At 37.7% G+C, this 121,896-nt stretch overlaps 12 protein-coding genes across 13 annotated transcripts; 11 read left to right on the plus strand and 1 right to left on the minus strand.

Annotated features, from left to right (window-relative positions):
• Nucleotides 1-10,272: 10,272 nt before the first annotated feature.
• LOC119547285 (titin) lies at nt 10,273-11,428 on the plus strand. Its single transcript, XM_037854070.1, has one exon. It carries the CDS (start codon nt 10,397-10,399, stop codon nt 11,255-11,257), a length of 861 nt encoding a protein of 286 aa, XP_037709998.1. The 5' UTR covers nt 10,273-10,396; the 3' UTR covers nt 11,258-11,428.
• Nucleotides 11,429-49,927: 38,499 nt separating this feature from the next.
• On the minus strand, nt 49,928-52,787 carry LOC119547115. The gene is made up of 3 exons (XM_037853824.1): nt 50,957-52,787; nt 50,785-50,881; nt 49,928-50,468 (listed from the first exon to the last, which is right to left on the minus strand). The coding sequence occupies exons 1-3, from the start codon at nt 52,688-52,690 to the stop codon at nt 50,008-50,010; spliced, it is 2,292 nt and encodes a 763-aa protein (XP_037709752.1). The 5' UTR covers nt 52,691-52,787; the 3' UTR covers nt 49,928-50,007.
• A 5,296-nt stretch (nt 52,788-58,083) lies between these two features.
• LOC119548017 lies at nt 58,084-97,828 on the plus strand. 2 transcript variants are annotated; one of them, XM_037855089.1, is made up of 7 exons: nt 58,084-58,284; nt 60,538-60,877; nt 83,098-83,306; nt 86,919-87,054; nt 97,167-97,429; nt 97,497-97,620; nt 97,689-97,828. In XM_037855089.1, exons 2-7 carry the CDS (start codon nt 60,685-60,687, stop codon nt 97,787-97,789), a joined length of 1,026 nt encoding a protein of 341 aa, XP_037711017.1. In that variant the 5' UTR covers nt 58,084-58,284; nt 60,538-60,684; the 3' UTR covers nt 97,790-97,828. The 2 variants fall into 2 exon arrangements, with proteins under 2 accessions (XP_037711017.1, XP_037711016.1); XM_037855088.1 differs by having other exon boundaries at nt 58,084-58,229.
• A 1,099-nt stretch (nt 97,829-98,927) lies between these two features.
• Nucleotides 98,928-99,360, plus strand: LOC119548019. The gene has a single exon (XM_037855091.1). It carries the CDS (start codon nt 98,957-98,959, stop codon nt 99,329-99,331), a length of 375 nt encoding a protein of 124 aa, XP_037711019.1. The 5' UTR covers nt 98,928-98,956; the 3' UTR covers nt 99,332-99,360.
• A 445-nt stretch (nt 99,361-99,805) lies between these two features.
• LOC119548018 lies at nt 99,806-101,516 on the plus strand. The gene has a single exon (XM_037855090.1). The coding sequence runs from the start codon at nt 99,833-99,835 to the stop codon at nt 100,205-100,207; it is 375 nt and encodes a 124-aa protein (XP_037711018.1). The 5' UTR covers nt 99,806-99,832; the 3' UTR covers nt 100,208-101,516.
• Nucleotides 101,517-101,919: 403 nt separating this feature from the next.
• Nucleotides 101,920-102,484, plus strand: LOC119548025. The gene has a single exon (XM_037855099.1). It carries the CDS (start codon nt 102,033-102,035, stop codon nt 102,405-102,407), a length of 375 nt encoding a protein of 124 aa, XP_037711027.1. The 5' UTR covers nt 101,920-102,032; the 3' UTR covers nt 102,408-102,484.
• Nucleotides 102,485-105,831: 3,347 nt separating this feature from the next.
• On the plus strand, nt 105,832-106,569 carry LOC119546334 (putative gustatory receptor 36a). The gene has a single exon (XM_037852534.1). The coding sequence runs from the start codon at nt 105,832-105,834 to the stop codon at nt 106,567-106,569; it is 738 nt and encodes a 245-aa protein (XP_037708462.1).
• A 3,248-nt stretch (nt 106,570-109,817) lies between these two features.
• LOC119546335 (putative gustatory receptor 36a) lies at nt 109,818-110,387 on the plus strand. Its single transcript, XM_037852535.1, has one exon. The coding sequence runs from the start codon at nt 109,818-109,820 to the stop codon at nt 110,385-110,387; it is 570 nt and encodes a 189-aa protein (XP_037708463.1).
• Nucleotides 110,388-110,896: 509 nt separating this feature from the next.
• Nucleotides 110,897-112,329, plus strand: LOC119546336 (uncharacterized protein CG31750). Its single transcript, XM_037852537.1, has 3 exons — nt 110,897-111,562; nt 111,681-112,088; nt 112,141-112,329. Exons 1-3 carry the CDS (start codon nt 110,897-110,899, stop codon nt 112,327-112,329), a joined length of 1,263 nt encoding a protein of 420 aa, XP_037708465.1.
• Nucleotides 112,330-113,590: 1,261 nt separating this feature from the next.
• Nucleotides 113,591-115,630, plus strand: LOC119548571 (putative gustatory receptor 36a). The gene is made up of 3 exons (XM_037855889.1): nt 113,591-113,858; nt 114,671-115,425; nt 115,478-115,630. Exons 1-3 carry the CDS (start codon nt 113,591-113,593, stop codon nt 115,628-115,630), a joined length of 1,176 nt encoding a protein of 391 aa, XP_037711817.1.
• A 1,818-nt stretch (nt 115,631-117,448) lies between these two features.
• Nucleotides 117,449-118,745, plus strand: LOC119548582 (putative gustatory receptor 36b). The gene is made up of 3 exons (XM_037855900.1): nt 117,449-117,716; nt 117,776-118,530; nt 118,593-118,745. Exons 1-3 carry the CDS (start codon nt 117,449-117,451, stop codon nt 118,743-118,745), a joined length of 1,176 nt encoding a protein of 391 aa, XP_037711828.1.
• A 208-nt stretch (nt 118,746-118,953) lies between these two features.
• Nucleotides 118,954-120,247, plus strand: LOC119546337 (putative gustatory receptor 36c). The gene is made up of 3 exons (XM_037852538.1): nt 118,954-119,224; nt 119,279-120,033; nt 120,092-120,247. Exons 1-3 carry the CDS (start codon nt 118,954-118,956, stop codon nt 120,245-120,247), a joined length of 1,182 nt encoding a protein of 393 aa, XP_037708466.1.
• The last annotated feature ends 1,649 nt before the right edge of the window (nt 120,248-121,896 follow it).

Genomic DNA, 121,896 nt, shown 5'->3' on the forward strand with positions numbered 1-121,896 from the left:
GGGAGGCGGCGGGCTTACCTGTCTTACCTGGCCCACCCCCGTCAAATCCCCACCCACCTTCAGCTTTCCCTATTGGGTCAACTGTCCCTCGGATTGCGTATATAAAACAGGTGAAAATTATTTTCCAACGGTTACTCTTCTCGAATACCCCGTATTGTATGGGCTGACTGCATCTATATTCTTTGGTAGCTAGATCATTTTAAAAATCACAGTAATTTAATGTATAGGACACCTTTTAGATAATGAACTATGTATTTGTTAGAAATAATAATGCTAAACAAGGAAGAACGCTATAGTCGAGTACCTCGACTATCAGATACCCGTTACTCAGCTAAAGGGACCAAAGGAAAATGGAGATATGCAAGCAGCAAATGCGCCACCTACCGGCGGTAGACAGATTTAAGCGTTGTGGGCGTTAGAGTGGGCGTGGCAAAGTTTTTTTTAAATCAATCGATAGGTATTGACGAGACCAATACATTTCAGCTTAAATTTTTTATCTAGCACGAAAATTGTGGGCGCCACAGGCTTGGGCGGTTTGTGGGCGTTAGAGTGGGCGTGGCAAACTTTTTTTAGATCAATCGATAGGTACTGACGAGACCAATACATTTCAGTTAACATTTTTTATCTAGCATAAAAATTGTGGGCGTCACAGATTTGGGCTGTTTGTGGGCGTTAGAGTGGGCGTGGCATATTCGCGTAACAAACTTGCGCTGCGCTTAAGCCTACGGAATCTAAATCTGAAATCCCGTTTCTCTATCTTTGATATTTTCCGAGATATACGCGTTCATATTTACGATTTTTTGAAGTTTGTGGGCGGTTTGTGGGCGTTATAGTGGGCGTGGCAAACTTTTTTTTGGGTCAATCGGAAGGTATTGATGAGAACAATACATTTCAGTTAAAATTTTTATTCTAGCATCAAAACTGTAGGATCCACAGTTTTGGGCGGTTTGTGGGCGTTAGAGTGGGCGTGGCACTCTTTTGAAATAAACTTGCGCTGCGCAGGAATCTCAGGAATCTGCATGCCAAATCCCAGTATTGTAGCTCTTATAGTTTTCGAGATCTCAGCGTTCATACGGACAGACGGACAGACGGACAGACGGACAGACGGACAGACGGACAGACGGACATGGCTAGATCGACTCGGCTAGTGATCCTGATCAAGAATATATATACTTTATGGGGTCGGAAACGCTTCCTTCTGCCTGTTACATACTTTCCGACGAATCTAGTATACCCTTTTACTCTACGAGTAACGGGTATAAAAATGTGGTCTTAATATTTCTTTATAAATAGTAGGTAATGTTAATTAAATTAACTACATGAAATAATTTTTTAGTTCTATTTTACAATTGAGCTTACATATTATTAGTTTATCTTTTTATAACGTTTATGTAACATTCTATCATTTAATTACCTACAATTAAATAATCTTAAAAATAAATTATTTTAGTAAATACTGATTAATGCTGAATATATATATATTTAAATTGCTTTTTTTACAGGGTACGAAAAGAAGAGAAACAGTTGAACCGGCGACTTGTAAATGAATAATTCAAAGTGTCCTGCAACGGTGTTCTGCGTCGAGCGTAATGCGTAAAGCACGCAAGAGATTACACATACCAGGGCACCTGGCTGTGCGTGAGTATCTGTGTGAGTGCGTACCTGAGTGTGTGTAGTTAACGCTTTATCTGAGGGGTGCCAAACCAGAGACACCGTACAAAAGCAACAACAGCATGCGACAAATATTTAACATTGGCATATTTTTCACACACACACACACACACATGGGGTAGCCGAACAAAAGGCCTTCACCGCCACCCCAAAAGCCACGCCCACCGTCAGCACCGCCCCCCACCTGGCTTATGCATGTTTTATCTTGCCCACGTGGAATTTGCGTGCGTTTAAACGTTTTCGATAAGGTTTCGCTTTTAACCCGCAGACGTTGCCCCAGCCTCGAATTCACCCCTCACCCTCACGCACACACACACTGAAGGCCTGACTTGTTTATGTCCCTCTGTGTGTGTGACTGCAGCCGTGTGCGCGAGTGTGAGTGTGAGTGTGTGTCTGGCATATTTGTATATGCGTGTTAAGACCTCGGCTGATAAAAATGCCTTTGGTTAAGCATTCTCACCCTTTGACCCCTTGGGGTAGGCATACATAACATACGATCCCGAGCCCCAAAGGATAAAAAATAAAAAATAGGAAGCCCAACAACGAAATATTTCCCTCGGTGGGGCATTGGAGCGTTGAAGATTTTAAAAGATTTCACCGCATTTTATGGGGTTAAGCGGAGGCTATCGTCACTGGACGTCCATATGAAACTTTTTTAAACATCTGCGTTTAAACAAATAGTGACGGCTAAGGGGTTAAAGACAATTTAATAATACATATTGACCAAATGTTTATAAAGAAATTTTAAGAACAAAATGAGTTTTTTCCACTCATAAGAAATTATTCATCAAGAGGCATAGAATTTAAGGCACAGAGTAAGTTAAGATAAACCTAAAATGATATTTAAATAAATAATATGAACTGAAGTTTAGCAAAAGTTAGTCTAGTTTTTATCACTTAGTTGTTAAACTTACATTAAAGAACAGAAATAAAAATTCCATAAGTATTTTGTTTTTATTTCTCTGAGTAAGTGAATTTATTTCATACCAAGCTTAAGGTCGTGTCCTCCCGAAACCCATTTACCATTTATCAGCACTCGGCAAACAATCTTTTTTAAATCCCATAAAACAAAGCCCTGCTCTGCACATATTTTTTTAAACTTTAAATAAATCCCCTGAAAATGTGGAGCCCCCAAAAAATGGGCACAGCCTAGGGGAACACCAAAAAGCGCTTTAAGCAATTGCCATCGACATGGAGCGTCTGCAGTGGAGTTTCCGCGAACCCCTTTCGGAAAGTCGTATCGCACATCGGAATCAGGGGCTGGGCAGCGCCTGCTTCGTGTTATTAAACGCGGATTAAGTGGCAGACCCGGGACCTGAACCACACCGAAACCGCACCAGAAAACCGACCAGACGACCCCGGCCAGACTCCGTGGCTTGCATGTGCATAAATTATAAGGCGACGCTTCCTGCCACATACACCCCTCTTTTCTGAATGGGATTGCCCGCTCCAGCTCCATCTCCATCGCCATCACCATCGCCATCGCCCAACTCCATCTGCAGGCTCTGCTTACTTTTACATAGTCCAATTTATCGTTACTTTGTTTGGCACACAATTTTATGCTTAATATGTGTCGGCGGCACTCGCATATGGGGCCATGCACTAAAACAAAAATAATTACTTGCTGAACTTAATAAAAATAAAATTTAAAATAGTCAGACTATTGTCAACATTATTAAAACCTTAATTAGTAAAGGCTTTTATTATTTTTCTGCAACATTCTCATCCAAGCCTTGCTCGGTATTTACCCCAAGGTATTTATTCAAATGATTTTAATGGAATTTTAAGGATTAATTAATATATTTCCATCAACATTTTATAAACGCCAATAAAACTAATTAAATATATTTTTAATAATACATTTATAAAAATAAAAATGTTATTTTATTTGGTTTCAACTATAAACATATTTTCCGAGTGCACCGAAGTCCACACCAAAGCTGGGGTTTGGGACCTGGCCCAATCCTGCTCCTCGTTCTGGTCACGGCTTCTCCTATCGAAGCACATGCAATATTTAAATTGCAGTCATGGTCGTAGCTACTCCATATCCATAACCGTATCTCGAGCTGGGTATCTGGTATCTGGTATATGCCACCCATCCATACTCGTATCGTTCTCCATTCGTTGACATGGCAAACGGCCCTGGCATTGATCGGAGCCCAGAACAAGGCCCCGAACCAGAGCCCCGAACTCGGAGCGACCATGCAAAGTCACAACTGCATAAATTTACCACCAACTTTGCATTTATCATAAGGGAAATGTGCAGGAACCTGCCATCTGCATACGAATCTCACGAAACAAGAAGCTTGGGGGTTGATTCCAAATTGTAAAGAAATATCAAGGGCTCTAAAATAGGTTTATACCTGATGCATGAAAATTAACGACAATGTTATAATAATATATAATAATATCTCAGCTAAAATAATTAGGACTGGAATTTAGCTTTCATATTATCTTCCTTAAATGTGTATCATATAATATACAACTTTTTCTATTTCAAACATATCTAAACATCATCATTTAAAACTCTAAAAAAAAACTGCCAGTGCTTAAAACAAAATGCTTTTCATAAGAAAACTAATTTAACGTGAATGAGTAGCCAATCGGATGATCAACAAGCAAATATAAATATGTCAGAGGGCTGGAGGGTTTTTCACTTTGCCAATTCAGTTTGCTTCAAAAAGGCACTTCAGCCGAAGGACGGATGACCAAGCACTTCGGTGGTTAAACAACAATGGATTCATGCAATTGCAGTTGCATAAATTTGGGACTGAAACTTCGCATCCATTCCATTCGATTCCATTCGATTCGATTCGATTCGATTTCCCCCCGGCAGTTGCATGTCACAAGCGCTAACCCTACATGCACTTAAAAAAGCCAGGATATCTCCGCCCCCTCACAACCCCTTCTAATGGATGGCTGTGTGTGTGTGTTGGTTGTTAAGAAAATAAACAGAATGCTTGTTGATATTTTGTGGCAGCCAATGAAGCAAACAACTTTCTGTCCATCCGTTTGTCTTCTGTGTGTCCATAGCATCCGATGGCCTGCAGCGGAATCGGTAAAATCAACAAGACCCGCCGGGTCCCCAGCCAAATGCCAAATGGGTTGGAGCACGGAGTCGACTCGTTCTAAAAGCTGCTTCCATCTACCGCATAATTGCAAACAAAAGCGGAAAATATGTGTGCCAATCGGTCGAGAGCGAATCCGATGCGAATCCACAGCTCAATCTCAACAAGAATTTGAGCTGAGTAGTAAGTTATCACGTTTCACTTGGTACCTTATAAGCCTCATGCCACAAATCGCAGCGTTGGAAAATCGCACCTCTTCAATGTAACCAGGAAAGTAATCAAAGATTACTGAGTCTCAGGTGGCAATTCACTGGAAAAACAGAGGACTTGAAGCAATGACAAAATAAAACAAAAAGTCTTTGACATTCTCTTTGCTTTTAAATTGAACATGATTTATTAATAGTATGTTAATCAATTCCAGTGATGTTCGTTTTTTAGCACAACCATTTCAGTATTATCAAGATATTAAATATCGATATCTAAGGCAGTTTCATAAACGTATCAAAGTAATATAAAAACATATACCTATGATTTATTTATAAATCATAAAAACAATATTCTTTAAGGACAATGCTGTAATGATTCTTATTAAATAAATGATGTGTACTACAAATGTTAAAACGGTTAAATAGCACTGACCTATATGGGCAATTAAAAATAAAGAAAAATATGATAACATAGATCTATCTACGTTAACTTAAATCAGACAACTTCTACATATTACAATTTAATTTTTTTGAACATTAACTAATTTTCAGCGTGCCGGTTAGTACTAAAAAGCGAAATAAAAAATAATATTTTATGTTTCAATCTTTGAAAATGTGCGTGTCAGAAACTGGTTCTGTCTGTGGGCGTTAAAGTGGGCATGTCACCCTAACTTTCTACATTTTATATTCTTTACGAGATCTCAGCGTTCCTGACCGAAAATATAAATACTTTATAGCCTCCTTACTTTCCTTATTCTCCACGAGTAATGGGTATAAAAATAGATTAACAAAATGAAGCATTAAAAACACAGATACATTGAAAGCACCTCCTGAACGTTGGGGACTCGGACATCCCAGAAAAACCAGATATATCGTACCCACATCAAAGCTGCGTATTTAAGCCCCCGCCAGATTGACGTCTTACCCCGTGTTCCGCAACCAATTGCCACCATTGTTGGCGACAGATTTTAGCCGCTTGTTAGTGGCTAACAGTGGCGTTCATAAATACACACACCGAGAGCTGGGTTAGGATCGAATCCTTGTCACATGCTGGGCTACACCTTGAACCCAGCAGACCGCGTGCGATGGATATTTTTCTGCGGCATTTCCCGATTTTCCCGCTTTCCCAACAAAGCAACGTTTACGGCAGCAACCGCAGCACCGGGCACAAGGTAACCAGCACACACAGCCCGGGTAAACCATATAAATAAACAAAGCTCTGGCCGTCGTCCTTCGTCCTGCGTCCCTACGCACTTTGTCGTGGAGCGAGAAACGAGAGGCAAACTGTCGAAACTGTCAGGATGTCAAATAAGCGACAGTGGGTGGCAGACAGCAGGAAGAGCGGTGGCTCCGAGTTCAAGCCCGACCTGAACAGTGCAGAACGGAACCGAACAGGACCAGAACCAGCGGCAGTATCAGGATCAGGGGAAGGACCACGACCACCCTAGGCATATTTATTGGAAATCTGAAACAGCTCGAATGTCCACACTGGTGAAAATGATATATACCGCTTTATTCCTTAGAAACCATTATTTGCTATAAGGTGTTCTAAAAATATTTTTGGATAATAATACAATCCAAGCAAAGAAATCATATATCATTCCAATAAATTAAAAAAACCTTTTTAACAATTTTAACTATATAAACTACAAATTTTTTTAGAAAAATGAATTTATTTTAATTATTAAAATTTTTTTAATAAAAAAAAACATTTAAAAATGTTGTATTAATAACTTTTAACATTTATACATTTTTAAAATTCCCTAAGATTGTCTAAATTATGTTGCCCACTTCATCTATAAACAAATGATGATATTAAACATTTTAAAAATACCTTTTACAAATGTATGTTAGTCAATATTTTTATAAAGGCTAGGCTTTACTCACTAAAGATAAAGAATTTCCTACCCATCTGAATATTAAGTCACTTATTATATTTTTCCAAGTGCCTTTTTCCACCCACTCCAGTGGGAGCCACTCCTGACCATGTATCCATGTCCGGCATCAGGCACAAAGAATTTGTTACATGAAATTGTTAACGGGCTGAAGCCGATGCCTCGACTCGACTGCGTTTGATGCCTTTTGCTGATATATGGCCAACCTTTGACATCCTTTAAACGAGCAACATGATGCTCTAGATTATGGCCAGGAGATTGGCTTGAATTTTCCCAGTTGGCTCCTCGGCTTGCCCGGATTGTCTCACTTGGGCGATACGTCAATGTGACAGTTTGATAATTTATTTCGTTCAAATTTTGCTTTTTCGGTCGCTTTGGGGGAAAGCGCTTAAATAAGTTATCAACGGGGACCGAGGGCCATGTAAATGGCAGCACGTAAATGAATGAAATTATTTTGCAACAAATTAAGGCAAATTTATGCGTCAAGACGGCAGGACAGGGGATTCGAGATGGGCCTGCGATGGGATCCGGGAATCCTTGTAACAGGAAACACAATCCACAAGCAAATAAACAAAAGCGAAAACGGAACGAAACGAAACGAGACGAAACCAACAAACAAACAAACAATGAAACGAAAAACGGCAGCCGCCAAGAGTGAAAAGCGAAGAGTTTTCCTTCAGCGAAATCTGAGCAAGGCTTTGTGCAACAAAGTGAAGAGCCCTGCTGCCCTCTTTTCCGCTTTTACCCCACAAAATGGGGCTAACTGGGTCCGCTCTGCACTCGTTCACATCCAGATATATATATACTTTTTATTTCCCAGCCTCACTCGACGAATCAAATGTCAATAGAGAGTACATTTCATTCAGCCGGGTGATGCTTTTCCGCCCAACAACACCCACTTTTCAGTTCCCGCATTGTAGCTGTCACAGTGTTTGTTTGCGGATTTGAAGCTTTTTCCTCTTGGCAACGCGTTTTTTTACCACGCCTGCCACTGTCCTTCAAGGGAAGGAGTTGCCCAATTCATGGAAACTGCTTGCAACACCTTGGGATCAATGGGAAACAATAGACATATCTTTAAGAATAGGAAATGTCAACTAACAATAGATCAATTTGTTTTCAGATCTAACAGTTTTGTTATTTTATTTATAAGTGTAATATGGGTTTATCATCCAATTCGGTTTTCATCTTGGTCATACAGTTCATATTTTTATGTATATTTTTGCACAGTGAGCTATCTTGTTAAATTATTAATTAAATGTTTTTAAATAAGCCCTCATCACTTATAGAATTTATTAAATACTGCCAAGGTATAAGGTGTTTGTTACGTAAGTTCATTGGTGGATGTGGCTTTTCATGTATACTTTTTCTTAAATAAATTATTTATTTACATTGTTTATTCTATGTGATTTTGGATCGAGAGCATTTGAAGTTCGATGGGTTTTTCTTTCAGGATCTCTAATCTGCTTTCTGCTTCTGATGCTGGTTTTATTTTCAAGCATTTCCTCGACACTGTCCGCTCCCTATGCCCACCCACCGACTGAGATGCTTTGGATTTGCTTTTTATTTGCACGGAAATGTATAATTTTTCCGAGTCAAATGTAAATACTTTTAGCGTATTTTTGTGGGCTTCATTGGGTGGTTGGCTTGCCTTGAATTTTTTGGGTCTGGAGCCGGGGGCGTGGCACATGCAAATGACACGCCTGATGCTGCGTAAATAATTTTAGCGCTCTCTCTTTTGGCATAAAATGCAAAATAAACATTTTATTCTTGGCAGAATTTCTTCTTCGAATGTGGGTCAAATGGTATGTCCAAAAAAGATACTTCTATCCCAAAACCAGATGCCGGAAATACGGTTTAATTGTATGCGTATTGGCTGCGGTTCCGTTTGAGTTGGTGAAAATGTCACGTTTCAACAGCTCAATTTTCGGTTTTGGCGATACGCGAAGAAAACTTTTCGATCCAATTAAATTCATCGAAAGCCGAAATCTAGATTTGACAATTTATGCATCCTTGTGAGACGCCGCTGGCATATTTATATTCCCATCGATGGCTAGACAATGACGCCTGCGGACCAATAAATAACGCTCCCTTTTGACACAATCGAAATTGGCTGGCAAACAAATTTCTTTGGGCGAGATGTGGCCTTTTTTGGTGTCATCTCGCACAAAGGTCAAACACTTAACCCGTGTTGTGGCAAAAAATGTGACATCAAATTATGGAATGTAAGCGAATCTCCGCCATTATCGAAAATATCTAGTATCCATGGGCCCAGACAGAAAACAAATTTTGGGTTCAATGTGAAGCCATGTAGGGGAAACAGTTATAAATTAAATTGAAATGAGATTTACAGATATTATAAATGCAGGTGATTTTGAGTTCAAATGTTTTAATTGTGATATGTGATACATTGTTTGGTTCCAAACTTTATAATGTGCATTTAAATAAATTTGATGGTATATACAAGGGTGGTCAAAAGTATTTTCACAAAAAAAAAGTTAAATATATTCATAATTGGAACTTACATCTTGTTAACTTTGGCATCAATGGAAAGGTAATTTAAATGCCGTTTGAATGATACAATACATTTCTTAACACATTCAGTACTTATTGAAAAGGACGAATTTGTGTGAAAATGACCTTTTTGAACTTTTTCCTCGACTTGAAAACTTAAATTTTTGATGCAAAAAGTTTCTTCAAACAAAAATAATAGTAACTGCAAAAAGAATTTTTCAAAAATCATTTTGCTTATATTTTTTATGATTTTTTGAAAATGCTTAGAAACATGCATTTTAGCCATATTTTTCTCTTTTTCATACAAATTTTTTCCGACAGTGTCACCTTTAAAAAATCATAAAAAATATAAGCAAAATGATTTTTGAAAAATTCTTTTTGCAGTTACTATTATTTTTGTTTGAAGAAACTTTTTGCATCAAAAAATTTAAGTTTTCAAGTCGAGGAAAAAAGTTCAAAAAGGACATTTTCACACAAATTCGTCCTTTTCAATAAGTACTGAATGTGTTAGGAAATGTATTGTATCATTCAAACGGCATTTAAATTACCTTTCCATTGATGCCAAAGTTAACAAGATGTAAGTTCAAATTATGAATATATTTAACTTTTTTTTTGTGAAAATACTTTTGACCACCCTTGTATTTATTACGGACTGTAAACTCAATTTCGATCTTCGATGTCTACAATCCTAGAAGTCTGTATCTTAACAAATGTACAAATCTAGATGCACAGAAAAATAAGTAATATGCTAATATTAAAGTTCCTTAAAACAATTGGTTTCTAACTTCAAAGCTACAAAACTACAAAAACTATAGAAAACCTTGTGTTTTCCCACAAGCTGCAATATAATTTTAAGTTCTATTTTGATCTAGTTTTCCGAGACCCCGAAACATCAAACTTAAAAATCGAATCGAGGCTGAGAAATCATTCCATACTCAGACTCGCACCTATCAACTTCCCCAATATCTAAAAAATACTTGATAATAATAATTCAAAAAAGAAGTTAACATTTGTTGGTTTTGAACACAAAATATAATCGCAAACCATGACCGCTAAGAAAGCAACGTTCGACCTGATGAACCTGGGATATCCCGTTCACTCGGATCCGTACGAAATAGATCGTGAGTCGTCATCGACATCGTCGCAAAGGGAGCCCAGCGAGACAGTGATGTCCTTTAAGGAGCTAAAGGATAAACTACACAAGGAGGCGAAGAACGTAATGCCGGACTTTTTCCCGCGGGATCCATCCTCCACTTCGGAAGACACCGATGATTGCGATTTTCCGGAGACTATAAAAGAACGGGCACGTCGCATCTCCTTTGTGCGTCGCCGGAAATTGCATTACAATGAGTTCACCACGGTCGAGTTGGCCCGTCGACTGATCCACGAGGAGTTCAACATGTCATCGGAGAGTCTTCATAGCGATGAAAAAGACTACATCGAGGAAATCGTCCAGGAGGAGTGTGCTCCCTGCGAAGGCGACTCCGACGAATCATATCCCTATATCCAGTACGATCGCGTTACCACCCAGTCTCAAATTTCCGACGAGAGTGTGCCGAAAGAGGATCCCGAGCCGGGATTCCAGCCCACACATCATTGCTACGAAAAGCTAATAAATGAGATTGTCGAACAGCCTGTAGCCGATGTCCCCAAGGAAGCGGTTCCCACACCAGAGCCCAAGGCACCTACACCTCCCGCACCGACACCACCGCCACCATCGGTGGAAGTGAAAGTCGAAGAAATTGATCCGGAGGCGGAGACTCCTGCTAGAGCTTCGCAGGAAAAACGTACTCGGGTCATAGACCGCGGCGAACATATAGACCTTAGTGCCACTAACACCGCCCCGAAGATCACTCGTTCAAAGGCAGTGAAGAGATCTCCTGAGCGTAAATCACGCAATTTATAACCCAATCTTCGTTCATAACAATCCTCTTTGATGGGATATGCCGTATCATTGAGATACCAAGGAATAGCTAAGCTAGAAGAACTTATCCTTAAAGCATATCCATAAAAAAACATCACTGGTTATCTTAAACATATTATGCTTACCAAAATAAATGGCTATGTTAAAAAAGCAGAAGAGTTAAGGCAAAAATGGCAAAAATATTTAAAGTTGTAATACTCTAATACCATAAAGGATGCCAAAGCTTCGAGTTAAACAAACCCATTCGCGCCAACGCATCCAAGCTAATTTAGACACCAAATAACGGTAATCGCCCCTGATCTCAAACGACTCCATTTAACGTTTTCCTTTCCAGCACAGCTTAAAAAATATAGTTTTCTCAACCCGGAGACCGCACAATTATTTGGGCCATAAAGGCCCAGACCCACACAAGCGCACACATAAGAGGACGAAGGACATTCAAGGGGATAACTAGTGTGCAAGAACGATAATGACACCTAACGGTTTCCTTGCCCAGGATTGTGGGGGCGAAAGGACAAAGCAAGGGAGAAAGCTAGAAGAAAGGGAGTAAAAGGACAATGTGTAGAAATTATTTTAAAAAGCCAATGCTCAACGTTATCACTTGTTTGTGTATGTGAAAATTCATTAATGCTTATGTCCTTGTTTCTTGTGAATATATTACACCTGCCCAATATTGCCAAATAGTTTTAAAAATTTATAAACTGTATTAACCGTAAATAACTTGTAGAGTTTTAATGAGAAGTCACTGTATAAAATAAAGAGCTTTATTTAACCAAAAATAAACTAGGTAATTTCTTAAAATCACCACAAAAAATTTATATTGAATTGACTTTCGTTTGGAATCCCTAACCGTATAATGGTTAACTCATTTGGTCATGAAATAAAACTTCCAGCAAGTGCCAATTTCAATTCTCATATTTAAAATGAAAGCTATGTTTGGTTTTCCTATCTGTATAACCCAACTACCCATAACATTTATTTCACTTATTTCACAACGCGATTTTTTCAGCGCTTATGTTATTATATAAAAGTGAACAGGCCAACATAGTTTGCGGTTTTGTGTATGTGAATTTTGTTCTTTCTTTTGGAATATTTTAATTACAAAAGTGTATTCCAACTCGTACTTTTATTTTAAATATTTTGTGGGTCATGCTTTCGCTTTCGTTTCGGTAGACAGTTTTTGTTATATATTTATATTTGCTGTTATACTTATGTTAAAGCTTAAAGTAAAAGAGAAGACTTTTTGCTTGAATTAAAAATAGTTAATCTGATAAAATTTAAGTTTAAAACCGTATTTGTATTGATTATTTTTTAAAATTGTATATTTAGTTGTCTCGTCAAAGTTGCCATAATACCATTGATGAACTGGCAATGAAATTGTCATTATTAAAACCGTATTCATTTGACTCCATCTTATTAAAATGCGCAGCTGAGTCGTCGCGGCGTCGAATTTTTGCTAATTTAACGTTCCTTTTGGCCATGAAATGGGAATAAATATCACGTCATTCGATCTGCCCCAAAAATCCCCGTTCAGCTAATGAAGACTTTGTCGTCTGAGAAGGATAAAGCTGAAATTGTCTAGACATTCTCGGTTGCTTGAACCCCTCGGCTGTGGTTGCAGTCCCAGCTGCCCGTCGTCTCAAGTTCAAAAACACAGCAAAGAGATTCAATCCCTACTTTAGTACATTGCTGGGGCTTTTATGACATTTAATTGCCGTTTGCTTTTAGTCCACACACACCCTTCTACACCAAAGTGGATTTTACTGGGGGACATAAGGGTTAATTGCCTTTCAGAGGACAGCAGGGAGATTTGTTGACCTTTCCTGATTTAGTTGTTTGGATAAAGATATATATCGAGGTATACAAAGATCAGCAGCTTAAAATGTCTTTCAATAAATTGTTTGAATAAATTATTTTAAACATTAAAATGTTACTTCAGTATTTTTAAGAAAAAGCTTTTTGATTTTTGAGTTTAAAAAGAGAGCCCTTCTAAAATTATATATATATCATATATATAACTTAGTTATCTCTAGTCACTCTAAATTTAATTTGTTTAATCATTTTTACAAAGTCAAAATTCGGGTATTTTTTATAGCACATGTGAAGTAATAAGTATACCTTTTAAATTAACAGATAATAATACAGTCAATTTGAACATAGGTCATCTCAAGTATTTAAATAACATTTATATAAAGGGTATATCATAGTGTCATTAACCGTTCGCAGCCTGTGCTAATTTTTTTGGAGGCCCACAAAGTCACACGTCATGCCGGCGAATCAAGTGGAGTGGCTTCCAAGTGCCTGGTCCTAATCATCATCCAAACATTGTGGCCAGTCATCGTGACTTATGTCAACCCGATCAAGTATGTCCTTGTCCTTGTATGTGTAAGCTTTCAAGTTACCAGGATACAAAGCAATTGTCCATTGCAATCGCGGCATTTGGAGGACCTTTTGGACTTGATGTCCTTCGAGGGGAGTGAACCGCAATCGACGTTCGTCAATGGCAATCGAAGTTTCTGGTGGTTGTCTATGGGCAATCAAGCATGCAACGAGTTCCGGGGTCTCTCTTACATTTGAAGTGGTTTAATGGAAATTTGTTGCGATTCAGGCAGCTAGTTCAAAGTAGCGCCAAATTAAGAATTTAGATCTCATTAAACATATTTATAAAGATTATAATAGCAAGGATTATTATATAGATATTTTGTGGTAACGAAGTCATAAACAGCAAGGCGAGTCCTACTTATGTCAGCCTGATTGATTGATTGATTTACCCCATTTGTTAGCACTTAAGGGACAGTTTACCCTTTTGACCAACCGCCATCGAGCGTGAAGCTGTCAAATCGGGGGCCATCGTTTTGGGATCGGGGGGCGGAACGGAACAAACGGAACGTTATCCATAAAATATGACTTTAAGCCGGGCGTCACGTGCCATGAGTGTTGACCCCAAATGGAAACCGAAAATCATAACTCAATGTCGAGCTAACCAAGTGCAAAGCGCGAAATTAGTTTACACTTGAACCCTGTGCCACGTTTTTCGACCACCTGTCCACCTTCTTGATTTTTCCGACCCCCCTTAGCCACCAGCCACCATTTTCCACCCACCCACTTTTTGTGGGGCCTTCTTTTTGCTGCAGTTGCCGCTGCAGTCGCATTCGTGTTCATGCATAAACAAAATGGCTGCTGCAACAACCGGAAACTGACAGCAAACGACATTTGCGATATGCATCATATGTCTCCTCGCTTTTCCGTCCACCTCGCCCCCGCTTTTCCGCTGTCATTTTCGGTGATGCGGGGGTGGCGCAGGGGAGTCAGCTACTTGGCATATTTCTGTCGTGTCATTGTTCCTTGTGCGTTATTTTTTTGCAGCTGCTCCCGCTCCCGAACCGCCTGTGCCCCGGGAAACCCCCTTTTTTCCCCAGCCCCCCGACTTCTCGCTGTCTGCGACTGTTAGCCTTGCAGGTGCAATTATGACGGCGGGCATCGCATCGGTGTCTCTCTCGTGGAAAACTGGCAGGGGGTGGTGGTGCTGATGGGGCGGAAAAACAAGGGACTTTCAGTGTGTTGGTGTGGGCTGGTGTGTGGCAGTGTCAGCGACACATAAACATTACATCATCAGGCAACTTTTTGTAACTGTCATAAAATGCCAGCAACAGCAAACGGAGAAGGCCTCTCACGGCCCATCAGTTAGTAGATGGATACCCTATAACAATGCACTGGAATTGTTCCAAGAAAAGGTTTTACTATATGCAAGTGATTTTGTTTGGTAAGGGAACCGTTTATATAATCGCGTGTTGCATTTCCCCACTTTTTTGACAATGGTGATGAAAACAGATTTATCATTTCAATTATATATAACTTAAATGTTTTTGAATCTTACAATTTAATGTCTTAAACTATTTAATTATAGAGTATTTCTAAATGGGATGGCAAAAAGACAAAACACTAAAATGGCATGAAACAAATGAAAGTTGAATGAAACTACATAGCGGCAAGAAGAGCAGTGCACATATGAGTAAGAAACACAGGGATCTCTTAAAAATGTTGATGATAAGATATGATTATTAAGAAAATGTTGAAAAGGATTTTATAAAAAATATCATGGAATGTTAGGAATTATTTAGGGCTTTTTTAATTTTAAATTGAATATGGATTACCCAACAATATAATTCAATTCAAATTTGATACTTCTGGTAAGACCTTAAGTTTTTGAATTCCATAAGTATGTATTTCAATCTTGCGATGGTAATGTCGCTTTAAGCGAGGCACTACTGTACTGTTGAGCTCGTGCCACTGTTGTTCCAATTTCTGTAGCTTCTTTTGACGCTTCCACTGCTGCTGTTGCTGCATTTCCGGCTGCTGCTTCTGCTAAGCCGGCGTAGTAAATCCTTAAGCACCCTGCCACCCCTAACCCCCTTCGTCCATCGCCCCCCTCTGCCCCCTTCCATGACATGGCTCTAATGAGCTGTGTGTGTGTGTGTGGGGAAATGTTGCATTGTTGTCGACGTTTCAGCTGGCATATGATGCTTGTTAGTGAGTTTTTCTCATCCCTGTTTCGCTTCTTTCGCTGGATGCCCCTTTCCACGGGAAAGTGTGTGATCCTCCGGTCTGAGTTGAAATATTTTCATGAGTTTTGACAGTAATGTGTCGCAATGCTTGTCCCACTGCCTTTTTGCAGCGCCATCTAGCGACGGAATGTCCGGAGAAGTCAGCTGTATCTGGAAGGAAAGAGATAGATAAAAGGATGCTTCCGTTTTCAGTTTCTTATGTTTAATATTTCGAGATCTTTAAAATTTAACACATTACGAATTACATTTTAAATTATCATAATGATGATATAGGTATAAATAGTTGCATGTTCTTTTTTGGTATTTTATATTCCAAGTAAGCACTTATAATTAGATCTGGTCTAGCTGAGTCTTGAAAAGTTTAGTACTTTGTATAAGCTCTATCTTTAAAAACCTGGAAATCATTTGGAAATTGGAACACCATTCATAGGGACTACACAGAACGAAATGCAAAGCTGGAGGACGTAGATAAGGTCATTAGTAACAGTATGTTCTTATTTTTTATATTATATATTTAAAATAAGCCCATATAATAAGTTCTTGCCTTGAAAAGATTTTTATTTTATAAAGTCCCTGCTTTTAAAAACGTAGAAGTCATGATGAATTTGGAACACCATTCATGGGGCTACACACACAAAATGCAGAGGACGTAGATAGGGACATTAGTAATAGTATGTTCTTGTTTGGTATATTATATATTTAACAAGCCCTTATAATAAGTTCTACCCTTCAAAAGTTTTTTACTTTATAAAGTCCCTGCTTGTTAAAACGTAGAAGTCATCTGGAATTTGGACCACCATTCATAGGGGCTACACACACAAAATGCAGAGCTAGAGTATGTAGATAGGGACATTAGTAATATATATTGGTATATTATATATTTAAAATAAACCCATATAAGTTCTAGCCTTGAAAAGTTTTGTAATTTTTATAAGCACTACTTTAGAAAACGTGGAAATCATGTGGAAATTGGAACACCATTCATAGCGGCTACACACACAAAATGCAGAGCTAGAGGACGTAGATAGGGACATTAGTAATTGTTTGTTCTTATTGAGTAAATTGTATATTTAAGATAATCCCACATAATTAGTTTTATCCTTGAAAAGATTTATACTTTATATATTTTAAAAAACGTGGAAATCTTGTGGAAATTGGAACACCGTTCATAGGGGCCACACACACAAAATGCAAAGCTAGAGGACGTAGATAGGGACATTAGTGGAGCAGTGCGGAGACAGGGACATGCTAGAATCCCGCTGCTCGTCGCGAGTGTTTAAGCGTTGATTATACTTTCGTGTTTTGGCGTTGCTTGTCACTTGTCTCTTGTTCCTGTACAAGTTACTCCGCTCCATTGTTTTTCCGGCTGTTGTTGCTCTAGTTGGTAGTTGTTCATTTGCCACATCTGTCTGCATTTGCATGTTGGTTGTGCACAACGAGACTGTTGACTCCTTCGTCCTCCAGCTGCCTTTTTTATTCCATATGCAGACGGAAGTAGGTACATGTGTACGCTTGCATATTTTATGGGCATGTAAATATTCGAGTGTGTAGTGTAAAGTATAAATGAACATATCGATCTTTTATGGCCTAGTATTTTTTTGGACAATTTAGTGTTTAGTTAGTTATCGCTATACCTAAGTATTACTAGCTTTTAAATAGAAAGTATTTCTTTATATATAAGCTAAACTGTTTTATGGTTTAAGAAATTTTGTACAAATTATTCCGTTTTTTTAACAAACCTTTTACTTAAATGGTCATTTCTCGCAAACTAATAAAAAAGCTTAGCGAACAAGGGAAACCAAAACAAATCTTGCAATAATGGAATGGGCAAAGCTTAATAAATCGTCTTAATTAAATACATCACAAACAAATTGAAACTTAATTTAAATAATATGATTTCTCTTGCGGAAAATTAAAATAAAATGCTATCAATTTAACTAAATATTTCATTTTGACATTTTTGATATTGTGATTTTTCTAAAAGTTCCTAAATCAAAAATCCCTTGAAGTGCAGCAGTAAAACAATTAAATTGAGCATTTTTAAGGGGATGCAATAAATACATCAACGATTCATGAATATTTGATATAAATAATTGCATTTTGTTATGTGCCAAATTAAAATGAAATGCCATCATCATTTCTGATGGCATGTCAAATGTTGGGCATTAAGTTTTCAACCGAACCGAACTCCCTCGACGGGGAAAACTGGCTGACTGACTGGCTGACTGACTGGTGGGCCACAAATCTTGCGTCAGCGTCTGGTGTTGATTGCCACAATGGGCATTCTGCAGCCTAGGAATCGGACCCACACCCACACCCATGATGCCCACATGCCCACTGTGCAAAAGAGAGAAACAGTCGGAACAAGCGATATTTCATGTACATGCCATATATCAATGTCACTTTACTTTGGCAAACAGTTTCAGTTAATACACAATCAATGTACCAATGTGTTATCAATAATAAATTGCTGGCGATTTATCAGTCAATGCAGCAATGAAAACAACAACTGGGGCAGAAGTTACTCTACCCAACAACCAATAGTCCAGATCTGGCTAAAGTCTTAACTTAACTGGGAAAGTCGTATGGTGATGCCAGTTAAGATTTAACTCGAATAGCAAAACACCTGCAGTTTAAAAAATAAAATAAAATAGTTTTCGAATTCACATATATTAAAATATATTTAAATATTTATATTCTATTATTAACTAATCTCAGATTTCGAACTTTTTAAAAATTGTGGTATTTTATGTGACTTAAATCCCTTTTTAATTTTAAAGTTCTTATCGTGTTGCAATTAATTATGAAAAACATGATCTTTTTGAAGTTCCTATTAATACAGCTGGTCTATCAAGCGATCCAGTCGAGATATACGATATTCCCCTGGGAAAGTGGGGGTAAATATGGTGAGCCTAAGGGGAACTTTGAAACCTGCCCACCCCCGTCTTTCAACCACTGGCCGCACACGAAAGTCAAACATAAATCGCTCCACCATTCCCGTTCCTTCTTTTACTCCATCTCGACTCCGCCTGCTCTCGTTCACTCCTTGTAAAAATTATGGCTTTGCGTGTGTGTGCAGTAAAAGGAATTTAAGATTATAATAAACAAAATTTTAATAAATATTTATAAGTTAAAAGTTATGGTGATAAATCAAATAAATAAGATAAAATAACATTTTCAATATATTTTATTTTATTTTCATAAAATAGAAAACAAATAAAGTGTATTTAAGAGTTGTATAAACTAATCAAATCATTTATCGTTTTAAATATATATTAGACCTTTCAATACCTGGATGATTTTTATGTTTTACCAATTTATCACTTAGATATCCTATTTTTTCCCAGTGCTCTTGTGTGTGCAAGTTATGCACAGCATGCAAAACTATGCACGTGCTCGGTTGAAGTGTATAAATGTGCTGGTGGCGAATGGTCCCTTGCCAACCGGTGGAAAATGCTACCAGCCACGCCCCCTTTTCCACGCCGCCGCCCCCGCCTCCCTTTTCCGCCTCCGTTGACTGCTTCACCGCTCCTTCGACAATGCGAGTCATGCGGTGGACTCATATCGGATGACAATTAGGCCCTGGTCATCAATTCCAAGTGCACAAGCGATAAATCTTTGGTAATTTGTATCTGTGTGTGTGGCTCCATCTCTCCGTCTCCCTCTAAAGGGAAAAGGATATGTGTCTGTGTGTGTATCTGTGTGTGCATGTGGGCCATGGCAGGTTAAGTGCCGGCAACTCTGACTAAATGTGGCTAACCAAAAATGGAAATATTCGTGCTCGTTGGCGGTCTAATTGAAAATTTTTCCATTTATGGTTTTTATAAATTTTGCGCTGGAAATAAATTGGCGGTTGACTCCGGGCATGAAAGTTAAGTTTATCATTTGTTTTTGGTTGAATTTTAATGTGCAACAATTTTTTAACTTGCGCTTACAAGATATCAAAGCTCTTGAAAGCCTTTTAATAAATTGTAAAAAACTTGTGGTTGGTTTTTATTTAAAACTGTATAAGAAGCTTTCAATTGTGTAATTGGCTTTATCAAGAAAATTTAAAACTAGCAAGGATTAAGAAACAAATCTAAAAATTCGATTGCTCCATTCGATCCACTTCAAGTGCAACAAAGAAGATTTAGATTTCATCATTGTTAGCCGAGAATCCTCCTCGGGAATTGATGTCAATCTAATTTGGTGCCGTTGCAACATTTCGCATTGCCTAAATGTTTTATCTGTCTATTTACACACACAGGGCTTTAATTTAAATAATTAATAAATTATAATGCCGGTCCGGCTGAGTGACTGCTCCCTGTTGGGAGCGGATGTTGGCTAAAAGTTTCTCATTAAACAAATATTTTCACAGCAGTTAAAATTTATGTTGCCAGCTAGACGCAAACACTGGGTAAATATATGTGGAAAATTTATGCGACGTTGCGAGTGGGAGTTCTTTAGGGGGTGTGGCCAAAATGCAGCGGGTGCAGTGTAAGCAGGGGAGGGGGGAGGGGACTTAGGACAAGGACATGCCAAAGGACACACATACACATGATGCAAACATGTGACTTCCGCATGCGGTGCAAACACTTACGCACACTCCATCCCCGCTGCATTCATAAAGTTGCTCCCATAGTTGTTAACAACTCGAGCCAGTCTGTGGATGTCCTTGTGTCCTTTCCAACCGCTTGTAGCTGGGCTTGTATGGCCAGGACCCCCTGGAAGCCCATGGAAAGCCCCCCTGGCCCACACCCTCGGCAAGCGGATGAGTTTGGGGTTAAAGCAGCATAATGTGAAATAACTTATTGCCCTTAAAATGTCATTTATGTCAACGGTAAGATAAGTTACGCATACGCACTGTGGGTCCGCACACCCCACACACACACGAAAACACACTTCCGTTGGCCTGGCCGGTTGTGTGTTATTCTCTCCGCCCGGCGGGCTTTTGACAACAATTAAAGTCAACAGGAAATGTGACACATTTACTTTTGGTAATATAATATTTTCAATTATTTAGAATAAGTGCATTGTACATCAACGTAAGTTTCAAGGGAAGTTTGTGATATTTATAAGACATCGGGCTCATGCCCGAATTATTATGAATAATATACCTAAGCATTTTTTCATATTACGTAACAGAAGTTTATAATGCATTGTGAAACTGTTTCCCTTCGAAAAGCATTTAAGTCATCGAATATCGTTGTCAAACTTTTCCTTGTTAATATCTTAAATGATAAATTTTAGATATTGTACATTAATTATATAGTCATATTTTGCAATGTATTAGGAAAGGATACAATTTCTAAGCTGAAATTTCTACAGCATTGTGCAATAGTTTCCCTTTGCAGAGCATTTAAAAGTTCGGTTTGCGTTGTCAAACTTTTCCCTTGTTGCTTGTAATTTAACACATGTTTTGCGTTTCACCATTCGAAATATCCTGCGGCATTTTCCAAAAACTAATTAGCTGCCTTGTCACAGCTCCAAGCACAAATACATTTGCACAATAACAAGATTTTCCGTTTTCCTCAACGTTGACATTCTGCATTCTGGGCTGTGGTTTCCATTTTCAATGCATTACACAATTTGTTGTTCATATCAGAGTAGACTTTGCGTATGAGTAAGTGTCTAAAGTGAGTCCTTCGGTTAGGCTTTGATGGGCACAATGAACCATGTCATTCAAGTGTAAATTTTCGGAGCCTTGAATGATGTGCCCTTCACTTAAATTCACTCAATTATTCGTTGACTGGCTTCACGATTTTTTGTTGTTTATATTTGTAGTAATTTAATAACAAATTTAAAATCTAAATCAAAAACAAACTTTAAAAGTGTAAGCAAGGCTTAGTTCAACAAAATATTTTCGATTTATTGAAGTAAAAGGCTTTTACTTTAAAAAGCTTATTGACTTAGACAATTGTTACAAATATTTTAATACCATTTGTATGGCATGAGTCACGGAAAACTTATTACTATTCTTCATCTTAAATGGATATAAACACACAAAACTACCAATTTATGTAGATACTTATCAGCTATTTAAGCCAATAGAAATCTATGCACGCATATCTACCACACATTTAAATATCCAAAAAGCTTAACAAATGAAAGGAGAAACAACCAACTATTTGCCACGCATTTTGCCAAACCAGAAAATCGGGCAAATAAAAAAAAGTAAAACCAAAACACATTACCCACAATTAGGTGGGATAGAAAACGAGGGATTTTGGGTGGCTAGATATACGGTGTCTGAACACATGTAAAATGAGGACAGGAAGCGGCATTGATAGAGGCAATTAACAGCTCGACACGCCATATTTCCCGTATATGAAAGGGAATATTAATTCGAGCCCCGAAAGAAGCGGTGTACTGGAAAAAAATAATATAATTAATTAAGTATGTTTACTAGAGAATTTTTAAATTAAATTAGGGAAAACGGAATTAATAATACATAAACTTATATATGTAGTGAATTCCCAAGTATATAAATGATCCAATGTTCTTAATTAGATAAAAATACAAAGCGCCAACAAACAATTTAAACATTTATTTATAGATCCACCCAATTTAAAAATAAGAGTTTCTTTGCTGCCGATCTGAAATACACAACATTTTTTCAGATCCAAGGGTTGTGTTGATTTTATTACTAAAAAAAAGAATTTTTTTATCAAATATTTTTGCAGTGCATGCGTACGAGCGCTGTGGCATTACAAATACCAAAATTTGGACACATAATTAAAAATACAAAAGCATAAAGAGAGGCCAGAGGAAGCGGCCTGCTAATGGCTGTCGATGGCGATTAATTTATTGTTATTGCTTAGGTAAACAAAAGGCGGCACCAGAATCGAAATTGGAGACCATCCTGGGAGAGGGGCCATATTATTAGTAAACCAAATGCGTAGCCATAAATTACCGCTCAGCGAGATGCCCGAATGAATCTTGAGAGCAAAAACTTGGACCACAAAGGCAGATATGTAATGAAAATGGTTTGAACCTGGGGGATGGGACAGAAACAGGACCTTGAGATGGAGGTGCTTCTACGTGCGTGGCCGTGCTTAAGGAAATTCTCACAAATTTGCGATTCGAATTGATCGTGCGCTGGCATATTTTATTTGGTCAGCTCTTCCCCAACTCCATTTAAATCGGCAGCGGAAACGGCCATTTCTTAATATTTTACTTTGAGTTTTCATTGCTTAAGCAAGCAACGAAATTTTAGGATTGATGAAACTTTAAGATGAATATAAAAAATCGTATAGTGTAACAATGAAATATCCAAAGTAATTATAATTAGTTGAACTAGTCTTATTCCTTATGCACAATCAGCCCCACAAATAGCTCCGAAGCTCTGACCCATGTTTTCACTAACTTATAGCATTAAGGTAATGTCCCAACTCCTTTCTGTCCGTCGAACAACCTACAATCTTCCTAAGAGCCTGCCCCCTTCGGGAAAGCCATCTATTTTCCTAGCTTATTTCGATTGCTCCAGGTCGAAAGAAAGTTGTGTGTGCTTGTCGGTGTGCGTTTGTGTCCAAGGTGTTTTAATTAATTAGCTTTTTGTTTTTATGCTGGCACTCTCTCGCTGTTGCTTTGCCTCCTCGATGGCGTTTTTACGACAATGCGCGACTAATTTGTGTAAATTAAATTTATCGACCAGAAAATGCCACAGCAGCCGGTTGTCCCCCAGCCCCCCTCAGCCATTTCCTACCCCTTCTGCGAGCCACTTTCACTTAAATTAATCATACGCAGTGGGGTACACAAGCAATGCAGCTGAAATTTGGGTCAGTTTCCATCTGCGTTTCACTTACGTTACCTTTTTTGGCTTTTCTGCTCCGATTTCGTTTGTTTTGTTTGGCGCTGCTTTCGATTTCCATTCAGTGTGCGTTAAGCATACGCAATGTGGTGCGGCTGCAATCGAAGCTGACCTGCTCATCATGTGCCACGCCCCCTGCCCCCTGCTCCCTGCCGCCTCCTGCCAAATGTTGGCCCTTAATGGCCAAAACCGTAAACAGGCAGCCTTACGAAATGGCCTGCCAAGTGCCCACTAAAGCCGAACTTCTTTTTATACTCACCTTTTGCCGGGCCTGGCCCAATGCCAGAATGGCCCCCACTTTATTGGCCCTTCCCTAGACACTCATGCACTTTCATTAAGTTTAATTAAATTCTCACTTTGTAAATGTCAATGCACAAAAACACACAACTACAGGCAAAGGACGATCCACATGCCGATGGAAGGGGTCCTTTGAAAGTGGGTACGAATAAGTTATGCTGTGGAAAAAACATTTTAAAAAGATTAAGGATATGGGTCACTTATTTATAGTTGCATACTTTTAGACAGTATTGTAAGATTTAAAACCCCTATTAATATCAAGGGTTTTTTAATTTCTCATCGGTATTTTGGGTGCTTAAAAACCACCAAACTTTTTTTCCAGAACTGTTGACTTTTATAAATAAAATTCCGCTGTGCATTGCGAATATATTACCTCTTTAAATATATAAAAAATATAAATGTCATAACTAATAATTGAATATTTTTGTATTTAGTATTTTTTTAGTTCCAATTAAGATATCCTATACACCTCTGTTACCCTGTACTTACTCTGCGACAAGCTGAGCGAATTTATAGCCCTCGAGCATGGCGACAAAAATCTTTCGCCAAGCGGGCACAAATAACAACACGTTGTGGATTTTTATTCAGTTTTCGTAACTCTGCGCCGTTTTTTTGGTTTATTTTTGGTTCATTTCGCAGACATTGTTGGCTTTTAATTTGGCCAGCACGCAAAGGCAACAAAAGGTAACGGCTAACGGCTAACGGCTTATTATGCAACAAAAGTTTTCTATTTCTTTTGGCACTTCTGGCTGGTTTTCTCCTCATTCGCTTTGCTTTATTAATTTTCCGTATTTTTCATGGGAAATTTCGCAGGCAGCCAAAGGCCAAATAAATTCAAGTCAAAAATTCTGCCATAAACTTAACCATAAATAATTCAAAATAAACTTGGGCAGTGTTTGCGAGTGTGTGTGCGAGTATTTTCGTGCTAGGATATTAACCCCAATTGCGCCTGGCACTTGTCGGCTTGCCCCGAGCTGTTTTCCCTTTTGCCACCGCCCTCCGCTTTTGCCCACTCTTTTTTTTAAGTGTTTTCTTTAAGCGCCATAATCAGGCGCAGCGAGCGAAAGGGGAGAAAGGTGGAGAAATGTGGAGAAAGAGCTGTGCTGAGAACACGCAAATATGCAAATATATGTGCCACATTCATGTGTGTGAGTCCTGGAGTTTTCGGTGTATGTGTGTGGGGTATAAATTTAGTGGAATGTTTGAGCTTCTTCTGTGTTTCTGGTTCCGCTTTTGCTGCTCCTTAAGCTGCTTAGAAGGCCGCCAAGGGGCTAAGCAAACAACAAGCATCGACTGCTCGCAGGATACCCTGTAATGTGACATGGATAAGAAGGGTTGATAAGCTAGGAGAAAAGTGGGTTCCAGATAAGCTGATCACACAAAACTTTATATAATCAAGGCTGCCAGAGATATCACTAGGGTTTTGAAATCTCTTACAAAACTGTCTAAAAGTAGGCAATAATAAATGTATCTTTGATACTACTAAATATTTTTATTTAATTTTATTTTTTTAATCTGTTTTATTTAACCTTAACATTAAATATTTTACTTTTTTTCATGTTGTTATAAGAATTAAAAATATATGTCAGAAACGTTTCAGCAAGTATATGTACCTATAATAAATCGTTTAATTGGTAAAATCTTTATCTTAAATCTTGAGATATTTAATTGCTTTTAGTCAGGCTGTAAGATTCCCCCGCTGTCCTATGAAAAATTATAAAATTCTCACCTTTTCAACCATTTTTAGGGTATTCTTTCTTTTTAAGACTTCCAATTAGTACTCGTTTCCTTGTACTTCTTGCTCAACTTGCTCGCCTGCACGTCTCTTTTTTTCCTTTTTGTTTGTTTTATTGTGTTCTGTGTTGTATTTTTGGCCTATGCATGTTTAAAATTTTATGTTTGCCAATGTGTTTGGCATAAATGCGCGCCTCTCTCTTTGGGCTGGAAAGTGTGTGCGCCTTGTTGTCTAGGCCAATGTTTGGCACCATGTGGCATGCGGCAACATGCGGCTTGCATATAAATTCCCAATCAGCTGGCTTAGAAGTTTTTTGGAAAGCAGATTTTCTAGAGCACTTATTCTTGAAATTCTTTAGCTTCTACATTTATTTTGATTTTTTCACTAAACCTTTTTGCCCTTAAGGTTGGTGTAAGTAAATTTGGCAAATTATTTTGAGTACAAGCTTTGTTTGGACCTCAACCCGGACTAATGTCTCAAAACTGTCAACGCATTCTGACCAGCAAAAGCCCGAATTATGATGTCAACTTTGGAGTCAACCCACAGAAACAGGGACACATGTACATGTAAAACCTTCGCCCACTGAACAACCCACACACACGTTCATTAATCATTACCAAAACCTGAGAAATGTTGTCTTCGTTGGCCTCAACGCGAACACATTTAGCCTGGTATAATTGTCATGCATGTGGCATAATGATCTAAGGAAGGACAAAGCCAACGACTAAGGCAGGACGAAAAAAATTATATTTCATTTCGTGTTAAATTGCGCATAAATACTTTTATGATATGTGTGGGCGAGTGCGTGGGCTTAAGCGCTAGTTCTTGATGAGGCCAGTGACCCATTTCGGAGGCGTTTGCTGTTTCGCGGCAGAAGAACACCTTCGTGATGAAACTTGCTGATTTTTATGGAAAGCATAGAAGCGATATTCAGTGTGTGTAATATGGAATATTTTTGGTATACAGAAAAATACCTATCTTAGTGCTAACTAATATTTTTTAATTTAAATTTCGAACTTTAATTCAAACAGTAACAATTATTAACAGTAGAAAAAAAATCTTAATGTATTGTATTTATCCTTTACCTTAACTTTTTTAACAGTATTTTTTTTTAGGTTTTGGTTTTAAATATTTATTTGTTTTTCTCTTTTATTTTACTAATTTCACTAATAAAATGTTTACAAAAAGTATACATACATATGTGTTGAGGGATTAAATATTTTCAAAGGAAATATTTGGATAAAACATGCAATACAATTGTGTAATTAAAGTAAAATACGTTTTTTAATAAATAATTAATATACTTTTTGTTAGGAAGTCCTCGTAATTACAAAAATTCTCATTCATTTACTTAGTAGAGAGATATACGAATTATTTTAAATTAATGATTTATCAATATTTGATGAGTATGGAAGCTCAAGATATTTGGACTAGTCAAATGCAGTCCCATAATTGGCCTGGTTTTTCAAATTGTTTATCTAGCCCAAAATGCCGTTTGGGTCAGCCTCGACTGAGCTCAAACGACACTGCAATCGAGACTGAAGGCAGGTCGAAGTTCATGAGCCGAAATTCCAAGTGGAGAAAAACGAGGTGCAACGAGAGCAAGCCCGAAACTGAGAGAGACCCATATCAAAAAATATTCTCTCTAAGAGCGGCTCTCAGTTTTCTCTAGAGAAGCTTTTGGTATTGAAACATCGCTGAGTTGAGACAAACGGCATTGAAACGCGGCTATGTTCACATTATCGCGGCTTTACCTAAATCTTCGGGTCGCCTAAATCAAAACATACCTAGAGCTGTTATATTTCAGTAGCTGCACAAGAAAAAATTACATTAATAATAATAAATCATATATTTTTTAATGCTTTCGGCATTTTTAAAATATGTTTTTGATTCTTTATAACAGTTAACAAGGGGTTGTCACAAAAACCACCTTGCGCTAAATTCAAAAGAAATTTACAGGATGTACATAAGAACTCGGAACCCTTTTCGATTATATTATTTAAATATTTTTTTACACAAATCGCAGTTAAAATTTTTTTTAAGGATTTTAAATTGCGTAGGTTTTTAAGAGTAAGTTTTTAAAAATTCTCAAACTGAAAATATTATTATTTTATTATTATTAATCAAATATTTAGATTAGAAGTGCTCCGAAATTAACTGCATTTAGGAAAATGACATGTGAAAATATTTTCCTAAAATGTACATTATAGCTACATTGATGCTAAGATACTTTCCTTCATCTTACATACAGTTTTTCTCAGTGTCCTGCAGCACGGCAGGTGACCAAGTTTTTTTGGGCCCAGAAATATATTCACTTAATGCACGCCCGTGTCGGTTTTGCTTGATGCGCCACGTTCTCAGTTGGCTATCCCCTCCTCTCGGCAAACATTTTTTTTTTGGGACCCCTTGGTTTGCGCAGTGTATTTGTGTTTGTTTGTGTGTGTGCTCTGACGGTACCGTTAACGCGTGACTTCGAGTGCCCTTAATGCTGTAAATGAATATTTAATGTTAAAAGCACTTGTCGAAAATGCAGCAGTTACGATGCCAGCAGTAGTAGCCTCACCAGTAGGACCAACAACTGCAGCCCAGTTTGGTTAACAGGAAAAGGGGGAGGTAAACGGGAGGAAAATGGGAGGAAAACTGGTGGGAAATCAGGGGAAAGTGGGCGGGAAAGGGGGCGAAAAAAATGGGGTGTAGGAACTGGGGTCCTTGTGTGCCGCTTCACTTAACGAGCAAGTTGATTTTAAATTGTTTTTGCAATTGGAGCATGCGATTAAATATAAATAGTTGCAGTCCAGTCCGGACCAACTTTAAAGGCCCCTTTTGCAAATTAGCCTTAATTTTAACTGGCTCCCTTAGTATTTCGCTGTCTTTTCCCGCATCTCCGTGGCCCTTGGCCGGCTGACATAAATAATGTTGGGTAGCCCCACAATGGGTTATATTTCTTGGAAACGCTTGGAACACTTGAAGAAATTTTGCAAAAAGAATATTAATTTATTTTCTTAGTTTTAGGCGATTTTGTTTTGCAATTTCTGTTAATAACATTTGTTTGAGAAATGTAAAAATACATCTTAAGCAATTAAATAGTTAATTAATTCCATACATACATACTTTAAATTGTTATATATTTATTTTTTGTTGTTTATATTAATAATGTAAATGCATTTAATTTGTACATCTAAATTTATTCTTGAATATAGTTTTTGCTGGTTAAATTGGAATAATGTTTTGGTAACATTACTATGCCTCATTGTCCACCTGACCTTAGTATATTTATGTCCTAAGTGTACTTCTGTCTTCTAACGATGTCTGAGACAAATGTTTATAAACCGCTTAATTATTCACTTGCCCTTTTTCCGCCCGCCGTCGTTTTCCACCCCCGCATTTTCATACTTTTCCCTTGTTTTCTCTTGTTTAGACGGTGCGTGAGCCAGTTTCTGTCTTGGGTTGCCTCGTGGCACGCAAAACAAATTGACACAAAGGCTCAGATTTTGCGGTGTTAAGTCGAGGCCGCATAAATCACGGAACTCTGGGACTCTCTGCCTTCCTATTTTTCCCCAAGAAGTTCAACTCTATATTTCATAATTTCGCCCAGGCCTCGTCCATGTCTTTTTCGGCTAATGAAAAATTCGCAGTGCTGAAAGGGCACTCATTTGGGCCCATATAAATAAAGCTGAAGGGGGAAATTAGAGGGGAAAATAGGGGAAAAAGGGTGCAGGCTAAGCGCCTGCCATTAAACTTATCAGTTTAGCTCGGGTTTTGCTCTTGGAAATGATAACCGTCTCTGTTTAGCAGCAAAGTAGGCAATGAAAATTTTACAGAATTATAAGTGGCGTCTGGGGAAGGATGACTGGTAATATTCTCAGTTTTTCTGCTTGCTTAGATAATTTTCGTTTGTGAATTAATGTGCATTCCAGTTATTAAATTAGTCTTTTAAGGGATACTTTTAAAAAGAATAATAAAAATAGTACTGATAATACAACATTAATCCAATCGAGTTTTGCTTAGGAATCCTTATACAGTTTCCATCTCATCTTCCTTCGCCTTTTAAGTTTAACCTATCGTATTGTGAACTATCCCATTCCAAACACAAAGTGTTACTCATGACTTCTCCATGTTCTATATATCCCTTTTCCATTGCCTGGCGTACAATCTCAGCACTTTATGAGAACTCCCCTCCTGCCGGAGGTCCTTCACATCATAACGGGTCTCATGCTCGGCTGCAAATTGACCCGATTCGCAATTGTAAATGCAACACGCACGCGGCCAATTGGCAGCATGTCAACTCAACTCAACTCAAGCTCAGCTCAGCTCGAGTTAAAATTTATTTGTTACAACAGAAGGAGAGCTGAGATAATGGCCATGAAGATGCACTCATAAAAAATAGAACAGAATTTTAAATCTGTATTCTTAAATAAAAAGCGTTATTTTCGAATGGAAATTCAAAGCTATAAAAAATATGCTTCCCATATTAAATTTGAATATATTATTTTGCAAAACAGAAACCTCAAAAACAACTTTCATATCCCTGTATTATTCATATTACATATTATTTCAGTAAATTAAGAATGCCTAACTATCTGTATGATTTCAACATATTTTGTTTGATTTATATCTTTGGCTTATAATTGTTTCAAAGAGATCTGACTTTGAGATACAGTTTTGACTCAGAGTGTGGCAACATCCCGTCAGTCATTGTGCGGTAGACTAAATATAAACTGCACTTCAAATGACGGGGCAACTCTGTCTCCGTCCGCATATGTGTGCGCGTTCCATTTTGCGTGGCTGTCAGCGCAATTGCTGTCATTGCACTTAACGCACTTGCGCCCATTCAGGGGCGGTGGCCAGGGGGGTCGCCAATGGATGGGGCGTGAAAGCTAGGTCTAAGGGGGGCGACAGCAGCCTCATCCAGCGACAACTGGCTGCAATTATGGCGTCTCAATGCGTTTTGTGCGTGGCTTTGGCAGTTAGCCTGGAAGCCTGCCGCTGCATATTTGCAGCACCAGACGAACTGAGGAGACAGTCGGAAAAAGTACACTTGACAAAAAAAAAAGTGGTTTAAAATTTAATTTAATTAAAAATTAAACAAATTATATTATATTTCATTTAATTTTAAAATAAATTAAAAGTAATATAGAAATTTTGGCTTTGCAAGCTTTATCAGGCCCTATAAACTATTCCCTTCAAGCGCGAATTCTTTAGATCCTAAGTTATATACCATAAAGTATGCTTAATTTACAAATACAAAGATATTGATGACCCTATTAAACTAAGTACACTGTACAGAAAATGAAGAAAGAGGGAAAAGCAGAAAATGGGATAGGGCACAATACAAATGAATTTGAACAAAAATCGTTGTTGTTTTCAAATATAATTTCATTGAAAATTAAAAATATTTTATTTCTACAATGGGTTAAATAATTGCTTATTTTTATTTAATTTTAAACTAAATTAAAAGTAATTTTGAAAGGTAAGCTTTGAAAGCTTTATTTTGATCTATTAGCAATTCCCTCTAAGTGCGAATTCCTTAGATCCTAACTTATATACCTTAAAGAGTGCTTGATTTATAAATTTATAAAACCAAGTACAGTGTAGAGAAAGTGGAGAAAGAGAGGGGAAAGCAGAGAATGAGATAGGGCACAGTTTGTAGGAGGGAGAGAGGGACAATGGCGGACAAAAGCGTTTTGCCCAGACACAAAAGCTTTGAATGCCCACGGGGCAGCCATTAGCCTAATAACGCCATGCACCAACACACATGCAAAAGCACCGACTGGCACTCACATGCACATGTCTCCCACACAGATGCACTGTGGTTAAACACCTAATAGCACCAATATGCAAATATAAATTTTGTCTTTTTAAATACTTTCCTTTTATAATATAAAAGATTTTATTAAGTTATGTGTCTTATAACGATATAATTTAAAATTATTTTTATTAAACTATACGTTGAAAATAGCTTAGAAATAATTAGTAAATGATTTTGTATTATAATAAATATTTTTTGGGCCTCGGTATAATTGTATTGTTTCACAAAAAAAATTATTAATAATCTTTGAAACAAAGGATACTTTTTAAAATATTTCTTGACACTGTGTGCATAGGCGAGTGCCCACTGCTGTCACGTGTGCAACATGGCCACAAAAACAACAACAGCCATGCCACAATAGTTGCAACAAACAGCCGGCTGTAAGGAAGAGCGAGAGGGCTAGAGATGAGCAAGGGAGACAGACAGATAGACACAGCGTGATGAACGTCGCCTCAGCTTCGTTACAATTAACATAAATAATAGCCAAGTGGTCGCTTGCTGTCGTTGTTCTCGTTATTCCCTTTGTTGCCGCTGCTGAAAAGTGGAAATATATTTTTCACTTTTCATTTCTAATTATGACGCCGGGGACATGCCCCAAATGCCACAAACAAAATGTTTTGTATTCAGCATTTTGTTGTGCGGTCACAGAGTGAAAGGTGCGTTAAATTTGTGAAATAGATATTTATGGTAATTACTTTCGATAGGCCGCATGTTTGTGGATATGCAAAAGGTGGATAAATTTAATATATTGGGTCATTGATAAAGATATTTAAACAATAAATAGTCCACTTAAGTATTTATTTTATAAGAGCTAAGTTTGCTTACCGCTTAGGTAGTAACAAATAGGAAAATCTCCTCAAAGCTTTAAAATATTTTAAAAACCTTTCTTTTTTTTTAATTCTTATATGTTCCTCCTCTATTTGTTGGCATATTGCATACAAAGTCGGCTTTTATTTCCTCACTTTATTCCGATTTCGCATTAGACGATCAAAGCTTAAAGCCAAATTGTGCTGCCGCCGCCCAGAAATTGTACTCAAAAGTCGCCCCAAAAACATTTTCGTCGTCAAACTGTCAAACTCCGTTTGAAGCCCCGCAGCAGTCAAAAGCTTTACTGCTTTCCCCCGTTGGTGTCCTCGGAAAACCCCTGCCCCCCATTCATTCCACTCATTCCACAAAATGTGTGTGGCAACGTATGGTGGAAGCATTTTGTGGCATTCCGTTGCTGATGCAGTAACAGCAGCTTACGTTACGTATACGCAACGTCTGAGGTTTGGCAATAAAACTGCACATTGTTGTCCCTAACTTGTTGTTGCTGCTGTGAAAATTCCAACCATTGCTAGATTTATATGTTCCAGCCCGCTTAAGTGGTAGTCAGACATTGGTTTTAGGATCTATGTATCTTTCTCCCTCCGTGCTCCTTTGTATTTTCCCAGGGATAAGACGACTTTATAAGTCTAGACGGGATGGAGTTGGGTGTGCTTGGTGACATTCAAATGCCGAGTTAAATTTTCCAGCCAGCTGCCGAGATTTATGCGGGTTGGCATACTCTACCCAAAAAAATCCAATGTTCCCCTTTATCCAGGGTCAAGCATAGTTTTTCGAGCAGGCAGAGCGAGGGAAAACGCAAACTTTCTGCCAACATTTCCGGCACACAAAATTCAGCTGTCTTGTGCTATATATTTATATATAGTTTTTTTTTTTCTTTTGGCCAGATTATTGAGCAAGTTTTCTGGTATTTTGAGCACAACTTATGGTGCAAAAATTGAATTGAATTGGGTACTCGGGCAGAGGCTCAAGAACAGGAACAGGACCCGACCGGAGTTCCTCGTGCCAACTTCCTACCAACAGCAAGGAGGGAAAAGGAAGTCGCAGACCGTGCGAACCAAAACTTTTCTGCTTTTACACTCAACTTCCTTTCCACACACAAAATTTGTTTAATTAAAATTTTTGTGCAAAATCTGTAAATTGTTTTTGGTTCGTTTCGTTTGCTCATCGCTTTCGCCCGCACTTCTTTGCTTTTCCTTTTTCCGGAAAATAGTTTTGACAACACACAAAATTATTGCCGCCAACTATGAAAATTGTTTAATTATTGCACTGGGCTGAAGGGGATAAAAAATAAGAAACTGGAGCTCGGATTGTTTTGCAACTATTCACTTACTGACACTATAAGTGCTTAAGTTTTAAATTGGAAAGGAATGAACCATGAAATCCAATTTTTATACTAAATATATCTATTTTAATAAGTGATATATGTTGAAAATTAAAAACATTTTTATTAAAAGCTCAAAGATTAACAATCTAATTTAGCTCCAACAAATTGCAATCCTTCCGTTCATCTTTAAATCCAAAATATATACGTCATTAATTATTCACTAATGCACACATAATATAGTTGTATAATTTTGACAACAGCTTTCCCACTAAACAAATGCCATCGAAAATCCATTCATTTATCATGCGAAACGCAAGAGAATTTCGAGTAGTAGGTGTGTAAACTATCCGCAAAATTCCCCCCAAACAGCGACAACGCACAAAATTATTCAAGTCAATGAACAATTTAATTTATCATTAATATAAAATCCGACAAAAGCGTGGATCGAACGGGGGGGCGAAGTGTCGCCTTGGCGTGCTGCCATCGCATGGCCCTTGAGCTAATCTCATATATCATCTTCGTTGGGATCTGCTAACGAATGACAGGAAACCGAACCGAACCGCTACGAACCGAGCTGAACTGAACCGGAGCAGACCTGACCCCGACTCGCCATTCGCTCTGCTCTGGCTCGTCGAACAATTTTTCTAATATGTTTGATTTTACTTTCAAATGGGTGACCTCTCCTGTCCCAGTCCCCATCCCTCCTCCATAAACCCCCGACCTGCCATAATTCTGGCCACGAAACTTGCTGGCATCAGCAGCACCACCAGGGTGCACAGAGAAAAATTTGTAGAGCTACTGTGGGCAAACAGTAAGGTAAAATAGTTTTTTAAATGAAACATATTTATTTATTCTTCTTAATTAATTTCATCAGCTTTAAAGTAGTTTTCTGCCAATGAAATACACTTATGCCAACGTTTTTTCCAATCCTCGAAACATGCCAAATAATCCATTTCCGGTATAGCCATCAGCGCTACTACTTAAATATTTTAATAAAACATTATTATACTAATTTCTTAAAAATGGTTTAACCAATAAATTGGTAAGTTTTTTTTATAGAATTTGTATTTATAAATTGTTAAATAACTTGTTAAAATAAAATTGTACTCAAATTATATCCCTTTTTTTCAGTGCCACAGAAGCCGGGGCAGCTAGGAAAAGTCTGACCATTAATACTCAATTGGCTGTGCTTCCCGTGTGGATTGTGGTCGTGGCTGTAACCCCCCATCCGCTGGCTCCCCACAATCCCCGATCCCCAGAAAGGACTTCCTATCTATTCTGTGGAATACTCTACTGCGTTGGCTGCCGTCGTCATCTTTGTCGTCTTGTGCTGACACTTGAATTGAATCGAAATTGGTTATTAGCAATTCTTACGAGAATCCCAACGACCAACAGGAGAAATGCGGAGAAATCATGAGGTAGTGGGAGAAAGATGTTTGCTGGCTTGCTTTTCTGCCTTCCTGCTTCACTTGAAAAGCGAATATGTTGACAAAAATGAAATTGGACAAGTTTTGTAGGAAGGTGTATGATTACGGTAAGCCTAGATGTGGGCCATTTAAAGGGATGAGAAGAATTTAATTGGGCTTTAAAAAACCATAGTGATATAGACAGATAGATATATATTTTTTGTAGGAGATAAAAAATGAATATTTTTATAGGTGTATAAAAATTTTAAAAAAAGAGAATAGTGAGAATAGGAAGATCCCTGCCCATCTTACTATTATCTGCACAGCATACCCTCACATAGCCGTCCGTTTCAGGGAGAACACTTACCAAGATTGCATAATATATATATATATAGAGATGGACATGTGCGGACGGATGTGGACGTGTGTGTATCTGCTACGCAATATTTATTTGCCACCTCATTTTTTATGGCCGCAAGTTGACGGCGAGCGGGCGAACAAAGCCTGCCAATGGCAAGTCAACTTCTGCCAGTTTGATAGCCGCTCCGTGTCAATGCAAACAATGCAGTGGATAACACGGAGCAGGGGCGTGGCCGGAAAAGGGGGCGGTGGCAGGATAACAGGAAGCATCGAACAGAGAGCGGACATATCAATGGTTATTTGGGGGCAAAATGGAATCGTTTTTGTGGGTATGTACATTGACATGTTGGTACTCACAGTTCTAGCGCTAAACAAATATATACAGAAATCTTTTCTTATTAGATACCTCTCCTAAAATACTATCTTTAATCTTTAAAAATCTTTGAAAAATTTTACAGAGTTTTATATAGGTTCGGTAAATAAGCTATATGATTAGAATCTAAGGATCTTTAAGAATATTACAAAAAAATATTTTAAATTACACTTTGTATTTGTAATCAAGCTTTTAAAAAGTATAGTTATACTTTCCAAATCGGAGTACTATTTTCCTGAACTGTGGTGTGTGTGCCAGTTGCGTTTCCGTGGAATGGCAGCCATGTTTACGATTCGATCGCATTCGCACACGATTTTGATTTTGATTTGTTTGCAGAAAACTCGCTGGCAGAGCTGGAGAGAGTGCATTCGCTCGGAATATCTAAGTTTTGCCGGCTTCCAGTTCCACAATTCCACAGGCGGGGCTCCTACTTCTGGCTCAGTGGGTTCCTGCTGATGCTCGCACAAAAGCCAGCTACGAATCGCATGCTTTATGCATAAATAAACAAATCACTGAAATCAAAAACATTGAAAATGACTTCAAAACTCAGCTCAATGTGCATCCAAGGACGAGTATGCATTCGCATTCCCATCGAAATGCAGTCGTTGGACATGTTTGCTCAACGTTTTCCCTCCTTTATTTATTTTCGAGGGTTTTCCACTTCCTGTTTCGAAAAATGGTTCCTCTTTGACCGATTTCATTCTTTACAAAATTGCATACGCAGTTGGTTTCTGTTAAGTTGAATTTTCTTAAATAAAGTTTGAAATTTACTGGGTATATTCGAGAACGTTAGCTCAAATTTCCAGTTCTACAGTCGTATAATTATGTGCTTGCAGTCCCGAATCCGTAAAGTTATCAGCAGTTCCAAAGGCTGCAGTCTCTAATTGGAAACTCATGTTAATGACTTTCACTCTCGCTAAAGCCAAATGAAGGTTATGCTTTGGCCTTCCACCCATTACCTTCATTTACCCCAAGTTCCTTTGCCCCACTATATACACACATATGCGTATAAATTCATGCATATTCATCGGGAGCGACTCACTTACGGCCCAAATGAAGTTGTCCCAATCATCATCCAATTAGAACTGTAAAATTATACTAATTACAACTTTGAAATTAGAAATATGCAAATCTCGGGCGCTCTCTACGTCTCGGCTGTGTCTAGAGCAGAGTTTGGCCTGATTAAAAATTTCATCAAAACCGTATAATACTCGGTATATGAGTGCGAATGTCCGTGAGAGCTGCATATATTTGCTTAAATTATATTGACATCCGACGGTCGCCGTGCAAGGATACGGCTGCAAGACTCCTGATAAGTGAGCAAACCGAAAGCGAAGGCCATCAAAAAGTCTGCGCTTAGAGAACCAGCCAAGCGGACACTCATACGGCCATACTGGGAGGGTCATACTCATGAAAGCCAAGCCAAGACCGTAATGCATAAATTATGACGAGGAGAAAACGCACAAGTTGCCAACTATACTATATGTGGCGAGCACACCTCCGCATAAATAAATGAATAAAAATTAAAACTAGCGAATGAGCACAAAAAAGCATGTATACATACATAAAAACTTAGAAAAGCTATATAAATTCAGAAAATTCAATACATTTATATAGCTCTTTAATGAAAAGATTTTAAGCATGTATATAAAATACTGCAGGTCAATTATAAAAAAGGAAGTAAGACATCTATATAATTATGACTTTTGGAAAGTTTTATAAGTAGGTAATAGAGTCTACTCGGCCTCGTATAAAATAATAATCGTTTTAAAATAATAATAAATATATTTGTAAGAGATCTTTAAAATTTTTAAAAATATTTCCCATCTAGTAAGTATGGAACCTTAAAGGTCTAACAATATTAGAACACTTCCGAAATTTCTCATAGCAACCAAGTAATAGACTTTGGCTTGCAATGGACTTACCTTAAATTTAAGCCATAATCATATACACAATACTTAATACCTAAATGTGGTCTCATAGTAGCCTTATATATCCTATTTGTTTTTTTTTACCAACGGTAACTAAATTTCTAGCTGAAATTCTTCTATCTAATTTGAAAAAAAGAAACTCTTAAAATGGGTTTAGAGACACTTTGTTGCCCAATTAGCGAGCTCATTTGGGGAAGATCTCGGGAGGTGTTTCTTGGGTCCTAGCAACCCTATCGTGCAGTTCCATTTGAAGCATCTAAGATATGCCAAACACGCGTTGAAAGGAGTGCCGAGCTTTGGTCACGTTCCTGCCAAGTAAATTCAATCAATTTGCGAGCACCCAAACTAGTGACAATTGTTGCCAAGCTCTTGGACAGGACATTCGCCTAATTGGTCGCTAATTGTAATGCATTTTACTCAGCTGCACTCCAGGGGTCACCTTGGGAACGGGGTTGAAGAAATAGTGTTCCAAAAATGAACATCCAAATAGTTTGGAAGATGTCAGGCTCAGACTTTCGGAAGACTTCCCTTAAGTTCCTTTTCGGCCTGCCAATTTCCATCTACGCATTACTTGATCATTTTCCAATTGACAGCCCACAGCTGTTGCCCCAGCTTTTCCTGGCTGCCTGTTTTCGAATTGTCAAATTAAAAAGGAAAAATGTTGAATTTGATTAGCGAAGCGTTAAAGAAAAAGACACACAGCTTCAAAAAGGAAAAAGAGGCAACTAAAGAAGGCCAAAGATAATGAGCCAGTGTTGAGGCGTCGTTTAGTAAAACTTTTTGCCCTCCGTTTTTCCTCAGTACCGAAGCCGAACTAACGGCAGTTTTTACGATACCAGGGATGGAAATCCCATGGAAACTAATGTGAAAATTGAAGGAAGGGCTAAGTTCTCAATTATTGAATAAATAAAAAATTTATTTTAAATTTACGGCGTTTTTTTTCATTTTTGGGAATGACGAAAAAACCCTTTATACTTTTTGAGATTGGAGCGTTCAAGCCCTGGCCAAATAGTTAGTCAGTCAAGCACAAGGCAGCTATCATTGGCAGTTACACGCTGAGTACAAGAGCAACTGCAGCTGCTATTCCGGCCACGCCCCAAAGGTCTTCGAAAAAAAAAGGGGGAAAAAGGAATGAGCAGACGTCTTCTTTGGTGGATAATTTTGTAATTATTTAACTTAATGGAAAACAAACTTAATTTCCAAGCGGCTAAAAAGAAAAAGCTACCCAAATATGTACCACCAATGCAACCCTGGGCGAAATACAACCCTGAATGGGATGAGGCGACCTGCCAACTTGCTGTAAATGAAAACTGTACTTTACTTGATTCGTTGGCTTGAGTGTTGCGAGTTTATTCAAGCGAAAGACAGCAGGAGATTGGCGTGTTTTGTGCTTATCCCAAAAGAAACGAATTAAACTGTAATTCTGTTTAATTATTTGTCTGTTGTTCAGTCTGAGGCTTTGGCTAATTGTCGGGGCAGAAACGAATAAAAAAATTCGTTCAAGCTGCGGGAGGCGGAGTCATCGAAAAGTGCAAGCCTTGCTAGCCAACTTATTGGGCAAAGTTCAAAGGTTGCCATAATGAAAAGCGAACGGAAAATTGATAATCCCTTTGCCCTTCCGCATACATCCCCCAGGACTTTCCAGAGCGGATAAAGTTTTGCGTGTTGTCTGGGATCTTTGGTTATTAAGTGCTGCAAAAGTTCCCGGCCCCGAAAATGATAATTGGGCATTGAGAAGAAATTCCCCTAAGATCCCCCTAACCCCCCCATTGTCGAAAGCTGCATAATTAACACAAAATAATGATAAAGTTCATGGCGAGCCGCGCTTTTCGCAATCGCAACCCATTCAATTATGTAAGTGTTCCCTCCTCAAGTTTCTTCTCGGCGAGAGATTTACAGCGAAACTTGGCAGGAGTTGCATTCTCTAGCGAACTGAAGTCGCGATTGGATTGCAGGCAGTTCGGGCCTCATCCTCGACGGCTCTTTTGGCAGTTTCCATCCTGATGGGTTTTCGGTTTATTGTTGGCCGGGAGACAATGATGGCGGTACAATGGACCTCCGAACGGAAATTGTTCAATAATCAGCTTTGGCCAGCTTAAGCCATTTCAAAATGGCCCTCCAGAGAGAAGCAATCCCTGGATGCCATTACGGTATGAGAAATGTTGGGGGATTGAAAGTGGGTGAGGATGGAAACATTTTGACAAAACAATCGGGGCAAATTTTTTATGAAAATATTAACAAAATTAACGAATATGATTGCATTATACTAACAGGGGTGTTATTACTAATACTAAAATTAATTAATAATTTGTTAAGAGTTCACATAATTTTTTAACGCCCATTAAACATTATCTTTAACTGTATAATTACATAGTTATTATGTTTTTTTTTTATAAATGTAATCAATATTTGTTATGTGTTAAATTACAAAACAAGAGCTTATAATCTTACCTTTAGTCAAGGAAACACTGAAATAATAATGATTGTACGTGGCTTTTGGGAACTTTGGAAACAAAAATCTAAAAAACTGAAAAAATCTCAGAACCTTATTCAATTTGAAATCCAAAGTTGCTTTAGGCAAAAATCCAATTAAGACGTGGTACCACGTGAAATGCTCGTCGCATGTGAAAATGTCATATGAAAATATCCAGCAAAAAAGGTGAGAAGTAGAAGCGAACAAAAGTATGTTTACAAGAGAAGGAGTTTAAATGAGTTCTCGGTTTCTTCCATATTTGCACCCATTTGTTCCTCGCATATATTTATTTAGTCGATGGCAATTAAAGTCGCGCTTTGCAAATTAAATGAAAACCATTTGCGCTCATTTCAAGCATAATAAAATAATGCAAACTCTAATTTATACGAAACTGCGCGTATGCCAAACTGCGACCTCCTTTTAGCACTTGTTTTACCCATTTTTTGTTCATTTCGCTCGCCTTCTTTTTGTGTAGCAATTTTTTATTTTAGTTGGCTTCCAGTTCTTTTTTTTTAAATCAAAGCTAGCGAACGGGGGTGTCCCACCAACATAAGTGATGGGGGTGTGGGGTCGGGGCCAGTCCATTCCATTTCCAACTAAATAAATAAAAAGTGAATTTTTAATTAAAAGTTAAGTGGCAACTCATTTAAATTAATGTTGACTCAAGCGTCATAGCAAAACAGTTGGAGATTCGAGCGTTGGGGAGGGGAAAGTGCGGAAATTCGGGGCGTTTGGTAGGTGGGAAAATGGAAAAATAGTGCAAGGGGCTGAGAACGTTGGTCCCGCTCCTTAATAAGAATTATGCACCACAGGACCTTGACAGGAAAAAACTCTGAGAAAGCAGCAAGGCAAAGAAAATACGCAATGAAGATGTGCAACTGGAACCATTTTGTAGCCAAGGATCATTGAACACTAATTAATAGTGATACACGAAATACTAAATATTATAAGATGTATCTGCATATTGGGTAATACGAAATATGAATGCATCCAATAAGACAAAGCCAAAATCATATACGAATACTGTTAAATATTTATATATAACAGACTTATAGATGCGTAATCTATACCTTTCAAACAATATAAGCCCCACAATCTGGAACGTCAATAATTAAGGATCAAAGATTGTCAAGTAAGGATTAGTTTACCCGGTTGCCAAGCAAAGTTCTAATGCTGACTGGAAATTACTGCAAATTTGTTTGATGACTATGTGTTAATTTTGACTGCCAGACATGGCCAATTAATTACAATTGATGGTGCATACACGCACAGGTGCAGTTGGGAACTCTGGCCCATGCAGGGTTGTCAGGAGTTGTCAACTCACTGTCCACGCATATTAAATTTGTTTGCAGAGGTTTATTGAACTGTTTGTCACCCGGGAACGTCCAAAGGGGTGCACACTTAGGCCAACGACTGCTCCCCAATCGGAATTGATGTATTTACGTCCGTTTGCAATTTGCTACGTGTGCATGGAATATAGATTTCGCCCCCGAAATATTCCACCGATGGATGCAGTCAACCGACTCCAATTCCGAGCCGAATCCCAGACTCAGTCATTCAATCATTCTGGCAGTTAAATCTGACTGCGTGCACTGAAAATTATTGCTGATTAGGAGGACAAAGGAAATGTTTTAATGAATTTATTATATTAAAATGTTTTAAAATGCTTATTTTTTATATTTATTTAATTCATTTGAAGCCCATAAACCCTCAGCTTGTTCTTTTTTTATCAAAAACATTTAATTGAAATTATAATATAGTAGAATAATATATCACAGACTTAAAATGTTATTTTATTCAATTTTAAAGTCCAATAAACTATATCTTAAATTAAGATTACATTCTAAAATTTTCATAACTTTACTTTAAAATAAGTATGCTTATTTTCCTTAATCTAAGTAAAATTAGATAAATCAACGTGTACATTTTGGCTATCCCTACAATATATCCCCTGCCAGCTTGTATTGCTTTAATTTCATCATCATACCCACTTGTGGCCCCGAATGCATTCAAATTTTACCACCTACCCACAAATTTCCCCTGCGCCTGTCTGTGTGTTTTGAGAGAGTTTCCCCAGCTCAGTCAATATTATTGATCAGGCGTCAGATTTTGTGAGGTCTGAGTCAGAGTCGGTTGCACACACAAATTGCGGAAAATTTTCATAGTTTGGCCTGCCCGTGGGTGCTGCAAATGCACTGGTACTGGCTGCTATTAGCAGGAGTAGTAGTAGTAATCGTCCTCGATGAGGGACTTACGAGCAATTAGCAGTGGCCGGGAGGCGAAGAAATCAATGGCCAACGTTATTGATAGGCTTTCGAATGGGGCTTTGGCCATGATGTTGAATTCTTAGGATTTATCTGCTTGAATCAGAATATGTTCGGCGGCTATCGATGAAAATTATAGATGGACGAAAACAAGTAGTTAGCTTTATTAAAAGCAAATCTTTAATATTGAATGTGCTTTAAATAATTAATAAAAGCTTTTGGTGATAAACAAAGCATAATATGACTTGTATACTCAGTCATGGAAATAACTTCGCATTGGTTTTAATAACCATTTTTATATATTATTTCAGAGCATTTTGGAAATAGCTTCGCATTGGTTCTAATAACCTTATTTATATTTTATTTCATAGAAACTTTACCATATTCCTAGATGTATTTCAACTTAGATTCAGAAAAATCTAAAGCCACCCCAGTCAATATCACACCACTCAAATCCTGTCGACCTCCTTGCCAATGGGACTTTCAATTGCGTAGTGGTAGTAAAAATGAGTTGCCATTTTTTTGCTCTATTAATTTTTGTTGCCTCCAACTAGTGGAGGCCTCGCGCCAAAGCCTTAAAGCCTGTAAAATTTAATTGAGGGCGCCGACTGGGAGGGGAAGTGATGCGGGAAAGAAGCCGGAAGTGGAGGGTGAGGAATGGAAATAAAGTGAGGCATGCTAGACCACTTCCGCACGCACACACAGACGCGAAGGGAATTCGCCTGGCGCTTTATTAATAAAACAAATACTAGAAAGAGCAAGAAAACAAAGTTGAACTTCAAGATCGCAGCTAAAAGTACTCTTCCAGATTAAATAAAAAATTCCTTATTTAAAAGCAGAATAAAAGAATATTCAAATATTCGACATCATCCTCAAAGTAAAGAATTAAAGCTTAGCATATTTTCGCTTTATTCCTATTGGTTTTTTATTGTTATAAAAAATATAACGTTCGTTTCTAATTTTTAAAATATATTTTGTAAATATAAAGTAAAAATTAGTATTGTCTATTAATTTATAGAATTTAAGTTTGTTTAAATAAGTGTATTTTGGTATTCTTTAAACAGATAAAATAGTCTCCTCAATTTAGTGACATAAAAACAAAAAAAATGGATAAGCGAAGCGGAAGAAGAAAAAACGTCTTTTCCGCGGCATTTCCATATAAGCCGTATTTTCAATACCCAAGAACCGAGAGAAAGCAGCACAAAACTGACAAAGTTTCCAGCGCTTTTCGCAACTTTCTCCAGCTCATCCCGCCCACTTTTCCGCCGCCTTTCCCCCGCTTTCCATTTGCGACTGCCTTTTGCCGTTCGCCTTGGCTCGCCTATTATTTGCGCATTTTATTTCCATTGAACATTTCATTGACACTTTGACAGCAGCATTGACATTTGCGTGACTCGGGTGATTAGAATATGCGCCTCCCAGCCGCCTCCTCCGGAAAACTCAGCCCGTTAGCTGTCTACTTCGGCCTTCAGCCTTATTATGCTTCGACTTAGTTTTTCATTGCTGCGCCATAAAATTGCCAGCGGAATTAGTGTCAGCAATTAATTTTATTTCACCACAAAGGAAGTAAGTTTGAAAGGAAGGAGCCTTAATATGGGTTATACAATGTGGAATAAAATTTTTAAAATGTGTTTCCTTCTTGAAGATACTAATTGAATTTAATAGTCGTATATTAACTTTCTTCTTTCTAGCTCTTTCCCTTTGTAGTTATTTGGAAAAAATAAAAAAAACTTTATTTTGTGTGGTATAGTATAGTACCATTTGTAAAAGTATGTTGAAAGTATGTTTAATTTTTCTGTTTCATTCGTACCCTACGATTTCAATTAGCATATTAAGCAAGCACTCTGACTTATTTATAGATAAAGCTCTCACTGATTTATTTTCCTCAAAAACCTGAATATCTTTGGGAAGCATCTGCACATCTCGCTTTCTGGCGAAAATTTATTTGCCTTGCAATGCGATTCGCTTTGCCTGTCGCATCATGTCGCCTGGTTAATGCATGCACATCTGTATATTCGAGTGTATCCAGGAACCGATCCGACCTGACCTGCAGATAAACGATTGTCGCTTAAAGTCCTTGATGTGCCAATTTTCTTAGTTGGCGTCCCCGTTCGGTTTCCTCTTTTCCGACTTTCCGCAAGATGGTGACAGTCTGTCGAAGCGGACGAAGGTAGAAGTTTTTGCATTTCACTAGCACTTTTAACTTTGCAGTTTGCACTCGGTTATGGCAGGAACTTTCCCACTTAAAGCTTGGTCCTACGAAAAAATAACATATTTTCCCTGGCTAATTTAATTTCTTCTACAGCAAAGTGTGCCCCCAAAATCGCATTTTCTCTAATTGAGTTTTCTTCTGTTGCTGAGAATTTTTTATAACCATCTCTGCCTTGTTGTTCCAAATCAAATTTGGAGTCCAACCGCATCAAAATCCAATAAAAAGTTAATAAATGTAATAATAAGAATGGTATGACAGTAGAAAATACTTCAAGATAGATTTTAGTACGATGCGATATAACTAATTAAAGTTAACCATTCATAACACCTAAAAATGTTTATTTATTTTGTTTTCATTTTCAAAAGTATTAGTAGTAAACGTTAATTTGAGTAAGCCAATATTTGTAACCGTTAAAAATGTCACCCTCCCATCATATACCAATTATCGTCTAATTGCCTACAATTGTAAGCTAATAAGCCATATATTTTTTTGCCAAGTAATTGCACCCTACCGAACTCAACGCTGGCAGATGTGTCATGACCTCGGGAACTGTCATTATTCCACTATCCAGAGAGCTAATGCACTGACATAACCAACCATCCATCTATCTATCGACCCATCGCTCCAACCACTCGTTCAGACATCCATCCATCCACGCCATCCATCTCTTGTTAGCTCTAAATACAATCAAATGACAGACAAAAGACATCGGGAGAATGCAGTTCGAGCATTACGTATACGCCACGTGGGCCTCCTGACATACTGACTGACTGTTTGTCTGCCTTTGCACTTTAGTTTTTTACAATTCAGCCTTTTTTTTAGCCCTTAGCCTCAGGCATTTAATTGAACAAGTGAGCACTTTATTAAAATGTCACTCAACTGTGTTTAGTACGATATATGTAGTGCAAAAAGTAAAGGTGAGATGAGGCAGCAATTGTTAGCTATGGTGCCATAGGACGAATGCGGGAATGGCCGACGACGTGGTCTGTGCAAATTTCATTACAGCGGTGTCAGCTATTTTGACAGTCCGTTTCACCTGCATTTAGCACAGTCCTGGCAAAAAAGTGTTGCAGAACAAGCTCTTGTTAAATATTTAGACATGGGGTTACTCTAAGCTACAATGCAGATGATTTAAATATATAGTTTAGGTGTTTCTTAAAAATATAACTAGCTAAGCTTGATTTTCCGAACCGCAACAAAAAGTACTTATACACACACAAAAATAAGGTTTGGTAAAATTTACCAATGCTGATAGTATCGTAACAATAAAAAAAAGGTACTTTAGTTATTGTATATGTATATGTATTTGCTTTGTTTACTATTTAATAGTTAAGTCATAAAAAAAAACATATATTTACTAATCTCTAAAAACATACTTCCACAATAGCTAGATATCTGTTCTTTAATTCTTCCTTTATATTGTTATATGCTACAGTAACGTATTTATAAATTAATTTAATGACTTTATAAATTTTATAGGTATATATTTACTAAAAAAAATTCAGTAACTAAACTTTATGGGTTGGATAATTTTAAAAAAGTTATTTAACTACAATCCATGGGTTGGATCCATTTAAATCTTTTCTTATAGTTACATACCAATTTTTTAAAGTAACCCTCAGGTAAGAGTTGGGGACCGTTTTACTATTATATTCGTCAGTTCTAGCAATGGATTTTTGTGTGTGTATCTTTTTAGATATTGTATATACCGGTATTAAAATATTACAGTTACTCAGGTGTAGTAAAAAAAAAGTATTTATTTTATATGAGCCTCGTTAGAAATAATATACCCTCCAAGCTCACCTATTACCACGTATAAAAAGCTACATAAACAGCAACAATAACTGGAACGGGAGCAGTTGCAGTCACGGATGCCGCAGTCGACTGCATTTAGCGTATGCATATTTAATATTTCCCATGCAAGTTGCAAGTTGCAAGCGAAACGAAACGAAACAACAACCAAAACTCCAGAAACTCTCCAGCCAAAGCCAAGGAACAGCAGCTGAAAAAAGGGTTCCGAACTGGAGTTGGAAAAAAAAAAGGGAACACAACTCATACTCGTATATCATTTGACCCTGCTGTAGAAGTTGCCCCCATATCCTTTCACCCCTTTTTCCCGCTAACAAGAGGCAAACAACAGGAAAACCAAAAGAGTGAAAGAGCGAAAAAAGTTTTGAAATGAAAAAGCAGTCAGCATATGAAATGAGTTTATTACTCAAAATGTTCCACTCTGCGTGTGTGTGTGTGTGTGAGTTGTGCGGCACGCTTTAAGTGGCATGCACCATGTGAGGGGCGGAGGGGGCGTGGCAGTAAACAGGAAGGCCCTGACGTCCCCCTGACGAAGCCACCGCGAGCTGCAGGCAAAATAGTTAGCTAGATTTATTTATAAATAATTCGCAAGCATAAATCGCAGCGCAGCTTAATCAAATTTGCGGCAGACAGTGAGTGGCGAAGGTATGTGTCCACCGCATTAAGTCTTTATGCAATTCGGTTGGGTTACACCAGTTTTCTAACTTTGACTTGATTAGGGCTTATGATTATTATAGCGCTCATATTGTTGTGTGACTTTTTTTCACTTTAGCTTAGATGAAAGACTTAAGTATTTATTTAGTCTCAGGTTAAAAGGCAATTGACAAATTACCTATAACCTATGGTTTTTATTGCAGCTACTGGGGCCTTAAGCTATGTTTCTAATATAATAAATTACATATTTTAGATGAAGGATATTTAAAATTTGTTCTTCCATTTTTATTTTTACCTTTTGCATTTTGCAGGCACTGTAACCCTTTTCCCTTGACTTCCATAATATTTGCGAATATAGGGAAAGCACTTGCAGCACCAGCACAATCATCTGCATTTTGCTGTTATGGAGGGGAAATGCCCCAAAAATGCCAAACTGTGTTAATTGAGCGCGACATTTGCTGAAACAACAACATATTATTATAATGCAAGGAAGCAGCGCCACTGGCGGATATGCTGGCAGCGGATATAGCGCAACGGAAATTGGCTTACAGATGCCGGGCCATAGATATATATCTATTTAGCCTCGCCTTCCGTTCCACCAAATTGCAGATTGAAGATGCAAATTCCGACGTGCAATGCATATGTCCACCCTAAATGCATTTGTGTGTCAGTCTGTCAGAGTGTGAGTGTGCCTCTGAGTACCTCAAATTGCTTTCAGTGTGCAGAACTATGCCGTTCTCAAGAAGATGTGACTGCTGTCAGAGGGTGGCTTAAAAAGTTAAACTCTCTATACATGTAACTTTAACGAAAGCTAAACATTTTTAATTTAGATAAAATATAATTATTTCTTTAGAATGGATAGTTATTTTTGAACGTTGCCTTTCTTTTGAATTCATTAATATATTTGGAGAATTACGATTATGATTTTTAAGGAAAAGTTAACAAGCTTGCTTTAAATTTTTAAAATAAATCTTCAAATTGAAATCAAAATGTAGTAGTGCCTAATTTATTTGCTTCCTTTGTTTATTAATTAAATTGTATTATTTATTTAAGGTGTTCAGCGAAGTTTTCAATCTCCCGTCTTGCTCAACAACCATTTGACTAAGCGCATTAGCTTTAGTTTTTAACATTTTTTCCTCAACTTCCACTTGGCCAGCGAGGTTAAAGTCGGTTTTACCAGGGGGGTTAAAGTAGTAATGGGGGAGGGGTCTTTGGCAGAAGGTCGCTCCTCTGCATTAGCCGGTCTGCAAGCGGCTCAAGTGCAAAATCGAATTTAGCTAACGGAATTTGGTCTTGCTTGCCAAGAATCCCACACCTTCTTTTTTAACTATACCTCCTTACCTGTGCCGGTGCCTTTAACTCTTTAGCCCACACGTTTTCGCTCTGAAAAAATCCTACTTTTCTAACCACTTTTAACAGCAGCCGACGATGGCGATAAGCGCTAGGAACATGCGTGCTAAAAACACACATAAGGACACCCTTAAAAATCAATGCATAGAGAAAAAATGTTAATCATTATAAAAACATTGTTTGCAAATAAAGAGCGGGTAGAGTACCATACTATTTTATTTTAAAATAATTTGATTTGAATTAAAAAAAAAATTACAAATGTTTGATATGCCTAGCATTATCTTTTAATGTGATCCCTATTTCTTTCAGTGCCAACATGCACCTGTGTTCCATCTAATGTTGGTCGCAAAAACAAAAAAAAAACACAGGGGTAAAGGGAGAGGGGGCGTCATGGGCAAGGGCTACTTAGTTCGGGGTCAAAGGGTGCTGCAAATTCAGTTGGAGCAGCAGCATCAGCACCTTTGCCATTAACCCAACTCGGTTCGTTTTGGTTCGGTTTTTGCTGGCTGCCTGTGCTACCGGTGCTTCCCCTTTTTTGCTATTAGTTTTCGCCACATGTTTGTGTGCTTCACCACCCACCGAAAGTCCCCCCACTCGACAACCTTGCCTCAAACATACCTGCGCTCACCTGGTCGTTTTTTGTTTTTAAGTGCAACATGAAATGTGCATACCAAGGAGCAGGCCAAACCAGACACGGACATGAGCCTGGACAGACTCTGGGAATTCCCCCTTTTCCCCCACATAAGCCCTTTCAACCTCATCTGCATTTTGCTTGGCTCATCCTCGTCCCCAGGAGCTGCCTCCAATTCACCACTGACTAATACACTCCCAGTGGTTGCACCCGTAGATATAGATATGCATACGCCAGTGTGTCGACTATGTAGCCAATGTTCTCGTAGTCTTGTTCTAGGGCCTGGGAACAAAGATATATGGCAGCTGCCAAAAGATGCAGAACATGACTTTTCTATACATACGTATTAAACAGTGCCTACGTAAAGTTGCAGATCAGGAGTTAAGCATTTCGTTGGTTAACCAATATAAATACTACAGTATAATTCAAAAGCTTCATTGAAATGGAAACTTATTGATAATAATTTATAGATTTCAAAACCAAAAAATAATTATACAAAAATATTTTTTTTAGAAACATGTAAGTATAACCCCATATATTTTAAGTCTAATTTGTTAAATTTAAAATTCCCAGCAAGAGTTCGTTTTAGTAGAACTTTTTAGTATGTCAGTTTTAACATGTCCCCCCATGTGTGGTTTTTGGAGTTTGCTATAAGGAAAAGGCAGGAAGCTAAGAAGGGCCCTGAAAACGTGTCTCTGACAGCTACTGGAAGTGAAATTCTGTGAAAGTTAAAACCGCTGCCAGCTTAAAAACACATTTTGTCATGCATAAATATACGATTATGTGTAAACCTTGGAATTCTATTTAGATATCCAGTTAAGATTGGAAATAAAATAGGAGTTTTATATTTATATTAAGAATAAATGAAATGGTTGTTTTCTACCCAAAAATTGACTTCTAAAAACATTCCTTATAGAAATTGTTATCTTTGTGTTTTGCTAGTCTGTCGACTGCTTAGCCTTAGAGAGCCGGAAGCAAAGCTCAGTTTCTTCCTAAGCGCTAGAGTTAAATGGTCGATATGGGTGTCCACCTCTAAGATTCTCCTTTCCAGACGTTTGTGTTCTATGCGGAGCTTTCTGACCACCACTCGCTTGGCTTCCAGGTGCTCCACGGTTGCATCGTAGTCCCGCAACAAATCCGGATATTGCATCAGACATCCGTTTTTTCTAAGCTTCGAAGCCTGCTTCTTGAGCTGCTCGTGCTGCACCATTCCCTTGTGGAGGCGGTCCCGGAGGTCCTTCTGCAGCTTCTCCTGCACTTTCAGCTTGGCCTTCATTTTTCGCAACTGCCCCTCGTTTATTTTCTTTTTATTCATCAAATGGGCCATCGCATGGATTGCGTGAACTTTACGTTCGCGTAGGTGATACAGCTCCAGCTCCCTCTCTTAGGGAGTAAACAAATATCATAGATCAACAAAAACTATTGGTTTATAGGGCAATTAAGGAGAAGTTGTAAAATATAGATAGTTTTTATAAAACTATTTAAAAAAACAAAAATTTCCAAAATGTACAAGTATTAAAGACTATACTAAAAATAAACTTAAATTGTTAATTCTTTTAAAGATTTTATGAGAAATTGCTATAATTAATTATTACCCTTTGATAATTTAAAAATTATTAAAGAAAATACTGTTTTAGCTTTAAAAAGATAATGGACAACATTTTTCCAAATATATATCTATACGTATTTAATGTATTACCTTTTAGTTTTAGTTCCAGCACGTTATTGCTGCTCTGATCGGAAATATATTCAAGAACGTGCATGCCATTTCCAAGATTTTCTAGTTTTTCAGATTTCTAAAATGTTAGGGTGAGTAGGCATGAGCCGTAATCGAAATTAAGTAAGGAATATACAAAATAATATATACTCACATTTTTTAGGTCCTGTAATCGCTGCTGGATAAAGATCAATTCCTCTCGCATTTGGGACATTTCGTCGCGAACCACGTTCATTTCTCGGAAGAGTTTATCAATGACCTCCTTAATGTGATCATAGCCTTCTTTGCAAAGAGTTGCCCTGACTTTCGATTCGAATTGGCTGGTTTGCTCGGCAACCAGGTTGCGGGCTCCTTCCAACTCCATGGTTAAATTCTGAAATTGCTTTTGACATAGCTGTTCGGTCTTCTGCATTTGTTCCAATCGATTGTCCAGTTCCACCAGAGAAGACATTAGACGTTCGCGATTGATCGTTTCGATTTGCTTGGGCTCGATGACGAATGAAAACTCCTTACGCCTTACATAATAATCCGTTGTAACCTTTTCCAGAATCCGATTTCTTTGCATTTCGGATTGATAGTCGTTGACCAAACCACGCAGTTCCTTCACCAATTTTTCCTTGTCCAGCAGGCGCCCTAGTCGAACTGAAGTTCTTTCAGCATACCGCACAGTTTCGTTTATTAATCCAATGAGAAATATTTCAACAATCTCCCTGTTGGTCGTAATGACTTGTTGCCCACTTGACGATGATGAATCATTAAACACCGTCAGTCTGGGACGAATAGTTAATAAATATTCACTTATATCTCCCTCCGGTGGTTTTTCCGGCATTATTTCGCATTCGACTTCCTCATCGCTAACGGTCGAATCTTCGAGACTGATACCAGAACTGCATGATTTCACTTCCAGATTTTCGGTGAACTCATTTTCCACTTGAAGATTCTCCGCGCTGTCCGACTTACTGGATCTATAGGATCCTTCGTCCACTGTTGGCACGAACCTTCCATCAATATTGCGTATTTCTATAACCTCAGTACTATCACTAGGCGACAGAGCGGTTATATCGGGTAGGGGACCAAATACTTTAAGAAAATTAAGTCTCTCAGCTGGTTTATCATCCTCTTGTCCTACAATCCCATATTCCAGTTCAGTAGTAGACTCTGTTTCGGTCTCAGAAATTGATAGAAGACTAGTAAGAGCTTTCATTGAATCCCAGTCCGGCATTGTATTTAACTCTATAGAACCCGAATCTAACGATTCGGCAATTTCCACCTGTACTTTATCCACATCTGTATTCTCTGCCTGCACTTCATCTGGTTTCTTTGGCCTTTCAGTTTTCAAAAGATGTACTCTATGGGGACCCCAAAAGCCTGTCATAGTTATTGATGACTTACTTTTGATGGTACTACGTTTGCGTGTAGATAATCTAGATGTAATGGATATGTCCGAAGTTAGAGTTTTCAAACTCTCACGATCCGCTGGAGAATCGGGAAGGAAACTCCTAGAGGAGCGATCACGGAAATTGAATTTCTGACTCGATCTCCGTGACCCATCCTTAGAACTTTCCCATGATTTCTCGGCCTTAACAATTGCCTTGGAGATAGCTGGCGACTCTACCTTTTTCTGGGGACTCTTTGCCAACTTGAGTGGTTTTTTCTTATCGTGTGTGCCTGGGGTCCTTGAATTCTTAACAACCTTAGCTGGTTTTTTTTTGTGCAACTGTTTGGTGATGGTCTTCGGTACCAACGAGGTGCCATCAGTCCTTTTATTTAATAAAGTTTCGTTAGAAATCACGACAGTCGAACCTATCCTGGATCTTGAGCCGGAATCTAAGGATTGTCCTCCACTAAGCGTTAACTGCGAATATGAAGCTTTCTGAATTATGCTCATGTTGGTTTTAATCAAAAGAAAACAACAACAACTCAAGAAAAACAAAAAACAACTACAAAATAAATAGCTGGCGAAAAATAACGTAAAAGTAACGCAAACGAAAATATAAGTTTGATATTTAAACAAAAGCAAACTTACACTTCTTGGAAGCAGTAAAATCTAACTAACTGTTTTTAATTTAATTTAATATTTTAGGAAATTAAGTCGACTGTTTAGAATTCAATTTAGGATAACCAGGATTAGTAACTTTGCCTTCAAGCCCAGATCATACTCTTGCTCTTAAGCTTTTCCATTTTTTGCCAGTTAAAAACTCTACGTTTCACTGCTTTTTTAACCCTAACACCAGCCATAGACAGTATGCCAAATACCACCTTGCGGCCCTGAACACTTACCTGCTCGAAAAAGATGGGTGGAAAAAGAAAGGTTCAGATTCGAGCGATACTCCTCTTTCGGCTGACTATTCCGTTACTCGTTTTCACCCCCGAGGAAGCTGCCTGTTGTTGGTTAATATCATCACTCATGTATGCCGCATACTAAAGAGAATTTATCATGTCTGTTGCCGCTGCTGCTGTTGATGCAGCCATAAAAAATAGTAGAAACTGGGGTGGGAGGCAGTCGAAAATACAGGGCGTCCTGCCCGAAGGACCCGCGGGGATCGAGGATTCGGGGCTTTTGGGCTTTCGTCTGCATTGCTTAGCCCCGAACCGTGGCGCCTGCCATTGTCGCTCAAGTGTTTCGGCAAACTGGCTTGTGGTGGCGAAAGTAAGACGGCTAGAAGTTGCATGTCTCTATAGCGGAAGGGGTAGCAAGTTGTCGTCGCATCTTGACAGACTGACGTAATTGAGCGGGGCGCATAGAGGGATTACATTGACAATGTTTAATAGGATTCGTTGTGGGATTTGGCCCAAGTTGGTAGTTCAATTATACAGATAAATATTTTAAAATAGGTTTTAGTGTAAGAAACAGTATAATAAAGGAACTAATGAATTCAAATTAGGCTAACATATTTTTAATAAACGTTTATTTGTAAAAAGTAAAAAGAATCTCTTATTAATTGTAAAAAAAATTCTTATCAATGTAACTAATACCTACCAAAAAATAAGCTGAAATATGAAATTATATTTATAATTTGTTGCCATTGACCAAGTAATATTCAAAGTAATTTTGCTATTTCTAAGGGGTACTTCACCAGCGACACCTGTTTTTTACACACCTTGGTTTAGTTTGATGTAGCTGCCACGGCTGCTGAATATTCGCAAATTCGTTTACGTTTACCTAGCCACCTTCCACTTTTTCCTTTCCCCGGGCGACCGCCATCAGCTAAGTAGATTTGGGCTACCTGCATGCAGCAATGCTGCAGCTGCAGCATTTGAGTGGGTATACTTTATACACTTTTTTGTCGGAGGTGCGGGGTAAATGGGTTTAGCTGCCCTCGCTTTTCTCTTTCCCAGGGATTTCTGGCAAATTGCCTAAAACTTTCTATATATTTGATGTAATGAATTCCGGCGAGAAGGAGAGGCAACTAGCTTTGAGATGGGCAACAAAAAAAGAACGACTGGCAAAAAGGGAAATGTTTACGCTGCCGGGCTGCATAGCCAAATAAAAAACATCAGCGACCAAAGCGGAGTGGAGCATACATTGCGTATGCGTAATGTGTAACAGATACTCCACATACGCCACGTTGGCTGGGCGGTGTTTGGTGTGTGGGTGTGTGTTGGTGTGTGCGAGTTCCGTTTCCGCAATTAAAATGTTGATTACATGAAGTACGACTGCCGCTTGTTTGTTTCCCTTGAGCCACGCCCCCGTTTTGGCCATCCGATGCTGTGGGCGCCACAAAGGAAAGCGGAAATTATGTGTAGATGCGGGCGTTGGCGCTTAGCTGTGCTTTTCATTCGGCATTAACAACAGTGGCAGAATGGCAGCGGTGAGGCCAACAACAATGAGCAGAGCCCATAAATTGCAAACATTTTGTTGTGTTGCGATAAGCAATCCGTTAAGGGGCGGGCGGCGAGTTTAATGACCAACCTAGATTATTAAAGTCCCGACAAGCGATAAACAATAAAGTACCCAATCCTAGGGATCAACCAAAACATTTCTAAGAACACACAAAATATGCTCCTTGATAAATGAGGTATTATTTTAAGATATTATAGGAAAAATGTTAATTATTCGTAATTATTTTTAGCTGCTTTGTTGGTAATTGCCAGACTTATGTTCAAAAAAATGCAAATATACCCCATCTATTGCTTTTCAATAATTTCAAAATAAAGAGCAACACAAGGAACACCAAGGATAATAGACAGCTGGTTGAAAAACACACCTTACAGCGTAATTAAATCAATCATACGACCTGTTGGTAAAGCGGCCAAGACAGGAGCAGAAGCAAAACGAGCAGCCAAAAAAAGCGAGTGGCAAGGGGGTGGCAACAGGCGTGACGAAGGCAACGCCCCCAAATACACCTGGAGAAATTCACGATTCCCCCATCCCCACCCCCACTCACCCCTACGCCCCTGCCCACGAACACCTTGCTTAGCATAAATGAATATTTATAATTCAAACGCCTTTTGCCCATACTTTTTCCTTCAGTATGCAAAACAGCGGCGGCGACTGAAGATCCGCAAAGTGCTTTTTTCTTTCGTTATTTTTTCTTTTTTTTTTCGAAAGAAGAAAGAGACAACTGAGTGTGAGAGGGAGGAAGTAGAATAATTTTTTATGAATATTTATTTGTTTTTACGAAATCGAAGTTATGCATTTGCTGCTCTCTCTTTTCTTGCTGGAAATAATGCTCTGGTAGACAGGCACCCCGCCCTCGAAGAGTCGTCAAAGTTTTTCCTTCTTCAAATGCTGAAAGGTGCGTAAGACAATTTAATTTATTTGATGCATTAAAGCAGAAATATTAACGCTATAAATCAATGAGTACAAAAGTTTTCCTCCTTTTTTTCCCTTGTTTAAGTGAATTTCGTATTAATTTATGTGTGTGCCCTTAACCCTACCCCACTTCCATATCCGCTCCCTTTGGGCCAGACCGAAAAATATTCTTTTGCGCGTATTTTTTATGACAGCTGCGGGTAAAGTTATGGCAGTGAAAGTTGGCTTTCGGCTGGCGACAGGGAGAAAGGGCAAGGGAGGCCTTATTCGGCGGTCATCAATATGGATAAAAATAATAATAAATATTATTTTGCAAATGTCAAATGTAAGTTTATAAAAAAGAATAAAATTATTCGTATATTTATCTTAGTATTAAAACATCCTTATTATATTATCTTTCTGTTTATAAGCAAATTAATAATTACCATTTTGTGAAGTAAATTTCATACTGATACAGTGCACAGAAAATATATCAAAGTAAAGTAATGGTAAAGTGGCAAGTTGATTTATTATTTACAAAATCAGTAGGTTTAGTAAATGTCTATATTTCTGTAAGTCCTTTAATAGCTTCAGCCACAAATGTTTCTGGTTGGAAACGGAATCTCCACCAGGGCTACCTAAGCCAAACTGAACCATTAGCTAAGCACACAGAGAGGGAAGTTCTATCCTCATTCTGGGCCGTTTAACCCTCTCATAGCTCAGGCCCCATTTGAGAACCACATAAGCTTAAAAATTTCAAGTGCTGCACCGATTTCAACCCGGCACAGGAATGAAATGCCACTGACCCAGAGAGAACTTTCAAATATAAAAGAAGGAAGGAGCATGAGGAGAATGCACAAAGAAAAATTTGCATTTAAAGTGGAAAACACTTGTATTAAATAATATTATTACTTTGATGTCTGTAGTTCAGTGATTCCTATATCAGTTCTACATTTACTTATTTAATCGAAGTAATTCCTTGGGTCATTCTAGTAAGGCTTAATAATTTTAATTTATTTTATTTTATTTACCTTATTATTTATATCTATTAAGTTTTTTTATTTAAATATTTACCTATTTGCTATTTTTTATTACGTATGTTCCTTATTATTTTTCGCACCCTTATATCTGGTCAGAATTTTCAAATGGGATGGCAGAAAACCAGGAAACTAAGTTGCTCCCAAAAATTGCAAACTTGAACCTTGAAAAGGTCTGCAGCTTTGTTTTTTGTTTAATCCACTTTTAAATTTGCAATTCAAAACGCAACTTTAACTCGATTAATTCGCACAAAGTGCAATTATTTGCATTATTTTTCATTTTCAATTTGAATTTCATTTTTGCTCATTGTCATTGCCGTTGGGCAAACAAAAGTCGCTCATTTAACCCAATCCCTCCATTCGGTTGTGTGCATCGCATAGATAAAGTCATATATCAGGGATAATTTTAAAAATCCCTTTCGCCCCCATCCCCTCATTCGTTCTGACGTCATCAATTGGAGTTTGGCTTTCTGGTCTGTTGGTTCATTAAATATTGTGATAATTTTTCATATTTATTTTTAAGTGGTTTACAGTGACAGTTAAATTTACATTTTATTTCATTAAGCAAAGCGCCATTTATATTTGATTTTCACGTCCACACTCATTTGTGCTTATATTTTCGTATTTATTTATTTGCATATACTTATTATTCCGTCCTTCGTTTAATGGCGTTTAATTGAGCACCGGATTATAACGTGCAAGTTATTTAATGTTCGCTAGCCTTGAATCTTTGGTTGGCCAAGAGTGCGTATAAGTAATTGGACAGGCTTAAAAAGATTAACTAATTACACGTTAGTTATATAATCTTTTCTCCTGTTTATTGTGGTTTTTTATTAACTTCTGACCGTCTAGTTTCAGAACAAAAACAATTATTTGAAATATTTAAAGAAACCACATTCATAAAAATCAAACTAATTTACTTTCGAGTATTTTTTTTATTTAATAAACATTACCGAGTGTGTTTTAAATTTTTCTATGCAATAAAAGTACAAGCTCATAGCGCGCCAAAAGGTTTTTTGCATGCTCCCTAAAATCCCATTATTTTCCATTTTAAAATATCCAAAGCTTACAAAGTGCTGTTAACAACCAACTGATGTTAACTAACCCATTTAATGTGTAATATTTTACTATGAAGCTAAAACTTTTTAATAAAAATCAATTTATAAGTTGAAGAACGTACGGCATTATTAAAATAATCATGTCTTTAACAACAATAAACTTTGGGAACCTAGTTTAAATATATGTCCCGAATGTTAGCTCCCACACTTTCTACATTTTTATAGGAAAGTTCCACTGTTAAGAAAGTTGTCCTGTTATCTGAACCATTTGGGAATGGAACAAACAAGGGGGGGAGAAAGCCAGAGAGCAAAGCCTTTCACAACGAGCTTTCTTTCTCTCAGCGAAGGACGTTCCACCAAGGAAGGTTCCCCGCTTGGCCGTGCGATGGCGCCACCCGCGTACTAGGCGCTGCGAACTTGAGTTTTTTTTAGTCGCAATTTCCACTTTGAGGCGAACGCACGTCATTTTTGTCGCGCGCGGTATTTGAAACCCCTCTTTTTGAAAGAGCCATCGAAACCCGAAACTGAAAACTGAGCCAAACGAACAACACGCACACTCGCCAACTTTGTGTGTGTTTGTGCGAGTGGCCACTAAAAGTAATATCGTGTTTACAAAAAAAAAAGCGGAGAAAATACCCGTGATACTACACAAGTAAAAACGAAAAAAAAGTGCAAGTGTAGCTGCAATCATAACAGAAACGTTTTCAATGAAAATCCTAGCAAGTGCATGCCGTGAAAATTCAAAATCTTTGAGCCCACTGCTGGAAATGCCGCATTTGTTGCGTGCCGAAAACATTTGTCAAGCATTTGTTGTTATTGCTGGGGAAAACTGAGAAAACTGTTGCGGCTGCGGTTAATTAAAGCGCGAAAAGTGGAACACAAGGAGTAATCACCCGAAGTACCCAAAACTAACCAAAAATAAAAAATAGTCGAAACAACATAAAAAGTGGGGGAACTGTGAGGGAAGGGAAGGCAAGGGTTCAAACTTTTACACCATAAGTTTGTATAGTTGGCTTTTATGGTTCTCTTAAATAACCCTATAGAACACATTAACAAAAACCATCTTGTAAAGATAATTCTTTCAGATTTTTTTTAAGCATGTAATTAAAACATCGATATAAATTTGCTGGGCTTTGATAAAAATCTTTAATAATTTCATATATATTTATATTTATATATATAATATTCCCAAAACTAAGATGTTTTATATAATTCTATATGTGATCATTGCAGTCAAATGTATGATAGGTGTTGTTATTTAATTATAGCTTTATCTGAGATTGAAATAAAATCATAAATTCTTCAGTCTATCTTTTAATAGCATCAAAAAGCCTTATCGTTTTTTTTGTCAGATGTTTAATCAAAGGATCTTATAAGAACCGAGACACAGCTTGACTTCTCTGAGTTCGCCTGAAAATTCCGACTTGAAAATTTGCCTTCATAAATTCCGCTTTTAGCCAGAGAACATTTTAATCTTTAATTATATTTTGTCATTTTTTCTTGTCCCCCGCTTTTGCCATCTCCCATCTGGCTCCCGCTTCAATTTAGGCTAATTATGTTGCTTGGGCGGGTTGGAGTAGATATAGTGTCCTGTACATAAGGCTGGGCCTTGGCCATTTATTTCGTGCTGAATATTTTTAGGCGCTCCACTTGCCATTGTTGTTGGTTTTGCGGGCGTACGCGATTTAATTGTTGCTGTAATTATAATAACAGCCTCTGGCGTTGTTGCTTTATGATCTGCACCTGACTTTTAAGCTATTTATTTATGTTTATTCAGCTATTGTTGACTTTAAACAAAAGGGGAATGTCCCATAACATTATGAAAAAATTAGAAATAAGCGCAAAAGCTGAATATTATTGTTGGCTGTTGGGGTATGACAGTATATTTATATTTATAAATATTTATTAATATTTGTTAATAGTCCGTGTTGTCAACAGATTTTTGAATGCACATAAATCATGGCCAACAATGGTGAAATTTGCATGTAATAAGTAACGGCACGTGCAGATATTTTTTTAATACAATAAAAATGCCCAAAGAGGAGTAGCTTAAATATTATTTCGCCAGTACACAATAAGTATGCAGCTGGAATTTCACAGAATAAATAAGCTCCTTACTTATATTTTGCTCTTTATATGGTGTATCACAATTCAATAGACATAAATTCAGTTGTTTATAGATTATGCGACATATTTGTTCAGTTTACCTACACGTTAATTGGTGTCATTAATAAAATAATAATTAGGAAATAAATAACCCCGTTGCCAATAAATTCCTACATAATGAGACGATAATTTTCACTTCTTGATAAATGAGTATTTCTCGATGGTACCAATTCTAAATCAAAGCTCCGGAATGTTCATTTGATATACATCATTAAACGAATCTATGTTAATTGCCTATCAGGGGCTTTATTTATGTGATAGATTTTTTATAATTAAATATTTTAATAAAAAATTTATTTCTTTGAGGACTCTCTTATTTTAAAAATACTTTTGAACTTCTTGGTAAACAACCTCCAACTCCTCCTGCCATTTGAAATTTAAGTCACCAACTCAATTGCCCGGCAAACGTTTTCCTGACGCTCTAAATCAACCAAGGAGTTCAGAAGGGAGTGGGTACTGGATTTTGAATTTATGTGGCAAGGTCTTTCCTTCGTTTTTCCGCTTTTCCACGCTTTTCCCCGCAACCGAGAACCGAGAAAAGGCTGCTGTGCAATTAATCTTTGCCCAAAATGCTTGAAAATTTATGTCTTTAACTTGACTGCAGTGCCGCTCCATATGATGGAACAAGTAAAATGGGGGCCAGCAGGTCCTTTAATAGTTTTTGCCTTTAACTTTTCCGTTGTTTTCGTTCGCGTCGCGATTAAAAGTGATTAATAGCCAACATTTTATTACCGCACAGAGGCAGCAGCACTAAAAAAAAGGGGGAAACCCCCTGGGAACAACAACTTAATGTCCAAATGAAATAAGTGAAATTTTCACACCGAAATTAATAAAGACATTAGTGCGTGCGGGCGTGGCTCATTTGGGGCATTTAACGGAGGCCAAGATGTGTGCAGTGGATCCGGATCCCTTCACCCAGCACCAGCTGCCGCACCACCATAAAACCGAGCACCACCAATGCCACCAGCAGCTGAGGGTGGAGCAACAGGCTCCGGGGGCGAGAAAATCGGCCACAGGAAGGACGGCGGCCACGAGTTTGCAGATCTGGTACATCCTTCATGTGATACTAGTCCTAATCGGTGAGTTATAAATCTCTATTTCCCTCTCTGAACATATAAAAGGTTCTTTTGGGCACATTTTAAATTGCTCATAATTAATGCCAGGCTAGGGCTAGCATCTCTTTTCGGTTTTATTTATTTACAAAAATTTGCTCTGAGGGGTATATCCAAGCACTAATGGCAAATGTGTGCCTTAGTTGGCATTAATTTAAATAGGGTATATAACTACACAAATTTACCCATGAGATAAACTAAAGGGAATAGCTTGGCTTGTAATCATGGTTAATGGGAAATGAGATTTAAATAATTAGAAGAATTTAATTGTTGTAGAGCTAAATAAAACAAAAAGCTCTCAGCCCCTTTTTAAATACCTCTTCATGGTTGAATAAATCTATTTATAATCTTGAAATATTTCTTTACTGCCTCTTGAAAAGAATCCTTCACCGAACAATAGAACTTTAAACAATTCTCTCTCTTTTCCAAGAACTTTCAAGTGAAGTAACAAATATCTTAAATGTTTTCCCAACATTTCTTAGAAAATCTGAAGCCAAAACAGAAAGTTTACGCATTTCATAATCAAACATTTTTACAGCATTGTTTCTGTGGGCGGAAATCCAGTTCGCTCAAAAGGAATTCCTGCCAAAATCCCAATAAAAACAATCAACAAATTGAAAGCCAAAGTCCAAAACAATCGAACAAGTCCATTGGCGAAAGACAAAAGAGCCGATAAGGACAAATTGGGGGACGCAGACGGAATAGAAATTAATAAATTGGTCAAGAAGTCCCCACTTTGGGCTTACCATGGTTTGTCTAATAAAGTACCCCATGTTCTATTTTTGTTTTGTGCAGGGTAGTTGTTTTTTCAATTTGGGAAATGATGGACCAACTTTAGATACAGAGGTTTTGAGTATAAGAAAATTATATATTATACAAAATAAATTAATTTCTATGTGAAGGTTATTAATTTCCATATAATAAGAATACAAATTGTATGTATTGGGCTTGTAAAAAAATAGCTGTAAGATATATATTGCAGATTATGCTATCAAGGAAGTTTTCCTTCATTATTATTATCCTTTAATATATGGCTTGGGAATTACTGACTATCTTTATAAATTGTCTAAGGGGTATTTTCATATTTCATGTTTTTCTTATCTGTAATATTTTGTTTAATAATCTTTGGTGTTGCTTATTTTTGTCGCATTTTTTCGGGGGTTCATGCCAGTTAAGTTGGCATTTCCGCCAGGGCAGGAACGTGAGGGGGTTACTAATAGGGGTGGCAAAAAATATAGGGGGTGGCCAAAGCTGCGGGGAAAGTCTGTGACTGTCTTTTCATTATTTTCAAATCATATCACAAAGGGCGGAGCAGAGATGGCGAATGTCGAGCAGCGGAAACGGAAATGGAGCCAAGTGAATGTTTGCACACCAGCGGGTATCTGCAGGTCCTTTGCTCTCCCTATATCCTTCCCTGCCGCTATCCTGGCCCCTCGCCCCCCTCTCACTCGCCATCTCTGTGTGGGTGCGTTGGCTTAATTCAACGTCTCATTTGCATACATTAAAATGTCACATTTTACATGTCGTTTGTGCGTCTCGCCGTAAGCCTAAGAGCAGTAACAGCATCCGCAGCAGAAGCCAACGTCAGTTAGCGTTAGGGATACTCCCCGGGAGCCAAAGAGCCATCCAGATACAAAGATCCAAAGGCACCAACCCACTCCCCACACATAAACTACATTAGCAATTGGAGGCAGCCGAAGGCAGCCATGTAAAAATGGCTTAACGCGCAAATCTTTCAACTAAACATTAATCCTAATGGTTTTCAATTTTGTTGCGCCTTCTGTGGCAAGTCAAGTTCGCGTCTCCTTATTTTCCAGTCTGTTTTCTTTTTTTTTTTTTTGAAGGTTTTTGGTTATTTTTTGCAACCCATACCTTCTTATTTTTTGCGCTCTGACTTTGACTTTGGTTGTGGGCCCTGCTTTGCATGTTAATACGCTCTTTGATATTGCCGAGCAGCGCCTGCAGCCTGATTGCTTCTGACAGCGTCTCCGCCCCCCCAAAAAATACCCACCCACCGCAGGCTAACTGTAAATATGAAATTCGTTAAAATTTCATTGGAAATTCAGCTCGTTCTCATTGAATTTCTGCAAGAATAATGCTTAAACGCAAATAAAACAGCTCCACCTGCTTTCGCTTTTCTTCTTGCACATATACATTACGGATATATATATCCATATCGCCCATTTGCCGCCCACCTTCCTCATTAGTCGGTAACACAATTTCCCATTAATCAAGTAGGGCCCGCTAAGGAAATTGCCCTTGACTCAATTCAGTAAACAAAAAAGAGAGAAAAAATCGACAGAGGTCAAAATAATCATATGGAATGCGGTAAGGCTGTGTCTTTATATACATTTCCTGCTAATGATAATTGATGTGAATTTCATTTTGTTTGGGGTTTCAAAGTGTTCAAAAAGTGTGTCATTTTTGATGAGCTGTAAAACTTTGATTACAGTTTCTGATTAGTTCTGAGAAAAAATATCAAAGTAAATAAACTTGCCTTGCCAGTCATATACTTAAGCTTATAAGTATGCTATATTTTCTTAACTGCTAGATTTACCAATCAAATCACTGCCTTCTTTTATTTATTTTTGTTAGACCTATTCGAGGTAAAATAAATATTTAAGGGATCAAAAAAACGTTATTTATGTGGAAAAATATATTTTCTTCGCACATTGTCAAGGGATACTTATACAACCAAAAAGCTACATACCAGATGATGCATGTGTGGGCATTACGGGCTAAACTAATACTATTACAAATACCCCTACCCCTTACTTATTTTCCGTATTCCCCCCATCTATATATGGGCATTAAATTGTTGCTGGCAAACTGAGCATAAGCTCAAGTAGGCTTTTGTTTAAATAAAACTGTGTCGCCACAATGGCCAAGGCAACTGAGTATCTGTGTGTGAGGGAGTGCTCTTTTTTCCCTGTTTTGTATTTGTTTTGATTATTCACACACGCACACACAGATTGTGGCAATAGATACAACACACACACACACATGGGCATATCAATGTCCTGTGTTTGCCAGACAAAAACATTTTGAGCCACTAAGCTTTTGTTGAAGTTTATCTCTGCATTTGCCCAATTGATGGAAGCCCCTCGATTGTTTCTATTTTCTTTCCCCATTGTTGTTTTTCCCACTTTTATTTATTGTCGTTGACATAAGCAGCAGGTAGTGAAGGTGACTCAAACTCAAATAAATCGTTGGGGGAGTCCAAATGCGCATCCACTGTAATCCAAAACATTCGTACATATTTCATGGCACTTTTCGGTGGACATGACAGCGTTTTGATGGAACAAATTGCATAAAATGTGTTTGGTGTATAATTTATATAAGCATTAAATGTAGGTACATAATAAATTGGTTGCTGAACTCTACTATAAAATGGTGTATTTTTCATGGTTGCTATTGATAGTTTATTTTCAATTGGTCTATAGCGTAATTGACTTATTCCAAAATTATTATCAAATAAATATTGTAGTTAGCTAAATCATTTTATGAAAATAAGTATATATTTCAATTGAAATTGGGTACAAAGGAAGTACATTAAACAATTTAATAAAAATGCTTCCTGTTTTAATATTAAATGGATTTTATTATGCTAACCTGATAGGAATCATAGCCAATTTTCACATTTCAATTAAAATAAATGACTAAAGGCAAGAAAAGGAAGCCGAGGACAAAGTCACAGGGCAAAACAAACAGTTTGAAACCCAGTTTCAGTTCAATTTGGTCCGATCCGGTCCGAAAACGCCCCTAAGCAAATTGAAACAAAATAAAAGTGTGTTGACTTCTTTTGGTCATTTTTTTTTGCGTAGCTTTATTGAAATCATTAGAGCGCAGAAGGGGAGGACAAAAAGTGTATATTTTTGGGCTTCGGTGGGATTTGGCATTAATGTCTGACGAGGCTCAGACGAACGACCCACTGCCGCCTATTAATCATGCAGACTTTACGTTCCATTAAGCAGTCAACGACGGGGAGTTGGGAGGGTAAAAAAAAACAAACCAGAAGATGATGGAGATGTGTGAGTTTATACCCGAAAATGTTCGAAGCATAATTCCTCAACTTGGTCGGATTACGATTGGGTCAAACCAGAAAAATTCCCAAGCAAGACGGCTAAATAATATAGATAGAGGACATCCTGGGATACCCTTTACCCCAAGGAATGAGAAAAATAGTGTGCTCTCTATTTATTTTTACGAAAACACACTACTTATACTTATAAATATGACTAATATGGTAATGGATAAGAGAGTAGTTGATCTCTGGTATATCAAATAATGTAAAATAATGAATGTAAGTCTATACAATCTATGAAACTTAGTATTTTTTATAATGCAGAATAGAGTCCGATGTCAAGCAGAAATGAACTGAAAAATGTATTCAGATCTTTAATGTGAAACACTACAATGCTGATATATTTTAAATAACAGAAAACGCTTAACCCTCTTTTCCTCGAACTTGATATCCTGCACCTCAGTTGCCTCGAATTTCGACCCATCACTTGAGGCATGTGCGAAGGTTCAAAGGGTAAGCAATGCCAGCAGATCCCCAGGAAAAGAGCAGGCAAACATTGCACAGCAAACAAAGTCAGTGGCCATTTGCCTGTTCGGTTCTGCTACCAACTTCTGGCTCCTAATGGCCAAAATATTGTATTACAACAAATTGTGCAGCTAGCCCGGGCAAAAAAAAAAGAGCAGGCCAAAGTGGGGAGAAACACCCTTTAAAACGGTCGCAACCGCCCTCCTCGTTCCTCATCAGCTGCTGCTGCTAACGATATGGAAAATTTATCAAAAAATCCAAGGGGCCGGCTACAACATGACACCGTCTGACCGACCGTCCGTCCAGGCATAAAATAATCAGCACAGTCAAGGATCCGCAGGATGGGTGCGGGAAATTGGGAGGAAATGGTGCGGAGGGCGTAGGAAAAGGCAAATGTTGGGCTAAAAGGCTTTCCAGGTCAGACCCGACAACCTCAACGTTGTTGGGCGTTGATGGCCGGCAAATTGATTTGGATTCGCAGTCAGAAATTATCAAATGTGCAAATCGAGTAGAGAAATCTGAGTGCGTCATCGGGATAAGGAATGGCAGATTAATATGGTTACAGGATCTTATTCAAATCAGGGATCAAAAAGGGCTTGTGGTTGTCAAACACGCTTATATTTTTAAACAACAAGTAACGAATTGTTGTATTATAGTTTAAGGATGGGATTAAAAAATACCTAAACCTTACCGTACACTTAAAGATTTCCTAGGAAATTTGAAATATATCTGTGATTTTAAGATTGCACACTTCGGCTTATAAAATCTTGACCTTCGAGCTATTTTTAAACGTTTTATGCACTCTGCGGAAGAGGGCACTTGATTAGAAGAAAGTGCAGGCAAGCGAAAGTAAAGGCTTGGGACACTTGGCCGGAGAAAGTGGGGTCGTGTGAGTAAATAAGACGCTCACACCCGCAATCGGAGCTTTGGCTAAGTCGTGTAAGCCGCTCACCAAAGCGTAAAGACAATTCAATCGATGGCCCCTACCCACACAATCGCAATCACACTCGGGGAAAGTTCCTTGCTCACTTCGGACCAGAGTGTTTGAAATATTTTCACTTGTGTCATTTCCTCGAACACATTCCCACGGAAGTTTAGGGATGGGCTCGTGTCTGGCCAAGGAAACATTACTTACATGTGCCTGCAACTCGAGCTGATTTATTCACGCATCATTTGCCACGCCCCCCGCCTGTCACGCGCCCATCGCTGCCAAGACGCTCTCGAGAATGGCCCTGGAAAATGGCAAATGGCAGCTCAAAGTTCGTTTTCCTTATATGTTTTAGGGTCCATCAAACGGTCGAGTGCAGGGCAGTAATCTCTAAAATTTTGGTATATTTATTAAAGTGTTTCGTTGGAAAAATCAACTATTATTCAACCATGTCGCGTCAATTAAATAACATTTTTCAAATCTTTATATTTAAAAAGATAACAAAAATGTACAAAATAAATTTTTAATATATTCCAAGTTGGGAGATATGGTTAATTTAAATAGGTTTCTTATAAAATTAATATTTTTTTGGTTTTCAACTTGACGTTACTTAAAAAATATATATTTTTATTTTTCCTTTTCATTAAAAGGGTATTCTGCAGTCAAAACATTACCTATCTCTTCTAGTCTCCTTTCGTGTGCTAGGCGCCTGCAGTGGATTTTTGGCAGTCACTGTGCGGCGCAAATAGAGCGGAAAAATTCCGCCTCCGATGGCTGATTTTGCTTTCTCTATTCCCCGACCCGGTGTTCCCAAAGTGAAAGTTGCAGGGGAAAGTTTGCCATTTGACTGGACCAGAAAGCACTGAGCTCTCGTAATTTATTTGGGCCGCTGGTAATCAATGCCTCCACTGAGTGGGCGGATGGGTTAAGCTTATCGCATCCGCTTCCCGGTCCATTCCATGGACTTCAAGTTGTAAAGTGGCCAAAAAAGAGGATGGAGGGGGGCGGCTTGAGAGACAGTTTTATGGGCGCCAGTTGAAAGGTCACTGCAGTTGGTCGATTTGTGGCCCTCACGCCCACGCTTTTCCAACAGAATTTATGACGAACATGCTGCAACATCCTGTTAACATACCCATTTGCATATCCACACACACACACATGAGCACACTCAATGGTCCTTTATAAAAAAGAGACCGAAGAAGTACTCTCACATCCATAACAATAAAGCCGCATTAGCAGCTGGCCCGGCAACAAAACAATGCCAGCCGAAATGGTTAGCTAAATTATAACCACCATTTTAATGGTTATATTCGTTTTATTTTTCGCTGTCGCAAAAACCAAGAGCTCAGCACAAAAATCGCCGCACAAATGATGCTCAAGATGGCCAACAGCAATAATAGCAACAAGAGAAAAAAATTTCGATTGTCATGGCAAGTACTTTTGGTATCGGCTGGGTTGGCCTCTGAAAGTCTCTTTTTTCTAGACTTCTAGCCTAAGGAAATGTTTATAATATTTCTTAAAATAACCTTTTTTTTAGAATTGATACCTATTAGATAAAATGTAATAAAATGTGTGTTCTTTTATAGATACATATTGTTTAGAAGTGGTATTTTAAATGAAATCGTTTTTCTAAATATGCAATTTTCAGCCACATATAATTGGTTAAAAATATTTTTATAAAGTAATATTATAATTTATTATTAATCTAATTTTAGTTTAACAAATAAATAAGGTTTTACACAGTCAGGAAGCGCCCAAAAAGAAAATTTTACATTAATTCCGATGTCTTCTTATAATAACACCATTCAACCTTTATATTTGTTCTATTCTGCTTAATAAAAATTGAATGCTCTTCAATTATCTTAGTATACCCTTTGGACTGAGGGTAGGGTATACATTAATTTATATCAAAATGCGCAGCACTTGTGTGCAGTTGTCGCCGCTACAAAGTAAAGAGAAAAGCTGGGAAAAGCGCATAATGGTGGGGAAAAGCGGGGGAAACTGCCAATGGCCTCAATGAGCGTTTCGATGTGTGTGTGTGTGTGTGAGCTAAAGTGCATGCGTGTGAGTGGGCATGCAGCTGCTTTCATTATGACAGGAAATTTTCCCTCCTTCCCGCCGCCTGCTTAACTTTCCTTTTCTACTTTTTACGCCCTCTGGAGTCGCTGCTTTTTGCTGCTTTGTGCATATCATAAAATTTTAATTGAATTCTGACATTTTACCATGCGGGAATGGGAGTAGAGATTACACCGAACTTTACAGCTGTCAATAACTTTGATGTCGCCGAAAGTCTCTTTGCTCGCTTTTATTTATATATGGCCCGTTTCGTTATTTCCCATGGAAAATGGCCGAACTACTTTTCGGCTTTTGCCGTTGTTAACATTTCATTTTTGCCGCATTTCATTTCGCCTGCGATGCGTTTTATGAATTCAGTTATTCCGTTGGGTGCATATTCAATTTTTTATTCGCTTTTCCACCGCAGCTTGGCATCTCCCTTAGCCGCTCATCCCACCCCCTTGACTTTTCGCGGATTAATTCGGCTCTGGAGAAAAAATAATGCCAGCCTTCTCCTGACACTTTTAATGCAATTTTAATATGCGCGCGCAGCTTTATTAAATATTTAATATTGCCGACTTTTTTCTCAGTCTGCTCTCAGTGCTGGTTAAAAGTTAATTACCATCCATATTTGTCTGTGCTGAGCTTAATAAATTCAATAAATTGCATTAAGCGTGAATTTTCTTTTACTTAAAATGCGCCAAAGAGAAGGCGAAATATTTAAATTTGAAAGCCAATGAGATAATGACATTTTTATTCAATATCATTTTAAAGAAATATAAAAAAGGATCAACTTACCAGAACTGGCAATCTATACAAGTTTCGCCATATTGTTCTTTTTTACTGTTTCTTTTTTGTAACTCCATAAACAAACCCTTAAAATTTTAGCGAGTTTTTAGAGCTCATTTTTTACAACCCACTCAACTTTCAGCATCTTGCGGAAACCTATCCACATATGCACTTCCCACATCTATGAAAACAAATATCTACTTTATTATGCATTTGGCGCCTAATTAAAATTCGCAAGAAATGAAAGGACACTCAAACTCCGGAAGAAGTAATATAAAAATGTAAAATAAAAGCAAAGTAAGAGAAACAAAAATCATAAAAACAATAACAAAAAGTAATCAAAAAGTGGAGCACTTTACTTTTGTTTGTCCTTACCACACAGGGAAAATAAAGATGGGGTGGAAATGGAAAGGGGGAAGTCCATTCGGGCAGATGTTTTTATAGCTCATAAATTCGTAAGATGCTGTGCGGAATTGCCAAGAAGCGGTGAAAGCGGAGAAAGCGGCAGAATCGGGGAAAAGGGCGAAACGGGCAACAAAACATCAGAATTCATTGGCTTCTGCCAAGTTTTGTTTATCCTTTCGCTGCCTTGGCATATAAACGCTTCCCTTTCTTTCTTAGCTTTCCCTGGCCAAATCAATACAAAATTGATGAATACAAATGATCATAAAAAACAATAAAAAGCATTGCCAAAAAGCAGCTGTATCCGCTGGGTGGCTGGTCCTGTCCTGATTTGGTTATAAAAATCCCAACCACGTAGTTCGCTTCGTTTTGCTTACACCTAACAACAATGTGGGCCAAGATTGGGAATGGAGCGAATCGAAGGTTTCCAGACGAATGCATTACCATTTATTATTCATATATGACTCTATAAATTGACAGTCAGCCACTCATTTGAAATTAATTTCGCGGAATAAGACAGCAACTCAAAGATGTACCAGATAAATTATGAGTCAAGGAGAAACCCGGTGAAAATTTGGGGAACAACGTTGCGTCTCAACTTGAGCTCGTCGCTTGTCTGCACTTGGCATCTATGGCAACTTTCGCGGAGAGAGTTGGAGAAAGCGGGAGAAAGGGCCTGTCAGTCGCCCTGGTTGATTTCAAGCGTATCGCTATCTAATGGCATGCGTATGGTCTACGATGCAGACACCTAGGCATACACAACAAAAAAATTGTATTTATAATACATATATAGGGAGAAGTTTTCGCAAAGTCTAAGTCATAAATAAAAACTTTGATTAATATAAGGTATATTAACATGTCATTCGCTTAATATAATAATTCTAATTTTTCAATAAATAAATAGTACATAATTTACAATTGAACTATTTTAAAATTTGAATATAAAATGATACTTATAATTTATTTTTTAGTATATAATATTGTTTTACGTACTAAATCTTATTTATTTCGAATAAAACTAGCAAATATATAGAAATAAGTCTGTTAGGATCCCATTTTTGCCAGTGTTTCAGCAAAGAAAGTAACCAAATGGTAGCAAATATATGCATAAACACAAATACCCCCCAAAAACCAAACACACACAACCCACAGATGTCTCTGACGGGAAATTGATTTCAATCAATCAAATGTTGTGATTACTTGCTGGGGAGCGATTCCCATCTCTATCCCAGTGTCAGACCTTCTGTGGAGGCCATTAGCAATAATTTACTTAAGGGCTTGAAGCGAGTCGAAGACACAAGTGTCAACTGGTTAATAGAAGCCTTTTAGGGACGACCACTTTGTGGTTAGAGGGTACAAGGATATTTACAGTTTAAATTACTGTGCTTAGCCTTCAAAACGAATTTTCTTATTTTTAAGTGATTTTCAGCATTTGTAAACCTCAGGGCAAAGTTGAAGAATCTTAACCTAAAAAAACTTTACTTCTTGGAAAGCTAATATACAAATAAATAATTGCCAAGATGACCCATTTAAAATGTTTTTATAATTTGGGCTATTGCTTGCTTGTACTCTTAGTAAACCGCACTTTAATGTATCTGCACTTCAAATTCAAAGAACTAATGACCGAACGAGTATCTTTTTTTTTACCAATTTTCTATTCCCTTTGCCAATTGCATTAGTTCGGGATCCTTCAACCTGCTGGCAGATGCAGTCCCATAATTCCCCATCTCACCCCTTCAACTGGCTTCTTTGTTGACGCTTCCGTTTCTTTTTATGATAAATTGATTGATATTTGAATTTAATGATAAGCTTTCTGTGAGACGATGGAAATCAAGAAAGGGGAAGGGACCCAGACGACCAGTTGGCAATTCAATTTTCCTGGCCTTTCATTTTTCAACTTCAACGACAGTGGCAGCCGCGTGTCTTTGGCTTCTGCCTCGTGTCTTGTGGAATATGCAAATTTCTTGCCACATTTTTCCCCAGCATGGCTTGTTTTTCATCCTGTTGCTGTTTTCGGAGTCATCTTTGATAAGCAAACTTTTGCACTGATAATGATATTTTTATAGTGCGTTGACGAGCTGGGAAGGCATAAGGAGAAAAATCCTGAGGTATTTTATATTGGGCCTTGAATCTTCTGCGAATGAGAAACTGGAGAGTTATTTATTTATTTATTTATTTATTTGAGATGATAGTAAAGTTTACAAAACTAATACTAACATAGGGAATGTAGTGCTAGCTACGAGGCCTTCGACTACGAATTTATTTACTTAATTTAACAATTTATTTATTTACTTAATTTAACAATTTTTATATATATTTTTTTTTTTTTTTAACATTTAGGTTTACCTATATTTTTAATTTGAGGGATGTGAGAAGCTTTTATATGCTATGATATAATTTTATTTCTTTTAAATATGTTATTATTTTTTTGATGTTTTCTATTGATGGGTTCCTGAGGTACTGTATGGCGTTAATGTTATTGAGGATATTTAGTTTTGTATGGGCTATGGCGGGGCATGAATTAAGGATGTGATCCATATCAATTGGGGAGTGTGTAAGGCAAATTGGGCAGTTTTGTGGAGTGGTGCGATCTAAATAATATTTATGCGTCAGGTTTGTATGTCCTAGACGCAGTCTGGTAAATTTAACTTGATCAAGGCGAGTTATTTGTTGTTGTGTTACGTTTGAGTAGAAATCTGTGTGTGTGTTGTTTGAGTTGATGTTTTGGTACCAATTATTGCATTTAAAAAGTATATTCTTTTTGGTTTCGTTGAGTTGTTGTTTTAAGTATTTGTTAATGTCTTTTGTGCTTAAGTTTTGTGTGTATATTAGTGGCATATTTAGTGCTAACTTTGCTGCTTTGTCGGCCATCTCGTTTCCTTTAATGTTGCAGTGTCCTGGGGTCCATAAGATTTTGAATTTTGGGTAGTGCTTTGTTAGGATTGAGCGGATTAGGGCTGGGTAAATGTTATTGTTTTGTGTGTTTTTTATGGCTTCGATGGCTCCTAGAGAGTCGGAGCATATTACGAATTTACCGTGCATTTTTTGGGTTATTTTTAGGGCTTCAAGGATGCCTAAGATTTCAGCTGACTGAATTGAAGAGTAGGGAGGTAAACTTCCGAATGCTAAGGTTTCCGTTTCTGTGGTGATTGCGAATGTTGTTATGGAGTTTTGTTGGGATCCGTCGGTGTATATGAAGTTGTGATTTTGGAAGAGTGATTTTGCTTCGTTAAAGAGTGTTTGGTATGTTTCTGGTGTTGTTTTGTTCTTGTTGTAAATGTGTAATGATGTATTGATAGTGACGCTAGGTAGTTGCCAGGCGGGTTTTAATTTGTTGATTATTTTTGGTTTGTAGGGTATGTTGTTTTTTTGGCATATTTTAATTGATCGCTGAATTGTTGAGGTCCATTTTTTCGTGTTCTTTTTTGGTTTAATTAATTTATGAATCGGGGTGTCTTTTGAGTGTAGTAAGGATTTAAAGATTTTTGCTGTTAGATAATCGCGCTTTTGTTCTATTGTTGGTGTATCTGTTTCGTATAAAAGATTGTGAATAGGTGTTGTATAGAATGCTCCCAGAGATAGCCGGATAGCGGAGTTAAATGACGTTTTTAGTTTGTTTAGAGAACTTTTTGAGGTGTGTCCATATATGTGAAGTCCGTAGTCAATTTTTGATATTAGAATTGCTTTTGTGACATTTAGCAGGGTATGTGTGTTACAATTAAATCTAGGGCTAGCTAGGCATTTTATGATGTTCAGTTTGGAGGAGAGTGCAGGGATGAGAGCATTGATGTGGGTGTTCCAGTTGTATTTTTTGTTAATCCAAAGTCCGAGGACTTTGATTGATGTTGCGTTGTTTATAATGGTGTTGTTGCAGGTGATAGTGCAGTTACAATTGTGTTTTTTACAAATGTGTAGGTGCTGGCATTTTGTTGGAGAAAGAGAGGCACCTGAGTAGTTGCCCCAATTTTTGATGTCTAGAAAGAGTGGGTTTAGGTTGTAATTTATGTTTTTGTTTTTTTTTAGGTTTATTATTATAAAAAAATCGTCTGCATATGCACTGAAGTTAATTTGTTTGTGTCGGGAGATTATGTTTGCGAGTTTGTTAAAAGCTATTATAAATAAGACGACTGATATCGGTGAGCCTTGAGGAATGCCGTTATCAAGAGGACGTATGGTAGAGTTTTGAGTTCCTACACGGACTGTTATTTTGCGGTTGCTCATAAAATTTTTTACGTAGTTTATTATTTTTGGTCCGCATTTCCAATCGATAAGTTGGTCTATTATTGAGTGTGCACCCACTCGATCAAATGCTCTTGCAAAGTCAAGAGAGACGAGTGAGATGTGCTTTTTTGTGTTTAGTGACTTCGTTATGAGATGGTCTACAAAGAGTAGACTATCTGAAGTCGATTTTCCTTTTTTGAAGCCGAATTGGTTTGGATGTATAAGTTTGTTATTGGTTAAAAACCACCAAAGTCTTTGCGATATTATTTTGTCTAATATTTTTCCTATGCAGCAGTTAAGAGAAATGGGTCTGTAGGAGGTAATGTCTGTTTTATTCTTATTTGGTTTGAGTATGGGTATTATGAGGCTCGTTTTATATGATTGTGGGATGTATGTGTTAAAAATGTTGTTAAATTGGGATACTATTCTATCTTGTACTATTGAAGAGCTATTTTTGATCATCGGGTATGACAATCTGTTGAGTCCTGGTGTGGATCCTTTCAAGGATTGTAAGGCTATTGTAAGTTCTATTTTTGTTATGTTTTTTTCTATTTCTGTTGCGGATGTGGATGGGGTGTGGTTTATAATTATTGGTTTATATTTGTGAGATGTGAATTGTAGGTCGAAATTGTAATCTGTGGCAAGGCTAGACCAGTGTTGTGCGAATTGGTTTGCTATTTCATGTGTGTTAGTTGTGTTGTTTATGCAGTGTATTTGTTTACATTGATTTAAACCGCAGAATTGTCTAATGTTGTTCCATATTGTTGATGTCGGTGTGTTTCTTTGTATTGTAGATGTAAATGCGATGGTGGCTTCTCTTTTTCTTATTTTAATTTCTCTTTTAAGAAGTGCGTTTGCTCTACGATAGTTAATGATGTTGGCTTGCGAAATGTCTCTCTTAAGGGTTTTCCAGGTGTTTTTCTTCGTTTGATGCATTTGTGTGAGTTTTTTGTTCCACCAAGGAACTTTGTGTGGATGTAGGAGAGTTATTTCACCAGGAAAATATTCAATTGGTATGGAAAAAAGAATTGAATTCAAAAATGATTGTTTAAAATAATTATATGACAGATTATTATTTATGTATTCTGAAGGTACTTTTTATAAACAAATATTGGGTCATATTTCTTTCTGTTTTTCTGCATTAGTCGTTTTTTTGGGGCGGTGGAAAAAACTAACGGCAATTTACGAAATGTCGACGATTGGCAATCGATTTATAGGCCAATTTGCATAATCATTAACTTCACATGCCGCCACACAAAACACACATGCACTTCCTACACACACATTGGCAATAACTTTTACTTGAGCTCCTGCAGAAACAGGAGCAAAAAAAAGGTTGGCATAAAATTTTGCTTGAATTTTTTATGCGAAATTGATTTTCCCCAACGCATTGCGGCTGCTTACCCCCTCCCCCTCCCCCACACTCATCTTTAGCCCCGCCCATCGAACTTCCGCCCCAGACAAGCCCCGCCCACATTTGGATATGTCATGTATATTTACCTTTATCAGTTGATTTTCCTTGACGCTCGGCAATCTGAGTCGACTTTCATGTTTGTTCACTTAAAATAAATACTTTAAACTGTTTCAAATTCATATTGAAAATATTTAAAATATCATAAATTATGATTATCATATTATTATTTATTATCATAAATTATAAATTTGTCAACAATATCTTTCTCATCGTTAAAATATATAATGTCATACAGTGATTTTGTATTACTTTATAAAATCACTAATTCGTTTTTGGTTTGAGGACTGCTTTAATTTCTTTAAATTGTGGCGTTGTTATATTTTACAATTTTAAATGAGAAATAAAATAATATAAAGGTTTATTTTGCCCGATCGTATTTTATTCGTTTTTTTCTAAGTGAGATCCCATGAAAGTAAGGTAAAATCCATTGAAAAAGAGAAAGTTTTTCATAAATTCCTGTACCTACACCTGGCTACGAAAATTGCTTAAACTCGTGATGGCCAAAGTCCGTTTTGGCCTCATTAAAGCGCCTCCGGCCAGAGTCGGGCCACTGAATTATTTATAATACTCTCGGTCGGTCCAAGACATCGTATATCCCTTGGCATGGTAATGTGCCAGGGCCAAGTTGTCTTTATAAATATATATATATATGGATGTCCACCCCCTCTCTGAGGTGTGCGTCCAATCCCCGGGGCTGGTCGGCAAAAGTTGAATAGGAAGTTCCTCAAATTATGCCAGAAGCAGTCAATAATACAAAAAATCGAGAGAAGGAAAAGAAAAGAAAATTGGTCGGTAGGAAGCGTGCTTTTGGCCTTTTATTTTAAATTCCATGCTATGTATTTAGGCACATATTCTACGACCAACTGAAGGCAGTCTACGGGCCAATATTTTAGCTCAACTTTAGGTCTTGGCTTCGAGGCTAAGCCATTTTTTTTGTAGGTTCTATTGGAAAGGAACCCAAATTGAGAGCGGTAATCAAATATTAATGTTGGATGGAAGGAAGTAAAAGGTCGGAATGCAATAAGTGGGGCGTATGTTAATAGAGGCTTTGTGGTGGAATTCGCATGAATATAATGGTCATACTTTTTGAATAAGTCATCAGAATTTGCATACCCTATAGGCAATTAAGAAAAAGCTAGTTTCTACATTTATTTTCTTTAAAATAATGCTTAGATTAAATATTAAGCTATATGAGATAAATTATATCATAAGATTTAAAATAATATATCTTATTAATTTGCCTAAGCTTTTACAGTCCTCACCTCTTTAAGAAATTAAACTGATTTTCATCTTATGGGTCTCTCAAGCCTTCTCTCTTTCTTCTTGACTGCATAAATTCATATGGCAAAGGGTCGGATGCCAAGGAAAAATTGCCTTAGCTGTTAGTTGGCTCAAAGAACCAGGCACTTGGCATCGCCCTAAGCCGTCTTTTCAACGCCGCAAATTGCATTTAGAGCGTTAATTTGACGCCTTCACTGCGCCTTCGGTGGATACAAAACATAAAGGAGCAGTTAACCCCGCCAGCATTTACTTATAACCCAGGATGATCTAGATCCGTTCTTATATACATTGTTTCTATTCAATTTGAAAAAGACCAGCCCGCAAGTGAAATATAGCCACTGTTATTAAGTAAACTCCCGAGATATGTCGGGGTTACCAATTGCTTCTTTATTCTGGGTACTCGGGGGAAAAGCACTTAACAAAATATTGATATATTAGATATGCGTAATATATTTTAGAAATCCAAGACTATAGATTTTAAATATTAATTTCAGATATTGAAATTTCTAATTGTTTCATACCTATTAGTAAGTGCTTTAATTTATCAATATCAGTCACACCCTAGTTCAGTGTTTGGCTTTATACACATAGTTTATATTAATATTAAACTTTTTTTTTAATGTTAGCGTCACAAAAACTTTTTAATTTTAAATTGTGATTTAATATATTTTCGATATTTTCCATAAGTGTGGTATTCCATTGCCTTGCATTATCCTCATTCCTCACCTGACTCCGTTGACTTTTGGTGCTCGTTGTGCGCGCTTTGATGTCTTGCGGCTGCTTTCCGCCCCGGAAAATCTCCCGGGAAAACGGACGGGGCGGCGAGGGGGCGACCTGACCCCAAAACCGGGCGCGGAAATTGTGCGCCGCAATCTCTTAAGACCGGCGACAAATATACTTGGTCTGCCGTTCGAGTTTTGGGATTTGAGGGCGGGGTGAACCGGAGCTTTAGGCATTACCAAGATTTAACAGCAACTTCTGGGCTTTTGTCGTCGGCTGTCGGTTGTCTTCCGTCTGTCTGCGGGTTAAACGATGCGAGTGAACTCAGGTAGAAGAGGACACGCCGCTCGTAAATAATTAATCTGCCCGCAAAGTGCGATTATCAAAGTGTTGGAAAAATGTTAAATAGCTCCCCAGGGCAGCGAAGCCGCCAACAGCATTAAAATGTGGCGACAGTGCGGGCCTAAGCACTTGGAAAAATACTACAGTACAATACTATGCAATAAGATTACTCAAAAATATAGATTCAGAGAATATATTTTTCAAAAATAAACTAGGATTAAGTATATTATAATTTATTATATTATTATGAAAATTATAGTAATTTCTCAGAAATAGTTTTGTGGCATTAAATTATAAATATAATTCTAAACAAGTTTAGTTTGGAAGGACAACATATAATTTCCACTTTCTTAAACTGCAGTGTAACCTTTTCTGTCGCCTCTCTTAGGACATTGCCCCTCCGGCAAGTCAACTTGGAGTTCTTGATATTTTTTGACTGCTTCAGTTGATGTTTTTCAATTATGCAAATAAAGGGATTAATTTGTTGCGGAAAAGGGGACTTGGTGCATGACTGGGGATGGGTAGACACTGGAAATTGTTTTAAAGAATGCGCCAGGCTCTGATAAAAGTTTGTCTCTGCGGAGTTTTTACCCCGCCTTCTTCCATTTTCATTTACTCGAGATACCAAACTGTGCGACAACTATAAAAATTTCAATTACAAAAAGGGGGTTGGGAATTTTCGAAAGGATGGAAATTGAAAATGGTGGGTGGGGCGTCAGGAACAACTTCCGAAATTGATTTCATTAAATTCGAAACAATTTTTGTCTGCGGACAAGTCGCCTTTTTTGGACCTGGAGGAGGTGTTATTAAACCATGGATTTTTCTTTAAAAATGGCTTATAAGACATAACATATAACATTATAGAATATATTTTAAAGCTTACTAAAATGGTTTTATTTAAAAAAATAAATAAGTAAGGAGGTAAAGTAGAAATGCATAATTTGTTTCACATATTTCTTTAGGTATCAATGATTTGAAAAATAATGGTTATTTAAACAACGCTGTGCTTCATTTAATTTAATTGTTTTACAAATTCAGCTGGTGTCAATTTCAGCCCCATGCTAGTGTATATATTTTTGAGGGCTGTTGTGTTTCTGGTTGCTTGAAGTTGGTTTTACCCCTTTTACCCTCCATTTTATTTGCTGTTTCAATTGTCAGTTGAGCTGAAAGTGGCTGTTGAGTATTAGGTCTAAATGGGGAATTGCAAATATTCCGTCGAAAAGGGGAAGCAACGCCATCAAGAAACTCTTTATGGTGATATGGTGAGAATGGCGGGACTGAAACCCTGAAAAGAGGGGTTATGTTGTGGGCGCGTTGCACAAATTAAACCCGAATGAAAATTAAACGATGCATGAAATTACTTTGCTTCTTTTTTTCAACTTTTCTCCCTGCTGCTGTTCGTTGTCGTAGGCAAATTTCTTTTATAGCCACTCCCCTTAATTTTCCTTCCCGTTCTGCTGCTTTCTTTTTGACTTTAGCTTTAGCTTTTGGTTTTTGACTTTAAGGGGATCGGGTGCTTCCTTCTGTTTTTCACATGCATGGGCGTAGGAATGGGGCTTATTTTCATAATATTTCTTGAAACTTTGATAGTTTTCCCTGAAGAAAGGTAAAAAAATATAATTCTGGAAATATAATAACGAGAATATTCATAGTCCTGAAATGTAGCCTTATTAGTACTGCATTTTTTGACCACCCCCTTTGAAGAAAATCCACTGCAAGCCTCTGCCCTTCCACTTCGTCTCAAGTTCCCTTGTCGTTTTGTTGGCTTTTTTAATTTTTAATGTGCAGTCAGTTGTTGTTTCTGTAGTCTGCAGTAGAAAAAAGGACACACACCATTTACGCAGTCGGTTCTGCACTGCCAACGTGCGAAAGAGACAGGCTGATGAGGAGTGACAGAGAGGGAGGGAATGTCCCAAGCCAATTTGCAAAGTCAAATGCCAGTCAACTGCAATTAAGGCGCTAAAAGGGCAGGGCGTATCCCCACAAAAGGCAAGGTGGCCCTAACCAGGACTATACATTGTATGTTGTATTCATGCAGGTTTCACATTTAAATTCTAGTAGAGACTATTAATATTTATATTACATATATATAATAAATATATTAAATATTATATTAGCCTTAGAAATTATCACTATGTCGTTAAACTATAACTATTTAAACCGAAGTCTGTCCTGCTCTTTTTAAATAAATTTACATTTAACATAAATATATATGTAAAATATGCATCAATATTATCTGATATCTTAGATACAACTTTTTTAAGAATTTAAAAGCTTTCTTTTTGTGCAAACAAAGCATTAATCTGAAATTACAAAGTAACTTTTTATAATATTCTGAAAATATCCGTATATCCCCCCTCCCATACACTGACACAAATCCTTTGCTGATTAGCCCATTTTATTGCTACACCGACTCCATTTATCTGCCTTTTTCTTCTTTTGGGTTAACAAAAATATGCCGACACGGAAATGAATTTATAATGCATGATGTTGGTTGTTGTTGCTGATTCGTATTTGGGGCTATAAAATATTCGAGGCCCAAAAAAGCAGACTGCATGTGTGTTTTTTGTGTGTGTTTTGTGGAACAGCAAAAAAGAAAACAACTAACTCATTTTGTGGCTGCCATTCCTGTCTCTTCTTCTTTGTTATGCCAATTGTCTGCCACCGTCACACACACACACATGCAAGAATGCGAAAAGGCCAACACACACACAAGCACACGTGAAACAAACACGCTGAAAGCATTCAACGTATTTTTTATTGAAGGCGCGACTGCGATTTTGATTCCGATTGCAAATCCGATGCTCTCTTTTGCCCCCCCCTGCTTTGGTCTTTTTCTGACCCTGGGTGCGCTATGCACTGAGAGAAAATTGGGTGGGTATTTTATACATTATTACCTTATATCAGGGTTTTTGTAAATACAATTTCATAAAGCGTTCTAAGCTCTGCTTTGGCTTTAAAATTTATCACTCATACGCACTGTTGCAGTAGATAACAAATTTTTGAAATTTAGGTGGTGTAGATTTCTACCATTCATTTCATTTTTTCTGCTTTTTGTATATAAGCGAGTGGTCTTTTTTTCAGTGTCTTGCCTTTCTATTCGTATGCACATTGTTCAGCATTACAGATGCCACTGTGTCAGTGTGTCTGTGTGCATAACTACCGGGCTGGGTTTTTGAGTTGGGAATGTGACAGCTCAATATATTCGCCATTTGTCGCTGTATAAACCACACACTCTCTTTTTCCCCGCTTAAGGTGAGGTTTTCCGTCCCTTCTCTACTAGTTGTCATACAAATGTGGCTTGCTGAGTGTCGCAAAACTGTTGAACGATGCCATAGACAAAAGGAGATCCTCTCTCGGGACCTCTAACACCCACCACCCACTTCCCGAGGGAAAGGGAATGACACATTGGTTCCATAATAGTAAAATCATAGAACCACTTATCAAATACTGGGTAAATAAATGGAAATACCTTTAAGTATTAAGTAAGATATGACAAAAGAAGATACCATATAAAAGAAAGTATGCGAGTGTTCTTAAACAAAATGATGATACAAATGTATCTAAAAAAAATACTTGTCATATAAAAACTTTAAAGCAATTGATATCAAATTTATTTACTATATATTTATCAGATAAGGAAGTAACTACAATAATCACTTGTTACATTTTCAGTTTATCATTATACCTAAGATTATATAATAGGTCTCATGGAATTGTATCCTCAAAGATATATTTTTATACACCACTTTGTTGTGCAAACTCGTCACATTACTTCTCTAACCGCCAATTTTGGCCCTAAAGTTCGCATTTACTGCTCTCTTAAATTTAACTGATCGTGTAAGTTACACATTTCCGTGTTGTAATTCATTTCGCTTATCAGGTAACCACTGTACCTCCATAGTTCCTTGTGCATGAGTCCCTTTCCTTAACTTTCCCTTCGCTTCCTTATTCGTGTTGTTGTTGGGGCGGCAAATGCAGGAAAATCAATTTCGTTCTCCATTTGCAGTTGGCAATTTGCATAATAAGGTCGTTTGGCGCAATTTGCATGTGAATGTGATAAATTCAATGGCGGCGCTGCACGTTACACCACACACAAATACACAGCCACACATGCATATACATATTTATGCGTCTGAGACGAGAGTATCTGTGTGAGTGTGCGTGAGTATTTGTTTTTTTTCCGCTTTCCCGCAGAACGAACTCACTTTTTCACGTTTGACGTTTGCAAAAATGAAAAGTGTAGCGGTATATTAAATAAGTGGGTGGTTGCAGCCCCACCCACACAACTGAAAATATAACGGTTAGTGTCCCGGCCACTGTTACGAGCCACCGTTAGTCCTTCGGGGACTCCCAAAACCCGAAAACCCGCCAAAATGTCGCGCAAGGCAAATATGGGGATATGTGCCAGGTTTTGCTGTTTGTGATTTAAAAGCTTTTGGCGTCTGTTTGGTTTTGACTACCTTGGGAGGGTATGACTGTGGTTTGATTCGCAATGCTAACGATATAAAAAAATATATAAAATTTGTGGAACTTCAAAAATAATAAAAATTCAATTTAAGATAAACAAAATACCTCATGAAGATTGCGAATAAGATATCGTAAGGTAATTTCCCTAACCTTATGAGGTTTGGACTAGGAGTTATATGCCTTTTTTTTTATATACAAATTTATTGGGGAGAACAAAATTTACAAGTGCTGTTTTTTTTCCTATAACCTACTGTTACTATCCTAAGAAACTTATACTAGAGTGCGATGTATATTTAGCGGTATATATACATCATTACATACTTATTTCTTAACTAAGTATGCCAATCTTAGGTTTGAATTTTATACATTAAGTATTGGATTTAAAGCTTTAGACAAAAAAATTATAAGTGTGAATTTATTTATTTTTTTTTTATTATAGTAAAAAACATTCAACGATTTTTGTTGTTTTAATTATGTTATTTAAGTCATAAAATCTTATAATATATATTTATAGGGTGTTCAAAACATCATATGCTTATCTTTTTCCCCGCAAAACTTTGAGTTTTTTGCGCATGTGTTTTTGTTTCGCCTTACATGTGAATTGTGGACTGCAGTGACGTGCACTGGATTTTCCGGGATCTAAGAGCCGGAGTCCAGCAGGACAAGTCGAAATTCATGTGACAGGGCCGAAAAGGTTTTTTGTGTTTGCCTTCTGGCCATTTTGGTGGGAAAATATGGCCATCTGGAATCATAACAGTTGAAATATGAATGTGGGTTAGGTAGGGCATACAAATTAAGGGGATAACTTTGGTGCAGTTCCACTTGCAGTTGGGAATGGGGATTGGGAATGGGACTGGGAATGGGAATGGGAATGGCATTGCCAGGGGGTGATTCCATTAAAAATAATTCCGCCACACTAACGTCCTTTTCCATTTCTTTACCCACGCTAATTGCAGACATTAGCAGCTCGCTGACAATGACCGAGGTGAAGATACCCAATCACATAATGCGCCTGAAGAGCGCCACTCTGGGCTGTCGTTACGCCCTCGACGGGGAGTCCTTGTACTCGGTGAAGTGGTATAAGGACGGGCACGAGATCTACCGCTATGTGCCACGCGATAAGCCCCCCGGACAGGCCTTCCCCCTTCCCGGAGTCAACATCGATGTAAGTGCACCCAAACAGGGTATAAATAATATATTTTGCGTATTGCATGATTACGTAGTGGAAAAAGCTCTTAGCAACTGAATTTTATTGTAGTTCGTAAGGGTTACATTCGTTTATAAAGTAGTTCCAGGAATATCTGTTCTTTTGTTATACAATAAGCTATTTTAATTTAATGTACTACAAAAATTTTGACTTCATTTTTAATGAAATGAAAAGGAAATGAAACTCACCAATATATGTTAAAAAGATTTATTTATTATAAAAATCATTTTTCGGAAAGTTCTAACCTTTTAAAAAATTATTGTGTGGCTTTCAAATTAAACTACCTAATTTTACAGTATTTAGAATCTTAAAAGACCGGTCAACAATTTCAGCGTCAGCTTTATTTTGTTTTTTAATTATTTCTTAAATTGTACAACTATTTTTCTCAGTGCTAATATACAGAACAGCAACAGGTTCAGCTTATCTAACGAAAAGGAAGCGGAAAAATTTAATTTAGAATTTTATTACAATTTATGGCGCTGATTTTAAGGATGGTGGGGGGTATGTTGCTTTGGATTTAGTGTTACGACCCGATCATAATGATTATTTTAAAACATGTAATTGCCCGCGATGGCAAAAGAAGCCCTCAGAGCTCATTTCCCCACTTTTCCGCCCGCTTTCACTCCGCACTTTTCACTCTGCTTGTTGCTGATTACGTCGTCGCTGGAATGAAAATTGCTGCCACGTAGTTTTGCCATTTAACTTTAATTTAATGTGGATGTAACCTTCCTTTGTTGCCCATAAAAATGTGTGTCTGTGTGGGTTGTTTTTGCCGCCCCGCCAACCCTCCATTTTTATTCCCCCCCTCTGCTTTGGCGAAGGTCACGTGCTGGACTGCTCGCCTTGCGATCGAAAAGGTTAACGGAAATCACTTAGAGCTGTCAATATCCCAGACAAAGTTGATATCCCTCCGCTAGCCCTCTTCACTTCGTGCCGCTCTAATAATAATAATTTGCCAAAAGCACTTAAGTGCGTCTACTTTGTAAGGCGGGCAGTCAAAGCACAGCGATGCTAAGAAAAAGCGCGCTTGCACTGTGAAAAAATATATGTAACTTTAGGCAAAGTCAAATATATTTCTAAAAAATAAAAACTGATTTTTATTAATAAAAGTTGGTTAAGTAATAGGTCTGGAGATAGATTTTACACAAAAATATTTTTTAAAAAGACTTTATTTTTAAATTCAATTAAAAGAGTGATCTTTCTCTCCGTGTGAAGCAAAGTAAATCCAGTCAATTGTCGGGGCTAACGTGGCGTATGAGCAATGTGCCAGCGTGTTTTACGGCCTGTGTGCGTGTGGCCAAGCGGCTGGAAGGGGAAAAGCCAGGAAAATCCAAGGAAAGAAAATGGGCTAGAGGAGTAAAGAGAAAAGTGCTGGCTAAAGGAGTCTCCTTTAGTGGAAGCATAATGCGTAATGCGGCATAATTTTCGTTTGGTTTCAATGTCTGCATTTGGCCGCCGCCCCCTTCCAAAAAAAGGGTTGAAGGCCAAGTTGAGTGGTGGGAAATGATTAGAACAAAAGACGGCTTCCTCGGGGGTTACGGATGTCAGTGAGTGTGGCATGGCTGCAAAAAGCTTGATAAAGCGGTAATATTTTCATAAGAGCTTTGCGGGCTTCACTGAAAGGAACAAGGAAATTACTTTATTTAATTGAAGGATTTGAGTAGAAGACCGCTTCCTAATACGAGCTTATAATGATTAATGATTTTAGTGGAAACTATAAAAGCTTTAAAAACTATAAAGCTAGAATGTTTGTGTCTTCGCTTAAGTCATCAAATCGTTATTTTATCACTGCAATTTTAATGGAATCGGGTGACTTTTGCATTTCTTTCAAAGCTTAGTTGTTTATTTATTTTGAAGTCATTCTATTACCCTAAAGATATTTCATGAATGGCATATTTCTTCATTGCTGACCGACATTGTCATCTTAAATAAGTTTTTCCCTTACAAACCTTCTGATTTTTATGTGCTATTCCATGTCGGAATGTGGTCCCATTTTGTTTTTTGGCCACTGCAATCAAGGCAACATAAACAAGGTTAGAGCGCTGATTCTCTTTAGCCAAACCGAATTTGGAATTACAAATAACAACTTCAATCTGCAGTCATGAGCGAAATGGCCGCGCATGTTCCGAGCGGCGACGAGAAAGCAATAAAGGGAGACTGCAATTTGAATTGCGGTTAGATTTGGTTTTTTGGCGAGCAGAGTGCTATTCGCCCCCTCGACTTTACCCAATCCACTTTTATAGCCCCCAGCAACATTCTTCAAGGGGGTGCTGACAACTTGAGCGTGCCGAAAGAATTGGCAAAAAGACGAAGACGCAGCTGCAGAATGGGAAGAAGAATCGGCTTAAGTACTGCCAAGAAGGCAACAAACAAAAGCCAGTCCGCAGTCATTGTAAAGGACCGCAGGGGCAGTCAAGGGTTAAGGCGAGGGGCAGCCGAAATAAAGCTACAAACCAAAAATAATGTTGAACGTGACTTTTGTGATTGTTTACGCCGGAGAATGGAAGTAGAGTGGGTGAAATGCGGCCAGGGGAAAGTACAAAGAGAGAGAGCAAAGAATTTTCATAAAAATTTGCCCGAATCAAATGAAACTTTCTTCCCGCATGTGTATGCGATAATAAAAGTGCAACTTTAAGAACTTGACTTGACTGCAATTGTTGCCCAGGGAAAATGGATAGAAAAAAAAAAACCAGGGAAAAACTGTGCGAGTGACTTTTACAACATTCCGCCCTCACATGCGTATCTTCCATCTTTTATTCAGACTCTTGTGCGATTGTTTCTAGATATTTCGTTTTCATTTGCTTGTTTGGTTTTTCACTTTTGGCTTTTCCGACTTTTTGGTTTATGACTTTTGCTTTCCTTTCTTGGTTTCCCCTCTAGTGGCCCTTGAGAAAATTACATTTTTCGCCTACAGTGTGGCTAAACTAATAATAAACTGGCTTTCCCATCATCAATCTTCATTTTGCGTTGAATTTGCGAATGTTAAAACTCATCCATAGAAAAATCTTGAACTCTAATTGCCTTTGATTTTATGTCGATTCATTCCCACGCAATTTATCTCGCTTGGTTTCCTTACTGAAAAATGTAGGGAAATGAATGACGTATGCCTATATTGAAGTTCTTGATTCAATTAAACATTTACAATAAAATTGAAAATTTAATACCAAATATATTTGTGATAATATTAAAAAAAAATTGAAAAGGATGGATTGTGAAAGATATTGTGGCTTTAAGTTAAAAGAAAGAGGTCTTATAAAAATTATTAAGTTGCCTTCAGAAATCAATGTGGTTTGAGTATCATTTCTAAAAGTGACTAAAAGTATGCATTGAAAAAAAAATGAATTTTTTTTAAGTTTTCAATTTAAAATATACTCTTGCATACTTTAGTATACCTCTGTGAATGATTAGATTGATTACTTATTTTAAGCTATGTTAATTTTCTTATATCGCCTGAAGTAGAGAGTTATTTATTTTAAATAACCTTTAAAAAATAAGCTGATTGTATGCAACTTGTAAGTATAAGATCCGTGAAAATCTTGATAACATTTTCTTTTTATTTTCCCACTTCAGCTGCGTAACTCCTCGGACACCCAGATCCTCCTGCGCCGCGTAACGCTGCAAAGTACTGGACTTTATCGGTGCGAGGTGTCCGGCGAGGCGCCCGCATTCAACACCGTTTCGGAGTCGGAGACCATGACCGTTGTGGGTGAGTTTAACATAAGGGAGGTGTACAAATGGGGTGGCAGGGCTATGCAGAAAGCGGAGCTCTTGGACAACAGGCGACAGCAGAAAATTTAATTAAAATGCTAATAGTGCCGGGCAGCCAACAATGTTGTGAATGACAGTGGCAAGTGATGCGGCATCTGAAGCTGCGCAAACCAGAATGCAGAACTCAGCATCCAGAATGTGCAACATAACTGCTGGGAGTGGATAAGGAGCGGGGTCAAAAGGCAGCCGACGAGGATTGACAGCGGCAAGTTGAAGGATAACAGCCGAGGACTCCGGTTGCTGTCACCGGGTCGAAAAACTCGAGTCGAGGCAAAATCATTTAAAAACGCATGCAGGCAACCGAAATCTGAGGCTGTTGAATGTAAATTGCATGCAGGTTGTCAGCTCCCTGTCAAGGAGTCTTTCCCCCCTCATACAAAAACACTTGCTGTAAAAGGATTCATTTCTTTTTATGGGGTGTGGCATTTTGAGATGGTCAGCAGAGTGACGGGAAGAGATATTTCTCAAATTGGCAATAAAAATCAGGTGGTTGTCGAAGATGAGGGAATTATTGGAAAGTTTCGATTACTTTATAGTGAAAATTTAAAAAAAAAATTTAAAAATCGAAATAACAGAAAAACTAACTTTATTACTTGCAGATTGACTGTTTAAAAACTTACCATTCGCTTAAAATCTATATTAATGAATAGCTTTATGAATTAAAAATCGATTTTATAATAGTTTCTTACAAATTGTTAAGATATAATTGTTGACACAGGGTTCACAGGGTTTTTAATTACCTTTAAGTGTAGTGTTAGGTGTCTAAAAGTATGCAATAATTATAAATTTGTAGCATACTTTTAGTCACCTAGCATTACACTTAAAAGTGTAGGGTGTTTGAGGTGTCTAAAAGCATGCAATAATTATAAATTTGTGGCATACTTTTAGTCACCTCAAATAACATTTAAAAGTGATTTCAAAACTGTAGTATTTTGTGCGTATCCTCCATATTTGAATAAAATGTAAGTATTTTACCTAAAATTCGAAATTCTTGAGAGAGCATCAAAAATCTTACTGTTCGCTTTTTTGTTATAAGCTCGCACTAGTTTAACTTCCCGAATAAATCCTTTAAGCACTCGAGGCCACATTAATCATCTTAATGAAATTTAATTCCTTAAGTCTCCTTACGACAACTTAAAGCGGCTGCCTCCCGCAGGTGGTGCAGATCCTGATGCCGTTTTACCTGGACCACCTGGTCGAGGTTGCAGGTCTCAGTTCTCCACTCTCCGGTTTCAGTCGCAGTCCGTAAATGGAATTCATGCAACATGGCAATGCGTTGCAAATGGCATTGTCGAGTCATCTCAACTCCCAGGCTCCTTGTAAACTCACTCGCTTTCCTCTTGTTCGCTGCTTTTTAAAGGATTTCAACCTCCTCCTAGATTTTTTTCCGCATTTCTTTGCCTTTCGCCTTGGAAACCCTAGACTCTGTATATAGTGCCCCTGTCCCTTCAACTCTTCTCCATTCTTTTTGTGCCACCCCACTTTTAATACAACTGCATAATCTAAGCAAACAATTGAAATGGAATTTTTGCAGTCGCAGTCGACGTCAACGCAGCGCCAACAAAAGGCGCACATGTGTGTACAGTGAAGGGGCGTGGTCGTGGGCCGAGGTGGGCGGGGCCCGGGTGCCACTGTCATTGCAATTTTGAAGTAAAATTATGTTTTCTGTCCGACTTCCAAGTGGGTAAAAACTGGGCTAAGACAAAGGCGCCATCTGGCGGAGGCTGGCTGGCAAGAAAAAGATCGTTTATCCTCTTACCATTTACATATGTGAGGGAAAACGAGTACACTTGGGAAAAACTATTTAAAATAGGAGTCTTTTGAAATTATAAACTTGACTTGGCTCTTTAACAAAAAGCCTTCACTTGGGATTTGTTTTTTGAGTGTCTTAAAACTGTTCATATCCGTCAGGATATTTGTATTGTTTTTTGAAAATATCCAGGACTTTAAATTTTTGATTACGATCTCTTTAAACTTATGGGTCAACACTTGTATTAAGTCACACAAGTTTGCTACTACAATTTTTAAGAGATAGACTTATTTATACCCTATGCAAACACACACCAACAATTTTCTATAACCCCCACATTTCATGGCAGTTTTCTAGCAAACCAATCAAGTTTGCCGACTGCGCCTGAAGTTAATCACAAATTTATAAACTCATAAAAGAATGAAACGGTTATCAATATGTGCAGCAGCAGGGGATTCCCCCTGGGGGCAAGGAAGCACCACTGAGCCACCACCGACATCATCAATGGAAGCCGCAGTCCTCGGGGCAGAAACCTGCATTAACTTATGGCAACAAGGAACAGGACATCTCCGAGAGAAGATGCCACGCCCCTTACCCACGCACAAAGCACATTTCATGCTGATTTTCCTTTTGGCCATTCCCTTAGCTGAGTCCCCAAAATCCCCTCACTTCGGCCCCTACCCCGAATACACATCGGAATCCCGGGGAAATGGTTTTGCATATTAAACAATGTGTCTGGGCAGCCAAATTGAACGATATTCGAACCGAAGTCGCAAAGGAAAAACGAGAAAAATATAGGGCAAAAAGAGAGTGGGTGGCAAGGAAATAGAATGATACAGTAGTCATTGGATACTCGAAAAAGTGACAAACCTTTTTTCTCTGATGGAAAAGATGACTCTTTTGTACAAATATTTAGAAAAATAAAATATTACTTGCCTTGTCAAATTTAAAACTTTCAAATCAAAAATATTTGTGTCTAGATTTTAGATTATATCCATTTGAAATTATCTTATTTCGTTAAACCGGAGTTTTGCCTGTAGTATATAAACCAACTGTGGCCGTTGCAAATCGAAGCAAAATAGGGGGAAAAAAGAAAGAGTAGGGAGTCGGTTTGAGTGGGAAGCCTCATCATCAACAACTGTGTCAGCTCCGGAGAATGGGAATTGTGGGGGCTTGTAAGAGTTTGGGGATAGGGACCTCGTCCTGCTAATGCAAGTGAACCATAAAATATGCTCTAGTGAAAGCCGATTGTTCCCACAGGGAGAAGCCAATGTTAATTTGGCGATCGTAAAATGTCAGCGGCAACATTTCGGATGAAGCACAGTCCCTTGGAATTCGGATTTTCGCGGCTTTGAATTATGTTCTCTTTAAAAGACTTAGATTTAAATTCGACTTCCCCATAAAGTGGGAACTTACACCAAAATTGTATCTTTACGCTACAACTTAAATTGAAATAAGTGATATAAATAGATGTTATAAGGGATTACTTCACTTGATCACTTAACTAGCTCAGCATTGGTAATAATTGCCCTTTAAAACATTAGACAAATGTTGTAGAATTACAATTGTTCGCTCAGCCCATGGCTTTCGGAAACTGTGCCTCTGGGGGTGTGCCCTAAACTTTAATGAGCGCCTTGCCTTTGGCCTCCTTTGGATAATTTACAGCTCATTAGTGTGACCAGGCCAAGGAGCAACAATAAATATTACGGCAAAGTGCCGCCCCCAGCCTTCTCCGCCCCAAAACTTTGCTCATAGCTCATAAAAATCACATTTAACTTTGCCAGCCAGTGGGAGGTTGCCTGCGATTGTAAGTAAGGGGTCCTGTTCCAGGTCCTTTATGCAGGCAATTGCTTTTTTATATTGTAAAATCGATAAGCGATCACATTATATGTCTGAGTATGAGTTTGTCCGAGAAGAAGAGGGGCGAGAAAGAAGAGATAGGAAGAAAGGCGAAGAAACTCAGCGGGAAAAGTGAGTTATATATGTGTTTGTCCTTTAAAGTGCACTTAACCATAAATTCAGGAACAGGATGAGGACCCAGAGAGACACCCAGAAAATCGGGCGGAGAGAGCAGGACATGTGCCAAGCGTTGAGAGCCTTGCGTGCTCATTAATTATAAAACAACGTACGATACGCAGCAGATGCACTGAGAGAAATCGAATTAAGGGTAGCCGATAATCAATTTAAATTACTGGTAAAGGAGGATCTTTAAAACATTTTTGAAAGCATTTCACTCGCATATTTTATACATCTTTGATCAGTTTTAAGTTTTTTGTATGTAAAACAGGATTACATGTCATTCCAAAATTGTATAATTAATGCTTAAACACATTACTTTAAATTTCGAATTTGAAATTGGAATTTGGACTTAAGCTTTGAGTTTTGAAACTCAAACATAAGTCACAGTTGGATATTTAATAACAAATATTTTGTGAGTGTGATAAATTTAATTTATAAAAATTTATTTTTTATCATTTTGGTCCTCGAACTTAAATTTATCTGGTGAATTTTCTCCCACTGTAAGCATAAAAGCACACAGGCACACTGTAGCAGTGGAGAGTCCGATGCAGATGAGGATACGGAAGAGTCGCGGAAATAACGGTAACTGTAATGTTGTCTTAACTCAAACATGCCGCAACTGAACCGAAGGATACGATGGCCAAGGGGAAAGGACTCGTATCGTGCATTAAAAATCGTTGCCATATGCAAAATTAAAGATAACAAACGAGGAATGTCACGGGAGTAACGAGACTCGAATGGGACGGAAACGGGCGGAACGAAACGGAGCGTGAAGTGGTTGGAACAGGGGAAGTGAAACGGAAGGGAAACATGGAAGTGGAGCGAAGGAGTCAAGTGGCGACTGAGGTTATATACAAAGGCTTCGCTGTTGGAAGAAACTGTTGCGATTTCACACTCTATTGTGCTTAACGCATTATATTCCAATTTGCAATACCTCCATTTCGTTTTACAAATGTCTTATTTTAATAAACTATACTTAAAAACTAGACAAGCCTAGTTAGAATAAATGTCTATATAGTAACAAAGACGTCTGGAAAATCTCTTTGCTTTTAAATGGCTATTTTACATAATTTTATTGCTTATATATTAACATTTCTCTGTATCAGACCACTGTCACCAGCAATTGAGTTGAATAAATTTCGTATAATGGAGTGTAAATCATGTCGAAAAGTGTTTATTAAAATTCTTTAGATAGAGACAAAGAAATAGTAAAAAAGAGAGATTGTGGAACAAGCTGGAGGACAAGACAGAGAAAAACACTTAAGCGAAGGGCTCAACATGTGCATAATCCACACTCCCACTCACACACCCCACAGCCGTAGTACCTTTGCAAATAGAACAGGTGAATGCCTGGGGGGTGCTTCCATCTGCCACCCCCCATCTACCACACCATCATTGCCAAAATCCCAACCACCTGACCTGGCTTATCACCTGCTAAGACGAAGCTGCAAAGTGCGCTTCGAGCGGAAAGAGGAGGCGTTTTCATATGGACGGCTGGCTGGTAACAAAAAATGTACCGCAGCGTATTAAAAGAAGACCACCAACTGAGCAGGAAAGTCTCGAAAAAACCTAGATAGACACCCCCTTACAGTGCTCACTGTAGTTGCTCTGAATACGCATACCCTTGCAAGGGGAATATTATTAAATAAAAAAGAAATGGTTTTATTAAAAAAGCACAGACAGGCTCAATATTATTTGATAATATTTGGATAAATAAATATGATAATTATAATTTTTTAATTGCTGATGATTTAGATTTCGTAGGTGTCTAAAAATTGACCATGATAATGTGGATAATTAGTTATACTATATTTCCTTTACCCTGCAATGCAGGGTATCTTAGGATTAGAATACTATGACTAGAATAAAAATCTCTTGTTGTTTGCGGCTATTTCTGCTGAAACTATTCTATGTGTTTGTTGTTGCTGCTGGGGAAGTGCTTCAGACATTTTTTTAGTTCTTTTTTCTGGCTACTGCGGAAAAGGTGTCCTCCCTTTCATTTTTACCACCACTCACACTTTTCTGCAACAGAAACTGCTTAGTCATAGGAAAATTCCGAAAATATACTTGAAGCATGCGGCTATTCGACATTCGGCCATTTCCCTTTTAGCTTTTAGTTTTCGGCTTATTGCAGCTCCTGTAACCTGCGGGCTTTCCTTCCCATCCCCACATTTTTTTCATCATCTGGCTCGATTTGCCCCCCGGTTTGCCCTCCCCCATTTGTGTGTCCTTTATCGTTGCGTGCTAGGTCTGGCCAAAATAAATTGCCAACTCATACAGACATACGTGTCCCTTTTGCTCCCCCAACCCCAACCCCCCTCAATTCCTATGGTTTTGTCTCTCTAGATTTATGCCGCAAAATAAAATTCAAGTGCGACAATATGGCGTTGAATTAAAAAATGCTCACATAATACATATAAACAATTATCCGAACATAACCCCAGTCCAGGCAGGTGAGCAAAGGGTAAGGGAAAAGACTTTGGGTCTTAGTGGCAAATGTATTTGGGGGTAATAAATATCGGGCTAAGATAAAGTTGAATTTATACGGTCAACCATTAATTAAAGTGCGGATTTTCTGTTGGGGCATGTACAAGTTTTAAGGTGAAAGAAAATAATCAGATCTTAAGAACGTTTCTATTTGAAGGGTACAAATAGTGTATTCGTTATACCGATTTTTACTTTACTTTTTTAAAAACACTGCTCAGTGCAGAACTGCTTCGGTTCGATTGTCGGCGACAGTGGGTAATTAAGTCTTCTTTTTGTCGTTCCATCATATCGGTACAGATACAATACAATAATATACAAGCACCAAAAATGCTGATAGATATAACATTCTTGATGGTATAAGCAATGGAATTGATTCACTTGCATTTAACTGGGTACCTTTAAGCTCTAACTATTTATATATTTATTTATTTATCTTTAAATAAACGAAAGCTATTTGACATGAGGAATTCGTCGTATAATTATAAGAGAATATATAAATCATGTAAGCCGAGCTTACTGATCAGCCTTGATATGTCATTTGAACAACCAATCTGTAATAAAGAAAATAATTTTTAAAATTTGTAAAGTCTCTGATCAAAATATTAAAAATCGAATGATTACTCACCCTCATCCGACTTTTGTGTTTTACTGATTTTTATATCCTTATATTAGCTGACTGTTGGACCTCAGGCCAGAAGAATGTTATTTTGAATGCCCACAAAGTGAAACATGAAATATTATTTTCAATCTCTCCAAATGCATTTATCAAAAATGCATTTCTCCAAGTTGGATTTTTAGATTGCACCATAGTTGGCCTTTGTAGGACCTTCTTCCCCTCCCTTTTTCGACTTTCACCACCTTTCTCCCAAAAAGTCAGTTGCATGGGGCAAATTAAGTTTGCATGGGAGAGAAGAGAACCAAAGCAAAGTAAACTTCACTTTATAAATTACAGATAAGCAAACTAGAGAGGGAAATGCAATCCTGGAAAAGGGCAACCTATCCAGGACGCCTACACGTAGGAAAATAATATCTTACAAAGTAATTGTAGTACAATACTATAAGCTGCTCCTGAAAATACTACAAATGAAATAAACTTAAAGCAAAATTAAACAAAAACAATACCCGAAATTCTCATCATACATAACTTACGAAGTTTTTATACCCGTTACTCGTAGAGTAAAAGGGTATACTAGATTCGTCGGAAAGTATGTAACAGGCAGAAGGAAGCGTTTCCGACCCCATAAAGTATATATATTCTTGATCAGGATCACTTTCCGAGTCGATCTAGCCATGTCCGTCTGTCCGTCTGTCCGTCTGTCCGTCTGTCCGTCTGTCCGTCTGTCCGTATGAACGCTGAGATCTTGGAAACTATAAGAGCTACAATACTGGGATTAGGCATGCAGATTCCTGAGATTCCTGCGCAGCGCAAGTTTGTTTCAAAAGAGTGCCACGCCCACTCTAACGCCCACAAACCGCCCAAGACTGTAGCTCCTACAGTTTTGATGCTAGAACAAAAATTTTAACTGAAATGTATTGTTCTCATCAATACCTACCGACTGACCTAAAAAAAAGTTTGCCACGCCCACTTTAACGCCCACAAACCGCCCACAAACTTCAAAAAATCGTAAATATGAACGCTGATATCTCGGAAAATATCAAAGATAGAGAAACGAGATTTCAGATTTAGATTCCGTAGGCTTGAGCGCAGCGCAAATTTATTACGCGAATATGCCACGCCCACTCCAACGCCCACAAACCGCCCAAGTCTGTGGCGCCCACAATTTTCATGCTAGATAAAAAATTTAAACTGAAATGTATTGGTCTCGTCAATACCTATCGATTGATTTAAAAAAAAGTTTGCCACGCCCACTCTAACGCCCACAAACCGCCCAAGCCTGTGGCGCCCACAATTTTCGTGCTAGATACAAAATTTTAACTTAAATGTATTGGTCTCGTCAATACCTATCGATTGATTTAAAAAAAACTTTGCCACGCCTACTCTAATGCCCACAACGCTTAAATCTGTCTACCGCCGGTAGGTGGCGCATTTGCTGCTTGCATATCTCCATTTTCCTTTGGTCCCTTTAGCTGAGTAACGGGTATCTGATAGTCGAGGTACTCGACTATAGCGTTCTTCCTTGTTAGTCTTTGAATTTATGTACAAAATTGTTTTCTAAGTGGACTGGACTTTGCTCAAAACGGACCCGAACTGGCCAAAAGCCACAACAAACTAAAAGCAAGAGCAACAAATACACACGGCGACTTCTAAGGAAAATTAATTTTTTTGAAAACCATTAAAAATTAATTTTATTTTATGGCTTATACACAAACATACACACAGAGGGCAACCGCAATGTTATGAGAAAGTAGGAATCCCTTCCCAATTTTTCTTGGTTTTGGCATGAGCGAATATTTTTAATGCATACAGAAAACACTCGACTGAATTGAGAAGGGAAGGGGAAGATATAGGGACATGGGCCTCGCTTAAGGAGGAGTCCTGATTCTGGTCCTGTTCCCACTTGACTTCGTTTTTATTTCTGCACATGTTTTGAGGATGCGGATAAAATGTACAAGGGATGAGCAGTAGAAGACAATGGATATGGCTATATAGTAGTTTTAGAAATTCATGAGATACATTTTATACATTACTTTGGATTTGAGGAAAAATATTTTATTTTCCTTTTTGATCATTAAGATACTAATTCGTATTGCTGATATGAGAAATTCTTGTAACATAAATAAATGTACGTATGTTTAATTAAATTAAAGTTGAGTTTTTTCATTTGTATTTTGGTTTTGAAGTTATGTGGAAATAAAACACATAAAATGATTTTCTGTCCATTTTGATATTCTCGTCGCTCTAATTTCGCTCACGAATTTTTGTATTATTTCTGCTATGCCTGGGAACTATGCCCAAAAAGGCGTTGGTAATGGGTGATGGCCAGATGCCCTTCCCATAAAACCAAAACACCCACGCAGAGGAACATTGTAGGACAGACTCACACACACATGGTCAAATAAACTTTGAATAAGCATTTCGTATGCCCAAAACAAAAGTTCTTCTCTCAATGCCTTGTATTCTGGGCACCATCTTCTCCCTCCATTTTCACATCCACCCACCGACTGGCGAAAATCTCCACATAAATCTTGTGAATGTTTGCCCAGCCTCCATGAGGAAGGGGCCCTTTCCCCGCACTTTACTTATTTTACTTATGGGGCAGTGGGGCAAATAAGCGATGCTGCATATAAAATAATAAAACAGCCAGGAGGATGGGAAAATGCGGATGGAAAAGTAGAGAACGTGGCACAAAATGGCCAGCTAGTTCTCGTCTAGGAAATATTCAATTTCCCTGGCTCATTAAAATTAAATAACTAAGCCGGGGCGAGACTACAAATGAGGGGATGCCCAGTGGATCAAGGTAAAGCTATGGCAGCTCTAAGTGAAAGGAGAGGTGGAAGAAATTCAGGGGAATTTAATTGAAGTGCAGAGGAACTTAGCTAAGCCCAAAGAGTCATAAATGTCGGCGATGGGAAGGTATAGGTAAAATAATGGCGAAGGGAATATGGAAAGATGAGGCTTGCCTGGGTAAAATATAAATGTCATAAAGCAACATAAATGTCGGTCCTAAGTATACAAAAAAATGTAAAATGTAACCAAGTTACACAAACCTCTAAAAATGTTTTAAAATAATATGATGTATTGAGACTGTGTGTAAAATAATTAATAATTAAATTCTTGATTTATTTAATATATTACCTGCAACAATAAATTAAATGAATACCTTCTCTTTCAGTGACTCCCAACCACGGACCGAAGATAACTGGCGGGCAGCCGCGCTACCAAATTGGAGACACCGTCCGGGTTAATTGCACCTCGTCGCCGTCCAAGCCCGTCTGTCACCTGAGCTGGCTAATTAACGGGGAGCCGGTGCAGAAGACCCACCTGCGGCAGTTCGACAAGGTGGTGGTGAATCGGGATGGACTGGAGATGGCCCGCCTGGGGCTGGAGTTCCGGGTGCGGGCTTATCACTTCAAGCACGGCGACATGAAGTTGAAGGTGAGTTGGGATACAAATACAATTATTGAATAACTTTTTAACTTAATTATAATATATACTCCCTTAGTGCGTGGCCAAAATCAGCTCACTTTATCTGCAGAGCAACGAGGAGAGTGTGGAAAGCGATCGCCAGCAGAGGGCACCGGCCTTGGAATCTCGGGAGACGGTGGCAGCCAAGTCCAGCACGATTGGTAAAACCCAAAAGAAATTTCCTAATTTCCATTAAAAGAAACCCAACTAATAAAGCCTTTTTCAACAGCTGCCGCCACCTCCAAAGTGCCATCAAGCCTCGTTGCTCTACTGCCTCCGGTTTTCCTGCTGCTGCTGTTTCCAACTTGGACCTGGCCCAGAGACAGTTAACTATCCCAAGAATAAGGATCGCAAAAAAACTAAAGCCCATAGACTAGCAGAGCCGTTCGAAAAAGCAGACATATCCTATGCCAAAAACTTTGAGACAAAAACTAAAGGATTTATTTATAGCATAATCTTTGGTTCGATTTGAAATTCAAGCGATGTGTGTGAGCATGCAAAAGGGGATACAAGTTCCCTATTTAAGAGCCAGATATTGACTAGAATATCAAAATAGTAACTACTCAATGCGAGCATTTAAGCAGAGGCTAAGCAACTGTAAATATTTATTCATACCACTAGGCAATTGTACGTACAATTAAGAAATTGTTGTTTGGGCAAAACATTCGTTGATCTTTTGTGATATTTTCTTCATTTTGAAAACGAAAGGAAGTAAAAACCCTATTGAAAATTATTTGGAGTACACCGTTTGATTCTCATTTTACCCTTCCTTTCCATTTTATCCACCCTCTTTGGGCATATCAAAAACAACCAAACATTTCGATTGTAAAAACAAACATATTCGCACTTCGATCTACATACCAAATCAAGTCTACAACTTAACCCAACAAAACTTTTCATTGACTTATATACCTAAGCAAGTGTAAGAAAATTGTAAAGCAAAAAGTCTTAACTTTATAGCATTAACATTAAGAAAACTAAAAACATAAAATAACAAAATACCATGCAGAAAGTAAACTAAGCTAAGACTATGCAAAACTTACATATGCATTCCAAAAAATTCCTCAAAGAGAAATATTATGTATAAGAATAATTGGTCAAAAGCCTGTAAATAGCCTGAGAAGAAGCAAAGAATTGCACAAGTTAAAAACTTAAAAATTCGGCAGAAATTTCGATCTAAGTGTGTGTGTGTATCTGAAAGTAATCAGTTCGATCAATGCCAAGCAAGATTTCTTTTATTTAAGACCATACAAAAATCTTTGAAAAATAGATCTAATTGCTACATACCATTTAAATACTTTAGAAAACCCATATGGTAAGCCTGCTGTATTTAAATTATTGAATCCATAAAATACCAGTAATCATTTTAAGGACTTAAATGGGTTTTATTGGTTATTTCTTAGCAAAACGATCTATCTTTGTTCACTTAATCACTTCTGAATTTTGTTCTCATCACACTGTAAACAACACTCACACAACAAGACACTTTTTGTAATAATGAAGGTATATGACCAGGTGATATTCACGGATGAACTCTTGCACCACCGAACTGTGGGCAGCCAAATCAAGGAGACACGGCGCACCTGGGAGGAGCGGTGCTCTTGGTTTCCGGCTGCCCAGAGGGATCTGTATGCAAGGTGTTCCGAGATTTACGAGGAGTGCCTGGAGAAGTATGGCAACGATCACTTCGAGTTTTATGCACGAAGAAATCGCCTGAGGGAAGAGCACAGGGTCAATACAAAATCATATAAAGATCGGAAAAATCGAAAATCGGAGAGATCAATGGATCATTTAAAGGGCTACAGGGCATCCCCTACTTCTAATAAAGTGTATGGGAGTATCCAGCCAATGCAATTCTTTTACTGCTTTTAGATCCCTTTCGGAAATCATATAAATTTGAAGTCCTTATTCCTGATATGATCTAGTAAAATAACACTACACTAAACCATGTAGAACCGAGGTGTTTTAAAGTTCCATAAAACTATAGTTCGGATTTTTAGACGGGGAAATTTCCTGAAATTCCTTTTTAAGATATGTAAGCTCATTATAATTTTAAATAATCCTCACAATACCTGAGGAAATTGGTTCTTCAGTAGCAAAGATTTTTTCTAACTAAATGTATAGACATAATATGATATGATTCATTCTTACACTTCAAAAACTACTTTAATTTAGAGGAGTTCGAAAAGTAATTTCAACAGTTTCTTAATACATGTAGTCTCATTTGCCTTTTTTGTCATATTCAAAAACTTAACACTTGTCAGACGAGTTAGTCACACAAAAAAATAAATAAAAAAATAAAATAGGAAAATAAAAAAGAATAATGAAAAAACAAGACCACCAACTAAATTTCCACTTACACCAAACGAAATTATGAAGATTTACGAGGAGGTGATTTTTACGGATCAACTTCTGCACCACCGCACTGTGGGCAGCCAAATCGAGGAGACTCGTCGAACTTGGGAACAGCGGTGCTCTTGGTTTCCAGCGGCCCAAAGGGAATACTACGATCGCTATGCCCAGATTTACAAGGAGTGCTTGAGTACATACGGCAACGATCACTTCGAGTACTATGCGAAAAGGAATCGCCTGAGGGAAGAGTTTAGGCTCGAGACTAATTCATACAGAGAGAGCCAGACACGGGACTCCGAAATATCCATGGATCATGTAGCCTTATACAAAGCGACACCCACTTCCAATGCAGAATATGGGAGTGTTCGGCCAATGTACCTCTTCAAGGCTTGTTAGATCCGTATCTAATCTTCAATCCACATTCAATTCGGCTTACAAGCTTTAGGGCAGGTGTACACTGTACCGTTTGTTACAAAGGGAATACATAAATACACTCCTCAGTCTATATACGTTTAGAGCTAATAATACTCCAGTAAATCCAGTACAGTGTAAACCTGACCTAAATCACATATTTGGTTTTATGGTCTCTAATAAATAAAACTATTTTGAAATTAAAATTTTAATGTTTGGTCTTAGCTATTAGTTCTCAATAATGATAGGTCTTTAATTTTTAAAAAATTTTTTTAAGCAGTAGCATAACTGCTTTACAACAAAGATCATACTAGGGAATTTCTTAAAACAGCCCTTTTTCTGATGAGCTAGTTCTAACAGCGTGAATTTAATTTTAAGCTACATATTTCTTTCCAAAAGGGTTACATGAAATTCTCCCCTTGAGAAATTAGCCACATGCATGATGCTAATCCTTTGGCTTATGCTAATTTGGCTTAAACTGAGTCAGAGTTCCCCGGGGTCCGATACCGCCTCAAAGCGGGTATCGGGCAGTTTATGGCAAAACACAAAAGGTGGAAATTGTCTGAGACATGCGAAAATGTGCAACAAACCGCAATCGAATGCATTAAGGTCCAAACAAAGTAACCAAGAAGCAAACAAAAGGCCAAAAGCAGTTCATGACTCATGCGAGGGGAGGTAGTACTTGGACATTCATCGCATGTCTACCGGGTTCACCTGGGCGTGAGAAATGCAATCCAATGGCTCATTTGCATACAAAGCCGTTCGATTGTGGGCAAAAGGCAGCAAGGCGATGGCTACAAATGGCCCACAAACAGCTGCAGGTCTGGGCCAAAATTTATCTTGAACATCTCGGCTTGGCATTGATCGACTGGCAGGGGGAAAACCCTCAAACCTAGCCAAAATGAATGTTTCTTGTACATAGCCAGCGACGTTTGAACTCAAATTTACCTAGGATCTAAGCGGGCAAATTCCTCGGCATCCCTCTAAGCATAATCTATATCTAAATCTAAGCAAATCTTGTGCGTGTTGTAAATTTAAAAATAAAACAATGAAAATATAACTAAACGAAAAACCAAACCAACAAGTGGCGGAAAACAAAGATTTCTTGTCGGTTGTAGCTAAGTCAATGAACTAACCTTCCTTCATTAACATTCATCAATGAACTTTGTTAACATTTAAGTTTAGCATTTATTTGTAAGTATTAAAAAAAATCAAATGTTTGACAAAGAGAATGAAAACCAAGCTAGTTCGTAAAACTGAACATGAAAATGAAAAATAAATTAAGTCCAGAAAAGCAAGCCAAAGGCAATGTCTTCTTATTGAATGCGGAGCGCATTTCCGTTTCCGGTTGGTCTTTTATCTTTATTTGCATGGCGCAGCATCCTGTCCCGTTCAGGTTTCATTTGCCCCTGGGTGATGTTGATAAATTGAAAGTAAATCAAACGCAAATCAAAGAGGTCATTTATCATTTGAATGAAAATAGCCTTTAGTCAAAGTTCAAACACAAATACAACAATTTGATTACTGTGTGGCACTTTGCCAATATAATGAACTAATTTTGTTACAGCTTTTTTATTTAACTGACAAAATCTTATATTACAATTCCTAGTTACGCTAACTTTAATTAACGTTTATCGAAAATATATTCAAATCGAAACAGGCCCTCATGAGTATGTCAGTTGTATTTTATAATTTTTAGTAAACAAGATCAGAAAAGGAATTAAAATATACGATTAAGGACTTGAAAGTGTATATTTTCAAATGTCTTCGAAGTGCTCAAAGCTTGCGGAGTTTATGTTTTGAAACAAAGATGAAGGAGTACGGTGAAGTTATATTCGTGGATCAGTTGAAACACCACCGTGTTGTGGCCAGTCAGATAGACAAGACTCGTGCTGCTTGGCAGAGAAATAGCTCCTGGTATGCGGCAGCCCAAAGGGAGCATTACTCCCAGTACGCGACTATATCTGCTGAGAGCAGAAAAAAGTACGGAGATAAGATTTATGGATACTACGCGAAAAGAAACCGTCTGCGCCCCGTGTTCAACCCCACAACCAGGTCTAAAATAACTGAGGAAGACAGGCATATGCATATTTCGATGGCACACCTTTTCGGATACAAGTATTCAAAAACCACCAATGGCGAATATGGCAGTGTAGCGCCATCGGCATTATTTTTCTGTTTCTAAATTAGTTACGGGTTACGGTTTAGTTGTTCTATTCCAAAAGAAAATTTCTAAAAATTACGACGATCTTTAAAAATAAAGGTTTAATTATATTTATCAGTATGAAAAATCTTGATCTATTTTATTTATTTATTTATTTATTTATTTATTTATATAATGCTAACAAGTAATTATAAACTAAATGCTAACAGAGATCATGAGCTATAGCAGCTATAGGCCTTCAGCTCTACTGGTTTAGTATAATTTCATTTTGTTTTCTTTTGTCTATTTAAATCTAGCTTATAATCTACATGGTTAGATATTTACAGTGTTTTATTATTATGCTTATTTTTGATTTTATTTTTATTTTATTTAAACTATATTTTATTAATAATTTTGGCTTTGATCAGGAAGTTTGAAATGATGTTGAAGTTGTCGATTGTGGGGTTAGCTATAGCTAGGATGGGATCAAGGTTGTGGAAGGATTGAGAACGTTGTGAGGAGAGGGAGGGGCAAAAACATAGTATATGTTGGATATTTATGCTTGCGTTGTTGCACAATGGGCACAAATTGTTTATAGCCGTGTCCAGGTAGTGGGCATTGGTTAAGTTTGTGTGTCCTAGTCTGAGTCTGTTTATTATTATTTGTTGCCTCCTGCTCAAGGGAGAGTTTTTATAAAGGGAGTTTGACGTGGATGATTTGGCAATTTGTTGGTACCAGTAAGATGTTGAATTAAGTCTGTTTGTTAGTTTATCTATTTTATATATAACACAATTTGTTTTAATAAATAAATTTAGTCTAGTTCGCAGACCCTTCTGAAATTATATTTTCTAAACCCCTCGCCGTTACTTCACCACCTTAAAAGCACACATATGCACGCCCATTATCAACACTTGTGCGAATTATGCAAAAATTTATGGCGGAAACATTTAGGCCTTGAACGAATACAGGCAGACACCAAAAACTGCAGTAAACCAGAGGAAATCCATTGAAAACGGCAAGTTGCGGAAAGAGGTGGCGCAGAGTTTGTGACGGGCTTTAAATTAATTTTATATCCGAATTACCCGCCCCAGAACGGCACTTTAGCGGTACTGACAAGCACTTGGCTCGTAAATTGGTAATGTTTGTAAGCCCGGTTTTATGGGTCGGCGGTGGCCCAGTCTGTTTACCATAATTACCTGTTTATAATTAATTAAAATGCAATAAGCGTAAATTTGATAAAAGTTTCACGCACACGCTACGCGGCTGCGATAATTTCGCGTATCTGCGATCCAGTTCTCAGTATCAGCAATTTGGAAACCAATGCAAATGCATCGTAAATTATGAAAGAACTTATTGGCAGAATTGCTTTCCTTGCACTAAGAATATTATTTTATAAAACGATTCTAAAAATGTAAAAACAATATTTTATATCATAAAATAATTCCAGTAATTGAAAAAAATAGTTTTGAATAATACAATTGAAAGTACCTTGTCCATTTTTTTAGGTGTTTGACACTTTTGCTGTTTAATGAAATTACATTTATCAACTAAATTACAATGAAATAGATAATTCGCAATAAGAGCGGGCTGGAATGAATGTATAAATTATCCAATGATCCTGGAACCTCCGCCTCCTTGTCCTTCCACCAACCAAATTACTGGGGAGACCGTGTTAAATTGCAGCACAAGTCCATTGGTTAATGCAATAACCATTTCTATGTGTTTGTTGTTTTTCTACCCATGTGAGCCACGCTTATTGACCATGAATAACTACGGAAATGCAACAAGAACTGTGGTCACGCCCCCTGGTCACCCAAACTTATTTCGCCCCGTTTCAACCTTTCCATAGAATGATTCATTCTGTAAACGTGACGTTTTGATTTATGATGCCAAAAGGGGTAGTGCCATGACACATTCTTTTTCGTGGGTGTTACTAATTAAATTTAAATTGTAGATCTATTTAAATAAATAAGTTAGCAGGACTATCTTAAAACATAACTGATTTTGTTAATTTATTAGAATTAACTTCAAGGTCGATGACCTACGTACTAAATGATCGGGCTGTCAATCTTATCACGTACTTTTCTGTCTGAGTTCATTTCATTAGACATTGAAGTGAAAGTCATTGGTACAAACGTATTATTCTTAGCGAAGCAAATTAACCATTCAGTTTGCCAAAATGTTCGACTGGGTTAGTTTGTTATTGACATCTTTTTATTACGGGCATCTAATCAGTCTTAGCAACGTTGAGTTGCGTTGGAAACTTCTGACTAAAATCATTATACCCTCGCAAGGGAATAAAAACTATTAGAACCACATAATCTATAAAGTTATTGTTTTGTTTCAGAGTAAATTTGTGACACCGTCACCGTGGGCAGATTTAACTCTCGAACCGAAGGTAACGTTTTACAGTTCTTTTAAGTTCTACGTACCAAATGAACCGACTGACATGATTGAGGGCACTTCAATCCCTTCAATCTAATCACATACATCACTGTCTGGGATCATTAGTCATTGAAGTGAAACTCAATCGCACAAATGTATTATCCTACGCGGAACAAAAGGGAGCGCCCTTTCAGTTTTCTAAAATGTTCGACTGGGTCGGTTTGATATTGAAGGTGGTCTACTACTACGGACACCTAATCGGTCTTAGCAACTTTGAGTTTGACTGGCGGAATGGACGAGTCTTTACTGCTCGTAGAAGTACCGTCTACGCAATCGCGATCAACGCCATTCTTATAATTATCATGGTTTTTCAACCCTTCAAGGAAACTGATTTCTCTGTGATCTTTGGAAGGCCAAACAAGCTACACCATTTTGTTGCAACCTTTTTATTTGGACTGAGACTAGCAGCAGGTGGGATTATTTTAAGTGTTTTTTATCCAAAATGATGATTATTTGTGTTGTTAGGCTATTTTTGTATACCTTGTATTTTAAATATCTTTACAAAATTTCATTAAAAAAAGAAATTAAAGTTTGTCGTTTGCTTGCAGTTGTGCATTGCGCAAGACGCAATAATCGTTATATGTTTGTTAAATTTAATCCCGTTCGAATTTAAAAATTTGACACTTTTCTAAACATTAAAAATTAAAAACAACCAAAAAATAATTTTTATTTTATTTTCTGGAGTTTTAAAAGTTTGTTTTTGTTATTCTTGAAAAGCTTGGCTTTTTGTTTGGGCTTTTTCGTTTGATTTAAAAGTAAATAAATTCCAACTGGTTATACTAAAATGTTATAAAGTTGCCATGGAATTTTAATGAAACAAGGGGACAACTAAGGCTTTTCAATTCAAGGCAATTCAACAGCCTCGTTGTTTAATTGCTAAATTTTTTGAAAATTGATTTTTGTAAGAAACAGCTTACAAACCACTATCAAACTTCAAAAATTCATCAGCTTACGAAACAGAAATATTTAATTTTTAGGAATTATCGCTGTGTACATCAGATGGAGTCGACGGGCAAAGTTGATGCTCTTCGCCAAATTCATGCTTCGCGTATTTTTAAAAAACCCGGAGCTGAGAAGAATTTCCCGCTGGCGTATTCTCCTTAAGATCACCGTTGTTATCGTTACTGACCTTCTGCAAGTCGCCATTACCTGGTGGGCGATGAAACATTCGAAAGATCCTCAAACTACACTATTGGCTTTGCAGACCTGGATGTCAGCTATTGTTAATCTGGCCATAACGCAGCATTATCTGATAACCCTTTCCGTTCAGGCTCACTACCATTTGCTAAACATAGAGCTGCGGCAGGTGATCGACGAATGCAGGATGTTAAGTTTCCATCCTCAGAGGAGGGGTGCTTTTATGACCAGATGCTGTTCGTTGGCGGATCAGGTGGAAAATATAGCCAAGTTCCAAAGTCAATTACAATTAATTGTGAACCATCTGGATGTTTTCGGAATAGAGGGCCTAATTTTGTATGGCGGATACTACATACTGTCCATAGCAGCCGCTTACATGATCTATAGTATCTTTAACAGTGGCCACGAAAGTCTACAAATGACCTTCATGTCGATGATTATATCCTCCATTTTATGTTTCTTTTACTATATGGATGCCATTCTCGATCTGAAAAATAAACTTAACTTACTAGACGATCATGAGACGATGCTTCTACTATTAGAGGAGCGAACTCTATTTGCCCATACGTTGGATGTTCGTCTGGAGCAAACGGTCAGTTGCTTTTGGCACAATCACGGATAACATTATTCCGCATTTTTTTCATTACAGTTTGAAATCATGCAACTGCAATTGATACGAAACCCATTAAAAATCGAAATATTGAAATTATTCCCAATTTCTCGCAGCGCTACTATGGCCGTGTTTGGATCTCTAATAACGCATTCAATATTCCTTATTCAATATGATATGGAAAACTTTTGAATTGATTTTTTGAATAAGATACTCATTTAAATACTTTTGTTGTTTGTTATTTGTGTTTAGTCCTTCACTATCAATAGTTTTTGGAATAAACTATTTTTATTCTGCCGCACAATAATTTACAAACTCATTACTTAATTTGAAGATACGCTAAGTTGCATAATACAAATGGGTATTAACAATGGTTTCGCTTGCTATTAAATTAGCCTTAATTGCGATGACATTAGGTCAATTTCAATAATCCTGGATAAGTTAAAGCGCCAAAACCGATACAACAGTTACTTAGTTGAGTTCAGAATGACAGAATGAAATAAAATGTGGCAGTCGAGACTGCTGAGATGGCCTGTTCTGGGTCTCTGTTGGATTTCTTATGTTTTATATCGTGGCTGCGTAATCGGGCAAATAAAATACGATACGGAAAAGGGAAAACTTATTATCCAGCCTCACAATATCTGTATCTAAGGAATAGCGCTGGCATTCCATTTTTTTCGATAGCATTCATTCAATTTCTTCCAAAGGAACTCTCGAAAACAATGGTTTTCTGCGCCAAAATTCTTTGAAATTCTGATGAGTTCGGCCATCGTGCAACTAAGTATTATCAATTCTATTCGCTTGTGTAACTGGATGAGTAGCCTCCCCTGGAATTGATCCTTTGTGGGTCTGGTCAACGACGTGATATGACTATGATTAGTTTAAGGTTAATTAATAATATAACATTATTTTATTTTACAGATAATTCTTCTAATGATAGTTTTATTAGAGAAAGTTTTGATTACTCAGTTTGTTGCTAGAATCTTAAAAGATTGGAACTTTAACCCTTTTTTCACACGTTTAACTAAATCACAAAATTTCAGTTTTTGACTGAAAAAACCACGTTTTTAAAAAAAAACAAGGAAAAACGCTATAGTCGAGTACCTCGACTATCAGATACCCGTTACTCAGCTAAAGGGACCAAAGGGAAATGGAGATATGCAAGCAGAAAAGCAAGATTTAAATGAGCCACCTACCGGCAGAAGACAGATTTAAGCATTGTGGGCGTTAGGGTAGGCGTGGCAAATTTTTTTTTTTGGATCAATCGATAGGTATTGACGAGACCAATACATTTCAGTTAAAATTTTTTATCTAGCATAAAAATTGTGGGCGCCACAGGCTTAGGCGGTTTGTGGGCGTTAGAGTGGGCGTGGCATATTCGCATAACAAACTTGCGCTGCGTACAAGGCTACGGAATCTAAATATGAAATCCCAATACTCTATCTTTGATAGTTTCCGAGATATCCGCGTTCATATTTACGATTTTTTGAAGTTTGTGGGCGGTTTGTGGGCGTTAAAGTGGGCGTGGCAAACTTTTTTTTGGGTCAATCGATAGGTATTGATGAGAACAATACATTTCAGTTTAAATTTTTACTCTAGCATCAAAACTGTAGAAGCCACAGCTTTGGGCGGTTTGTGGGCGTTAGAGTGGGCGTGGCACTCTACTGAAACAAACTTGCGCTGCGTAAGAAGCTCAGGAATCTTTTCGCCAAATCTCAATAACCTAGCTCTCATAGTTTCCGAGATCTCAGCGTTCATCTGGACGGACAGATAGACGGACAGACGGACATGGCTAGATCGACTCGGCTAGTGATCCTGATCAAGAATATATATACTTTATGGGGTCGGAAACGCTTCCTTCTGCCTGTTACATACTTTCCGACGAATCTAGTATACCCTTTTACTCTACGAGTAACGGGTATAAAAATTTAATTTTACAACAACAAAAATCTGTCAGATTGGCATAACCTTTTAAATTATCTCAGTTAAGTGGTTTCATATGGGCATATTCAACATTCTTCAGGTTTAAGATCTACCTGCAGGAACTTAAACCAACTATAAGGTAACGCTTTACAGTTCTTTAAAGTTCTACGTACCAAATAAACTGACTGGCATGATTAAGGACACTTCAATCCCTTCAATCTAATCACATACATCGCTGTCTGGGATCATTAGTCACTGAAGTGAAACTCATTGGCACAAATGTATTATCCTTAGCGGAATAAAATGGAGCGCACTTTTAGTTTGCTAAAATGTTCGACTGGGTCGGTTTGATTTTGAAGGTAGTCTACTACTACGGACACATAATCGGTCTTAGCAACTTTGAGTTCGACTGGCGGAATGGACGAGTCTTTACTGCTTGTAGAAGTACCGTCTACGCAATCGCGATCAACGTCATTCTTGTTATTATCCTGGTTCTTCAACTAAAGGAAACTGATTTAATTATGGTCTTTGGAAGGCCAAACAAAATTCTTTATTATGTTTCAATCATTTCATTGGGACTGAGACTAACAGCAGGTGGGATTAATTGCAGTTATTTTTAGCAATAGCATTTACCCAAAATAAACAGTAAAAGTAATCAAAATTTTGATCATATCCAAACAAGCTAAACGTTAAAAAATTAACTTTTTATGTGGGTTCTTTATAAAAATATGGACAATGTTCGGATATTTTTGTATACCTTGTTTTTAAGTACCTTTACAAAATTCCATTAAAATAAAGAAAATTTATAAGTCGCTGATTTTGTTTAAATATGTATAGAAACGGCATTCAAGGTAAAATCCATTTAATGTTTGTCGCTTGCGTGCATTTGTGCATTGCGCAGGTCGCATTCATCACTAAAACTTTGTAACATTTGGTCCGACTCAATTTAAAAATAAAATATAATATATAAAATAAAAGATTTGAAACAAAAAAAATACAAAATTCGAATAAACATCGAGGCTGTTGAGTTGGTTAAATTTCTTAAAATGGAGTTTTGTGAGGAACAGCTGACCAAAATTCAAAAGTTTATCATTTTAGGAAACAGAAATATTTAAATTTTAGGAATTTCCGCTGTGTTCATCAGATGGAGTCGACGTGCAAAGATGATGTGCTTCGCCAAATTCATGCTTCGCGTATTTTTAAAAAACCCGGAGCTGAGAAGAATTTCCCGCTGGCGTATTCTCCTTAAGATCACCGTTGTCATCGTTACTCACCTTCTGCAAGCCGCGATAACATGGGTTGGAATAAAACAATCGAAAGATCCTCAAATTATACTAATGGTCTGGCAGATCTGGGTGTCAGCTATTGTTAAACTGGCCATAACGCAGCATTATCTGATAACCCTTTCCGTTCAGGCTCACTATCATCTGCTAAACATGGAATTGCGACAGGTGATCGACGAATGCAGGATGTTAAGTTTCCATCCTCAGAGGAGGGGTGCTTTTATGACCAGATGCTGTTCGTTGGCGGATCAGGTGGAAAATATGGCCATGTTCCAAAGTCAACTACAATCAATTGTGAACCATCTGGAGAAGGTTTGCGGAATAGAGGGCCTGATTTTGTATGGCGGATACTACCTACTGTCCATCGCAACCGCTTACATGATCTACAGTATCTTTAAAAATGGACACGAAAGTCTACAACTGACGTTCATGTCGATGATTATATCTTTCTTTTTATGTTTCCTTTTCTATATGGATATCATTCTCGATCTGATAAATATATTTAACTTACTAGACGATCATGACACGATGATACGGCAATTGGAAGAGCGAACTCTTTTTGCCCATACGTTGGATGTTCGTCTGGAGCAATCGGTCAGTTGCTTTTGGCACAATCACGAATAACATTATTCCGCATTTTTTTTTATTACAGTTTGAAATCATGCAACTGCAATTGATACGAAACCCATTAAAAATCGAAATGTTGAAATTATTTCCAATATCTCGCAGCGCTACTACGGCCGTGTTTGGATCTCTAATAACGAATTCAATATTCCTTGTTCAATATGATATGGAAAACTTTTGAATTTATTTTATAAATAAGCTACTAATTTAAATATATATTATATACGTCCAATTTTTTCCATTTGTGTGTAGTCCTTTACTATCAATATTTTTGAATAAACTATTTTTACTCTACCGCACAATAATTTACAAACTCACTACTCAATTTGATGATTCATTATGGATACATAATAAAAAGGTGTATTACCAATGGTTTTGCTTGGGTGCTAGCATAACATAATTTATTAGCCTTAATTTCGATGACATAAGGTCAATGTCATTATTCCTGGAAAAGTTGGAGCGCCAAAACCGATACAGAACAGACTTAGTTGAGTTCAGAACGACAGAAAATGGACACGGAATTAGTTCGGACCAATAAAATGTGGCTGTCACGACTACTGAGATGGTCTGTTCTGGGTATCTGCTGGACCTCTTATATTTTTTATCGTGGCTGCGTAATTGGGCAAATAAAATACGATAGGGAAAAGGGCAAGCTGATTATCCAGCCTCGCAATATCTGGACCAAAAGAATAGCGCTGTGCCTGAAGATTATAGCGTTCTCACTCAACTATTTTGGCATTCCATATTTTTCGATAGCGTTCATTCTGTTTCTTCCAATGGAAATCTCGAAAACAATGTTTTCTGCGCCAAAATTCTTTGAAATTCTTATGAGTTCGGTCATCGTGCAACTAAGTATTATCAATTCTATTCGCTTGTGTTACTGGATGAGTAGCCTCCCCTGGAATCGATCCTTTGTGGGTCTGGTCAACGACGTGATAGACATAACCAACTTGATGGAAAGCACAGTGGGACCGCTTTACTTGGAAGGTATTTTCCTGCTGATCCTGCACACATTTCAGTTCGGTTTGACTATGCTACAGATCGTGGGCTACAGCCAAATGCAGTTTCACATCTTCTCGCTTTACAACCTTCTGCTGGAATTGTTTTTTAACATATTTGTGGTCTACCAATTGCTCCTGTTGTCTTGGATAGCTACTTTAAACCGTTTCCTAAAGGTAAAATAGCTCTAAATTATTATCCCGAACATACAAAAAATCGGATATTTTAAAATTAGGTCAGGAAAATAAATCGAAAGTAAATTTGTGCCACCTTTTTGCTTTCAATGCATTTCAGATCTATCTACAGGATCGTAAACAGATTAAAAGACAGCGTTTAAAAGTTATTAAGCTGTTTCGTCTTTATTCAAGGATCAGCAATGTTCATACGAGTATCCATGTGATTTGGCTCCCGGTGATCGGTATGCTTTTCTCCGACATTTTGTTGCTAGTGAGCAGTTCGGCATTTATCATCAGAAGTATAATTTTCAAGCACTGGATCACAAACGTCATTCTTGATAGGAAATATTGGATGGCCGCTTTGGGCGCCCAGTCATCGTTTTTAAGGATTTTATTTATTGGTCTGGGCAATGATCAATTGGCCCTTCTGCAGTGCTTCATTAGACTGCAACTCTTGGTCATCGATTTGTGCTACTCAACGCATGATCAGCAGGACCAGAACTTCGTCTGGGATGTCAAGACTTTGGTTGGTGTAAAACCGTTTGAATTATTTATTTCTTATTGCCTCTCCTCCATAGCAAATCTGTTTTGATCTACAATTGAGAGTCCAGCCGATCAGGAATCGAATAATGAGCGTTCATCAGGAATGCGGATGCCCATTTGTCCTTGACTTTTTTTTTTGCATACTGATCAACGCTTTGTGCTGTGCACAATATGGAATGTCCTTTAAAGTCCATTCCTTAATATTTTCTGATGTTATAAGTTAGAAAAAACATTCTGTGCCCTACTGAACATTTAAAATAATACACAATATATCATAAAAACGTATTCAATATTATTGGTGTTTCTAATCCCATTTCCATTATTGATTTTGCAGAAAAGTAATCCGAGCCAGATCGATGATTAAAGGACTAAAATAGTAATTATTTGTAGTATGGGATAATAGTTCTATGAATTGCTTACAGAAGTAAACTAATTTCATTCGATGTTCGAAAAATGACACGGTCATTGATGATTGGTCCTCTTTCATTTTAGCCTCCAGGAAAGCAGACATATACACTGGTCGGCATATGTATTTTGACAAAATAAAAGTTAAGTATACTCATAACTTGAATTTACTTCTTGTAAACTATAGGCATCAATGGAAAGGTAATTTCAATGCCGTTTGAATGATACAATACATTTCTTTACCCATTCAGTACTTATTGAAAAGGACAAATTTGTGTAAATCAACTTTTAAATTTTTTTTTCAAACTTTTTTCCTCGACTTGAAAACTTAAACTTTTTGATGCAAAAAGTTTCTTCAAACAAAAATAATAGTAACTGCAAAAAGAATTTTTCAAAAATCATTTTCCTTATTTTTTTATGATTTTTTGAAGGTGACAATGTCGGAAAAAATTTGTATGAAAAAGAGAAAAATATGGCTCAAATGCCTGTTTTTAAGCATTTTCAAAAAATCATAAAAAGTATAAGGAAAATGATTTTTGAAAAATTCTTTTTGCAGTTACTATTATTTTTGTTTGAAGAAACTTTTTGCATCAAAAAGTTTAAGTTTTCAAGTCGAGGAAAAAAGTTTGAAAAAAAAATTTAAAAGTTGATTTACACAAATTTGTCCTTTTCAATAAGTACTGAATGGGTAAAGAAATGTATTGTATCATTCAAACGGCATTGAAATTACCTTTCCATTGATGCCTATAGTTTACAAGAAGTAAATTCAAGTTATGAGTATACTTAACTTTTATTTTGTCAAAATACATATGCCGACCACTGTATATTACAACCGGAAATAGAGGGCCTGAAATGGAACACAGGGGCACTCTGAGAAATTCCCGCTTATTGTGCGATGGTCTATCATCAATGTCCATCACATACTTCCAAAATAACTGTCCTAACAAGGGCACTTCCAAGTTCAATCTAATCAATACTACTCTTTGGTTGCAATCAGAACATTAGGTTAGTGAAAATCATTGGAATAATTAAATTTACTTTGGCGGACCAAGACCACGCTATAGTTTTTAGTTGGTCAAAATGTCCGACTGGGTCGGTTCGTTATTGAAGGCAGTCTACTATTATGGACACCTGATCGGTCTTTGCAATTTTGAGATTGACTGGCGGACAGGTCGCGTTTTTACGTCCTCAAGGAGCAGTTTTTATGCCTTCTCGATCAACGTCGTGATTTTTATGGTTCTGTTTTTGCAAATGTCTAAGCAAACTAATCCCAATGTGTTCTTTGGAAAGGCAAACAAGCTGCATATAACTGTTATCATCGCTATGGTCGCACTAAGAACAGCTTCAGGTCAAAAAATTTCATACTTATTCACACAAATATTTGGTTGGTAAAATTGACCAATAATAATAGCTTAGTAACTATAAAAAATTGTGCTTTACTATTTTAAATGGTTGTATATGTTTTTGCTTGTGCTATGTTTACTTTTTAACATAGTTCCTTTCACGTGATGTGTGCATTTTGTTATTGCAATAGTAAACACTTATTAAACTATTAAAAATAGTTATCCTAACGCAAAAATTTGCACAGAAAAGTATGCGAAAATAACTTCTAAAAGAGCAAAGCTGAACAAACCTGAGAAAACAGCCCCAAAAGATTTAGGCTTTTATCTACCATTACTCATCCAAAATATTTATAAATCTTCTGGGGAAGTTTTTTCAGGCTTGTTCAGCTTTGCCCTTTTCTCCAATGTGTTGTTTATAATTCCCAACTGGGTCTAGCGTCTCGTACACCCAGTCTTCCAAGCCAAAGTCTGAAAAGTATTTGAAAATTGCCTTTTTATTTTGCTACCATGCTACTACTTTTGGCTTAAAAAAATTGTCTGTCTATGGGTTGGATAACTATAAAAATTGTTATTTTTTACTAATATTCATGGGTTGGGTCCATTCTACCCTTTATATAGTAACATAACTATTTTTTATAGTAACTCTTTTTCGTAGTAGCTCGATGGGAAAAATATAATGGGTAAAATTGACAATTTTATGGTATGGGATCGTTTTTCTATTATATTGGTGAATTTTACCAATCGTTTTTTTTTTGTGTGTAGCGTACGTATTTTCTATTTTCCTTGCGGAATGTTCTAACTGAGAAACATTTTTCAGGACTTTGCACTGTTATTAATAGATGGCGCCAAAGGACCCAATTTATGCGCTTGGCCAGAAAAGAGCTCCGTTTGATACTGAAAAGACCACAGGTAAAGATGATGTCCCGCTGGGGAATCCTTGTCAAGGTCATCATTGCTATCGCCACTGACCTCCTGCAAATGGCAATCACCTGGGATTCCGTGGGTCGTGTGGACTCCAATCAATCTCTGGGAACGACCTTGCAGTTTTGGTTGGCGGCCATTATAAATTTGGCCATATCGCAGCATTATCTAGTAACCCTCTTCGTTCGGGCCTTTTATCATCTGCTCAACACAGAGCTGCGACAGGTGATCAGCGAATGCAGGATGTTAAGTTACCTCACCGTGAGGAAAGGGGCATTCATGACCAGGTGTTGTTCCTTGGCGGATCAGGTGGATAATATAGCTAAGCTCCAGAGTCAACTGCAGTCCATTATGACTCAGTTGAATGCTGTCGTCGGAGTCCAAGGACTAATGGTGTTTAGCGGATACTACATATTCTCAATAAGTACAACTTATCTGACGTACAGTACTTTTAAAAATGGTATTGAGAATTTACAATTGAGCCTAAGAGCTGTAATATTGTCCCTTATCTGGTGCTTTTTCTACTATCTTGATGCTACGATCAATCTGTTCGTTGTGCTAAATCTCCAAGATGATCACAAGGAGATGATACGTCTACTGGAGGAGAGAACACTATTTGCATCTGGTTTGGATGTTCGCTTGGAGAAATCCGTAAGAAGTTTTTTTTTAAGTAACCAAATGGTATACCATTATATCCTTACAGCTTGAAAGCATTCAGTTGCAGCTGATACGAAACCCGTTTAAAATTGAAGTATTGGAAAAATTCTCGATCACTCGCAGTTCTACTTCGGCCATGTTTGGGTCCCTTATAACGCATACGATATTTCTTATCCAATATGACATGGAAAATTTTTAAGGTACATGTCTATAAGACAAACAAAGTTCCTGAACTTTGCAAATCAATTATTTTATAAGCCTCAAAAAATATTTTCGCTGTGTTTCTGTTTCTAATTTTAGTGCCGAATAAAGATTTTTTGCAATTTGTTTAAAGAAGTTTTTTTTTGGTCACAAAAAAAAAATAAAGGACACGGTAAAATATTATAATATGTTTTTTCAGCCTTAACAAAGCTGATAAGAGTTATAAAATATTAGCCTGCATTTATCTGGAAAGAAACATCTTCATTTGAAATAACCGCCATTTGTTAATGTCAGTCGTAGCAGTAGTCCTGTGGTTAGTGGTTACCGCTTCGAAGACCCTTAAGTTTAGTTTTACAAAATGGTTGACTGGGTCGATTGGTCGCTTAAAGCAGTTTACCTTAAATGCCTATTGATCGGCTTGACTAATTTTGAGTTCGACCTCCAAACGGGACGTGTATTTAAGTCGCGGAGATGTACTCTCTACGCCGCCTCGATCAATATCATATATTGTATTTCCATTATAAACGAATGGATAGTAAAAACAGATTTCATGAAGATCAATGAAAAAACAAACAAGCTGCAGGCGAGCGTGGTATTCGCAGTGACCGGTCTGAGAATAATTGCAGGTGAGTCAAATATGTTTCAAAACTGTTTTGTATTTGAATGCGAGAGGCTAAGTTGCCTTCCTCAGCGAGACGGTGCCTTCGTCACTAGATGTTCCTATCTATCGAGTGAATTGGAAAGTATTGCCAAACTCCAGGAACAGGTGTATTTGATTGTGACACGTTTTGGTGAAGTACTTGGCATCCAGACGATTGCGGTATTTGGTGAATTCTATATGACATCGGTATCCTTCGGCTACCTGATCTATTCTATCCTTAAATATGGTACAAAGAAATTGATTTTTACACCACAAAGTATTTTTGGGCCTGCAGTTGGTCCTTTTTATACAATCTAAATGGCTTGCTCAATATAACTAACATTATGTATACCTTTGATGATCACAAGAAAACTAATCGTCTATTGGGGAAAAGAACATTGTTTGCTTCTCGCTTGGATGTTTGCCTCGTAAAATCTGTAAGATATTCTATTGAGAATTCTTTTTGCTAAAAATTATTTGTTTTCAGCTTGAGAGCTTTCAGCTGCAACTGGTTCGGAACCCTCTAAAAGCGGATGTCATGGGAATGTTTCTTATCACACAGAGCTCGATCGCTGCTATGCTTGGCTCCGTTTTGATGTACACAATATTACTTATTCAATATGACCTAGAACACTTTTAATATGGTTTAATTTAAAGAAATTATGCATTATTATCCGTTCAAAAAGCTGTAACACTGTAAAATTTTTAAATAGTATACAAAATTTTATTTTTTGTTACTTATGTTTTTTTGATACATATAGGGGAAAAATAATAGAAAAATAGATTTTGCATAAAAATTCGCACATAACTTAAGATATAACCTTTTAAAAATAAAGTTTAAAAAAAAAGTTATTTGTCAAACAAATCATATGTATGTATAATTATATATAAAAATCTGGATCAAATAACTTGGGTATATGCTTTGGATTTCAATCAATTAAATAACTTGGGTGTATGCTTTGGATTTCTGAAATAAGTTTTCATTAATGTTTATAGTTAACATACTTTACCAATTTTTTGTTTCAGCCAACGAAAATGTTGTCTGTGTAGCTCTCTTTATCCAATCTTATTTGAAATATCTACTTGTTTTTATCTATTTTGTCTAATCCAATGTAGTAATCGACATAAAGTAATTAGTCTGCGCAGAAATAGTGATTCGGCTTTTAGTTTTTCGAAATGTTCGATTGGGTCGGTTTGTTGCTGAGAGTAGTCTACTTTTACAGCCACTTCATAGGTCTGAGCAACTTTGTATACGATTGGCGAACAGGTCGCGTATTCACTTCGTTGCGAACTACTCTGCAAGCCATCACGATTAATGCACTTACTGTGATGGCCCTTATCTTTTATTGGACCGGACAAAGTAATGCAAATTTTGTATTCCGAAGCGCAAACAAACTGCATGAATATGTTGTTATTATTATGTCCGGTTTAAGAATCACTGCAGGTAATGTAAAACTTAGGAATTACTTTTATCTCAAAATTAAAAATGTATATAATTTCCAGGACTTGTTACGGTGCTCAATCGATGGCTTCAGCGTAGCCAGACGATGAAACTGAGCAGAGAAATAGTTTGCTTGTATATGGCCAATCCGCAGGTGAAGAAAATGATCCGTTGGGGACTGTTACTGAAGTTCTTCACTGGTGGTGTGACTGACCTCTTCCAAGTGGTTATCTCCGTGAGTGCATTGGGTCAACTAGATTCCTCAGCAATCGTGGGTGTGACTTTGCATACCTTAATTTCGTTTATTCTGAATCTGGCCATATCGCAGCACTATTTTATAATACTCTTCGTCCGTGGGCAATATGAGATTGTAAATATAAAGCTAAGACAAGTGATAATTGAAAGCCTTAGACTAAGCTACCTTCAACGGCGAGAGGGTGCTTTTATGACTAGATGTTGCCATCTATCGGATCAGTTGGAAGATATAGGAAAAGTCCAGAGCCAACTGCAGTCGATTTTGGTAGAGGTGGCAGAGATTTTCGGAATCCAGGGACTTATGGCTTATGCCGGATACTACATATCATGTATCGGTGATTATTATATGACTTACAGCATATATAGATATGGTCCCGAAACTCTAAATATGTCGGTTAGAACCATGTTCCTGGCTGGAAGTTGGTGCTTCTTTTACTATCTCGACGGCACGATCAATTGTTTAAATATGCTATATGTGCGGGATCATCACAACAAAATGTTGCGTCTTTTGGAAGAGAGGACAGTTTTCGCATCTCGCTTGGACGTTCGTTTGGAGGAATCCGTAAGATTATATCAACTTGGATATATATATTTTAATGATTTCGTATTTCCATTCTCTTGTAGTTCGAGAGTCTCCAGTTGCAGCTGCTTCAAAAACCATTGACAATGGATATCATGGGAATGTTTCCCATCACTCGTAGCGCAACTGCAGCCATGATTGGGTCCATAATAGCGAATTCCATATTTCTTATTCAATTTGACATGGAATATTTTTAATTTAAGTGGAGTCACATTAAATGTATTTATATACAGCACAAGTGACATTTGAACTTAATTCAATCATCATATTTTATTACCCAATAGGTTTTACCCTTTTTCAATCTTATTAATCTTATCTTTATTCGGAATCAGCGCATTAGGTTCGAACGTAATATAATTCCCCACTAAAGAAAAATAAAAATGAGGACACTTTCAGTTAACGGAAATGGTCGACGTGGAAAGTTTTGTACTGGGGTTCGTCTATTATTATGGTCACGTCATCGGAGTTAGTAACTTTGGATTCAACTGGCATACAGGTCGTGTGTATACTGCCAAATGGAGTACATTCTATGCAGTCGCTATAGATTCCATTGTTTTTATTCTATATACTTATCACTGGACCGGACCTACGAATATAATTAATTTGATCTTCGGAAAAGCAAACAAGCTGCATGAATATGTTACCGGCATTATGACGGTCCTAAGGATTACTATAGGTTGAGCAAAATATTTCAAGAACTCTTCAATCAGCTCATTTTGCAAATTTTCAGGGCTTTTTACATTGATTCACAGATGGTATCAGCGCTGCAAGATGATGGATCTGACGAGAATGATACTCCGAGTATATGTTGCCAGGCCGCAGGTGAAAAGGTTGTCTCGCTGGGGTATTCTCGTCAAGTTTATCTCTGGATCTGTGACCGACTTCCTCCAAATGGTGGTCTTGTTGGATGCAATGGGTCGCGTGGGTCCTCAGTTTTACTTGGGAATGGGCCTGCAGTACTGGACGTCGGCTATCCTGAATGTGGCCATATCGCAGCATTACCTAATAATGCTTTTCGTTCGAACCCAGTATCAGCTACTCAATACCGAACTGCGCAAGGTGATCGAAGAATCCAAGGAGCTAAGTTGGAATCCTCCGCGGCAGGGGACTTTCATGACCAAGTGTTGCAACTTGGCGGATCAGCTAGAGGATTTAGCCAAGCTCCAGAGTCAGGTGCAGTTGATTGTGAACCAATTGGAAGAAGTATTCGGCATTCAGGGGGCCTTGGTCTATGGGGGATACTACCTCTCATCGGTATCATATACTTACCTCATCTACAGTATCCTTAAATATGGCTACGAAAACATGAACATGACTCTGACCTCTGTGATCCTGTCTTTAGTTTGGTGCTTCTTTTACTACTTCGATGGCATGCTCAATTTGTCCATTATGCTATATGTCCAGGATGATCACCAGGAAATGCTCCGTCTACTGGAGCAGCGAACCCTATTTGCACCCGGGTTGGATGTTCGTCTCGAGGAAGCCGTAAGTTTTAAACAGCTAAATTTTAAAGACCTTTCAAATGTATTTGGTTCCTCGCTAGTTTGAAAAACTCCAGCTTCAGCTGATTCGAAATCCTTTTAAAATCGATGTAATGAAATTGTACGACGTCACTCGAGGAACTACCATGGCCATGTTTGGAAATCTTTTATCGCATTCAATCTTCCTAATTCAGTATGATATGGAGAACTTTGATTAAGAAACTATCTAATTTATTAACTGCCGGCCTATAAATAAATAAAATGTATTTTGGTTGAATTTTATGCTTATCACAAAACGGTGTTCTTATTTATTTTCAACGTTTTTATTATTATAGTAAACTGAAACTGGACTCCGAAATATTTGTATGTGGTTTATTCCTTTCTGGATAATTTTGTAAATTTGTGGTTAAGTTAATTGCTTACATAAACACATAAACAAAACGACTTCAATGGAGTTTGAGTTAATGTTATCGTCATTATATTCCCCTGCCCTTCCATTATAGCCTCTGGGACAGCACTTATGTTCAACCCGGAAACATGGGCCTCATTTAGTGGGCTGCATAATGCCAGAAGAGGGACATGGATGCACTCAGAAAAATAATAGTAAATAGTGCCGGCCGCGAGTTCTTCGATGGTCTGTTTTCGTTATTTGCTGGTCCTCATATATTTGTTATCGCGGCTGTGTGGTTAGGCAGATGAAGTACGATCCGAAGAAGAGAAGAGGTCATATAACTTCGCAACATTTGGATGAATCGGATTGCTCTGTGCCTAAAGATATTCGCTCTTTCCCTCGATAATTCTTTCATTGAGAATAATTCAATAATTCTGTTGATTCCTTGATATAAATGAACTATTTTATGAACTGATGGGTGTCATTGCAATCCAACTATCCATTTGGTATACCGGTCTTCTATATTACTGGCTGACCAGTTTGTCCTAAAACCGATTCTTCAATCGCTTATTGAATGTAAGAAAATTATGATATGAGAATCTTGAAATGAGAATAACTATTTTGATTAAGAGTTTCTAGCGTGAGCAATCCCCGAATAAAACCATTTTCTGTACCATACTGAATTCCATAAGCTCCGTTCAATATGAAAGAGCAAATGGAATCTATTTTGTTAAGGACAACAAAAAATTAGTAATGAGTATAAAATGTATAAACTTATAAATACATTGTGACCAAAATTTGTACTAACATTTTATTAAGTTTTATATATAACTTAAATTACAAAGCATTCAGTTCCATTCCCATACACAAAGAACAAAATGTTCGATTATATTGTAACAGCAAACCATTCTATTAACCACAAATTGCCAACGGCTAGAACCGAGTAAATTTAATTTGAATGTGATTTATATTTCACTACGAATGACAATCAAATTATGTAATGTTGAAACAGAGAGAGCGGCGAATTGAATTTATTTTAGACCAGCTAACCAGGCTGGAAGCCCATGTCAGGAAAAGTTTGCCATTTTCCAAAGCCCGTTTTGCATTTTTTTTTTGTCGAATTTTGTTTGTTTGAGCTTGAGCTGTGGCCAGCGCACATAAATTTCAATTAACATAAATTTAATGCCAGCACACAAAGTTGGGCCAACAAAGTCGGCCAGCGCGCACACTGGGAAAGAGGGCATTTTCAATTATTGTCTGGTGCACAAAAGTTTGCTTTTCGGGACCCCTACCCCCTGCCAAAATAATGCCTCCCCTTTCACCCCTTCGAGTGCAGCTTTCCCGGATCTAATGCACTTGACTCCGGAAAGGTTAAAGGGATGGGGAGCGGCACTTTAAGCCGCATATAGCAAATGGTCAGGGGCAAAGCAAATTGCTGAAAGGCGCTTATGCAAAGCGATCAGAATGCGAGGCGAC

Source organism: Drosophila subpulchrella, chromosome 2L (assembly GCF_014743375.2).
Source record: "Drosophila subpulchrella strain 33 F10 #4 breed RU33 chromosome 2L, RU_Dsub_v1.1 Primary Assembly, whole genome shotgun sequence".
In the NCBI taxonomy this organism is placed as follows: domain Eukaryota; kingdom Metazoa; phylum Arthropoda; class Insecta; order Diptera; family Drosophilidae; genus Drosophila; species Drosophila subpulchrella.

What these genes read in the sequence shown, in the direction of transcription:
- LOC119547285 (XM_037854070.1), top strand. Translation starts at nt 10,397, where the DNA reads ATGACCGCTAAGAAAGCAACGTTCGACCTGATGAACCTGGGATATCCC.
- LOC119547115 (XM_037853824.1), bottom strand. Translation starts at nt 52,690, where the DNA reads ATGAGCATAATTCAGAAAGCTTCATATTCGCAGTTAACGCTTAGTGGA. An exon ending in GATTACAGGACCTAAAAAAT is followed by an intron (nt 50,882 to 50,956) that starts GTGAGTATATAT and finishes CTAACATTTTAG; the next exon opens with AAATCTGAAAAACTAGAAAA. An exon ending in GCTGGAACTAAAACTAAAAG is followed by an intron (nt 50,469 to 50,784) that starts GTAATACATTAA and finishes TTACTCCCTAAG; the next exon opens with AGAGGGAGCTGGAGCTGTAT.
- LOC119548017 (XM_037855089.1), top strand. Translation starts at nt 60,685, where the DNA reads ATGTGTGCAGTGGATCCGGATCCCTTCACCCAGCACCAGCTGCCGCAC. An exon ending in TTCCCGGAGTCAACATCGAT is followed by an intron (nt 83,307 to 86,918) that starts GTAAGTGCACCC and finishes TTCCCACTTCAG; the next exon opens with CTGCGTAACTCCTCGGACAC. An exon ending in AGCCAAGTCCAGCACGATTG is followed by an intron (nt 97,621 to 97,688) that starts GTAAAACCCAAA and finishes CTTTTTCAACAG; the next exon opens with CTGCCGCCACCTCCAAAGTG.
- LOC119548019 (XM_037855091.1), top strand. Translation starts at nt 98,957, where the DNA reads ATGAAGGTATATGACCAGGTGATATTCACGGATGAACTCTTGCACCAC.
- LOC119548018 (XM_037855090.1), top strand. Translation starts at nt 99,833, where the DNA reads ATGAAGATTTACGAGGAGGTGATTTTTACGGATCAACTTCTGCACCAC.
- LOC119548025 (XM_037855099.1), top strand. Translation starts at nt 102,033, where the DNA reads ATGAAGGAGTACGGTGAAGTTATATTCGTGGATCAGTTGAAACACCAC.
- LOC119546334 (XM_037852534.1), top strand. Translation starts at nt 105,832, where the DNA reads ATGCTCTTCGCCAAATTCATGCTTCGCGTATTTTTAAAAAACCCGGAG.
- LOC119546335 (XM_037852535.1), top strand. Translation starts at nt 109,818, where the DNA reads ATGGTCTGGCAGATCTGGGTGTCAGCTATTGTTAAACTGGCCATAACG.
- LOC119546336 (XM_037852537.1), top strand. Translation starts at nt 110,897, where the DNA reads ATGGACACGGAATTAGTTCGGACCAATAAAATGTGGCTGTCACGACTA. An exon ending in CTTTAAACCGTTTCCTAAAG is followed by an intron (nt 111,563 to 111,680) that starts GTAAAATAGCTC and finishes AATGCATTTCAG; the next exon opens with ATCTATCTACAGGATCGTAA. An exon ending in TCTGGGATGTCAAGACTTTG is followed by an intron (nt 112,089 to 112,140) that starts GTTGGTGTAAAA and finishes TCTCCTCCATAG; the next exon opens with CAAATCTGTTTTGATCTACA.
- LOC119548571 (XM_037855889.1), top strand. Translation starts at nt 113,591, where the DNA reads ATGTCCGACTGGGTCGGTTCGTTATTGAAGGCAGTCTACTATTATGGA. An exon ending in CGCACTAAGAACAGCTTCAG is followed by an intron (nt 113,859 to 114,670) that starts GTCAAAAAATTT and finishes AACATTTTTCAG; the next exon opens with GACTTTGCACTGTTATTAAT. An exon ending in ATGTTCGCTTGGAGAAATCC is followed by an intron (nt 115,426 to 115,477) that starts GTAAGAAGTTTT and finishes ATATCCTTACAG; the next exon opens with CTTGAAAGCATTCAGTTGCA.
- LOC119548582 (XM_037855900.1), top strand. Translation starts at nt 117,449, where the DNA reads ATGTTCGATTGGGTCGGTTTGTTGCTGAGAGTAGTCTACTTTTACAGC. An exon ending in CGGTTTAAGAATCACTGCAG is followed by an intron (nt 117,717 to 117,775) that starts GTAATGTAAAAC and finishes TATAATTTCCAG; the next exon opens with GACTTGTTACGGTGCTCAAT. An exon ending in ACGTTCGTTTGGAGGAATCC is followed by an intron (nt 118,531 to 118,592) that starts GTAAGATTATAT and finishes ATTCTCTTGTAG; the next exon opens with TTCGAGAGTCTCCAGTTGCA.
- LOC119546337 (XM_037852538.1), top strand. Translation starts at nt 118,954, where the DNA reads ATGGTCGACGTGGAAAGTTTTGTACTGGGGTTCGTCTATTATTATGGT. An exon ending in GGTCCTAAGGATTACTATAG is followed by an intron (nt 119,225 to 119,278) that starts GTTGAGCAAAAT and finishes GCAAATTTTCAG; the next exon opens with GGCTTTTTACATTGATTCAC. An exon ending in ATGTTCGTCTCGAGGAAGCC is followed by an intron (nt 120,034 to 120,091) that starts GTAAGTTTTAAA and finishes GTTCCTCGCTAG; the next exon opens with TTTGAAAAACTCCAGCTTCA.